The sequence below is a fragment of the Trachurus japonicus genome, chromosome 16, assembly GCF_045865225.1.
Source record: "Trachurus japonicus isolate A0001 chromosome 16, Traja_1.0".
NCBI classification, from domain to species: domain Eukaryota; kingdom Metazoa; phylum Chordata; class Actinopteri; order Carangiformes; family Carangidae; genus Trachurus; species Trachurus japonicus.
Genome location: NC_140922.1, coordinates 3,998,589 through 4,142,767, shown reverse-complemented (window position 1 = coordinate 4,142,767; position 144,179 = coordinate 3,998,589). Strand labels below are relative to the sequence as shown.

Here is a 144,179-nt window from a genome sequence, read left to right as displayed (position 1 = left end):
ACCATCATGCGGTCTACATTGACTACTGTGATTCTAACACGATATGATAAACTTTATTGTCCCATTCAGGGAAATTTGTCTCGGACTCCGTAGCTGTGCCATAAAAGCCTTGATGGCCACAATGACAAAAAACAATACACCTCAGCCATACCAACCCAGCAAACACAAGACATAACAGCATTGCACATAACGTTTTTGTCTGAATCTCTCTCACACTGAGAGCCAAATTTACCTGCGGGTACAAATAAAGGAATCTGATCTAATCTAATCTAATATAGCACATATTGCACATATCCCATAACATAACACATATTGTACATATCCCACAACATAGCACTACATACACTTCATAAATTCACCATAGTAAGAGCATAAGAATTATTCCACAAAATCAAGCAGTATTGTTAAGAAATTTGATGGAAGTTGGGATAGAGGGGTCATTTACTTGATCATACTTCACTTACTGTAGTCGTAAGCTGAGCACATCCCCAGGAGAGGCAGCAGCAGCAGCAGGGCTGAACTGGGTTTCATTGTTCTGGTTCAGTCTGATGAGAGAGAAGAATGACATTAAAAGGATGTAATGAAATAGATACCCAACCCTCAACAAACTGAGATAGGCTACTATTAAGACAAGTGTATAAAACATGCTGCAAATAACAAACATACATGAACCCTTCAGCCAAGCACACACAAAAATTAAATAAACACAACTGTATTTTTTTAAAGCACAACAACCTCTTAGCTTACCTTGACTTGCAAAGTAAATTCAGTTGCAGGCGAGAAGTCACTGATGATTCTGTCTGTGCTGATGAGGGGGATATTTATACGCACATTTATTAGGGGCCAGGCAGCATCAGCTGCCAGGAAGTCCTAGGAAGTCCTACTTCCCATGCATAATCAGTGAAAAAAACTTCACAGAAATGTTTGACCCCATGCCAGATTTACTCAACTCCAAGGACATGCCCCCCCCCCCTCCTAGGCTACATGCTACAGTTTTGAAACTTCACCAAAATGTCGCCCCAATACTGCTGAAACGTTTGTTCATTTAGACTCAATACAAATTAAAGCCGCAAGCGGCGATGGCGGGCCCTCGCTCGCCCATGCCACCGCGGGGCCTGAGGCACGCCGGGGCCGTGGCGCGGAGCAGAAAGGGAGAAATAACCAGGAAGGAGGCCAAAAATGCAATGTTTCGTTCATCCACCAGGGGGCAGTCACCGCATGTGGTCTGGTGCGTTCAGGGGCCGCCCCTCATCACTCATGTGAAGTTTGGAGTGAATCGGACAAAGCATGAGGGAGTTATGAGCAGTTAAAGGTTCGTCCACTAGGGGGCAGTAATGGGATGCGTGCAGGTGTGTTCAGGGTGAGTCCCTCATCACACATGTGAAGTTTCTTGGAAATCGGACAAAGCATGAGGGAGTTATGAGCAGTTAAAGGTTCGTCCACTAGGGGGCAGTAATGGGATGCATGCAGGTGTGTTCAGGGTCAGTCCCTCATCACACATGTGAAGTTTCGTGGAAATCGGACAAATCATTAGGGAGTTATGAGCAGTTAAAAGTTTGTCCACTAGGGGGCAGTAATGGGATGCGTGCAGGTGTGTTCAGGGTCAGTCCCTCATCACACATGTGAAGTTTCGTGGAAATCGGACAAAGCATGAGGGAGTTATGAGCAGTTAAAAGTTTGTCCACTAGGGGGCAGTAATGGTATGCATGCAGGTGCGTTCAGGGTCAGTCCCTCATCACGTATGTGAAGTTTCGTGGAAATCGGACAATGTTGATGCAAAAAATGGCACTTCCTGTTTCCACTAGGGGGCCACATGAGCGACACTCCTATCAGATGGAAGAGGTCTCCACCCTGGACCTGTCTATCAATTTTCATGATGATACGAGTTCATTAAAGCCATCAAAAAGCCAAACGTATTTTCATGGCGAGGAATTGATGGTAGCCACGCCCCCACAGGGACGCCATTACTCGTAGCTTCACAGTCTTCATAATGTAGCTTCACCAACTGGTTCTGCATGTTTTAGAAGTGGAATGAAGTTGATGGGGTCAACTATGTATTTTTAATGAATTTTAGTTCACTTCCTGTTACCACCGGGGGGCGCTATGAGTTACGTGGGATATTAATATATTGGGACGTTCAGGGCGGAGCCATCATCATGTCCAGCAAGTTTGAAGTTGATTGGATGAAGTATGTGGGCGTGAGAGCCAATCGTATTACATGGCGAGCACGCCAAAGTTAATTGAGCGCTGGCAGCCACGCCCTTTGACCTACGGACTCACGGCGCACAAGATAAGCTCAGCTAGGTCTGGAGATGTGGTGTACCTAATTTCAACTTGATCGGGCGAACGCTGTGGGAGGAGTTCGTTTTAGGCGGGAAAAATCAAAACCAAAATGGCCGACTTCCTGTTGGGTTGAGGTCATGAGGTCAAGAGGCTTTTTTGCATATCTGGGTATAATACATATGTGTACCAAATTTTATTGACATCGGACAAAGTGACCCGACTTTCCTATGGGGATTTTGAAAGTTTGTAGGGGGCGCTATTTCGGCATTTCGTGTCGACCATGTGCGACCACCCAAAAATATCGAATTTCGGATCCGGCCGGACGTCCGTGCAAAAGTAGAAGCATTTTCGCGTTGGGGAAAGGGGCGAAATTGGGGCATGAAGTCGGAGAAGAATAATAATAATAATTAAAGCCGCAAGCGGCGATGATCGGCCCTCGCTCGACCCATGCGACCGCGGGGGCCTGAGGCGTGCGGGGGCTGTGGCGCGAAGCGAGAATGGCGAAAAAGCGCTGCGGGAGCGGAAAAACGCAACGTGCGGTTCGTCCACTAGATGGCGCTACGAAGCCAGAAGCGGGTAGCGGCGTTCAGGAGCTGACCGGGATCAAGCCCCTGACGTTTGATGTGAATCGGACAATGTAAATGTAAAACAGGTCACTTCCTGTTACCACCAGGGGGCGCATTTGTATGAACCCAGATGTGGGTAGGTGTGTTTAGGGGCAGTGGCTCATCAAATATGAAAAATTTGAAGTCGATCGGACAAGTTAAGTGTAAACCAGGTCACTTCCTGTTACCACCGGGGGGCGCATTGAGTAAAGTGGGCGTGCCATTCAGTGGAACGTTCAGGGTGGAGCCATCATCATCTTCAGCAAGTTTGAAGCTGATAGGATGAAGTATGTGGGCGTTAGAGCTGTTAGAAGGTGAAATGGCGAGGAAACATGAAGTCGCCAAAAATTGGCAAGGCCGCAGAAGCCACGCCCTTTGACGTAGAGACCTATGGAGCACAAGGTTGGATCAGCATGGCATCTCGATAACCTGTAGGCAATTTGAAGTAGATCGGGCGAAATTAGTGGGAGGAGTTAAAGATTTTAATGTAAAAAATGGTCACTTCCTGTTACCACCGGGGGGCGCTTTGAGTAAAGTGAGATATTGATATATCGGGCGAATCAGTGACTCACCCCCATAATTTCCTTCAAGTTTGAAGTTGATAGGATAAAGCATGTGGGCGTGACAGCCAACCGAATGTTGGTGGCGATCGAGCCTATGTTTGGCGCCCATTGGAAGCCACGCCCTTTGACGTATTGACCTACGGAGCACATGCTGTACTCAGCTAGGTCTGAAGATGTTGTCTATCAAATTTGGAGCGTGTCGGGCGAACCGTTTCGGACGAGTTAATTTGGCGCCAAAAACGACCAATTCAAAATGGCCGACTTCCTGTTGACATTTCACCATGACATTAAGAGGCTTTTTTGTATATCTGGGTATGGTACATATGTGTACCGAATTTTGTTGGTCTACGCCAAAGTAAGTGAAATTGTCTATGGGACTTTTTAAAATTTGTAGGGGGCGCTATTTCGCCATTTCGCGTCGGACATGCGCGAGCAGCACAAAATATCGAATTTCGGAAGAAGCCGGACGTCCGGCAAAAAGTTCACGCATTTTCGAGTTGGGGAAAGGGGCGAAATTGGGGTTTGAAGGCGGAGAAGAATAATAATAATAATTAAAGCCGCAAGCGGCGATGGCGGGCCCTCGCTCGCCCATGCCACCGCGGGGCCTGAGGCACGCCGGGGCCGTGGCGCGGAGCAGAAATGGAGAAAAAACCCGGAAGGAGGCAAAAAACGCAATGTTTCGTTCATCCACCAGGGGGCAGTCACCGCATGTGGTCTGGTGCGTTCAGGGGCCGCCCCTCATCACTCGTGTGAAGTTTGGAGTGAATCGGACAAAGCATGAGTGAGTTATGAGCAGTTGAAGGTTCGTCCACTAGGGGGCAGTAATGCAATGCGTGCAGGTGTGTTCAGGGTCAGTCCCTCATCACACATGTGAAGTTTCTTGGAAATCGGACAAAGCATGAGGGAGTTATGAGCAGTTAAAGGTCCGTCCACTAGGGGGCAGTAATGGGATGCGTGCAGGTGTGTTCAGGGTCAGTCCCTCATCACACATGTGAAGTTTCGTGGAAATCGGACAATGTTGATGTAAAATATGCCACTTCCTGTTTCCACTAGGGGGCTACATGAGTGAGATCGTCTATGAGCACATAGAAACGTTGAGGTCGTGACCCTGGACCTGTGTACCAATTTTCATGTTGATACGAGTTCAATAAAGCCATCCAAAGGGTAAACGTATTGTCATGGCGAGGAATGATAGCCACGCCCCCACAGGGACGCCATTACTCGTAGCTTCACAGTCTTCATAATGTAGCTTCACCAACTGGTTCTGCATGTTTTAGAAGTGGAATGAAGTTGATGGGGCAAAGTATGTACATTTTCAAAATTTTAGTACACTTCCTGTTACCACCGGGGGGCGCTATGAGTTACGTGGGAAGTTAATATATCGGGACGTTCAGGGCGGAGCCATCGTCATGTCCAGCAAGTTTGAAGTTGATTGGATGAAGTATGGGGGACGTGAGAGCCACACGTATGGACATGGCGAGAACGCCAAAGTGAATTGAGCGCTGGCAGCCACGCCCTTTGACCTACGGACTCACGGAGCACAAGATAAGCTCAGCTAGGTCTGGAGATGTGGTATACCTAATTTGAACTTGATCGGGCGAACGCTGTGGGAGGAGTTAATTTTAGGCGGGAAAAATCTACACCAAAATGGCCGACTTCCTGTTGGGTTTAGGGCGTGGCTCCAATTCAATTTTTTGTATGTTTGGGTATGATACACGTGTGTGTCGAGTTTTGTATGTGTTCGACAAAGTAAGCGAAATTTGTCTATGAAGAATTTCGGAAAAACTTCAAGGGGGCGCTATTGAGGCATTTAGCCACGCCCATAGGAAACGACTCTATCTGCTGAAAGAGCTCGCCATTCTTGACCCGTGTATGAAATTTCGTGAGGACACGACTTCGTTAAAGCCACGAAAAAGGCAAACGTAATTGTACGATAAAAAATCGTCAGTCGCCGCGGCGGCACACGGACGCCGTTCGTCGTATCTTCACAGCGTTCATAATGTAGCTTCAGCAACTGGTTCTGCATGTATTAGAAGTGGAATGAAGTTGATCGGGTGAAGTATAGATTTTTAATGAATTTTTGCGTACTTCCTGTTACCACCGGGGGGCGCTATGAGCCAGGCAGGAAGTCGATACATCAAAACGTTCAGGGCGGAGCCAACGTCATGTCCTTTGAATTTCAAGTGGCTACGACGAAGTATGTGCGCGTAATAGGCAAACGTAATTTTACGACAAAAAATCGTCAGTCGCCGCGGCGGCACACGGACGCCGTTCGTCGTATCTTCAAAGCGTTCATAATGTAGCTTCAGCAACTGGTTCAGCATGTACTAGAAGTGGAACAAAGTCGATTTAGTGAACTACGTATTTTTAACGAATTTTTGTACGTTTCCTGTTACCACCGGGGGGCGCTATGAGCGACGTAGGCAAATAATATGTCGGATCGTTCAGGGTCTCGCCATAGATTTTTGCACCAAGTTTGAAGCGTCTACGATCAAGTATGTGGGCATGAGAGCCGTTCGTATTTACATGGCGAGCACCGAAACAGTCGCCAAACTTCGGGGCACGCCAGAGGCCAAGCGCTTTGAGCTACAGACCTGCGGAGCACAAGATAAGCTCAGCTAGGTCTGGCGATGTTCTGGACCCAATTTGGAGGCGATCGGGCGTAACCCCTCGGACGAGTTCGTTTTGCGTAAACGAACTTTGAACCAAAATGGCCGACTTCCTGTTGGGTTTCGGGCTTCGCTATAAGAGGATTTTTTGTTCATCTCGCATTGATAAATATGTGTGCCGATTTTGGTCTGCTTTCGTTAACGTCATTGTTTTCCCTATGGGTTTTTGGCAAAATTGTAGGGGGCGCTATTTAGCCATTTCGCGTCGACCATGTGCGACCACTCAAAAATATCGTTTTTCGGATCCGGCCGGACACCCATGCAAAAGTAGACGCATTTTCGCCTTTGGGAAAGGGGCGAAATTGGGGTTTTAAGGGTGTGGGAATAATAATAATAATAATAATAAACAGCGCGATTTCAATAGGGCTTTCGCTGGGCGACTTGCAGTCGCCGCTCGGGCCCTAATAATAATAATAATTAAAGCCGCAAGCGGCGATGATCGGCCCTCGCTCGACCCATGCGACCGCGGGGGCCTGAGGCGTGCGGGGGCCGTGGCGCGAAGCGAGAATGGCGAAAAAGCGCTGCGGGAGCGGAAAAACGCAACGTGCGGTTCGTCCACTAGGTGGCGCTACGAAGCCAGAAGCGGGTAGCGGCGTTCAGGAGCTGACCGGGATCAAGCACCTGAAGTTTGATGTGAATCGGACAATGTAAATGTAAAACAGGTCACTTCCTGTTACCACCAGGGGGCGCATTTGTATGAATCCAGATGTGGGTGGGTGTGTTCAGGGGCGGAGTGTCATCACACGTGTAACATTTGAAGTCGATTTGACAATGTAAGTGTAAAGCAGGTCACTTCCTGTTACCACCGGGGGGCGCATTTGTATGAAGCCAGATGTGGGTAGGTGTGATCAGGGGCTGACCGGGATGAAATCTGTAAAATTGGAGGTCGATTGGACATTGTAAGTGTAAAGCAGGTCACTTCCTGTTACCACCGGGGGGCGCATTTGTATCAATCCAGATGCGGGTAGGTGTGATCAGGGGCTGACCAGGATCACATGTGTTAAATTTGAAGAAAATCGGACAATGTAAGTGTAAACCAGGTCACTCTGACCACCGGGGGCGTATTTGTATTAGGTTTGTTCAGTGGCTGACTGGCATCACCCATGGTAAATTAGAATTGAATCTGCTCATGTAAGTGAATGCAACAATAAAGCAGGTCACTTTCTGTTACCACCGGGGGGTGTACATGGGAAGTTTATACATCAAAACGTTCAGGGCGGAGCCATCGTCATTCACAGCAACATTGAAGTTGATAGGATTAAGTATGTGGGCGGAGCATCCGCTCGAAGGTGAAATGGCGAGCAAACAAAAAGGCGCCAAACTTGACAAGGCCGCAGAATCCACGCCCTTTGACCTAGAGACTTGCGGAGCACAACTTTTAATCAGCATGGTATCTCGCTGGTCTGTAGCCAATTTGAAGTTGATCGGACAAAATCTGTGGGCGGAGTTAACTTGTTTATGTAAAAAAAGTCACTTCCTGTTACCACCGGGGGGCGCATTGAGCAAAGTGGGATATTGATATATCGGGCGAATCAGGGACTCACTGCCGTAATTGCAATTCAAGTTTGAAGTTGATAGGATAAAGTATGTGGGCGTGACAGCCAACCGAATTTGGATGGCGTTCGAGCCCAACTTTGGCGCCCACCAGAAGCCACGCCCTTTGACGAATCGAGCTACGGAGCACAATCTTTACTCAGCTAGGTCAGAAGATGTTGTCTATCAAATTTGGAGCGTGTCGGGCGAATCGTTTTGGACGAGTTAATTTGGCGCCAAAAACGACCAATTCAAAATGGCCGACTTCCTGTTGACATTTCACCATGACATTAAGAGGCTTTTTTGTATATCTGGGTATGGTACATATGTGTACCGAATTTCGTCCGTCTAGGCCAAAGTGACCCAATTTCCCTATGGGCTTTTTTGAACTTTGTAGGGGGCGCTATTTCGCCATTTCGTGTCGGACATGCGCGAGCAGCACAAAATATCGAATTTCGGAAGAAGCCGGACGTCCGGCAAAAAGTTCACGCATTTTTGAGTTGGGGAAAGGGGCGAAATTGGGGTTTGAAGGCGGAGAAGAATAATAATAATAATAAACAGCGCGATTTCAATAGGCCCTCCGCGGGCGAGTGCTACTCGCCGCTCGGGCCTAATAAACAGCGCGATTTCAAAAGGGCTTTCGCTGGGCGACTTGCAGTCGCCGCTCGGGCCCTAATTATGGAGTCCATCACTCTGTTTTTTTTCAAAATCTGTAAAACTTATAAAACTTCCCCCACAATCTCCTCCCACAATTTTTGCTCGATTGACAAGAAACTTGCTAGAGAGCATCTCCAGACTGTCCTCCACAAACGATCCACACAGATTTTTGATTTATCAAAAATTGAGCCTACAGTGCATGAACACGTTTGACCGTAAACAGTACTGTAAACATATACCATCCAATTCTTGATAAATACATTTTCAATCTCCCTGAAAAAAATTGACAATATTTTGGAGTCATGGTTGATGAAGTTTGGCAAATATCAGAATTTTATCTAGAAATCTAAATTTTCTAGAACATTTTGAATTCTGCTCTCATGGGAACAACTGCAGTCAATGTAAGTGTGACATTTTTAAACATCAGATTTTCTGAATGCTTAATGTTGTTTGTGTCCGCCATTTTCTTTCAGCATTCACACTATTGTTGTTTGTGTCCGCCATTTTCTCTATTATTATTAGTGTGAATCAATGAATAATCTTACATTCACAAAAGTCTCAACCTCTTTCTCAAGTATTGCTATAGTCCAGCCGTAAGGTGGCTGCTTCCCAAGATCACTGGTTTGAATCCCACCATGCTAACTTTGTTCATATATCAGCCTCTTTGAACTTAAACTACTACCACTTGGTTGTGTTATGATTGGATGTTATTACATGTTTGACCGCGAGGCGGCAGTACTGGTTTGTAGTCAGCTTACCGTACCATATAACTGAGTAGAGCAAGACTGCATGGAGCCACATGTATGTTGTTGAGAACGTGAGACATTAAACTAAGTTACTTGCTATCAACACGGCCTCATCCTTGGAACACGAACATGACATGGTACCAGGAGTAAACTCGAATGGGCGACATGGATTTAAAACCACCGGAAAGTTTGAAACTGACGGGGAATGTCGACGAGAACTGGCGCACCTTCAAACAGCGGTTTCACCTGTATATTGCTGCTATGGGACTCGAGGCAAAGCCGGAAGCAAGAAAGGTAGCGCTGCTGCTAACGATAGCAGGGCCACAGGCCATGGAAGTATGTAACACGTTCGTGTTTGACAGTCCTGAAGATAATGAAAAGTTGGATGTAGTGCTTAGCAAGTTTGATACTCACTGTTCTCCGAAGAAGAACGAGACGTACGAGAGGTACGTGTTTCGGTCTCGTACACAGCGGCAACATGAGCCCTTCGATAGCTTCCTGACGGACTTGCGGCTAAAGGCGCAGTCCTGCAACTTCGCTATGCTGAAGGACTCCATGATACGGGACCAGATTGTCTACGGCGTGGAGGATAAAAAGGTCAGAGAGAGGCTACTACGGGAGATGGAGCTGACGCTGGCAGGAGCCGTTAAGATCTGCCAGGCCAGTGAGCTGTCCCAAAGGCACGTGAGGACGTTCAGCGAGATGTCTGCAGTCGCCTCGGCGCAGAGCGGCAGCGGTTGGAGCAGTGTCGTATCAGCGGAGACGGCGCACACAGACCCGGCCTGCACAGCAGGAGGACGTGATGATAAACTGCAAGCGCTGTGGCTCACAGCACAAGCCTAGACAGTGTCCAGCGTTTGGTAAGCAATGCTCCAGTTGCCAAGGCAAGAATCATTTTGCTAAACAATGCTTCTCCAAACGGAAAGAGGGGAAGAAGGAAAAAACTGTAAACTTAATAGACGAGCCTGATCTAAGTGACACGTTCTTTGTTGGAATGGTGAATTGTGAAAGTGAACAAATAAATAAACCAGACAACGTAAATGATGTCACTACAGAAGATAAGTGGATAGCTCCTCTAATGATAAATGGGACTGTAGTCACCATGAGATTGGACACTGGTGCGAAAGCAAATCTCATAAGCATGTGTGATGTGAAGGCAATGAAAAATAAGCCACAAATAAAAAGAAAAGAATCTGGACTGAAAGACTACAATGGGCGGCCAATCAAATGTTTGGGCACATGCAGGTTGAATGTCACAGTTAAAGGAAAAGTGCACCACCTATCCTTCTTTGTTGTGAATGAGGAACGGGAATCACTTCTTGGTGACAGAGCCTGTGAAGAACTGGGGCTTGTGGAAAGAGTGTATGTCCTTGCTGATGCCCTATCCAGAGCAACTACAGGCGACAGTGTGAGTGCAACAGACGAAGACATACAGTGTCACGTGAACATGGTGTCGGCTACACTGCCTGTGTCTGACACAAAGTCAAGACAAATAGCAGAGGCTACAGCAAAGGATGCTGAGCTACAGCATGTCATGAAGAACATGGATGAGGGATGGCCAGCTGGTTCATGTCCACAATTTTACCATGTCAGAGGTGAGCTTAGTACTGTGGATGGTCTGCTGTTGAAAAAGGGCAGGATTGTTATTCCACGGGATTTGAGAATGGACATGTTGCACAGGATACATGAAGGCCATCTCGGCATCGAAAAGTGCAAAAGGAGGGCGAGAGACACGGTTTTCTGGCCCGGACTGAACAAAGACATTGAAACACTTATAAGTAAATGTGAAACATGCCAGAAACACAGGAACAAGCAGAGCAACGAGCCTATGGTGGTAGCTGAGGTGCCAACAGCACCATGGCACAAAGTAGGAATGGACTTGTTTCATCTCAGAGGTAAAGACTATTTAGTGGTAATGGATTACTACTCAAACTTCCCTGAGATGGCGCTGCTAACAAGCTCAACATCAACTTGTGTCATAACACATGCTAAATCTATCTTCGCCAGGCATGGCATCCCACACACCGTGGTGAGCGACAATGGCCCCTGCTTCAGCAGCAAAGAATGGCAGAAGTTTGCAGAGCAATATGATTTCAAGCATGTGACGTCAAGCCCACACTATGCACAGTCAAACGGGCAAGCTGAAAAAGGAGTTCACATTCTCAAGCAACTCCTAAAGAAAGCAGCTGACAGTGACTCGGATCCGTATCTGGCTTTATTGAGCTACAGAGCATCACCTCTTCAGTGTGGCCTATCACCAGCTGAACTGCTGATGAAGAGGAAGCTACGAACAACATTGCCGAGTCATCACAACGACAAATTAAAGCAAAAGAATCACTCAAAGATTGAACATAAGCTACGACAACAGAAAATGATGCAAAAGTCATTCTATGACAGAACAACCAAGCATCTCCCTCCACTGTCTACCAACAACACAGTCAGGATTGAGGATGCTGATGGATGGAGTACAAAAGCAACTGTCCTGCAAGAAGTTGCTCCACGATCGTACACGGTGAAAACTGATGATGGACAAGTCCTCAGACGCAATCGTCGCAGTCTATTAAAGACTCCTCAAGGGACTGTTGGTGAGCTCAGTGTAACCTGTGGTGAATCTCAGGTAACTCCCACACCTGCTATGGACTGTAACACTGACTCTCACACACCTACTCCAAGCGAACCTGAGTTAAGAAGGTCCACAAGAGAAATCAGAAAGCCTGATAGACTGAACTTATAAACAAAGAAAATTCAATATGCATGTTAAAGATGTTGAACAAAATGTATATTGATTGATGTTGTGAATGTGTTCTAAATGGTCTAGTGTTGGCTTAGAGATGAGTTATGCAATCTGATATAAACTGTTTATACTGCTTATGTGTTGCAGGGTTATGCTGAATGTGAAATGGTTGAAATAACTGACACAGCTAATGTGATGATTCATGTTAATGCATTTTACCTTAGAAAAAGGGGGATGTTATGATTGGATGTTATTACATGTTTGACCGCTAGGCGGCAGTACTGGTTAGTAGTCAGCTTACCGTACCATATAACAGGGTAGAGCCAGACTGCATGAAGCCACATATATGTGGTTGAGAACGTGAGACATTAAACTAAGTTACTTGCTATCAACACGGCCTCATCCTTGGAACACGAACATGACAGGTTGATAACAGGTAGAGTAACATCAAATTGATCACAGTAGCTCAGTGTGTATGGTGTAAGCTTGGCAACACAAGGGTTGTGGGATCACATCTCGCTTCAATAACCTTGTTGGTGCATTTTCCAACCGATCTGTCTCTTTGTCTTTCTCTCTCGGTTTATGTTACTGCAACATGTTTCTTGTAAAATGTTCACAATACTTCCAGCTAGCATTCAAACAGCTTTGATTTATGACAGTATAGAACTGATGTGATTCTTGGCTCTCGGTGGCCTAGTGGCAGCGTAAAGGTTTACTGATCATGAGATCATGTGTTAGATTCCTGCCTCGGACATGACACATCATTGCTTGATTTTCAAATATTCAGCTGTCATTGGACAGTATGTGATGGTGGCGTTACAGCATGTATCTAAATTTCTAAACTTTGAAAATAAATTGCAACTTTCACTTTCAAATTGCCCAATTTTGTCTATAAAAAAAAATTGCCCGGCCCCGACCATTGCTGCACAGCAGCTATAATTGTTCTTGTCCTTCCTTCTTTTGTTCCTTCCTTCTATTGTTTCTTTGAACAATAGGTCACTGATTGGTAGATAAAACGTATGCACTTCCTAAACAAATTTCCAAATGAACACAGAGATAGCAGTAAAGTATGGAGTATTAATATTGCTGATACGTTTTCAAGTAGGACTTGGTGGCCCAGTGTGATAAGATAAACTGTGAGAGTGCACGTACGGGTAAAAACACAAGAGATTCCTGTAGTTTTCAAGATGAACACGTTTCCCCATTTTGTTTAAGTTGTTTTTTAACAAATTAAAAGCAGACAAAATGTGCCAGATGATGATGACTGATGACAAATGAACAAAAACAAGAGGCAGTGAAAATATGTTGGCATATGAGATGTGGACAAATTAATAGCTAGCCTACTCAATTACTGCAGTTAAGGACAGAAGATCAAAGTGTTTATTAACCAAACAAAATAGGTTAAAGTGTACAACTACAAACTAAAGAAAAGTAATCCGGAAAATAACGTCTACAGCGGTCAACAAAAAGTAGGCCTACGTCAACCCACCCCCACCCTCCATACAAATGAACGGGAGTACAAGTTTTATTTCGTGATCCGTTTGAATTCTGCCATGAGAAAAAAATATGTCCTCTACCTGTTTAAAACATCACGTTTCATGAAGAGAAATCAGCAGTTTGTTGTAAACCTATTGTAAAATAAAATTCCGAAGAATCTGTAACCAGAAAGACTACAGGTCGCGTAGGTGATGTCACACACGAAATGCCGCCCTTTCCCGTGTCAGTTGGTGGCGTATTTTTTTAGTCCGTAGAGCGTCGTCACACAAAATACATTCTTCTGTTGCTGTTTTATGATAAACTGCTGATTTCTCGGCATGAAACGCAATGTTTTAAACAGGTAGAGGACTTTTTTTTTTTTCATGGCACAATTCAAACAGATCACAAAATAAAACTTGGACTCCCGTACATTTGTATGGAGACTTTTTTTCAAATTGAGGACCCATGGCGCCTTTACTTCCTGCTTCCGCTTCGGCACTCTATACTATTTTGTATTTCCACATTTATGCTTAAAATAAAAATATCAATTTAAATAGCTTGTATGCATGATTATCATGCAATTAACAGACATAGTTGATATAACAAAGTGTGTTTATAAATGACTAAGCACATCCCCAGGAGAGGCAGCAGCAGCAGTAGGGCTGAACTGGGTTTCATTGTTCTGGTTCAGTCTGATGAGAGAGAAGAATGACACTAAAAGGATGTAATGAAATAGATACCCAACCCTCAACAAACTGAGATACTATAAGAGAAGTGTATAAAACATGCTGCAAATAACAAACATACATAAACCCTTCAGCCAAGCACACACAAAAATTAAATAAACACCCAAACTGTATTTTTTAAAGCACAACAACCTCTTAGCTTACCTTGACTTGCAAAGTAAATTCAGTTGCAGGCGAGAAGTCACTGATGATTCTGTCTGTGCTGATTAGGGGGATATTTATACACACATTTATTGTGCTTGTCCTTCCTTCTTTTCTTCCTTCCTTCTATTGTTTCTCTGAACAATAGAGCAGGTGACTGATTGGTATAATTAATTTCCAAATAAACACGTATGCACTTCCTGAACAAATTTCTCTTGTTAGATTTTCAAGAATATAATGTAAAAACACCAACAACAAAGCGCTGGGTGGCGACACATGCCAACCATAGAAATTCAAAACATAAACATGATTTGCGGTCTGCAAAATATTTTTGGTAACACTACATAATACAGCCCGCGGCTAACTCCAGGACAACTACATTGTAGTTGCAGGACAATTACAGTGTATTTGCACACTAAGGAGGGAATAACAAATAATACTTTATAATACAGCCCGCTACCTTGTAGTTACTGGTTAACTCAAGGACAACTACATTGTAGTTGCAGGACAATTACAGTGTATTTGTACACTAAGGAGGGAATAACAAAGAATACTTTATAATACAGCCCGCTACTCTGTAGTTACTGGGTAACTCCAGGACAACTACAGTGTATTTGCACACTAAGGACAGGATAACAGTGCTCACTTACAGGGAAATTAAGATCTACTTGCATTAGAGTTTATGAATGATCGTGGATGTGGATGTGTCATGTGTTTTCTGTTTAATAAAGAATAAATAATAATAAAAAAAATTCTATCTCTGAATGATTCATTATTGTGGATGTATTAGCTACTGTATAGTTTGTGTTTTGCCCTTGGATGACAGAACTAGACTTTAATAGATGTGCATTTTAGAGCGGTAAGTTTGCTACCAGCCAGCCTGTTATTGACCAATTTCCATGCTCTATACCCATTTCTCAGTATTCCAAACCATACAATTAATTAATGAATAATAAATCTCTGGAATAGAGGTGACATTTTCCTGCTGACAATTTTAAAAAAAATGGATTGTAACAATTGTGCTCATATTGTACAGTAGACTATTTAATTTCTAATATATAGGTTAAAATCATTGGTGGGAAATGACCAGGAGTTACACTGTAAGTCCGGGCAAAGTAGCACGTAATTGTATGGGAGTTACGCTCTAAGACACAGCCTAGTTATACTGTAAAATGCAGGGACATTAGTGGCGGAGTGAGTGAGAGTTACTCTGTAATTTGGTGTAAAGTAGGACAGGAGTTACGCGCTACGATGCAGCCTAGTCACACTGTACATGCACGGGGGAAACGGGGGGAAGTGAGCCGCAGTTACTCAGTACTTGTGTGAAATAAGGGGCAACCTACGCGGAAAGAGAGCGGTAGGTACGCTCTAAGTCGCGGGCCGTATTATGCAGTGTTACCATATATTTTTTAATGCGAATATCTTGGCTGTAGGATTGTTGTTGGTGAGTTCAGTATATTATATGAACATTATTTCTGAGTCTCTGTTAGGATCAGGACGATTTTACAGCCAGTTGCTTTAGATTTCTTACATACTGTACCTTTAATGTATCAGATTTTTGTTTAGATAACTGTATTTCTGACATTTTGACAATTGCTGCCTGGGTGATGACTCCCTGAGTCTATTTGAGAAGTCACTCACCAGGACTCATTTCCAGACGATTAGCTCAGTGAGTTAGGAGCTGGTTGTTGGTGCCAGAGGTTCAAGCCCCATGATGATGACATATCCACTATCCAGATGTTGTCAACTAGTGACACAAGACAATAGTCCTGATGGTGGCCTTACAGCATGTATCTAAATTCCAAAGCTTTGAAAATAAATTCATAACAGATCATCCATTTGTGCTACGGCTTTGCAACTTTCACTTTCAAATTGCCCGGCCCCGACCATTGCTGCGCAGCAGCTATAATTCATTCTGCCATTCCCACACACATATTCTCCTTACACACACATATATATACCAATTTACTCTCACATGTATATTCACTCACACATTCATCTATTTTTCTCTCATATTTATACATTTTCACTTACACATTCATAAATTTTTATCTCGTAAATATATTTTCACTCTAATAAGTATGAATGTATGTAAGTGAAGTATACTGTAAGAAAATAATGTATGCAGAGAAGAATATATGTATGTGAGAGGAGAATGTATTGTGTGAATGAATATATGGTTGAAATGGAAGGCAGGTAATTTATGCCTACATACTCCAATACAGTAGGTAGCGCTATAAAGGATTAGTTGAAAATATATGTGTGTAAAGAGAATATGTGTGTGTGAGCGGGCCATAATGAATTATGTCTTGTATGGCCCCTTAGCCTATAAGGTATGAATATGAAGTAACAACTTATCAAACTGAACATTACCTACGTTTACAAAGTTATTTTGTCCAGACATCAATTACAATCAATCAATCAATTACAACCAAAACAAGGGAGATTGTAAATGATTTCAACAAGTATTTTGTGAATGTTGGTTATAATTTAGCCAAGGAAATTGTGAACCCAGTAGTAAAAAATGATGTAGACGAAAGCACTATTAACATAAACCCAAATACCATCTTTCTTAAAAAGATAACTGAGAGGGAACTAATTGATGTGGTAAAAACATTTAAGAATAAAAAATCTACTGACTGTATTGATGTTGATATGGCATTAGTAAAAGATATTATAGATAGTATAGCTAGACCTCTGACCCATATCTGCAACCAGTCATTCCAAACCGGTATATTTCCCAACCAAATGAAAATAGCAAAAGTCATTCCAATATACAAAAATGGAAATAAACATCAATTTGAAAATTACAGACCAATTTCTCTACTTCCACAGTTCTCAAAAATCTTAGAAAAATTATTCACCCATAGACTCGATCATTTCATAGAAGCACAAAACTTACTAAGTGAACATCAATATGGGTTCAGATCCAATCGATCCACCTCAATGGCTGTAATGGAACTTACAGAAAAAATATCATCAGCAATAGATAAAAAGGAATACACAGTAGGTGTGTTCATGGACTTACGAAAAGCATTTGACACCATCGATCATAATTTTTTAATGAGGAAGCTGGAAAGATATGGGATCAGGGGCATAGCATATACATGGCTAAAAAATTATTTAGACAATAGAAAACAATATGTGCAATTAAATAATGAAAAATCTGACTTGTTGAGGATCACATGTGGAGTCCCACAAGGTTCTGTGCTGGGTCCAAAATTATTTATTATGTACATTAATGATATTTGTAATGTGTCCAAGTTATTACATTTTGTTTTGTTCGCTGATGACACCAATTTACTTTGCTCTGGTAAAGATCTGAGGCACCTTCTGGACACAGTGGAGAGAGAACTAGGAACGATAAAAAGATGGTTTGACATTAAAGCTTCAGTTGGTAACAATTATTCAGTCATATTTGCTGGAACTGTCACTATATTCTGATGGTCAGACATTAAATGAGTAATTTAGGACAAAATCCAACTCCTCTGGCTCCACCTACAGCCTGTAATCGTATTTGCCAAAATCCACCGCGCCCGACGATTCTCCACCAGTCAGGTAGAGGGAGCAGGAGGAGCAGCCAATCGCCGCTCCTACACGTCGTGCTATGGATACGGTACATCTTCTGTGGGTGCGTTTATGGCTACTTTGTGTGTGTCTGTGTGTGTGTGGGGCGCTTGGCAGAGGCAAAGACGGTTTATAAACTCTTTGGCAGAGGTTCATAAAGGGACCTGACGGAGTATTGTCTTGAAATTTCCGACCAAGTCGCGGAGTTTACTTTCACTTTCGTCAACTTACCAACTGGAGCTTTAATAAGCTCTCACTAAACTTAAATAAAACTAAATATATAGTATTTGGATACCGAAAAAATTTAGATCAAATACAAATTATGATAAATAATATTGAAATAGAAAGAGTTAATATAAATACATTTTTAGGAGTTATTTTGGATGACAAACTAAGTTGGAAACCACATATAAATCATATAAAGAACAAAATATCAAAATCTATTGCAATATTAAATAAAACAAAATGCATCCTCAACAAATGCTCATTACATTTATTGTATCGAACATTTGTTGAGCCATACATTACTTATTGCATAGAGGTCTGGGGGCATGCGTATAAAACAATTACAAAACCAATTTTCATATTACAAAAGAGAGCAATAAGGATAATCAACAGGGCCGATTATCGAGACTCAACAAACACATTTTTCATAAACCTACAGATCTTGAAATTTAATGATCTTGTGGACTATAAAACTGCTCAAATTATGTATAAAGTAAATAATAATCTGCTTCCAGATGGTGTCCAGAGGATGTTTCAGACCCGAACCAGTAGATATGAACTAAGAGGGACTCATGTGTATACAAAAGCAAAAGTACGAACAAATGTGAAACAGAGATGTATATCAATTACAGGAGTCAATCAATGGAATAATCTAGAATTAGAAATCAAACTGTGCAACACACTTAATAGATTCAAAAAGTTATTTAAAAATAATATTATTAATAAATATAAAACTGATTTATAAATACCAGTGTGCTTATAAACTGCTGTATGTAGAATATGCGTTTTTTTTGTTTGTTTTTTGTTTGTTGTTGTTGCTCTGTAAAAAAAAAAAAAAAAAAAAAAAAAATGTTTTAAATTGAGTGAACGAAAAATGTTAATTTAAGAAGGGTAGGCAAAATAAGCTGATGCTTCAGCCTACACCTTTTCGGTCAAAGTAAATTGATTTGCTTGTTGTGTTTTTTGTTCTGATTTATTTTGTTTTGTATTTATACCTTTATATTTGTCTACTGTATTTGTTTTTATGAGACCGAAATAAACATACTAAACTAAACTAAACTAAACATCGCTGCATAAAAAGGATACACGAACAATTTCTTGAGTATGGCTACAAGTAGAGTTCAATTCTCTCTGAATAACACACACACACACACACACACACACTGACAACAGGTGTAGGCTAATTGTGTGACTAACCAAACCAAATGACAAAATTAGACTTGAAACTTGATTGTTTAGCAATGATTGACAGTATCTTTCTCACGTTTCACAAAACTAACACAACATAGACAACCTTAAGTAAAGTTACAAAATGTTATACTAGGCTAGTTATATTTGACAAAAACATCAGCTAGAATTTTGTAGGCTAAATGCTATGATATTGTGCTTTGATCATGTTTTTTCATATCGTTAAACGCTACAGAATTAAAGTAATCCAGATTATTTTTAGGGTGTTCATTTTAAAGATGTATATCCTTAGGGGTGCTTGGTGGTTGAGTGGTCAGAGAGCACGTCCCATGTTAGCATATTCCTGAAGTGCTGATTGCTGGTTTGACTCCCAACCTCAGCACCTGTCATTCCCTGAGTTTCTCCTTATTTCCTGTCTCTCTGCACTGTCCTATCAAAGCAATTACATCCCCAAAATATCTAACATAAATAAAATAAAATAAAATAAAAAGATTTACAGTAGGCTACTATATCTTTAGTTTGAACCAATGGGCCTGGGAAGTGTTGACAACACTAGGGAGGACAGTTATGGACATTGCATTATTGATATTGCTGATATTTGTCTGTTCTGTTTTAATCCTCTTCTTAGTGCTTTACTCATTGCAGATTTTCTTGCAATGTTTGATTCTCATGTCTGTCAGACATGTTAGTAGCTGTTAGCCTGTAGCCTATAGGCTACTAACAGAGAGGCTCAGTTTCAATCCTCTGTTGGCTGTGGTCTAAGAATGGTAGCCTGCACATAGCCTAGATAAATATTTGAGCAAAGCCTGATGGAGCTGAAACATGTCCCCTCTTGATAATTTCAGTGTAGCTTGTCTCATGAAGTGACTCGCCCACTGACTGGTGATCCCTTTTAGATGACACAGATGTTGTTGTCAACCTCAGCAAAGGGAATGGTGTTCCTGCTCCACCTCCTGGCCTCAGACAGACAGAGGTCCAACTCTCTCCCTCAGGAAGCGTCGGCCAAAAGTTTGAAATCTGTTCACAGCCGAACAGGCACGACAGAGAAACATGAGCAACAAACAAAGCTGCAAATGTGTCACCAAGGGATGGAGCCATCTTGAGCCGGACACAAAAATGACAGAAAATGTAGCTAATTCTTTATTGTTGCAAGATCACTATGTGGAAAAAATACATGCAGCAAACTCATCTGATCAACACCAACTACATATTTTTACTCAACTGTACGCCTACAGTTGAGTAAAAAGTTAAATAGTTTTAGTTAGTTGAATTTATTATTTATTTATTCATTCATTCATTAGTAGCCCTACTACTTTTATTTAGGCTATGTCTGCCAAAGCAAACAAACTACAAGAAATCCATAAAAACAATTAAATATATGACTGGAGACTAGAGTAAATCAATATGATATTAGTTGTCAAGATGGTCTACGCGCAGTTAAACTATTTTGTTAGATTTTCAAGAATATAATGTAAAAGCACCAAACGGTTACCATTACAATGGCGCTTTCCACGAACAAGGGCCTCCATTTCCCATAAGCCATCTGATACTGAGACTCGCGAGACCTGAAAAGTCTCAGTCCGTTTGCGGCTGCGCAATATCATTCTGAAAGTTGCACGGTGAGCGACGCCGCGGAGGAGAAAGACAACGCAGTGAACAAAACACAATGGCGACGGCGGCGACAACGGCAGGCGGAACGGGCTCAGGCGGACCGGCCACCGGCCCGGTCGGTGGCGGGACCGCGGTGGGACGAAAAAAGGACGGCGGTCCGTCAACTAAATTCTGGGAAAGTTCCGACACGATATCCCAACTGGAAGCGGTGCGGCTGTGGATCGGAAAGCACTACAAGAAGGTGAGCTAGCTGCCCCGCTCCTCCATTGATCTCTACGAAGGCCTGAGTCTCGCTGGCACAATGGGGCGCTGCTACGCTCGCCCGCTGCGGCTAAACCAGAACAACTCCGGCGAAGAGTAAAGCCTACTATACAAACTTTTACGGTGGTTGTGAGTTGCAGCTTCAACGCGCTCGATGTAAACGTCCCAAACACGCCGCTAAGTAGGCAGCCTAGCCAAGCGGTTGATCACGGAGCTAGCTCGGAGCTAGCCGGCTAACCGTCCGCTCGGTAACGTTTATCATCAACACACTCGGAGAGAAATGCTTGCAGAGGAACTGTAGACGGGTATTGCAACTTTTAAACGCACACTTGCCTCATTCCTTAGTTCACAGCGGTGAGTAGCACCGCTAATGGCGCGAGTAGCCAGCCTAAATGTTGGTCACGGGACTCCATGTAGTTTAACATCTCACCGTGTTAGCCAGATAAGAACTAGCATGTCTTTTTATTCCCGCTCAAATGACCTTCTAGTCAGAAAATAATAATCGGCACACTGTGCGTGTTTTTAATCAGAGCAGATGCATTTCCTGCTGCAGAAGAAGCAGTGTTGAGTTTTGTCAACACAGCAGTACCTACACCGGGCTGTGTTGTGCAGGCTGCAGTCGCCCACTCGGTTAGCCAAACAAAGAGTGGTCCACCTGTCTCTTCATGTTTTCATTCAAACCCCCGGCTTGAGTGGGATCGACTGAAGAAAACCTAGATTAATCAGTTTCAATGTAATTTAACCGATCAAGGATCGTAGACGCATTTGTGGAGCCATGGCTACATGTTTGAAACATAAGCATATGTGGAATAAACATGCTTGCATTGCTAACCCACATGCTCGGCATTAGTTTGTTTATGTCCAATCACTGTACCTAGTGCAGTTAAACTGGGCGTGTTTAAGGCGAGAGGCGCGACTCCATGATGTGGTTGACACTGCCTTTGTTGTAAATAGACTCCAACGTTGTGTCTTCTTGTGAAACAGTGTTCGTCTTTGCTACAGAGGGAGTGAACATTAAATCAAGGCCAGAAAAAGTGAATGTTTGCTTGAGATTTGGTAAATGAAAGACCCATAATCGCTAGGCTAAGACTCTTCTCAGGCATACACAACATCCAGGGTACCTCACAGCCTCTGGTGTGCTACAAGAAAAACACACATTTAGGTGTCCGCTTCAAATTTTCCTCACCTTTTCTATGCAATTATGATGGCGTATGTTAGTAAGACAGTCATTTATGTGACTTAAATTTTCCAGATTTTATCTGTCATTGTTTTGAAAAGTTTTTTAGTACCTGTTGGATCATTTGAAAATGCAAACAATAGTGAATTGATGAATAACAAAGTGGGAATAATGTTTGTACTTAAATTGTTTATTTATTTACTTCTTGAACAGGGTTGTATGCTGTTTTCAACTTCTTAAATATGAGGATTTGATGACATGGTGGATGTTATAATGGGGACTTTGACTGTTTTCTGGAATTTTACATATAAGACATTAAAACCAATTAACACATTAACCTAATGAAAATAATTGATAGCTGCAACCCTATTAATAGTCCAAGTTGAAGGTGTCCTTTCCCCCATTTATTGCTGAAACTTTGTTGTTTGTGACATGCAGCTTGAGGTGTGTGTGTGCACGCATGCATGCGCACATGTGCATGTTTTTCCTGGGGTTGTCAGAGGGCTTTGGTGGTGTGTTGGCCGGGGACGGGGTGGCTGGTGGTCGTCCTTAGGTGGAACTTTTTGTGTTAGGTGGAACTCAATTTATGTTTCTAGAATGATGAACAAATGTTTTTGTTGATAGAAAAATCAAAATCTCAGATTTATAACTCGCCTCAGATTCAGTCATTCTCACTCCTCAATCAGCAAAACTGGAAGTGCCTGCAGCAGACAGCTGCCCAGATGTGTGCTTGAGAATTACAGAATATTGAAAACTGATTGGACAAATTGACCAAATTGACACATAAAGGAAGTGAGGGTAGACCTTTTTTTTCTCATATTTCCCATTCATTTGGCTTGGACACTGGGTGCACCCAAGTCTTATAATAGTAGGGGAAATTATTTATCATTCTCTCTCAATAAATGCCTTTATCTCTTTCTGCTCCCAGTATGTCCAGAATGACTCCCCCTCCAGTAAGTCCCTGGCGGGTCTCGTTATCCAGCTGCTGCAGTTCCAGGAAGACGCATTTGGACGCAGGGTCAACAATCCTGCTCTTACCAAGCTACCTGTAAGCACAACACGCACAACACAAACATATCATATGTGCTTTGTAACACAGGCAATCACCGTTAATGCAGATATGTCATATTCTGTTTCTTCTTCTTCTGTTTCAGGCCAAATGTTTCCTGGATTTCAAGTCCGGGGGTGCTCTCTGTCACATCTTGGGGTCTGTCTACAAGTTCAAGAGTGAGCAGGGCTGGTGAGTTCAGTCATGTTGATCAGACTCGGAAATTCACAGGGTCCCTTATAATAACATTTTTATTTCTTGAGAAATTGATGTGTTAAAATCCTGTTTGATGTAAGTGTGGTATGAGATGGGTAAAGGTAGCAGATGTATTAATATATTAAACCCATAAAAATGAAAATCTGAAGAAGTTAATTAGTAAACAACTGTCACATTGGCTTCACATGCAAACTGAGGTTGCTCATGGGATCCTGTTTGAACTAATGTGATTATTTAACACAATTACTCATTAATCTGGAGACATGTTGCAGTTACTGAACTTTGAAAATATTGGGGGAAAAGAAAATAGAATTGTATGTAGACTTTCCAGTTATTCTCACATCTTTCCTTCCAGTCTTTCAGTGATACAGTATGTTTCGCCTGAGCTCCTTAAATCATAAATATCTGGGGATTTGTATTTTTGTATGCTGATTTGTGAGGTTTGACAAACGACCAGTGAAAGGTCTTGGTAACTTAAATTCCCCCTGAATTGAAAACTGAAACTAACTGTTTTCTGTCCTCTGTCCCCAGGCGTCGATTTGACCTGCAGAATCCTTCACGGATGGACAGGAACGTGGAAATGTTCTTGAATGTAGAGAAGAACTTGGTCCAGGTATGACCTATATTGTCCACACACACAGTATTTCCAACTTGTATGCTTGATGCTGTTTCTGATATTTTAGCTTAATCTTTCTGTCCTTCCAGAATAACTGCTTGACTCGACCCACCGTCTTCCTGTCATCGGACATCGAGCAGAAACAGGCCAGTAAGCTCAAAGACATCATCAAAAGGCACCAGGTAAGCTCCAACACAACACACTATCAAACGGGGAGTTTTTTTTAATTTTTTTTAATTTTTTTTTTATTTCGGGCATGTCAATTTAAATAATCATCATCACACTTCATCTTAGTTCAAATAATACAATACACATGGCCGAAAGGGAAAGCGAGAGAAGCAAAAGCTTATCTAGTCCCGCCCCCATTACCCACAGAATAAAATCTTTTTCATAATAAGTTTTGTCAGTCAAGTGATTTCTAATGACAAACTCTGTTGTATCTCTCTCTTCAGTTGTTTGTTATTATTTTTTCCCCTCTGTCCCCCCCAGGGCTCCATCACCGATGACAAGTCAAAGGCCACCCACCACATTTACCCTTCACCCACCCAACAAGAGGAAGGTAGGGTTGAATTGTCTGTAACTTGCACATCAAGTCTGTTACCACTTGCATCATATTTTAGGAAAATTATATTTATGACAAATTATTAATTTTTCTACGAAATACTCTGTACGTTGTAAAGCCTGTGGGTTAGTGTGCGTGTATGTTTACACATGTCAGCAATGGTTTGTCTGTGTTGCAGAGGAGTGGCTTCGTCCTGTTATGAGGAAAGACAAACAGGTGCTGGTGCACTGGGGTCTCTCCCCAGACAGGTGAGCCTTTTACCTGTTTATACTTTGTATATATTACTTGCACTCCAATTGTTCTTATCCACATTTTAAATCACAGATTTTTCTCTTTCTTTTAAAACCATATTTTAAGATCGTAGAACCAGTACTGATGGTTTTGCTGAAATATGATCCCTTTTTATACCTAAAAACAAAAAATCTGTGTGGCCTTCAGTCGCGGCCTTATCCATTAGTATTTTGGGGCTCCTCCACATACCCTTGCGCTTCATACAGTGTCATGTTTCATTGATGTAATCACTAAGTCATGGCTGTTGTTGTCCTGTCAGCTATGATACCTGGGTATCGGTCAACGAGGTGGACGGAGACGTGGAGGATCCTCCGAGCACTGACAGACCCTGGAAGGTGAGCACGAGCAGAGCTGAACTGAAATAAGTTTAACGGCCTGCAGTTTTAAAAAGAGTGTTTGGTATTGAAAGAAATGAACGAGCAAACAGTGTGGAGTCAGACTGTCGTTTTTCATATTTATTCAAATCCCTTTAGTGGAGCAGGTTACACAGGACATCCTGGTTGTGGCTAGGAAGTCTTGTTGCAGAGGACTTCATTATAATTCATGAAGTGATAAATATTTTGATTCTGCAGAACATCGAAAAGCATTTTTATGGAGCATGGGTATTGCTTATGCTCCCACATAACAAATAAAAAATGATCACAAGAAGATTAGAAGAAAAGAAAAGTCAAATGACTCCTATTATTTTGCTGCTACTGTCACAAAATAGCTGCGCTCCTCCTGAGGTTTTTATCGTGCAACAGTGAGTCAGTTCCACTGGGAAATGATGAAGGAGAATCAGGGCAGCAGTGTAAAGGGATGATTAGATTCCTGTAGGATAAACTGCAGTTAATAAACGAGTAGCGCACTGCAACTCAGACGCCGTGAACAACCTCTGTGTCATTCCCTCTCTCCGTCAGGTCCATGCCAAGTGGGTTTTAGACACAGACGCCTTCAACGAGTGGATGAACGAGGAAGACTACGAGGTAGACGAGAACAAGAAGCCCGTCAGCTTCCGACAGAGGATCTTCCCCAAGGAGGAAGAGGTTGGTATTGTGCTTGTGTGAGTGTGTTTGACACCATTTCTAGAGGGTTTCTGTTTTGTCTTTCTTGAGAACTTCCACCAGACAATCCTGGTGCTATGGTACAATTTGAAACCAAACTCAAAGATATATTTTGAGTTATGTCAAGTTTAACTTGTCATAACTCAAAAACATAAGACCAGTAAAATGCAGTGTTTCTCTACTGAACTGGAGAGCTGCTGATGGGAGTTCTCTGAGTGACAAAATTAGAACGAGAGCATGAGTATGAGTGTATTTGCTGCAGGTTTGTGTGGCTTTGCCCTCTGGACTGTACTTGTTGTCGTCGTCGTCCTCCTTCGTCTTGGTCTTGCCTCTGTCTGTTTGTTGTCCATCCTTTCCAAGCCTTTCCTCTCTCTTTGTCTCCTGATATATTTCAGGGTTTCTGTCCATGCTTGGAAAGTACATTTTGAGTATTTATCAGAATGTAAAAATCAGACAAGTAGCCTGAAATACATTTGACACAAATGACTTATCATGGCAATATGATTTGCATACATATATGACACTTGAAGAGTATACATTAATATTTATTTTTGCCATGCAGATATTTAATTGCTTCTAATTAATGTCAGATAATCAAAATGAACAGCAACTGAATCAAAGGTGATGTTTTACTCACTTTTGGTGAACAGTGGCCTTTAAAGTGAAACTATTTACTAGTTAAACTCAGACAAAAGTTCATCTGCTAAAGACAACTGCTAGCAGATGAATATTTCGTCACAATGAACAAACCCTGAAGTGAAGGGTTGTTTGAAAGAGGACAGTACACAGGAACCCTGATCACCTCCTCCACCACCACGGCATCCCTCCCCCTCCCTCCCCGCCGTTGTTCTCCCAGCGCTTCCCCCTCCTTGTGTGTGCAACCGTTCCATCCTCTCATTCTGCGGCTCTTTCTCTCATCCTCCATCCCTCGCTCCATGCGCTGCACGGGGTTTGTCTGATCAGTCTTCCCGTACACCCGATCGCAAGGAGCGCAAGGCCAACTCCGCGGGGAAGAAGAGGAGGCGCTCGCCCTCGCCGCCCAGCACTCCCGTCGAGTCCCGCAAGAAGGGAGGAAAGAAGGGGTAAAGAGACCAAACTTCAATATTGAGATTTACATACAAATCTTTACATGTTCATGTTTTTGTTTTGTTTTTTGTCGACATTTTTAGGAAAGCTCAGCAGTTTCTTGAAACGCTAGTACTCTTGTTTTAAAGGGATAGTTCAACATTTTGGCAAATTGGCCCATTGCCATAATCCCTATAGTTTTAGGAAAACAACTCTGTCCAAAAGAGCATTTTGGAGTTGTCGGAACTCTGCTCCGCCGATCTAAAAATAGCTTGCACCGACAATTAAAGGGATCAAACGTTATGCTATGACTATAGGGATTATGGCAATGGGCCAATTTGCCAGTGTTGAACTATCCCTTTAAGGAAGCATCGCTGGACGTTTCAGTAGCTAATTTTTAGGCTTTTGGTGTGTTAGTGTTTCCAGCAGCAGGATCATTTGGGCTGTGGCATGATGTGATTTATAGCTTCACTCTTTGTTTTTTAGGAACCCCGGGCCTCACTGGAAGCGACGGGGCCACAGAGGTGAAGAGGAGGACACGGAGGAGGACATGACCAAGGACATGGATGACTCATCAGCTGGTGCCAGCATGGAGGAGGGAAGCATGTCCAAGAACGGTATGTGTGGCCACCTGTGCTTTGGTTGAATACAAAGCCATACTGAATCACATTAATTTAGGCAAACCTAATCACAGCATTACATGAGTGCATTTTGCAGAACTTCAAAACGTTTATTGTGCAGACAGTTCATGCTGTTCTTTGTCCTGCACTGGTAATTAGCTGGAGTTGGATGTGCACCTTATCTACCGTCTAGATAAGTATAGTGAGCTACTCTGTCATCTTTGGAGCTGGATTGTGTTCCCCATAAAAATAAGATTTCTTTGTTCTATTGTGTTTCTGCTTTGGCAGAAAATCTTCTTTAATGTGCTTATCTGAACAAAAATCAAAAACCAGTTTCACTGTTTATGGTGGAAATTGAGGCATTCCCCTGAACCAAGTCAAATTATCATATTGCCCACAGTACTTCACACTGATTGGCGGGACTAGATAAGCTTTTGCTTCTCCCGCTTTCCCTTTCGGTCATGTGTATTGTATTAATTGGATTGAGATGATGTGTGATGATGATGACTAATTGACATGCCCGAAATGAACCAAATAAATAAATAAATTATGATCACTTGGCAAAACTTTAAAAAACGCAACATATTTTTACTTGAGAAGACATATTTAGAAGACAGAGACAATCTGCACAGCTTATGGAAAATAAGGTATGATTCTGGTCCTAGTAACTACCAAGTTAAAGAGGAACTAAGCAGGCTTTTTTTCCCGCCGGCTTCATTGTAAACAAATGCACATGGGCGAGAGCAGCATAACCAAACAGCAGAAAAGCGAGCAGACTTGCACAGTTCCCCAAGTAATGTGATGCCCATAAATAACTTTCTTTCACTGTCATAGGTTTTTATCCAAATGTTACCAACCAGAAGAAATGACATATGAGAAGGAAAAAAAAATTAATATACAATCCCAGGACTTACATGTAGACAGTCGAGTACAGCTTGTTTGTCGACAGGTCGAACATAAATGTTATTGTGAGTAGTCCATAATGTGTGGGATGCCATGAAGCAGCAGCCAGCTCCATATCAGTACAAAATTAAGAGAGTAATTTGTTTATATTTCATCAGTCTGAAGACTGAAACCACATTTCATCATGGTCTACATTTACAAACATGCGAGGATACCGTTTTGTTTCATGAATCTCATCTCGTCATCATCATCACTTTTTTAGCAAGTGTAGATATCGGTCAGCTTAGTTGTTTGTTTGTGTTCATTCAAGATATTTATAATTGGTGCTCCTCTGTCAGATCATTGTAATAATTGAGTTTTAAGTCTGAATCCTCTGGTGGCTTTTATCCAATTCCCTTTGTGGTGTTGTGCCCTTGAGCAGCAAGAAAAATCCTTGGACACACACAGACACACACCATGCTCCAGTAACAAAAGTGGGAAAACAGCTCGAGGATGTGATTTGAAATGAATTGAGCCTGATCTGTATTCTCCCTCCTCCCTGTGAAATCAAACGCAAAATCCTTACTAAAGATGCCGTCTGTAGACCAAGTCCCATCTGCGATGGCCCACTTTTAGAAAAATCTCCTCCATTTTCATCCCAACAGACGCACACACTCAATCTATTTTAGTGTCCTCTTTTGCAAAGAGGTGCTGGTTAATGCCTTCATGCCCACAGCTGAATTGAACCCTCTTTGAATTTTTTTTCCTCATTCCTTGTACCCTGAAGTGTCTCTTTCTCTTTGCCTCTCTATACAGCCAGTTCAAAGAAAGACAGTGAAAATACCCCAGTGAAAGGAGGGAATGTGGCCGACTTGGGTATGTATCTGTGACCTGTGAGTTATCCATGTCGCTGTGTATGAATTGTGTGACCTTCAAATATCAGTCATACTGCAGTGTGATATATCTCCACTGAAATCAGTTTTTATTTCTTCCAGATGACATGGAGGACGACTCTGTGCTGTCTGGAGGAAAGGTAAGATCACTGACTCAGTCCAAGTGCCGTATGAGAAGAAAGAGGAAAGGGGTTTACATTGCACTAATAGATGCTAATAAGTTATTACAGTCCAATGTGATGTGGTCAATCACTGTAAATTCCAAAACATAATGCAACCAATTTGTAGCAAAACATGTCCCCACTTCAGGCTGTCTGTCATCAGATAGAGTAATGTATAATAGTAATCAAAACTTCATTTAAATGACACTTTTCAAAACAAAGTTACAAAGCAACAGTACAAATAATAAAATCCAACCTAAATTATAATACTAACTATACAAGAAACACTATCAATAATTAGAATAGACAAGTCACTTGAACCTTTACAGTGCACTGAACAATGAATAATCAGTGAACATTGGAGATGACCAAGCATGAACAAAAAGTAAAATTTATGTTTTTATTGGATTAATTTACTAGTAATCTTTCTGAAAACTCCCAATGGCTTGTTTGCAGAAATATAAACACATATATATACCCCCCCAAACCTAAGCCAGCTCCTCCTGAATTGTACTTTTTATCATGGAAATGGATCAAGAGAGAGGTTTTTGAAGGTTTGCAGGGATTCTGTGAAATGTGTGTGTGATAACAGTTTTGTTAATATGCTTGTTCCCCCTTTTAAAAAAAGGAAGAGAAAGTAAAATCAGAGATTTTGTCATTCGACAGTATCATCAATGTAGTGTTAGAGGTTGTCAAGAATAACATACTGATCCAAGTCCGTTTGACTTGAGTCTTGATGCTGAGAAGCTTTCAAGAACTTGCACCGGATACATTTCCATTTCAGAGGACCATGAAACTTGACCTTACACGTTCATAATTAACTCACACAACACCTAAATCACGCTGACCTGTCGGACTCTGTCTCTATTAGGACGATGAAGAGCAGGGCAAAGCTGAAATCAACCGGCTGATTGACGCTGGTGAAGACAATGTGACTGAGCAGACTCACCACATCATCATCCCCAGCTATGCTGCTTGGTTTGACTACAACTGGTAAGGCAGTTGAGATAAAAGGGAGGCCTTGTTAATCCTTCATTGAATAAGAAAGTCATTGTGGTATTTGTCCTTTGATTTAAAACCACTGATGGTCATTTGCTTTCCTCCCTCCAGCATCCATGAGATTGAGAGAAGAGCCTTACCTGAGTTCTTCAATGGGAAGAACAAGTCCAAAACTCCAGAGATGTGAGTTTACATAGACATAGAGGCTAAACCACCAGACAAGTTTTTGTAAAACATGTTGCTTCTGACCTCCAGTGATGCCTTTCGTGTCTCGCTGATCCCTTTGTGGCTCTTAACAGATATTTGGCCTACCGCAACTTCATGATCGACACGTACCGCCTCAACCCCCAGGAGTATCTCACCTCCACCTCCTGTCGCAGGAACCTGACAGGAGATGTCTGTGCCATCATGAGGTGAGCTGAGACCCATGAGCATGTGGCATGGTGTAATGGAATAGATCAAAACGGTATAAAGTAAAACAGATAAGCTGACTCTGCTCTCTGCTTCTAGGGTTCATGCTTTCTTGGAGCAGTGGGGTTTAGTGAACTACCAGGTGGATTCAGAGAGTCGCCCGTTGCCCATGGGCCCCCCACCTACGCCCCACTTCACTGTGCTGGCCGACACGCCCTCTGGCCTCATGCCCTTGAACCACCGACCTCCACCGGTAGGGACGACTTAAACACCTTCAACCTTTTTAAGTGAGAAAAATGTCAGTGTGCGTTGTTTCAACGAGCATTATCCAAGATGACCAGTGTGGTGTGTAAAACACTTTTTGTACAACTATAAGACAAGATTTCACAGTTGCACAATGGAAACATATACAGTATATGCTGTCTGAACACAGCCTAAGAGGGAAATGAAGAACAGGAATGGAAATAATGGATGTACATGAACAAAAGTGTAATGCTAGACCCACAGACAAAAATATGGTCGTTTGAAACACAATAAAAAAATAACACGGAGGCCTGTTAATTGCACTAAAAAGAACTATGTAAACATTGTTGCTTCATGTGTTGTTTTTTCTTCTCTCCAGATTCCTCCTCCACAGCCAATGCCCAACTTTGCAGACAAAGGCAAAGACAAAGCCATCGACCTTCAGAACTTTGGCCTTCGCACCGACCTGTACAAGAAAAACCAAAAGGTCAGCTGATCTCATGACCTGCGTGTCCTTATCCTCTTCATTATTCTACTAACATGACACTAATTGCATATTTCTCTGTGATAATTTGTTTTTGGCTCCCCACAGGGTAAAGCAGTCACCTCCACCAGGGAATGGACTGAGCAGGAGACTCTACTGCTGCTAGAGGTGAGTCTACTGCTGCTGGCCACTGAAAACCACACTCATCCTCATCATCACTTGCTGATTTTTATAATCTCTCCTTTTTTTCTGCCCTCCTACTTTTGAACTACCCCCATTCCACATTATTGTAATCTTCCTCCTCTCCCTCCATCCAGTCACTTTCTGACTGAATGAATGAATGTTTATTAAAACTCAAGAAAGACAGCTGATGTGTGAAACTTTTCTTTTTAATTCTTCATTGAACAAAGAGAACACATTTTTGCCACCACACTATCTTACAACCCCTCAGTCTGTGCCTCGGTCGTCCCACTCCACAGTTGCTTTTGTAAAAAGCTTGTATACTCACTCCCCTCGTCTTCTTCCAGGCCCTGGAGATGTTCAAAGATGACTGGAACAAAGTGTCGGAGCACGTCGGCTCGCGCACCCAGGACGAGTGCATCCTGCACTTCCTGCGGCTGCCCATCGAGGATCCGTATTTGGAGAGCACCGAGACCACTCTGGGCCCCCTGGCCTACCAGCCCATACCCTTCAGCCAGTCTGGAAACCCCGTCATGAGCACAGTGGCCTTCCTGGCCTCTGTGGTCGACCCCAGAGTGGCATCTGCTGCTGCCAAGGCAGCTTTAGGTAAGAACTGAGGGGAGGAGACTCAAACTCCATCACATCTTTGAAATGTGTCCATAAGTTCTGCAATCAAGTTTTACTATCACTGTATGATCATTTCTACAGAAATGTATCAAACGTTTTTGCTGGGTAATCAGAAATATGTCAGTACCTACACTTAATACATGTTTTTGATCTTTGAAAATGTTTTTTTGTAGTCCTTCAGTTAAGTGTAACTTCATTCCTGTAACTGCAGTTGTGTGTAGTAGTTTGTCCCCTAGATCAACAGATAAACACACAATAGATAGGCGATAAATTTAAAACAATATTGCCATCAACTAAAAAACATTTTCAGACTATAAGCTCAAACCGACAAGAATGGTTAAGAGAAAAAATGCTCCAGTTTATCTGTTGTGTATGTGTATGTAAATATGTGACATATTTTAGATAATAGAATAAACATGAGGCCCTCTCCTTTTCACTCTGTCTCTTAAATGTAATGTAAATGTATACACCTCTCTGTCTACAGAGGAGTTTTCCCGTGTTCGTGAGGAGGTCCCGGCTGAGCTGGTGGAGGCTCACGTGAAGAAGGTGCAGGAGGCAGCCAGAAGCACCGGAAAGGTTGACCCCGCCTTCGGCCTGGAGAGCAGCGGCATCGCTGGCACCGCCCCAGAGGAGCCAGAAAAGACAGGTGAGCAATGCAGCGAGGTGGAGAATCTGGAGCATCTACAACAGAATGAGGTTACACTGACATGATCCTGTTTATATAAGCTCCTGTGATCAGCCTGGGAATCATAATCAATAGCCAGTGAATGGAAGTGTTAAACTGGAAAGAAGAGAGGTGGTTGTAGGTTTATAACTTGATCTTTCTCACAGGAGGTTCGATGTTTTCCTCTGGTGTGATATCTGCATCCACTGGAGGGCAGCACATGGCAGCAATAGCGTCAGTAAGCTTTTGGGCTGGGAGAGGCAAACCCAATGGCATATTATTGTTGACTGTGTGAGTAATGGAAAGAACCAAGAGGAGTTGTATCATCACCTCTGAAACAAGCGTTTTTGGTTTTTCCTTTGATTGTCACCTGAATGTGTGGCAGTGACGCTCAGTGTGTCACATTTGAAAACAACAAACATATCATTTTTGACCAGCAGGGGGGTGAGCAGCAGTACAGAAAATATCAGTGTTGTGCGAGCGAGCGGGCATACTGCCGTGGTAACCAGTGGATTAAATCATCGGTGGCAGATGGGGCAGGAGAGCGAGAGGAGGGGGGAGCAGAAAACTGGGTCATCCCACTCCACCATGTGCTCATCTCTTTTCTCTCTTTCTATTTCACTCTGTGCTTTCTTGAAACATCTCTCTGCGTCTCTTTGATCCCTTCCCAACATACACTCACTCAGTCAGTCACTCACACACACACACACACACACACACACAATAGCAATCATTTATCACACCTGAATTGATGCCCTCTAGAGCCACGGCTGCAATCAATATGCTTTAATGCTCCCATTGCCTCGACCGACCAACACACACGTCACGCGGTCAATAGCTGAACCTCTAGCGCACGCTCAAGTGCACTCATGACACGGTTTAACACTCAACCATACACATGTATTCAGCCAATCACGTGTGTGTGTGTGTGTGTGTGTGTGTGGTCATTTCGTGAGTGTGGGTGCACTCTTCACACCCATCCCTGAGGGCCTGTTCACTTAAAATGCTTTTGACCTTAATTTCCTCTTCAGAAGCCCTTCCCCCAAAAACTAGTTAGTTTGTTTTTGACTGAGAGAATCAACAAATGCGTTTTATTAAAAAATCAGGGTGATAGGTCAGTGTCACCTCCTCCTGTTCCAGATGTGTTACAAGTGGTGAACATGATGGATTTGTTGTGTAATCTATGTATGATGATTAGACATTCATGTAGGCTGTCTTACTTGTACTTGTTTCTTGCCCATGTTCATGTGTTTTTGGAAGCATAAAGAACGAATGTCTGTCCGTGCGACTTCATTTTATCACTGTGACATAATGCTAACTTGTCATCACACTATTCACTTGCAGAAACCACAGAGCCAGAGAAGATGGATACCGACACAGACTCCCAGCAGGCCGATAAGGTGAGACCATCTTTTCTGTGTCTTCATGTGTCCTGCAGGATCTGACAGCTCCTTTTTATACCTGAGTTTTGTTTCACTTGTTTTAATTTAGGATTAAGGGTGAATGAAAAAGGCAAGGCAGGATGAAATTTACATCAACATAGTCTACCACAAAACTCCAACCATTTTCATGACAGTAAATCTATCAGCATGGGTCACAAATATTAAATAAAATTTTAAAAAACCAAGTTCCTCAAACAAGTCTTTTTTAGCAAACCTTCGTCAAACAGCAGTAACACTGCCCTGTTGTTGGGCACCAGGTGTAGATTAATACACACGCTGTATTCTAGCAGTATTTCGAGCAGCAGGACTGTCAAAACAAACTCCAGTGTGTGTGTTCATGCTAATGAAGCGACAGGTCCCCTAGCACGAGTGTGGTTCTCAGATGTCAAATTAGTTTTCATATAGAGCAGGTCTAGACTGTTCTCTTTATAACATTTACAGAGACACTAACACACCATGAGCTACACTGTGCACAATACGTGTTTTCACAGTGGAGCGCCATGGCACAGAATAATCACAGTTTTTGGCTTTGGATACACAGAAGGTCCAACTTTTTTAGGACTTGTTGACATAGAAAAATAGTGAATATTTGTATAAGTATGGAAATATTTTCTTGGAACTGAAGCATTAAAGGTCACATGAACACTTAAATGGAGATGGAAGACAGTTTACCTCAAAATGTCAGCATTTATTGTAATGAGTAAGTGTTATGAATAGGATCTCACTTAAATAATAACAGAAATTACTTCCAAATCCCGTGTCTATACCAACCATCTCTGCGTGGGCCGACCGTATCTCTTCAACACTGGTTCTCTCTCCCACCTAGTGTTTAATTTTTCCACTCTTCTACATTTGGTCTTTGTCTCTTGGCTTGGAAAGGCCCAGGGGGAGAATTTAATGGCACTTTCAAACGTTCACATTGTCCCCGCTCTGCTGGGCCGGCTCCCTGGTTGATGGCCTCCTCATTAGCATCCATTAACCAGTGTTAGACACTTTGTCCAAATCACAGTGATTGTTCCCAAAAGTTAAGTAGGGTCTTGACAGGATCTATTATTCCACTTGCCCTGAGCCATCACAGCCTTTTATCTTCCTTTTCAGTTGTTGGTAGGTCATGTGTAAAAATAAGTCATTTTCTTATTCAGTTCATTTCTTATTTATGTTTTACAAAGTCTACAACATGTTTTGTTTTATTTTTATTTCCTCGCTTTGAGCATCTTGCAACACTCAGTTTCCACTTGTTTCAAGTCAGATCTACAAGTCAGACCTGTGTTGTCTGACACAGGCATTGGTCACTAATTGTTGTTTTGTCTTAATCCTTCAGGCCGAGCTAAAGGACGAGGCAGAGAAGCCCAGCGAGTCTGCAGAAAAGAGCGACAAGACGGAGACCACGGAAAAGGTGAAAAAGGAGGGATCAGAGACATCGGAGCGTGAGGAGGAGACGGAGGAAGCAGGGGAGGCCAAGTCATCTCCAGCAGGTAACCCCCACAAAGTCTGCTTGGTTTATTATCTATTATCTCTTTGCCAGGAAGTCAAGACGGTGTCATCAACTTGCTAATATCCAATCAACAGTCCACTTTACCGCCAAATCGGTCAAAGGTAATCAGAAAAACACTCCAGAGTTGCTAAATGTCTGACCCTGTCACCACCAGACAAAGACAAGGAGGAGGCTATGGAGACATCGTCCTCGGAGCAGGAGAAGGACAAGGAGGAGAAGGCAGCTACGGAGGAGGGAGAGGACAAGAGGAAGAAGCTGGAGCATGACATTGGAGAGGGAAACATCGCCACGGCGGCTGCAGCTGCTCTAGCATCTGCTGCCACTAAAGCCAAGGTGAGACTGGAAAATCAAACTTGCTGACTTGGCATTATGTGTGTGTCCGTCACAAAGTTCACTTTTCTGTATCATAACAGTACCATCTACTAAAACTACCTCCTATCTATTGTAGCACTTGGCAGCAGTGGAGGAGAGAAAGATCAAGTCCCTGGTGGCTCTGCTGGTGGAGACCCAGATGAAGAAGCTGGAGATCAAGCTGAGGCACTTCGAGGAGCTGGAGACCATCATGGACCGAGAGAAAGAGGCTGTAAGTCAAAACCACAACATGCTCCCTGTGTGTCCAACTTGAGATTGAAGGCATTTTCACACCAGGAAAGTCTGTTAGTTCAATTGCGTCGGTCCAGACCATTGCACTTTTTTGGCAAAGCCAGATATACGGTGAGCAGGTCTGGAAACGACTTGAGCGCCGATGTTTTTGCAATGGCCCTGCACAACCAGGAGTGATGGCACAGTATTAATTATTGCATGCACTCATATTCCTCCTGCGCTCAGTGAGGGCTCTCAGCTGTGGTTATTAATAATGGAGGTGGTCTGTTGACTTAAGCTCATCCTGCATCTTGAAATCACACTCTCTGAAGTGTGACTTTAATGTGAAAGACTGAACATAACACATTAACAACCTACACACTTTCACTTCTCAGTCGGTTTTAATTTGATGTAATTATCATAAAGTCCTCACTCAGATTTACTGAAACACTCTTTAATCCTATAGTGTATATATCCTCAGTGTCTGTTGATGATGATTTTTAACACAAAGGTGGCAGGTGTAAATCACAATGACAAAAATGTTTTAAAAACGTTTTTGTCAAATGATCTTAAACTCAACAACAAAATGATGTAGATGACAAGGAAAGTGGTGATTTAAAATAGAGGTTTTTGGAATGAGCAGAACCGTGGCACACAGTCGTCCTTCTGTGGTGGCTATGTTGAAGTAAGTGGTCAGTAAATATTTGGAGTTCATGGGCCAGTGTTGGCATGTAAACAAGTTGTTTCCCCTCTCCATCCAAATCCTCCACACAGACCGAATAGGAGACACAGAGTTGCATCTTTGTGAGGGGACCGAATTGCAAATAAAAGATTTTCCAGAGCGAAGTGCTTGTAGGCAAGTGAAACTGTTACCTGCCTCCACAGGGCAAATGAAAAGCCCTCAGCTGTGCGTGCGTGTCCTGCACCCGGACAATCCCCGGAGACGCGACTGAGAGTGTAAAATTGTGTTTTCGCCGCGGAGGCATCGGGAGCGTAGCCCAGTTTCACAGCTGTAAATAGTGCATGAAAAGGACTCCGGTTTACATAAGCTTTCTGAAGACTGGAGAGACACCAAACCACCGCTGCTGCTGCCATAGGCTGTAAAACACTGAGCGGCTAAAGAAAATTCACAGCTCCACACAGAACAACAAAGAGACACAAGACAGTTTTACGCAGGCCGTGCATGCTCTTTCTCCCACAGCCACTGCACTACAAACCTACTGCGCTGTCCTCTTGAAGAAGATTGTCACAGAGCAGAGAAAGATGTGAAGTTTTGAGAGTTCCACCTCGCAGCCCTCTGCTGCTCTAATACAAGACACTGGAGATGGTTGGCAGTGGCTCTGTGGATTATACAGGCAGCCAAATTTCAATAAAAACTAAACATAATAACCTCCACAATGGTAGGATTTATTGCAGGTCTGTTGTATTGGACTACATTAACTTGGTGTTCCTAATAAACTGCCAACAGATTGTAAATTATTCAGTCTCATAAGATCTTAGGCAGCAGCTGAGGGCAGCAGCAGCAGCAGCATTTTGTCTTTGCAAATACATTGAACCACATTTGACAGAATATTATTATATATTATTTCTAAGACTTTGACAGTTTAAAGGTGAAAAAATAAGTAGTCCGACTCCTATCATCACAGAAGATAAGTTGGCCAATGGAAATGTGATAAAGCCTGTTTGATGATCTTATCCAAATTCTCTGATTTCAGCTTCTTAAATGTGAATATTTCTGGTTTCTTTTTTCCTTTATGACAATAAACTGAATATCTCTCTTTGAGTTTGTGGACAAAACAAGACATTTGAGGACGTCATCTTGTGCTTTGAAAAACACCGACATTTTTTAACATTTTATTGGCCAAACAACTAATCGATAATGAAAATAATCGTTAGGTGCAGCCGATGAATGTAGGCCACTCTCAGCTTCAGTGTGGCCAAAATGCCTGCGCTCACCCACCAGTCCATGATGCCACTCGTTGTTGATCCTTGTTCCATTGTCTTCCTGCAGCTGGAGCTTCAGCGGCAGCAGCTGCTGACCGAGCGTCAGGCCTTCCACATGGAGCAGCTCAAATACGCCGAGATGAAGGCCAGGCAGCAGATGGAGCAGCAAGCTGCCGCCGCCGCCGCTGCAGCAGCAGCCGCCAGGGCCCAAGGAGAGGGACAGGCCCCTGGATCGGGACCCCACTCCGGGCCACCTCAGCCAGGCATGCATCCAGGAGGACCCCCGCCCCACCACGGAGGACCGCAGCCACACCACCACGGAGGGCCACCACCCGGTGCCGCCATGCACCCCGGCTTCCCGCCAATGGGTCACCACCCCATGGGCCCACACCACCCAGGACAGACAGGTGAGGGAGGCACAAAGAAGAGACATGAACATTATTTAAAAAATACTTTTGCATAATTTGTCCTCTGTTAAAGGGATAGTTCAACATTTTGGCAAAGGTCCATTGCCATAATCCCTATAGTCATAGCATTAGGTTTGTTACCTTTAATTGCTGGTGCAAGCTGTTTTTAGAACGGCGGAGCAGAGCCGCAAGCTGCTTAGAGATACGCTACGGAGGCTCATGGGATTTCTTGGTTTCCCTCATCAAACTCATCAAAATACACAATCCAACAACTCCACAACGCTCTATGATAGGGTTGTGCCGATTGGCGATCCAATCGTCTATCGGCGATTGGAAGGACGATCGGCGATGTTTTGTTTTCTTGCCGATTTTACACACACACATACTCGCTACTTTTTTATTGATCTAATGCACAATCTGTTTGTTTTGTTTTAATGAAGCCGCTTGGCTTGCTGCTTCCAACTATACTCTGTCAAATGACAGTGTTTCACCAATCAAATGCAGCCACTGGCGACGTCCAATCAGACGGAGCCAGGTAGTCATATGACCGCACACAACATCTCTGTGGTAAACAGGGTGGCCACTCCGCCTCAAATTTGAGGAAACACGTTTAGCTGGTGTTGTGGCTGTGAATAGGCTGCTATGCTAGGCTGCCGACGCCAGCCCTGTATGTTACAGCCCGACGACGTGTTCACTGATATGCCACAAATAAATTACGTCCGCCATGAATAGATTTTTCGGCTTTCGGCAACGCAATATCGTTCCGTTCATTGATCATAGCGCTCTTTCTCCGTTATTAGCCCTCACACACACACACACACAGAGAGAAGCGCGCATGCATGACAGCAGGGCACGGTAAAAGCGATACTCATACGCCGCCGCCGCCCCAACCCCCCCCCCCCCCCGGTCGAACGAACACGTGGAACGAGAAAGGTCTATCGGCGATCTCCAGGGAGGGCGATTGGGACGATCTGAGAATGTCAAAATCGCCCAACACTACTCTATGATATAGGAACGTTACGAGACAGAGTTGTTTTCGAGGGAAATTCATGCAAAACCGGTGATGCGTGTTCCCGTCTGGGGCAGTTTTTCGGCAAGCAGTCTCTGCAATTGCCTCGAAAACAACTCTGTCTCTAGCGTGGTGAATGTGCAGCTCACAACTTGTCCACAGTTGTTGGATTGTGTATTTGATGAGTTTGATGAGGGAAACCAAGAAATTCCATTAGTAGATCTGAGCAGCTCACGGCTCTGCTCCACCGTTCTAAAAATAGCTCGCACCGACAATTAATGGTAATGAACCTACTGCTATGACTATAGGGATTATGGTAATGGGCCAATTTGCCAAAATGTTGAACTATCCCTTTAACAGATGGCTAATTTTGCAAAAGTAAATCAAGTAAAACTAGCATTTATCTGAAAGAAATGTGCACATTTAAAAATTGGTTGACAGTTTATCATTACATTTTTTTTTATACTAACCATTGACTTATCTGTGATTTTAGTTGTGATGATCAGATCATGTTGCAATTGTTTTATCAAATTCTGTCTTAATTTTTCCAAATTGAGACTTGAGCACAACCATTTTTGTGGGTTCAGTTAGTTTCTAGTTTGAAACGAGACTGAAAGTTTTTGTCTAAACTGAGCTCCTGACTGAACACCTCCATCACTCCTCCTTCCCATTGTCTCCACCAGATAAAGGTCTGATTGGTTCCCTCTCTACTCTCTCCACTGCAGGACCAATGGGACCGGGCCAGCCCATTCCTGGGCGTATGATACCCGGCCCGCCCTCTGCCGGCCCCCCTCCTGGCGGCATGCCTCCCATGATGCCCCCACGCCATCCTGGAGCTCCCAACGGCATGTGTGAGTAGAAATCGCCTCGTGCCACTCTGTCTCATCGTGTTTGAGTTATGTGTGAGTTTATATGTATAAACCTTCGGTGATCAGTTTTTTTTGTGCCGAGTTCATCATTTAATTCACCCAAACCTTAAAAAACAGTGGGTCTGTTTCTAGAATCCAGTGTTTACATCACAAACAACCTAAGAGGAAAAATAAAGGTTTCTGGGAATCCAAATACTGCGTTGACCCGGCAGCTGCCAGCTGGTATTTACTTTGAATGTCAGCAACAGTAAATGTTTGGCTCATTGCTGATTATCAGCATCACATCACACACCATGCATGCAGATGACATTGATTTCTCCTGTGTTGTCGTGTCTACAGCCAAACTATAACAAACATATGGTAGTAGCACAAACACATTGTTTCCAATAAGGCAAAGATTTAAACCCTCTTTTCCCATAGATCTATTTTTTAACAGGTGCTGTGTCTCTACCTGTGCTTTGAGAACAGTATTGAGAGATAAAACTTATTTTGAGACAACGTTTTCCAGTTTTATATTCTTGGATTGCCATTAGCAGAAGTTTTTCAGCACTTACAGTCGATAGTTTGACAGCTCGGCAGACAGATCAGAGAACATTGAGTGGGTGTTAGTTGCTCTGTATTTTTCTGTAGAAATGAGAACCCGATTCAGTCCTGATCATCTGAGCATCACGGATATTAAATCAGGGTTTTCTCTCTCTGTCTCACATATATTCAAGTTCAAAGGAATCAAATCAAATTGTTGCCTGTGGTTCAAATCTGTTCCTATAACAACAATCTGAAGTTGAAGCTTCACTTTCATACTACACAGTGTTGCATTTTTAATATTTGCACAGGTAATATGAGATGTTGAAATGCAAACATTACATAAGTCTGAAAAGGTAGACATTATTTGGTGGAGCAGGAATACTTTGGTTTCTTGTTAAACATTTCATGAGCCTTTGCATTTACCCGGCAGCACCGAGCCCCCCCCCATCCCCAGACCCTCTGTCAAGTCTCATTTACCATCAAACCTGTTTCTATCTGCTCTGAAACCAGCATCTCTCTCTCCTCCTCCAGACCCTGGTCCAGCACCTGCACAGCCTGAGGCCGTGCCTGCAGCTCCTGTGGGCCCTCCAGCGCCCCCGAGTGGACGAGTGGCTGACAACTAAGACCTACACACACACAAACATAAGCAAAAGCACACACGCATACACACACACACAAAACTAACTCTGTCTTTGAAACTCAGCCCCCCCCCCCTCTTTGATGGCCTTTGCTACTGGCTCGATCTTTTGTCCTCAACACTCAAAGCGACCATAAACTTCATCACAGGACACACACAAACACACACTCACACACTCAGGGTTAAGTGGCAAGGGTAACCCAATTTTTTTTCTCTCACACACATCCAGACTTCCTCTCAGGGCACAGCGGCGACGGTCGTGTAGTAATAAACACTGTTTTCTGCTCTGTCGGGCCAGACGGAGGCTGGAGAGAATGAGACTGTACAGAAAACAAAACGGAGACAGAACAGATAAAACAAACCTCAGTCTGTCTCCACCTCTTCCTCTTTTCAATGCTGTTTTAAACGACACTGTAACCCCCTCCCGTCTTTCAAATGCACACACGCACCTCTCCTTGTCTGGTACCTCCTTCTCCAAGCCAAACACTGGGGGGAGCTAGTGTGACCAGACGGCCGGCAAGACGTGCAGGGGTCTGTGTGTGTGTGTGTGTGTGTGTGTGTGTGTGCGCTCTAAGCAACCTGAGCTGTAACACATAACACACAGCTGATTCAAACATAACAACATAAAGAAGAAGAAGGAGGGGGGGGCAGCCTGTCCTCGCTATTGTCATGTCGAGTATCTACCTCTCGCTCCTCTCGAAACGATACACTGTAATTCTTTGCGTGCGTGTGTGTCTGCGAATGTGTGTGTGTTCACGATAGCGATGTGTTTGATGGTGACGCCTCCTCTGACCACGTTTTGTATCGCATGTAAATTATTAATGTTTAAATTAAGTTAGAGAAATGTCCAAAACATTTACAGATAGGAGTTTGATTCACGTCTCTACTGCTGAACCCAAACCAAGATGGCGTCATCCAATAATGCTTCCTACTCAGCTGGCTGCCATCTTTGATTTAAAGGATGAGGAAATTGTAATTTGCTGCACAGGCGGGGGCAGATTTGTAACTTTGGGCAGAAAGTGGCTTTTAAAGTGGATTTAAAAATATAAATACACCATACTTACCCTCTATATTAACTGAGGTAAACATTCACTCAGCAAGAAATGGGGCATGTGTCGGGACTATTTTCAGCTGAGGATCCTTTTCCAGCAGCAGCGGAGCTCTGTTATCACAGAGCAGTAAGATAGGAGGTCAATACGTGCAGCGCGCGGCTGGTTTTGTCTCTTTTCCTTGGACTTATTGATAAGAAGCATTAATGTTGAAGTCTCTGATCCGACGACGCCAGAGTTCACTCACATACTGGGTCAGAGGAGGGTCAGACTGATAAACACACCATCATTCACACCTCCTGTCATCAGTCGCAGCACTGTATCTCACACACACACACACCGAAACGTAAGCTAAGCTGAGGCTCACACTGGAGGCTGCGTGCACACACCGACTTGGCCAGACCCTGCCACAAAGCACTGGACAACCACACACACAACACACACATAAACATGCACATACATGTAATCTCCTGCTGACCTTCACACAGCCTTTACAGAGAGGGAGACGCTGTGATGCGGCTCGACTGAAACATCAGAACACAAACGACGCTCTTGATCAGCGCGGTGGGCTCGTAGATGTTTTTAGGTGCTGATACTGTAGCGAATAACCCCCCCCCCCACTTCCCTACTGCCACCTCTGCTCAAAATTCTCCTAACGCCTTGTGCTGCCTACCTCGCTAACCCCCAACTCCCACTCACACGCGTCTTCACGCACTGACGTCTTTGCTTCTTTTTTAGCCACGGTAAAAACTTATCTTAGCAATAGCCTCATTCCTGTGTATCAACCTGTCTGTGGTCCGTACACTGAAAAACTCTGGGCTGCCAACGAGAAGCAATTATGATTTCACACTATAGTCCTTTGTCCTGTGCTGTTGCATTAGATTAAAAAAGGTACGCAAACAAGGGGAGCAACCACTGAACGTTTCTTAGTGATCGAGTAGAAAGTTAATCTGGAACTCTTTTATTTGGTGGTTTTAAGTCATTGTTCCGAAAACAATGCCAAACAGTCTGTAACAGTTTCTAACATCTCAAATAGGAATGTTTGCTGGCTTCCTTTGTCTCATCTTTCACTATTTCCTGACATTAAGTGGTTAGATTGTGTGATTGATCAAGGAATCAAAAGATTAATGTATAGTGACAATAGATCAATAATCATTGGAAGTTAGCAGTGTGAATAACCAGTTTAGCCAATTTAATGTCAGAAAATATTGGAGAATCTATTTCCGGGAATCCAACACTTGGGATTTGTTCAATGATATCTCAGAAAAGCATAAAATGCTGAGATTTAAAGATGGATATTTGGGGTATTTTCCTGATAATCGTCTAGATTTCACGTTGACTTGTCAGTTAATGAAAGTGGAACTGTACTCAGCCCCTGGAAAAAGCAGCAGAAGCTGATTAATCTATTAATCTGAACCATTTAGTAGCTGTCCTTTACTCGCACAGCATTCCTGAGCAGCAGAGTCAAAGACTTGTAAAATGATCGACACTGGAAACAGTTGCTGTTCTGGAATTTTCCAGTTGTTTACAAATCAAATGGTCAAATTTCCAACATTGTAATCACAATCGTCCTTCAAACTTCTAATAGCTTCAAGGACGATCCGATCTGTTGTGATAGAGTCAAAAGCTCCTGGACTGCTGCAGGGGACTGGGCGATGTAGTAAAAAGAACCACAGCAGCCACTAAAGGACCTGGAGACAGGTTGAATGTTTTCAGCCTTAACACACATATATGTATAATAAAAACATCCTATTTGATATGAATAGTTCAGTTCCTATGAACGTCTGACTTGAATTAGCTGCATTCATTTACCATTGATGAAAGTCTTCAAGTTCCACGCGCATGTTGTGTTCAAATGAAAACTTCACCACTTTCTCCTGATAATAAAACAGCATCGTCTTGCACCTTGTCCACCGTCGACACACTTTGAATAATTAGTCCAAATGAGGTTGTTTTTAATGTGAAGTCTTAACCCAAACCACTCCTGCCTCCCCACCCTTCGCTAGCACTGTTAGTATCTCTGCTACCTCTTCCTCGTTCATCTGCTAGCTACCTCTTCTAGAAATCTTCCTCTTGCTATCTGCTACCTCTTCGCACACCCCTTCGCTACCTCTCGTTCCTTTCTTTTTCATTTTCTTCTGTTTCCTTTTCTTTTCTTTTTCCCGCCCACATGACTGCTGCATCACCGACTGTTCACCCTCATCTCCCAGTCTGTCAGAAGAAGAAAACAAAACACACCAACACACCTACGTCGTTGACTCTCGCTCTCATTCACCGCGCCCTCCTGTCCCACATGCAACATCTTTACCTGGCTTGTTATGTAATATCACTTAAATATGACGGGAACCCCCTTACATATATATCTTTAATCGATACTTTTTTGTGTTAATGGTAATGTATTTTTAAGGAGAAGTTTTGTGTAGATGGAAGTTATCTCTGTTATTTCGAAGTTTGTAGCATTTGTTTTTCCCTTTTTTTTTATTTTATATGGGGTCTGTTGGTACTTGGACCTAGACACTGTCAAATAAACTGTGTTTTGTATGAGCCTGATGTCTTGGTTCTTGGAGAGATACATTTTCAGATAACAGAAACTTTTCATAATCAATCAATCAATCAATCTTTATTTATAGAGCACCTTTCATACATGGGAATGCAACACAAAGTGCTTTACACACATAGAAAATAGAAACAGAAAAACAATTACAAGTAAAAACCCCTCCCTCCCACACCCCATACTGCACACACACATGCACACACACACACACACTCTCTCTCTCTCTCACTACTGACACTAGGGAGACATGGCATGACACTGAGGATTGAGGAAGCGCTATCTTTGGGGCCGTCCACACTGGGAGGAGTCGCAGGCCGTGCCACAGGGGGCACCAGCGCCCAGGCCCCCCGACCCCGACAGACTAATCCACTCTGAAGTCCCACTGTACTGGCTTCTGCAGTCTCCTAAAGTTTTTTGTTTTGTTTTTTAAACAGTCAAAAATATTCTAACTTCAAGTCAGACATATTGCAGGGGTGCAAACTTGTCACCTTTCGGCGAAATTCGCCGTTTTGGATCCCAAATTGGTCATTTGTGTGATTCGTGTAAATCCGCAATAAAAAAAATTTTGAGGGGGGGGGGGGGGGGGGGGGCCCGGCGAGCCGAGGCGAGGCGAGCCGAGCCAATGCACCTGTCTCTTTAAGGCGCATGCACCTTATCTGGATGACAACGAGTGGTGGCAGCGCTCCTCTTGTGTCAGCAATACACACCTGAAGCTTTCACTTTTTTCACTTTATGTTGCTGGTAAATAATGTGGTTGTAAAAGTAAAGTAGTAGGCTAACGTTAAATTATTTTGTATGCACTAATTAAAGGGGCAGAGCTTTAAGAGACATTTTAGCTTTTATATTTTATAAGATATATTTTTTGTAAGAACCACAATTAATAAATATAGGTTATATATTTCAGTGAATATCTAATTGTTCTTAGCATTTGTTAGATAACTTTCTTTGCCCAATAAATTAAAACATGTTGGAACTATCGATGTCTCCTCCCTTGAGGCCAGAATCTCACCTACTTTTAACCTCAGACTGTCACAATGATGGATCAGATGTCAGACTGCCTCATTCTTTCAGTTTTAACCTGAATATACTAAGACATGATTGATTTTCCCAACGATCAAAGTATTTCAAACCGAACCGAAAACCATGACCACAAAACCGTGAACTGAACCGTTTGCTTGAACATCTTTTATATTGCCGCTTAATATGTTTTATGTAACCTATGGCATTTTTAAGCTTCATGTGTGTTATTGGACAGAAAGAGCAGCGCTGCCTTGGAGCATAGCCTACGTACAGAAAACACATTTACATCAATAAATAAATGTTTTACAATGAACCAATCAGTCTGTATTAAATTGTATTTAGTTTGATGGCAAGGTTTGCAAGGTTCATCTGATGGACATCTACGGACAGATTCTCTAAGTTTTGCACAGCTTTTGCTCATGCTAAACCTGCATAGGCTGAAGACCCCCTTCACATGTTTCAAAACCAAACAGAGACAGATTGTGCAGGTTTAACAGGAGCAAAAGCTGTGCTAACCTGAGTAAATCTGGACCCTAGTCTCATGCTAAAATTGACTGTAAATTCACCTTTAAAGTTGGTTTTTAAAAAAATTTCCCCGGACCCCCTAGGGGGGCGGTATCTTGTCACCTTTTTTACCCCTGATGAGTTTGCACCCCTGATATTGATATCAAAATTTACATGTAAGGCTACTAATGAGAACAGATATGCATTTAACAGTCTTTGTAACACTATTCTGGTGAAAACTAAATTTAACAAGCAACCACACTGTAGCATTAAAGGGTACAGTTGGTTCATGATGAAATCCTAAATAAAAACAGAATTAAGTTTTTAAACTCTCATTTATGAGAATCAATAACCTCAACATCAATACTAGTTTGTCATTTACATTATAGGTAATGAAATACATTTGCTGACTTTCTCCTCACCTCTTAAAATACAATACGTTTAATGGAAATAACTTAAAACAAAAACAATAAATGGCATATAATGATTTTTTAAAAATCAGCCATGAAAACATAATAAAATAATCCTCAGAATTCCACCACACAATACTGTAAAATGAGTCACACAAATTATGTCACACATTGGCAAGTGCACATTGTATTTAGTTTTATGTGCCATGTGAATCAGTAAACATTTTTGTGTTTTGGTTGTTCTTGGGACCAGATCAGTGAGGTTGAAAGTCATATTAATGTTTGGTTTGGGTTTGGTTTCTGCACATTTATCAGCACAGATAAGAATTAAGTAAAGATCATTAAACTGAAACCAATGGTACACAGAACTTTATCACCAGGCACCAAATCTTATCAAGTTTTAATTAGTTTAAAAGAAAAAGAATTTTAAAGTTATTCCCAAGAAAGAGGAACAACACATTTTACCAGTAAGCTGCTGCAAAGTTTAAATGGACTGAGTTGTATGAGGTACGAATGGCCAGTAAGTATAATACCTGCTGTAGAGAGCTCTCTGCTCTCCCCCAGTTACAGCCATACCAGCTCATAGTGCAGGACAGACATGTAGGCGAGAAACATCTTTGAACAGACGCAAACCAACAGCATATTTTCGCTGCTAACAAGAATTTCCGTCTCAGAACAATACGCAACGGCGCGACGCAATGTAATCCCAATGTGAGCGACAAGAGACCTTTCTACTGCAGACATGATACTTAATGGTCATTTGTACCTCATACAACCCCACTTCAAAAAAGATAAACTATCCCTTTAAGCGGTGTGTTGAGGAATACTGAGTGAGTTTCCAACAAGTTGATGCACTGTAAAAATATATGTTTTAAAAGTATATAATCTACACTTAAACTGGTGAATGTTTTTGAGACGGGACTTCTTGTAGGCAGTGAAAACACGCTGTTAGTTTGCGTTGTTTATCTCCTGTGTCTCTGCACCATGTGCTGGTAAAGCTAACTGAGGGAGAGCAGAGAGCTGTCTACTGCAGATATATTTTACCTCATACAACCCCACTTAAAAAAAACTGTTCTATCCCTTTAACCAGTGAGAAGTTCACGGATCTGGAGCTAATGGATGTTGTACTGTACTTCCTGTACTGTACTGTACCGGCCTGTCCGTCTATTGTTTTTCTGCATCAGAAACTGGATTATCTGTGTGTTGTCTTTGTGTTGGGATTAGGGACACTGCTACAAAGCATCAGTATGTGGTGTTTTCACACTGTAAAAGACACATTTCAGTGACATCACAGGTTTATGGAGCTGCTGCCGTCCACTCAGAGATTCTTTGTCCCTCCTGGATACTTTATACTGTGAAAATATAAGTGGTTTCCACATTTATATGGGAACTGAAATACATTTACAAATATGGGAATTGAAATTAATTTACATTTGTAACATTAATAATATGTAATTATCAGGAGATATTAATATTTTTGAATCAAATGCGTTAAGTATTTTAGTATTTATTCATTATAGATATTATACTTGTGTAACAACGGCTCATAAAAACACGATTCGTAAATATAAAAATATGTTTGGTTTTTCAGTATTTATCACATGATTGCGTTAAACAATTAATTCAACTGTTAAATATGACTGAAAAATAAAGAGATTAGTGGAGGTGTGGTATGGCCGCAGAATTTTTGGACTGTCATGTTGGGTCATTAGATTACTTTCTGCATTTCTACATCCAGTTAAACCGTGGGTATTTGCCCAGCCTGGGGGCACGTGACATGTTTTTTTTGGGGTGGGTGGGGGGGGGTGTTCTTGGTTTGGGTTGTTTTGCTGCCTTAGCTGCTGAGCCCTCCTGATTGTAGCATCTGTGTGTGTGTATACACATGAAGGGGAAATGATAAGAATAACACGTGTCCTGTCGCCATTTAAAACCTAATCCCAGCCGGCCGCGGCTGTAATCTGGCGAGAGGGGGATTTCTCCGTCCAGCAGATTGACCATGAGCATGTTATCGAGAGGGATGAGGGGCCAAAGGGTGATTACTCCCCCAGTGGGACGGGAGGAGAGGGGGGATGGGTATTATTTGGTGCCAGACGAGCAGGGCCAAGAGGATCCACTCTCCAGCAGTGTGGGAACAATGATGGTGCAGACGCAGTTTAGAGGCTCAGTCCATGTGACACATGAAGCTACTAGGAGCTGGATTCAGATTCAGATTCAGATTCAGGGAGCTCAGAGCTTCAGACGTCCATCAGATGGTCCATACAAATTATATAAGATAAGAATCTTTTATTTATCCCACTTGTGGAAAATCCGCTTGTAACGCAATAAACAACAAGCAAGAGTAAAAAATAATATCCAAAAAGAGACGCACTACACATGTACAAAATATTATATAGAAAACTATACTGTTTTGTATTATAAATCATTTCAGAAGAAAATATACAATGTTTCTTCAGTTGTTGAAATATTACACAGTATAGTGGTATGTATAGGCATGGATAATAATAATAAATGTACAGTTTTTCTATACAAGAGTGGCACTTGAAATCAATAAATAATTGCTACTATATATTACATGTTTGTAATAAGTTGTCAGGCAGAACAGTAAAAAACCACAATATTTATATAGGGAAGTTATATATAGGTTGCACAAAATGTAAATCCTTAAGCAAAATAGGTCTTCAACCTCTCTGCAGTTCTGAATCAAATTAAAATAAAAGAATTAAGTTATTATAATAGTGAAGGCAATGGTACAGTGATTTGTGTAAAATGTAAAATAATAAGTGATTTAAGAGAATCCTGTAATTTAAGGGTCATGAGATAAAAACAAAATACTGAATGCTGAATGAGACGCATTTATGTGATTTCTAAGCAAAGAAAAATGAAGTTCATGTGGATGCGATCTAGCACGCAGCAGCTATCTAAAAAGTAGGCTCCACCAACAGTCAACAAAAAGTGACATACTGTCAAAAAACATTCATGTTGTGCACATTAGATGAATATATTTATATTAATTTGACAGAAGGTGTTTATAAATCAGACTTGTTTGTTTTTAGGTACATGATGGATGTGTTAAAAGTTCTAATAATACATCCACAACACATGGCATCAGGCAGTCAAATGCAAAAGTCGACAATTACGGAGTATAAAATGAACAGATGCGTTAGTCTGGCCCCTGATGCATATTTTGGTTCATAATTAGATACACACACACGTCTGCTGTTCACTGTAAACGGTGTGTTAACCCAAAAGACGGAGATAATGTTGATAATGTGTTTCCATTAAAAGCGTCCTGCCGGGGAGTGACTGTGTAGCTGATGTAGGGAGTGTGTGTCTGATTATCTTGCAGACAACGAGGAATTCAAACAGGCAGCGGTCCAGTCTTGAGTCTGACTCTGAAGCCTCGGAGCTGCTGCTTTCCTGGACATGTTTCCAGAGGAGGAAAGACAGAGCAGCTGTCTGCCAAACACTCTCCGAAAACGGACCAATTTGCATTTTGCTGATGCTCCAACTGAACATATCTGACAGGGAGTGAGGAGGAAAGGCCCGAGTGTTTTACACAAGGGCATTCTTTTTATTTACTTGACACATGGGCTCAAACAGTGACCTTTCAGCTACAGACAGCGTCTTGTCACCGTCAACCACAACTCTGCTGAAGTTTGCTCAGTAAAGCAAACGATGGGCTGGAGTCAGGATGTAAAATGTGTCATCTACCATCAATCTGCATCACATCTGAGAGGTGGAAAGAGCTCAGATCATAATGGTCGCTCCGCACCTGGGCATGTTTTAAAGGAGACATATTCTGCTCCTTTTCTACAAATTAAAATAGTTCCCAGGTGTCTTAAAGACATGTCTGTGACATGCTTTGGTCAGAATCCCCCAAGGATCAAACATCACAGGTCTTTTCATCCTCTCTAAACAGCCCTGTTCAGAACGGCTGCTTTCAGTGCCTGTCCCTTTAAATGCAAATGAACCACTGCTTGCCCCGCCCCTTCTACTGGTACCAGGTAGGTAGGTATAATGCAAATTCAAAAACTAGTTACATCACTGGAAGTCAACCAAGGGAACAGCTCGTAAAACCACATGGATTTTAACCTAGGAAGCCTGAAAATTACTGATTTTTTGTCAATTCACACATTTTGGAACTGGAAGGCAAGACAAACACCCAGCCTTCAAAAAGTGATATTTTCATAATATGTCCCCTTTAAACTGTGGACATATTATCTCATAAGTTAATGTGTTCTTATTGTCCTGTCTTACTGGGTATTAAATATTAATATTAAATAAATCCTAAAAGATCTGCACCAAAAATCTCAAGTAAAAATAGTTAGATTCCTTAAGTTTTAATTTTACAAAAGCTTCCATCCATCCACAGCTCATGTGCATACACTTAAGGAGATGTGAGTCAGGTAATAATGATGATTATTGTTCACTTCCTGCATTTACCAATGGCACTTGTGTGTGCCAAGGCTACGTGGAGGCGTCTGAGTCAGCGATGACGTTTGGAAATGAGTCCTGTTGTTTCTCTGCTGGTGGAACACTGAGGCTGTTGCACAATAGAAGATGTATTCACTTATCTAATTGAAAACCTCACTTCATAACCTGTTCAATATTACCCCTTTTCCACCCAATAGGACATGGTGCTAGTTCGGTGCAGCTGCTAGAGCCAGCGCTTAAAGGGATACTTCACCCAAAATCGATAATTCACCAACTTTCTACTTACCATCATGCCAAGGAAGAGTTTGGAGAACTTTCGGAGTTATCACAACCCTTTTGGAGTTCCAGGGGGGGTCCGGCTGGCTGCATTTTCAGATTGGTGAATTATCGATTTTGGGTTAAGTATCCATTTTACTGTTTCCAGCCTGGTGCCTCCAAAGAGCCAGTTTGCTTTTCCACAAGCAAGGAGCCAAGTCAGAGCCACGTCATCACATGACTGCGTGGCGCTCGCTCCGAGTACAACGACAAAGATGGAGGACCTCATCGTAGTGCTGCTCTTGTCTTTACAAGCCTACATTGCAACCCAGAGGCGGAAAACAAACATCCATTTCTCTCTTTTTAGTCGATGCAACTGACTCGCTCGTTCTCGTTTTTAAAAATGGTGGTTCTTTGTTTTCACTGTTTGTTTGGTCAGGTAACCCCGCCCCCAGCCCCTTGTGTCATTGGTGTTTATCTGGAACTAACCAACTCGCTCAGTATTCCTCCGCACGGGCAGGCTCTGTGACGCTGTGTCGGAATACGGAGTGAGTTGGTTAGTTCCAGATAAACAGCTTTTTTCTGACTAGTTGATGGACTGAATAACATGTATATAATGTAGGACCAGGACCACAATGGAAACAAGCCTTTTGGCTTTATTGTGTTTTAATCCTTTTGAACACTTGTTTAACGTTGTTCAATAAAGTTTTCAATCAATCAATCAATAATGTAGGACAGGTGTATTATTTGTAAAGTCGGAGTCGGACAGTAACTTTTTTGATTACTCGTTACTGAAAAAAGTAACATCCAATCACTGGTCATCAGTTGTTAACTCTGGACCAGCTCGGAGTTAGTTCTAACTTGGAACCAATTTGGAACCACTTTTGAGAACCAAGAACCAGTGCTAAAGGTGCGTTCCAGTTCCAGTTGGACTGGGAAGTCGGACTTTCACCTGGAACGCACCCTGAAGTCGGAAATCCGACTCGGAAAGTGGGACGAACCTCACCAACCCCGACTTGACCACAACGTCATAAAAACGTCATTCAGAATAGCTGCGCTGTAGATCAACAGTAGTGAAAGCCCTCGTAATGTATTATTTATTAGCTCGACTGTTTTGTTTTTTGTGAAATGAAATTCAAAGTCGTACACAAAGTACTACTGTCCAACGTCATGGTACGGTACCATACTACGGTATGGTTTAAATACCGTTCTATGTGCAGTAGGGCTGTCAATCTTCCCCCCAAATCAGGTTCGAATTTCTAACCCATCTTATGTTAAATATTCGAATAATATTCGAATTTTTAATGTGTTTTTTTTTTTTTACCTCATTATAGAGGGAGGGGGGGGGGAGGGATGACGGTGGTGACAACGACAGAGCAGAACAATCCTGCATAGGAGCTCCATGGTTACTGAACCAGAAGTCTCTTGAAGTGTTAAACAAAGACAACTATGGACTGTGGAAGTTTGAATAGCAAAAATACACAAGTTATCTAACCTCTATATGTTGCGGTACAAAAAAAAAATTAAAAAAAAGAGAATCGTTGAACCCGGCTTCACAGGCGGGGGCGGCGTCCCCCCCCCCCCTCGCGGGGGCTGCAGGGAGGGCCCAGAGTAGTGGTGCAACAGATCACAGCTGATCCGTGATCGGCACACAAGTGGTCCGCAGATCTATTGATTAAAAAAAAAAGGTGCGTGTAGTGTGGGGACACATACGCCACCGTGGCGGCCGAATGAACGGGCAATTTAAAAAAACTCTGCTGGTATATTTGAAGCTGCAGCTTTACCTTGTGCACAACAACAACAACTGCATTTTGTTTTATCAACATGTGTACTACTCCGGACGTCGCGACGCACTACGTTAATTTGCCTCGTTAACGTTCCAACGTCAGTTTCCATCTTCGAATGTTCTCATTCTGACTAACATTCGAATTGTATTGGAGTAGCGAAGTTGGTTCTGACAGCCCTAATGTGCAGTTTTCAACTGCTACTGCTAACAACAGCTAACAACAACAACAGGAGGCGTCCATGTTTTCCAACTTGTTTACTGGAGTACCGTCAACTCAGGTGTGACGTAATTCCTAGCACCGACGTCCGACCTCCAAAGTAACTGGAACGCAGCATTCGCCAGGCCCTGGCTCCCAACCACAACTGGAACTTTCTAATGAGGATGTTTGCAGAGTTACAGTCGGACCTCCCGAGGTCAGAACATACTTTCCTTTTCCCGCTCCTTCACGGGCGCATGACGTCTGTCCGACTACCCATTTCTCCGACCACCCATTTCTCCGACTCCGACCATACATTTCTTTATTTTTGCGTCATCAGTCCGACCTCCCACTTCTCCGACTTAAGTAGCCCTAACCCTTAACCTTACCCTAAACCTAACCTCAACACTGTAGAATGGGTAGTCGGAGAAATGAGCCGTCGGACTTGTGGGCAGTCGGACTGACGTATGCTCCCCCTCCTTCACAGCCACGTTTTGCATCTTTGTGACTTGTTGTCGCTGCTCTTCCCCTCAGTTGCATCCATCCTGTTACTCCTCAGCTCTGCAGCCCTCCTGCTGGTGCAGGGTGTAAATAAATGAACAAAGCTGCAGTGGGTTTTAATTTAATTTTCATCCAGCTGGAACCACTTAAACAAACGTCTCAGCACCGAGCTTCACCTCCTCCTTCACTACGGCCACACAGGGGAGTCTTGATATGTTCACACGTGAGCCTGTGCACACTAAGCACGTCTGTATTATGCGTGTGCGTATGCGCTGCTCCCCCAGAATGTTTCATAATTAACATGGCCGTTCCCTCCGGCCTCTCACATCTGCACTGAATCTGCCACTACTGATGAGCTTTACACTTTACGGCTCAACCGTTCCCTGTGACTCTGTTAGTCTCTCTGGATTTTGTCAGTCAGTCCCTCAGCTCTCTGTGTTTTTTTCGTTTTTTTTATTTTTTTACCTCGTCTGACACTCCAGCAGTTCACGGGACAGAAATGCCGGTTGTCAGTAAAGACTTTTCATACAGAGACATCAGATCCACTGAAGACAGAGCTAAAGCACATGCATGAGTCAATGACTAAAAGAGACCTGGGGAAGAAGAGACAGAAAACTGAAACAAAACATCATCAGATCCATTCAGACCGTCTGTGCAGAGCAGTGAGCTGGATTCAGGGAGATGATTGACTGACTGCTGTTCCCTCCAGTCAGAGAACAGAAACTAAACAGAGTTGAGTCAATGGGAATAAGGAGGAGTACATTATCTTCTCACTGTGTTGTGGCCCCACAAGACTCTTCAACAGCACATTATGGAAGTCTCCTCACATCAGTAAACCTCAGCATACTGAGCTTGTTTTATCTCCACAGTGGGAGCTTCAACAAACTTCTCCAATTGAACCTCTGACAATACTCAGATCTGCTCCAAACAAACTCACAACTGCAAAATCCTGATGCACAAATTACCGCAACCGCACAGATTATAATGAGCACCACTCACTCTAAAGGTCAACGACATGTCCACAAAGTTACCAAAAGCACAAAAGGCAACACAGCACAACAGGCTCTTTAAGCGTGTTCCAAGAAACATCCAGCTTTAATACGAGCCGTCTGTGGCTAATCCACCGAGTCTAGATCCAAACAAAACACTATAATGAGAACTTGAAACGTTTTCAGTTTGGACGAGCCCCCAGATGATGTTACAACCCTCACAGGACTTTTTAACAGCACAGCAGATCAACAAAGAAGACACTCGCAGTGATCAGGTGTCTTCATTCTAACTTCACAGGAACAAAGCCACGATACAGGAGCCTTAAAAACAAAAGAAAGAGAATTAGAGCACAGCTGTAGATTTAAATATGACCCCCTCTTTACAGCTCATGTCACCGATCATTTTGCTCATCATAACTCCAATGATAGACAAATGGTGGACCAGATGAGATGGAAGTCAATAAAATACAATTACGTAACAGAGCTTTGTCAGAAATCTGAAAAACTTTATTGTCCATTGCAATAGCAGGGGAATTTCATCTCATCTCTGACATGGCTCTAAAAAAAATTAAGAACACATGGTTAAAAACCATCAAAAACTAAGTTACGGTAGGTTTCAGTAAGTTTGTCCTTGCTGGAAGGGATCCTATAATGACGGCCTGAGGGGAGGAGTTGAAATGAATGGTGGAGTGGATGTGCAGGGCCATGTACGATAGTGGTGGCTTTAGCTCTGACTGTGAGTGTGGAGATCTGAAAGTGAAGGCTGTGTGGTGCCTGATGACCCGTCACAGTTTGGATTCTTCTTTAACAGAGAGAAAGTTGTACTAGGATGAGATATTGGAGGTGAGGACTGGCTCAGAATGGTTTTGCTTACATTAAAACTCCTCAGTTTTCTCAGCAGAAACAGCTGTTTTCTGCCTTTGTGCAAATATAGAAAGAATGGCCAGAAAATCCACCTCAAAGCGTAGGCACCTGAAGGGAACCAACTTATTCCTTTAAACATCAAGAGAGCTGCTCCATGCAGCATCAGAGTTGACTGGAGATGATGCTGGTCAGATGCTCTGGAAGACGGATGATGACTCACCGTCTTATCACAGGTAATATCCACTTGGATTCCCTCTGGTATAGCCTACATTGTATTGGTTTACAGACTCACAACCCACAGTCAGCAACAACATGGGAGACTACCTGGGCTCTACCAGTCAGACAGGAATGAGTCTGGTCCTGACCACCCAACATTTTTAGATTGGAGGCTGGGTAGAAGTTGTTTTGAACAAGTGGTGATATAGCCTATTTGCTGGTGTTTTAAAAAGTGTCAGAGGCTAATGGGTGTTAGGTTTCATTCAATGGTAAGTTAATATAATGTAGTTTTAATTGCATAGCTATTTAATTTGTTATTCTATTACATAAATGTTGATACACCCAATGGCCTTATCTTTCCCCTGGGTCATTAGGCTACTATTGCATTTCTTGCATTAACCCTGCACTCCTGCAAGCTTGCTAAATCCTTGGTGTTGTATTCAATCAATTGTGAACCACTGAATGAATCCAATGTGTGTTTGTGTCTTAAATCCTGCAGCAGATGAAGCGCCGCAGGTGCATGCCCTTTTGTCAGAGGAGCCTGTTGCTATAGCGATGGCTCCACAGTTACGGTCGATGAGCCTGTTGGACCCAGCATCGCGTCTGGTGGGCATGTGCACGAGGCCACCGGCTCGGTGATGACTGTCATGACCTAAACACCTGCAGCATCATGTAGATCATTAGAGTTTTGTTGCTTGGTAACAGCTTGTGCCCAAGTTTCTTTCCTGTCTCAGCTGACATTTACAGAACCTGCCGTCGGACAAATAAATTGGATCTATTTCAAATTCATGTTTCAGCAGTGTGTTAGTCAATAATGTACTCAGTCTAATTTTTAAAAAAAGATTTTATCACAATAAATTATTGGAATGGAAATCCAATCTACTCTCTCACTGCATCCTATTTCCAAAATCCAATCGCAGGGAAATGAAACTGCTCCCCAACTGGCTGAGGTCAGTCAAGGTAGAGCTACAGTATACTACTGTTACAGATCATTTTAACCTCCCTAACAGTCAGGAGGCGCTCTCTGTTGTAGCTAGCTGTGTTTGTTTTGTATTCAGTGAACAAAAATGACATTATTGCTGTAAAGAAGTTATTCCCTGTTAACTGTTACATTATGGCTCTTGGAAGTGAAATTCTTTAAAAGGAAACTCATTTGTAAAAAATCATTTCAATAATTGTCAGACGTTTGCTTTGTGTTTAGCATTTAGCATTGCACAAACAGCCTGGTTGTTTTTGCCCACACAAGGCAGCTGCATCTGTTGATTATTTAAACGATTAATCGATTAGTTGTTAGGTCAATAAAATGTTTAAAGAAATGTCAAGACGACGTCCTCAAATGTCTTGTTTAATCCACAAACCAAAGAGATACTCAGTTTATGTCACAAAGAAACCAGAAATATTCACATTTAAGAAGCTCAAATCAGAAAATTTTGACTTTTTTTTCTTCAAAAACTACCTGAAGCAATAATTCAATCATCAGAAAAGTTGACGATTCATTTAATAATCAATTACTGTGCGATTACTCAATTAGCCTAATTGTTGCGGCTCTAACATGTTTTATTCACCATGAAGCTGCAGTGGTGATATTCTCCATGAATGTAGCTATGGCAACAACAACTGCGAGACTAGCAGTGTAGGACACGGCAACTGTAGCCTAATGATGTAGAACGGGCAGACTGTCAGCTGTTAACAATTTACTGACTAAGAATGTCTTAAAGCCACTGACCCTCTGAACATCCCCTTGGTTAAGTTACCTGCCCTGTACAGTGTGTATGACTACCTCCACTGCCCTAATGTGTAACTATGGAGGCTGTGGAGCTACTGTACTGTACTGGTCTTGATGTCATGATAACATGAGGAGAATGTGAGAGAAAAGACCTGGAACATTCACCTATTATTACAATAAAAACAATTAGTAGGCTATCCTCATCAGCATGCAAATAAGGAGAGCAAGTATTTTAATGTGCCGCTTCATGAACATTTGCAGATAATGTGTCAGTAACACGGCTCCAGAGTGTCAGATTCACATTTACAACTTTTATATATTTATTTATTGTTTGTTGTTCTCTCCTGCCTGTGATTAGATTCTGCATGAGATACAGTGAACACAGCTAAGCTGCCGTAGGTGAAACCACACGAAGCAGAACTAAGTAGACGACCAGTAGAATGTTTAATAGGCTGCTGGGCTGCTGCTGTGCATGTGTTGGGGGCTCCACCTGCACACACAGCTGACTGTGGCCTGGCTGCTTCCATATACGTCAATATCGCAAACCACATTTTCAACTTTTCAGGTTGTGTGTGGTCATGCGTGTTTTCATAGATGACATTTCACTGCTGTGTGTGCATGCTCATTAGGGCATGAAGCTGCCTGTGTGTGTGTGTTGTTTGTGTGCACGTATAACAGACAGGTCGCAGTCTCAACGTGTCCAATGCTCTGTGTGTGTGTGTGTGTGTGTGTGTGTGTGTGTGTGTGTGTGTGTGTGTGTGTGTGTGTGTGTGTGTGTGTGTGTGTGTGTGTGTGTGAACAAACATTCTAACGTTAATGTGCCAATAAGTGTAAGTGTGTGCAACTGTGTGCGAGTGTGCATCATAAAAAATGGAGAAGGCTAAAGTAGGCCAGCGGTTCATAACACCACAGAGGCTTGTGGGGTGAAGGAGTCACACAAACAAGCCTCTCCTCCCTCTCACTCTGCCTTCCTCTTTGTCTTCATCCTCTCCTCTTCTGCCTCCTTCTCTCCTCTCCTCTTCTGTCTCCTTCTCTCCTCTCCTTAGGCCTCCTTTCCTCTGTCCTTGTCTCTTTTTCACTATCTTGTCCTGGACTGCATGACTCTGCAGCTTTACTCATGATGGCTGTTGGTGGTTTGATACCAGAGCTGTTTAAAGTGCCCCTGAGCAACAGCATTCAACTTGATGCTGAACCTTAAAGGGATATTTCAACATTGCCATGATCCCTATCGTTTTAGGAGTAGGTTCATTACCTTTACCGTAATTGTCATTACATTGTCACATTCACCACGCTATGAAATAATAACGTATAATTATTTATTTATTTGTTTATTTCGGCATGTCAGTGAGATCAGTCATCATCACACATCATCTTAGTTTAAGTAATACAAGCAACATGGCCGAAAGGGAAAGTGGGAGAAGCAAAAGCTTATCTAGTCCCGCCCCCATTACCCACACAATACATTATCTTCATCACAATTTTTTCTTATGACATTCGCTTTTTGCCGAGCAGCCGTGTCGGGAATGTAGTTCCAGTTACGTATTTCCCTCTAAAACAACTCTGTCTGGTAACGTTGTGTTATTACCTCATAGTGTGGTGAATGTGCAGGTCACAACTTGTCCACCAGAGCGTTGTGGAGTTGTTGGATTGTGTATTTGATGAGTTTGATGAAGGAAAGCCTGGAAATACCATGCGCCGTTCAGAGCTCACGTCTCTGCCCCGCCAATCTAAAAATAGCTTGCACTGACAATTAAAGGTAATGAACCTATACTCCTAAAACGGGTTTATGGCAGTAGGCGAATTTGCAATTCCTCAAATGTTAACTTGAGGCTGTCTCCCAAAGTGAGTCAATCCCTACGGATGCACAACTTTGGTCTATAAAGTATTTTCCCTTTCTGTACAGGTACGCACACACACACACACACACACACACACACCCTATTTGGAGTCTGGCCGTGCCAAGATGGTGATGGTAGAGCAGCTTGCTCTTCACAAACTTACATGTGATGTAATGGAGGCTATTCCGATTCCATTTTAAATGGATAAAAATGCTGTTTTGTTTACAACTATCAAATGTTTAAATGTTCTGCCTCAGTACATGACTGACTCTAATTTCCCTGAGTCCAGTAACTGACAGAACACGTGTTGTTTTTATTGTAACACTGATAATAATATTGTCATCACTCTCCACATATCACACCCAGGATCAGTGACATTTCTCAATTTTAATGACTTCCCTGTGTAAATGTCAGAGTTGTGTTTGGTCTGCAGACACTGACAAATGTGAATTACGCACATTGACAGTTGCAGCTGATTTTCCACTGAGCACAAAACACATGGCTCTGACTGAAATGTGCAGCAGCTTCCAAAAAGGTTTCCATAAATGTGAGGACTTCTGGACCTCACCGTATATATACTATCATTTAGGACCTTCCAGTAAAGTTTGGTTGCTTAATGATGGTGCCGTTAGTGAAATGTGTAAAATAAAGAGAAAAGGCATTGTGCACACTGTGTACACTGTATGTAGAGTACTTATGGATTTCATAAAAACAACAGGTTGCATTGAACATTGAGTCTAAGTCTATGGTGCCACATCATAATGTGAAATAATACACTTGAGTTCCAGTTGAATTGCACTAATGAATGAATATTTGCTAATAAGAGGCAGATGTATTTAAGAAAGAGCAAGCAAAAATAAGATAGAGATAGTTTCACAATATCATTCATTTATTTTTTAGATACATTGATGATTGATGCACTTAGTCCTGCAGACAAATAATTTTGTTATGGAAGTGAAACTTTATTTATGTTTCAGAAATTCTTGGTGCTCAGTTAAAGTCACCCATTCAAAAGTTTACTTGGCATCAAAATGAACCTAAAATAGAAAAGAATTAGCACATTTTGGAATAATGTGTATTCAGTTACTTATCTGAAGTCTGATAGTAAAAGTGGAGCTAACCTAAATATTTCACACTGTTAGGTTGTGAAGTCATGTGAACTCAATAATGTTTCATCGTGAACTATAACAATAGGCTACACAGTAATTTAATTGATGTTTGTATTCTGTATCTTCAAATGTATTTCAATAACAACTTTGAATTGTGGTTCAGAAAAATATTTCAGTGGCTGAAAATGTAAATATCCAGATAGAAGAAACTCAGCAGTGTACTTCAGAGCTGAGTCAGCTTGAGTCCACCATGTAAAGTCTTGGTTGTAAAGATGTGTGCAACTTCTTCAGATGATGAGTCTCAGGCCTTCCTCTGTGTCCTCTCCTCCTCCTCCTCCTCCTCCTCCTCTCTCTGACTACTCGGTGCAGTCTTTTGTGGGTGAGGGTCTGTTGGGAAAAGTGGCCGAGTGCGTTAGCCGTTAACAGTGGCTGTGATGATGATCGAGGACAGCAACTTAGCACCTGAGGTGCAGCAAGAGGAAGATTAGGAGTGATGTGTATGAGGGTTTTTAATTTGCACAAAACCTCAAAAGTGCTTAATGCTTCAAATCATCGTCTCATACGTTGCCCGTCCTTAAAGAGCTGAAGGCTTTTGATTCAGACAGATTCAACTTTGTCAGGTTCAACTGTCGCTTTTTCAACAGCAGTGTTTTCCTTGAGTTTAAGACGCTGGGCAAAAATCTGCATGATGTCTTGGAGAGGCCATCCCACTGTCTCTCTGCATCAGGTAGCCACCTCCCACACCTGCTACACCACAGCTAATATGAAGAGCATGCTGGAGCTGTACCAATATATGTTCACATGCACTTTACAATAAGATTCACTGCTCAAAATCTTTGGTGACTTTTAAATCAATTGGACTTGATTTTCATACTGTGTAAGTTGTTGTAGACCTGCCTATTGATCGAGTTAGCATTAGTTGAATATCATTCCTCCAACTGACTTTTCCATGTCCCCAGCTAATAACATGTATGGATACAGGTTTATGAGTAACTGCAGATGTAGGTTGGTGGCCCTGTGAGAATGGTATTAGGCTCCCACCAATTAATCAGCCAGCTGCTTTAATCGTCTGATTTACCCTAAATCTTTCTCAGTCATATCAGCACTATGTGTTGCAGCAGGTGAACTGCAAACTGCCTGGTTCACTTTAGAAATGATGTCCTTGCATTGGTTGATCCATAAGAGAAAAGTAATATTGTGTTATGTTTATTCAGTCTTTTGTAGGATTGAAGGTTGCATGTGAAAAGAAAGTGTAATTATTCTGTTCATTTTATCTACTTTACATTTTACATTTTCTGAGAGTTTACTGCAGTGCTGCACTGAGGCCATTTTGAAAAATAAGTGGGCTGACAAACAGCCTTATTGTATTGGAATGTATTCAGCTGCATTAAAATGTAATGTGTTTCTATTTCTGTTCTACTGACTGTAAGTAAGTCATTTGCCCTGATATAACACTGTAGCTTAGATCTTAGGGTTTTGGCCTGGAGCCACCAGGAAGGATTCAGATATATCAACTGATGTGATGTGCACCACCACCTGACCTTCTAATATGATTTATTCATGACTTCAGATGGCCACTGCACTGCAGCTCCTGAGGAATCTAGGAAATGTACTCACAGATTTAAAGCTTGACAACATCATGTTGGTGGACCACGCCAAGCAGCCATTCAAGATGAAGGTGACAGACTTTGGCTGGGCCCATTTTATCTGGCAGACAGTGAAGGACTCTTGTCTACAGGCCCGCTGTTACAGGTAAGTAACCGGCAACATTGCAGAATGGTTCTGGTTTTAAGATTGTGCATCCACAGCAGCCATCCAAAATATTTTTTTAGAAATAAATGAAAGCTAATAATCGTAGGGCTTTCTTGCACATAGACGATAGACACGTGATCGCTGGGCTGCACTGTTGCAGAGCTGTATGTGGGCCGTGTACTATACCTCCAGTAGTTGTAAGTAAGATGTGGTGTTATAATTTAAATGTATTAAAAGTTTCTGTGATAAAGCTTGGACATTAGCACCCAAAGTAAAACAACCTTATACCATTACATAAGATATTCTATTATTAGTCCCAGGATGGGTACATTTTCTACATCAATGGTCAAACATACACTCAAGTTGTTGCTCAGAGCGCTTACCAGGCAAGACTTTTGTACTAAGCAGCCTGGGATTAAAAAGTAAGAAAAGTCAAATGAAAAATGAATCATCAAAATATATCTAATATATCTAACTCATTAACATATTGCATCTCAAGCAGCACTGTAAAAACAACCAACAACTTCCGGCTTGCTATTTGTTGAGATTGAAGCTAGTCGGTAGCTAGTTTAAGGCTTCAGTAGTTGTTCTCTTCAACTTGCAGTGTTTTTGCTGAGATAACCTGCCTTCATTCTCCTCTATCCTACTCAAAGAAAGTAGTCTAATCCTGCAAGAAAGTGATTAGAGCAATTCTGAAAATGTAAAACAACACTTCAGACTTTGATACTGTGGTACCACATTTATACAGCTTTCATACGTAGCCCACCAAGATGCTGTGTGTTGCACATCTCTCTACAGTATATGTCTGTCCTTTTTTGTTTCTATCTTGTGTTTGTGCCAGAGGAGGTAAATCAAATATTATTTCTCCTCAGATGCCATTTGAATGTGAACAAACCAGCAGCACTAAGAGCTACTTCAACTCCCTGGATGACCTCGATTTTTTTTAGCGCCAACAAATTTAAGTGTGTCAGTGAGATTTTACTGACCATTGTGATTTTCTTCTGATTCAGATCAGACCACCTTGTTATCTCCCAGATGAAGAGGCCACTAGATGCCATTTTTAAGTGTTGCCTTCTTTGCCCTGTGTTTGCACACCTGTTTCTTATCTAGGTGAATCATGTGTTCATCCGTTGTCATGGTGTCACAGCGTTTAAACCCTGTTTCTTGGTTTGGTTCTTGTTGAGTCTTTGTTGAAAACCCTGTGAGTATGTCTCTGATTAGCTGTTTGACTTGACTAACCCTGGTTTTTGGACTGTTTATTTTACCTAAGGATTCTATGTTGGTTGTATAATACACTTTCTAATCTATTTTTGGTTGTACCTTGTTGACGGACAATCATGCCATTTCCTTAGTGCTCTTTGTTGTGCTAAGTAATTAGATTTTTTTTTTGCGTTTTTTGCATGTGCTTTTGTTCCACCGTGCCTTATCTGGATTTTTGAAACCACCTTGTGGCAGCTGTGGCTCAGGAGGTAGAGCGGGTTCTCCACTAACCGGAAGGTCGGTGGTTCGATTCCAGGCTCCTCCTGGCAACATGTCAAAGTGTCCTTGGGCAAGACACTGAACCCACACTTGCCCCCCGATGTGTCCCTTGGGTGTACAAATGTGTTTAGAATGCTGTGCCTAGCGCTGTGTGTGTGAAACGGTGAATGTAACCAACAGTGTAAAGCGCTTTGAGTGGTCCAAGAGACTAGATAAGTGCAAGTCCATTTACCTTTTATTTGCTCCGCACTTGCGTCAACCTCGGTTCCTCGGTTCCTGGTAGTTCAAGGATTTATCAATCGTCCATGGTCTAAAGCTCATACACAATGTGGCAGAAATCAAGGACCAGAAGAACTTTGTGGATTGGCTGAAGGAAATGTTTCATCTGGACCTTGATGAACAAATAACAGCCAGCCATCTCCATGAGTGACCTTGTTGAGAGCTACCCCCCATCAGCTTCTTGTAAGTCTACGTTAAGATGCTGTGTGTGGAGTCTCTCTGATGACATAAATAAATGGAGTTACTGGACCTAATCATTTTCTTCAGGTGTGAAATCATGCTGCAAAGTGATGGAGATCTGTCGGGATCAGGTTCAGTCAGTCCAACAGCCATGGCTGGACCTCCATGCCTCCACCAGCACCTCCACCTCCTCCTCCTCCTCCTCCCAGCTTCTTCCCTCACAAGGTAAGGACACTGCCCATCACCTATTAGAGGATTCTGTTCTGCACAGGCATCGTTAAATCAGCAATGAAAATGTCTGTCTGAAAAGGAAGCTAGGCTGCCTCAAGTCAGGAGTTCAGGTAGGTCAGGGTCTTATTCATGAGTGAGCGTAGGATGCAGTGAGGGATCAACAGACAAAGTAGAGCGGTATCAGCAGTAACATAACAACATATCATGCTAATGTTTTTTCAGACAATTTGTATCATGCTTGTATATTGTTTATGGAAAACAATGAGTATATCAGCAGTGTTTTGTGTGTGAGTGTGACTGTACACTGTATGTAGAGGGAGAGTGGAGTAATATTTTTTGTTAAGACAGAAGTAGGAGGGGCTGATTATGAAGTCGGGGGACAAACGGTTTATTTCTGCTCTGGTTAGCAACCACAGCTGACTCCACCCTCACAGCCCAGGAATAGAAAGTAAAAACGAGAGCGGATGAAATGAAAAATCGGGAGAACAGATGAATGAATGAAAGAAGGATGAAAACAAGGTAAAAGGTAAAAGTGAGTGGTTGGTGGAGCTAATCATGCTCCTGTCGTTATACACCCCATATCAAAACCTGAATGGATGAAAATGGAGTGAGTGAATTTTAATTGCGTTGCTCAAGTCAAAAGGATGAGGGTGAGGTCATGCGTTGTTTTGAACATCAGGAAACTGGTATTGCCACTGATTTCCTGCATTAATTCAATTACAATTCACAAGGTCCCAATTAGATTCAGTATCAGTGAGGAGATATTTCATCAGTTTTTCTCTGATATGTCAGGAGAACAGAACTACTGCTAGAACCTCTGACCTGGTGCATGTGAACGATGTTAATGTTTGCACGAGGAATCGGTCCCAAAACAGTGACAGTAGTGTACGTTTTGTTCAACATGACTGTTGAAATATTTTCCTCTCAGCAAAGCATGACTCAGTTATCCAACTCTGTCGGGGCTTTGGGAGCAATCAGTTTCAACAGCACTGTGTGGGTGTTTATGTAATACAGTAGATTGCATTGAATGTAAATGTTAAAATTACCCTCTAATTTCCTTTCTCTAATGTTTGGGATTTGTATTATAAAGAACAGTTATGTGTTTGTTTTTAGGTTGATTTCATTTTTAGTTTAATCATTAGTTAATTTCAGTGCGGAGATGTGTTTTGACTGTTTTGGCCTTCAGGGTTTCTGTAGGGGGGAGTGTTGCTCATGGTATGTTGATTACAACTTGATTTAAAGCCAGAAACATCATGTACGCTTTATCTCTATATCCATATTTATGGAATAAGGAACAGAGAATTGGACTGTAACTTGTGAGATGTACAACGGGTTCGGCAATTTGTTATATTTCCACTGAATTTCACAATCATTTGGAGCATCTTACATACAGCTTTGCTCTTGGCTGTTGGCTTTTTTGAATTTAAATGAGTGTCATGTTTCTTACAATGTACCTGCTTAAAGGAGGGAGTTACTCCACAGGCAGTAGTGAGAGGAGGAACCATTACAACATGCAAGTGTTAAAATAGAAAATCCAAGTGTGTCCTTTTGCATTAAACCAGGACACAGCATCTCATTTCCATATGTGCAGCGATGGCGTCCGTATGAATCAAGTTCTCATTAGCACATCATTTTTAGAGGGTGAACTAATGAGACTTGATACAATTTAATCTGCACGTATAGAGATATAGGTCATAGAATAACCTCAGGTCTGTTGTTACACTCTTGTGTTGTGTTGGTTCGAGGAAGCTCCAGTTGTCAGGACTGTGAACAATGGAACAGGAGTGAATTCACACTAGTGAGCAATTTGATTTATGGGTCATTCTGCTGACAATATGCAAGGTTTTCTTTAGCAGCATTGAATGTTTTTTTTGCTGCTGTCACACCACTGCTTCTGGTTTTGATGAAGACATATGGCACAAAGCTGCTGCTAATTACTTCACAATATATTCCACAAAGAAAAGCTCAACCTTTGTTATTCTTTATACACTAGCAATGAAAAACAATAAAATAACGTCAGCAGAGCAGCAGTGAATCAGATCTTATTGTAACTGACTGACTGGTTCAACTCCAGCCAAGATGAATGTGCTTCCCTGTTTGTTCAACTTTATTAGAACCTTTTTATTTTTATTGCCTGCAAAATGAAAGCAGAGCAACTAGAGGGGATGAGGTTATGAAGGATGAATAATATCATCATTTATTATATTATATTTATTATATTACATGTCATGATTTGATTCCCTCTGTGCTGCAGTGCCATGCAGGCAGGGGGGGCGGGGGTCATGTTTTGGGGGTGTACGAGAGGGATTAAATGGCGCTAATCCGTGTTTTGATGAGCACTGTCCCCAATTTGATATCACTAAAGCTTTTGGCGTGGACCGACACAACAACAGCACGTGACCCTGAGATGTACATGATATCTGTGAGAGGCATTAACCCCAAAAATAGAGGGTTAGTCAAACTGCCCAACACTAGGCTGACATTCAGGTTGTGTGTGTGTGTTGTGTGTGTTCAGTGGAGGTGAAGACCTCGAGCCTCAGTATCAGTTCACATCCTGTTTCCTATCTCCAGCTGTGTCGCTGCGTTCCCTGTGTCTGATCCCAGCAAAGCAGATTCTTGAATATTGGAGCCACATTTACATTTTGACTTAGCATGCAGAAACAAGTTGATTGACACATAATGAATCAACCATAGGTTAAATGATAAATTCACTGTCTTTAGGTTTTATTCTGCAGAATGCCTTTATTGATCAGTGACAAAGCAGAGAAACATTTGCAGTCTTTTGAGCCGATGTTCTATCCATCTTAATCCTTTGGCTTCCTGGTCACTCCCAGATGAAATGTTCAAAGCTCCATATTTTACACCTTTCCATTGTTTTATTTGAAGTGTTGAGCCATAAGAAGATATATCTGTGGTTCTAAGGACCAAAACCATCTCAGTGTAGTTTTACATCTCTCTCAGCTTCTCTCTGGAGCTGTAGTGATCCCAGGTCAGTATCAGCCAATGAGAAGAGAGGAGCCTCTGAGCCTTAGATGACTGTTTTCTCCATGATAGAATAATAATATAGCAGAATTCAGGTAAAATACTCATAGAAACTAAATCCTTTTAGTGTTTGATAGTGTTGTGACACCAGAAAGTGACAGGAAGTCGTGACAGCTGGTTTTAAGTCTCAGTTTCTGAATACAGGCTGTGTACATTTCTCTGTGGACTGAGGCTTTGATACTTTCATTACTGTAATATAGAACCTAGAGCTGCTTTATAATCACACTACACATGGACATCTACCTTTATACTGTATGGAGCTTTAATACAAACATCTACCTTTATACTGTATGGAGCTTTAACACAAACATCTACCTTTATACTGTATGGAGCTTTAATACAAACATCTTTATACTGTACCAGAAATTCCATTTAGTCAAAAATGAAAAGTACATTGAAAACACTGAATATGTTTTGAACTGGCACAAACAATTTGAAGCCTCTTTTTTTTCTTACATTTTTACATTTGAAATATGATTAATCTTCATGTTGTTCGACAAACTATTAATCCAAAAGCAGTCTACATGTAAATTGTGGCCTCTAAAGTTTTAAGAACGTTCCGCGTTGACTTTTTCAAGCTAGAAATGTGGCAGAGTTGGTTTGTTGTTTGAGCCACACTTTTAGCCCCACAAAATATTGTTCAAACATTTGTTGTTCACATTGATTCAGTCTGACTTACTCTGATGTGACTTTTCTTTTGGCACCAACAGGTCAAACTTCACTTATTTGGCCAAATAGCTCGTCATCTATAAGGATTGTCAGAAAATTGAGTGCAGAGGTTCAGGGTTTCACTGTGATCTTGAAAGAATGTGACTTGATCCTCTGTCTTTTCCTCCAGCTCCACATGAGGTTCACAGTCCCGGTTTAAAGTGAAACATCTCAGTAACCATCGGATGGATATTTGTTTCCGACGGCTGCGGACTCTGGTCTTATTGAGCGTTAATAAGTATTGATTGTGAGAGTGGGACAACAGTGGGACGAAACGAGGGAGAGATTCCACTTTATTAGATTTGGATGGGATGAGTCTTTCCAGTCAAACTTAGAAGGCACGCAAACAAAATCTCCCTGAGATGAAAGTTCATAACAGACGGAAACGACTTTGGTTATTACTCCTCCGCTCCGTCCATCGTCACTGTCAGATCATGTTGGTATCATGGAGCGGAGCAGATGAGAGCAGAAATGAGGAGGAGGGTCGGTTGTGAGAATGTTATCTCATTGTGCTCATGATGAATAAACCAGAAGTCATAGAGATCTGGGCACGAGGCGGACGGAGGGACGACAGGTGAAGTCAAGGTTTTCTGGCAGGACGTTTTTGGGGTCTGAGTGACACACATTTTTCATACAGTGTTCCCAAAACATTTCCTCTGCCAGAGAGAGAGCGAGACCATATTTTATATTATTTAAATGGAAGACACCAAACTGTCCTGGTGACCTACTTTTCACAACAATCCACCCAGCACATTTTCTCTGCTGCGAAACATTTGGATTCCTCTTTATATATATATATATATATATATATATATATATATATATATATATATATATATATATATATATATATATAGCGCTCTGGAAAAAAATAAGAGACCACTTTCACAAAATGTTTCTTAAAAGCATCTCTACATGTATGACAGTCATTCTTTTCTTTTCTTTTTCAAACACAACTCATTCTCCTTAATGAGACACTGATGAGGTCATCACCTGAAGATTATAAAAACCACTGCTGGGATTAAACATTGACATTATCCCACAAAAACTAATTTATAAACTCTTCCTGGGTTAAAATATTCTAGCTGTGTTGTTTAGGAATAAATATGAACATTGTTGTTTTCTTTGCATTATTATTATTCAAGGTCTGAAAAGACTTGATATTTCTGTTATTTAGACTAGTTTAGTCATTTTCAGCCAATAAAAGCTCTAAATGACAATATTTTTATTTCAGTTTTGGGAGAAATGTTGTCGGTAGTTGATAGAATAAAACATTTTTTTTTTTTTTTTAAATTTTACTTACTGTAAACACATACCTATAAATAGTAAAACCAGAGAAACTGATCATTTTGGGACTGGTCTCTTCATTTTTTTACAGAGCTTGTATGTGTGTGTGTGTGTGTGTGTGTGTGTGTGTGTGTGTGTGTGTGTGTGTGTGTGGCACTGCTGCTGCTTCCATGTGCACATGTACACATCAACAACAACCGACTGCTAGCTCACACAGACACACACACACACACACAAAACCTCTCCTGTTGCCCTGCCCCTCTCTCTTCCTTTATGCTTTTTTTGTGTGAGTGTGTGTGGAAGAATGCCCCACGACCCCCACCGCCATCATTACCCCCGGGGCCCTTGGGTATTCATCACCATGTGTATCACCCCCCCATCAGTCCCCCATACACACCCTCCTTTCATCCAGACACCCTCCCATACTCTCCTCTCCCCCCTTTTGTTTGCTTCTCTGTGTCACACCATTAAACAAAGCTGGTTGTTTTGACAGCATCAACACCACACTTCTTATTTTATTTTATTTTATTTTTTCTGCATAGTCTTACGTAAACTGCCTCATTCTCTGTGACACTCACGCAAGGAAGTTAAGTTCCAGAGAAACAGAGTGATCTCCCTTGGGAAAGAAGGGGAAAAAAAGGTAGAGAAGTGGCCAAAGTGTGTGCACTCCCATTGAGATCCAACACTTTCAGATGAATAGCACATGACGGAAAGCTTTGAGAGAGGAGGAGGGAGGGAAGTGAGGGAGAGGAGGAGGAGGAGGAGTGGCAGAGTTTAGGGAAAGAAAAAAAAGTGGAAGATGCAGAAGGAAATGAAGGGGGAAGAAGTTAAAGTCTCAGAGGAAGAGAGAGAAAATCAGATGGGGGAAAGAGGAAGAAGAGTTTAGACGTAGGAGTGTAAAGGAGGACAAGTGGAAAAAGAGAAAAGGATGGAAACCTCTTACAAAGATGCCAGAGAAAAGACAAAAGAAGTAATATGTAATATGAATAAGAAAGTGGGGAGGAAAAAGAGGAGAAATGCCTTTTAAAGAGAGGACAAAAAGTCTGAGGAGGAGAAAGAGGTGGAATAATCAAAACAGGAAAAAAGATGGAGACGAGGAGGAGGCAGGAAGTGTCTTCAGAATGATCAGGAATGTTTTTGCAGAAAGTAAAGTGAGGATAGAGAGAACAGGCAGACAAGTGCAGAGGAGTTTTGGGAGAGGAAAATATGAGGAGGAAGAGGAAGAGGAGGGGAAAGATGATGGAAGATGACAGGAAGAGGAAGGATGCAGATGAGGTAATAGACAAAAACTAAGAAAGAATTTAAGATTTTGTAGATTAAAATTAAGAGATTGTATAGAGAAGGTTAACATGGAGGAGGAGAAGGAGAACTGCCTATGGAAAGGAGGGAGGGAGACAGATGAAGAAGATGAAAGAAAGAAGGAACTTTTAGAAAGGAAGGAGAGAATAGGAGAAAGGGGAAACGGAAAACATCTGTGGAGTAGGGAACAAAGTTTTCAAAAGTCTTGGGAAAGGTTTGAGGCAGGTGAAAAGATCTGAGATGATTTGAGAAAAGGGGGGGAGGAGGATGAAGATGGATGACTCTTTGTAAGACGAGAGGAGGTAGAAGGAGAGAAAAGGTGGAAAAATATGATGGAAGAGATGATAGAGGGGCAATGGGATTTAGGAAGTATCTGAGGGATGGGAAGGATGGAGATAAGAGGAGGCAGATGGAGGGAGAGGAGCGACTGATAGGGAGAGGAAAAGTAGGTTAATAAAGTCTTGGAAGATGAAGTGAGGAAGAAGAGGAGGAGAAATGTCTGAAGAAGGACAAAAAAAATCTGAGGAGGAGGAGGAGGAGGAGGAGGAGGCGGTGAAGGACAAACAAGCAGGAAAAGTTTTCGGAAGGATGGAGAGAGGAGGAGGGGGAGGAGAAGGGATGTCTTGGGAACATGAGGGAGGGGAGGGGAGGAGGGATGAAGAGGATGGGGGGCGGAGGAGGAGGAGGAAAGGGAAGGGGGGGCATCAACAATCCTTTTTTCCCCTCCCCAGATGATGAGGAGGAGAAGGCTGCCGAGCGCGCTCCACTCCGCCGTGCGTCCCAGTGCCCAAAGCACCGAGCCGAGCTGAGCCGAACCGAGCTGAGCCGAACCGAGCCGAGCTGAGCTGAGCCGAACCGAGCCGAGCCACGGCGTGCTCCCCCCGCCTCCACCACCACTACTACTACCACCACTACCACCACCTCCTCCTCCACCCACCCTCGCTTCACCATCTCCGCCCGCTGTTGTAAAGCGATGGAGCCGTAGGCAGCCTCAGAGCCGAGCCGAGCCGAGCCAAGCCGAGACAGCCTCAGAGCCGAGCCGAGCCGAGCCAAGCCGAGCCGAGACAGCCTCAGAGCCGAGCCGAGCCGAGCCAAGCCGAGCCGAGACAGCCTCAGAGCCGAGCCGAGCCGAGCCGAGACAGCGGAGACCAGGCGGCTATGGAGGAGGCTGGAGTCTAGACTGCACGCGAACCAACAGAGCCACCGGTCCGGATTACTTTTGGCCACATTTAGTGAAGTGTAGCGCCTCTATCAAACAGGGACTTTGTGTTTTTTTTTCTTTTTCTTTCTTTCCCTCTGAGGCCACCAGCTCGCTGAGGATGCAGGCGAAGGAGACGAGCCTCTGGCCGGGATGCTGGAGACTAACGCTGCTGTCGTGCGTCCTGGCTCTGCACTTGATCCCGCCGGCTGTCCACGGTAAGAAGCTGCCCTCAGCTGTGCACTTGAACCATGCAGCCGCTCTTTATTTGATATTGTTAGTAATATTTAGCTGCAGCAGCAGCAGCAGCAGCAGCAGCAGCAGCATGTCCTCTCTGTGGTACCTAAACACACTCCCACAGGGCAGCCAGAAAGGAGGTCAGTGAGGCTCGGATTGTAGGTTAGGAAGCTCTCAACGCTCAACTGGTATTAAAAGTCCATTGCACGAGACAATTTGGTGCCATTACCTTAAACACCTGGATATTTTCTGATCAAAGCAAAACACATTTTGCAGAATCTGTCACCCAAAAAAAATGTAGATAATCCACATTTACATGTGGACTAGCAGAGAAGCTCCTCGGTGTCACTCTGCAGGGTGATCACAGGAATGTCCACATTTCATATCTATTTCACATGGATGCCTATATGTCAGGATTAAACCACGGAGGGCTCATTATTGATCACCGTGTGTCTGCAGGAACACTAAAATGTCACAGGAGACCAAAAAAAAGGCAAAACCCAAAATTAGGTCACGATAAAGACACAATTAGACAATCAAAGCTCCTATGAATATTATAGAGACACCAGAGGGGAGGTAACAATGGGGTCAGTGTGAACCCTTTGGACACCACACACACATTTGCAAGACATGATATTATGATGATATGAATTAAAATATTGGATTCCTCATAGGAAGAAGTGATATTATAGACGGAGGATGAAATATGCAATAAGGTCACAATGAGCTCAGAGATATGGCAGACACTGAGAGTGATTATTCAGGGTTAAAAAAAAAAAGAAAAGTAGGATATTATAGTAACATCTTTAGAAGGCAACACAGCAAAAAAAAAAAAAAAAAAAAAAAGAGGTCAGTAAATCAGAGTCGGGGGTGCAGACTGACTGAGACACTGAAGGAACATTACAGGAGGAGTGAGGAGGTTTGTGGCGGTGACAGCGTCCAGTCCGGATCCCCGGAGGCGCACTGGCACTACAGCGACACAAAGGCGAGGATTAGGGCTGTGTGTGTGTGGGGGGGGGGGGGGGGTGATGAATAATTCATGAAGGGATCTGAACGGACATTCTGATACACAGAAAGAGAAAGAGAAAAAAACACACACCGGAGTAAACATAAAAAAAAGACACGGACTCTCTCTCTCTCTCTCTCCCAGTGTCTCTTTGTCTGAGAGTCACTGCGCATGGCGGCTCCGTTACTGTCACATTCATGATGCAGCTGCACGAGATGAAGTCGCTCTGGCGTTATAATCTAATATAATCTGGCTGATTCTGTTCATCGCACTGCCTCCAATTCACCGGCTGAGATGTGACTGCAAACTGGAGTCCAAAAACCATCATGTTCTCTTTTTTATTGTGTGTGTGTGTGTGTGTGTGTGTGTGTGTGTGTGTGTGTGTGTGTGTGTGTGTGTGTGTGTGTGTGTGTGTGTGTGTGTGTGTGTGTGTATGAAAATGAGATAATTGGCCTCGGCTCTCGTGCAGGAACAGTTCCGACTTTGGGAAATGTGCCAGTTTGCTTTCTTGAGAGTTAGATGAGAAGATCAATAGCACTCTGGTGGCTAATATGAAGCGACTGGCAGCAGGTGGTCGTGTTAGCTGCAGGAGCAAACAGCCTGGCTCTGTCAAAAGATTAGAAAAGACACTAATAACACTTCAACTGAGACTGGGAAGACTGGCAGGAGTTTGCGCTGGCTGCCTTTTAAAGAATTTCACAGACGCTCTCAACAATGACAGTTGTGGTTGACCAGGGTTCAGGATTCAATGCCCTGCACCCCTCACTCCTCCACAAAACACACCTCTGCTGCTCTGCATAAATGATCCTGTTGGCACCTGAGCTGCAGCAGCGGCCATGAAAAGAGAGAGACTCCACCTCTATCCAGTCGTTTTTTCTATTTCAGTTTTTTTTTTCTCCTTCCAGTTTCAGCTACAAATGGTGAATGAAGTGTTTTCTATAGAGCTGAAGTCTTAAGGACCACTCCAAACGCTTTACACCACATTCCTACAGTGCTTTTACCTACATACAGTATACTGTATAGTGCATTCCTCCCATCACACACCAGTGATACATCAGAGGCTCAGAGGTTCAGTATCTTTTCAGTGGACACTTAGTGGAGGAGCCAGAGATCAAACTCTGATCAGTGGACAACCTGCTCCCAGACTGAATGAAATCAAATGAAATAAGACAGAATGATGCAGGTGGGCGGCATGGCAACATCTGCAGCATGACATGGTTGAAGCTGATCACATGAGCAGATTTAATCCAAATCAGAGTCTGGATTTTTTTAAAAGCAGGGAATTTGTTTGGTGATTGGCGCACAACAGTAAACATAGAGGGAGGTAAATAGAATAGAGCAGGTAAGATGGCTGCCGCTCTGTGAGGTTGCACTTGTGATGCACAGTTGTCCCGATGGAGCCTGAACGCCTCAACCAGACTTCACAACAATTCATCCAACAGTGGCCTATCCAACTATTTCCCAACGTCAGAAACGTAAGCCGGTTTTGCTCTTCCGGTGGAACTGTATGTTTACGTTTCCATGGTTTCAGTAGTCACAGTAAATGCATGGATCTTTTTTTTTTTCACTGAAAATCTGTAAAACGCATGGATCATCATGCCAGCTTTTAACAATGTATATCACACAGATCCATTGTTAAAAGCCAGCATTAATAGATCCATCTACCGAAACCGGCTTCCGTTTCTGATGTTGGCAAACTTATGGATAGATAGCCCGACCGGAAGCAGATTTTTTGGCATGAAACACAATGTTTTAAATCGGTAGAGGTCATATATTTTTCTCATGACACAATTCAATTGGATCACAAAATAACATTTTGACTCCTGTTCACTTACATGGAGATTTTTTCTTTTTGAGGTCCCACGGCGACGTTACTTCCTGCTTCCGCTCAGGCTCTCTCTAGAGAAATGACAAGTCAGTGATGTCTAAGCAGCACTTAGAGCTAACAACGGAGGTGATAGAACGTCACACGACCACCTGAGACTCAGATTTGACTAATAGCTGCTGTAACCCCCCCCCACCGAGGGACAACTCCGCTTCCTGTCGGCTCAAACTCAGGTGGCTGTTTAACAGAAAGAGGCAGATCTGGTTCAGACCCTTAAAACAACCTTGGGCTAAACCTCCTCCTTCCACACACACACACACACACACACACACACACACACACACACACACACACACACACACGCTCCAGCGGTGAAGTGTAGCGGCAGCAGCTTGCCCCACATCTGTGAACGATGCTCAAACGTCCAAGGCCAACGGCCCGGAGCTGACAGCCCCGCACCACGCCACCACTCACTTCCTGTCTCTTTCTCTAGCGGCCATTTGCAATCCTGCTCCTCTTCCTCTTCCTCTTCCTCCTCCTCCTCTTCCTCTTCCTCCTCCTCCTCCTCCTCCTCCTCTTCCTCTTCCTCCTCCTCTCCTCCTCCTCCTCCTCCTCCTCCTCCTCCTCTTCTTCCTCCTCTTCCTCTTCCTCTTCCTCCTCCTCCTCCTCCTCCTCCTCCTCCTCCTCCTCTTCCTCCTCCTCCTCCTCCTGCTCCTCTTCCTCTTCCTCCTCCTCCTCCTCTTCCTCTCCTCTTCCTCCTCCTCCTCCTCCTCCTCCTCCTCCTCTTCCTCTTCCTCCTCTCCTCTTCTTCCTCCTCTTCCTCTTCCTCTTCCTCCTCCTCTTCCTCCTCCTCCTCCTCCTCCTCCTCCTCTCCTCCTCCTCCTCCTCTTCCTCCTCCTCCTCCTCTCCTCCTCCTTCCTCTCTCCTCCTCCTCCTCCTCCTCCTCCTCCTCTTCCTTCCTCCTCTTCCTCTTCCTCCTCCTCTTCCTCCTCCTCCTCCTCCTCCTCCTCCTCTTCCTCTTCCTCTTCCTCTCCTCTTCCTCTTCCTCCTCCTCTTCCTCCTCTCCTCCTCCTCCCTCCTCCTCCTCTCCTCCTCCTCTCCTCCTCCTCTTCCTCTCCTCTTCCTCTTCCTCCTCCTCCTCCTCCTCCTCCTCCTCCTCCTCCTCCTCCTCCTCCTCCTCCTCCTTCTTTCTGTGTGTTTAATACAGATGATATGCTGCTGTCTCTCCCCCCCCTCCCCTCCCCCCCTCCTCACGGTTTAACTGCTAGAGGTGGTTGATGGACTAGCGGCTCCTGGCTCTTGCAGGGATGTGCAGCCGCTCCCTTGGCCCTCCTGCCCCCTCCTGCCCCCTCCTGCCCCGCTGACACATATCTGCTGCCTGACAGATTATCTTTGATGTGCACTGGGTCAATCTTGGAGCCAAATCCTCCCCCCATGACTCCACTGCCCCATCCAGCCTGGTTTTTACCACAGTGTGATAAAAACCTCCTCCTCCTCCGTGTCCTTCATCCTCCCCCAGTAAAATCACCTGGCTATACCTTTATGATCATTGGTGTGGTGAACAATGGCTTTGACACTCTTGTATCGTCCTCCCTCTCTGTCTCCATGGAAACCACACACATGGGTTGACATGACACCGGCTGGCAGAACAGCGTGTTCATATCGCCGCCATAATGTGTTCGCGCTTTGAATTTCATTAAGGCTGAAAGCGTCGGTTGGATTTTTGGCGAACACCGAAGCTTCTCGCCAAGTCTGGTGGCTCGACGCCTACTGGCCTGTGTGTGTGTGTGTGTGTGTGTGTGTGTGTGTCCAAATCCCACTGCTGATGGGTGTAGTCCATCATAACCCGCTTTAATTTGTAGATGATATCATCATTTTCTAGTGGCGTGTTCATTATTTCAGTGGAATGAGTCCCTCTGCGCTGTATGTGGCGTGTTTGATTCCCAGCAGCAGATGTACAGTCGGCTCTGCAAACATCAGTGGTTTTTATTTTGGAAGCCGCAGCTTTTTCAGAAGAAGTCATCCTGGCTGTTTCTGTCACTGCAGATCATTTACAGTCGATCTTGATGATATTTTGGGAGCAGTCACTTTTAGACGCTGCTTCAGTTTGCGAGATATTTGAACATCTTGTTCAGCAGAAGTGGAGTAAAGGGTTTGGTTCCAGAGACAGGAAAACACCTGTTCACACCTGGTGAAGGAGAAGTGATTTGTTGTTTTAGAGGCAGCGGTGTTTGGTGTTTGATGGAAGTGATGGAGATGAGCTGTAGCAGCAATAAGACCACTGAGGTCATGAATAAGCAAAGTTCATTGGCAGTAACATGCAGCCATGTGGACAAAATGACAATGACATGACAAAAGGAAAGACTGATGTGTTCTGTCTCATTTCCTGGTTTCTACTTCTTTTTCATTCAGTCTGTTTCTCTTTCTGCACTTTTGACTATTTTTCGCCGTCTCTTGAAACAAGAAGGAAGCAGTTGGTTCTTGTTCCCAGCGTTTGACAGACTCAGCAAGTAATGGATGGTGAAGACAGTCTCTGGTTGCAGCCACAGTCTGTGTGATTTGAGCCGTCTCTCTCTCTCTCTCTCTCTCTGTGTGTTTGGCCCGGGGGGAGCGAGCGGGGACACAAACTTTCCTCTCAGCTCTAAATTGGGATCAGCGTTGGGCTATTAGGACTCTCATCCAGATAAATCTGTTTGTTGGGAAACTAAATGATCCTAATCTGGTTTGTTCTATCCTCCCACCTGGATCTGCCTGTGGGCCAACATTAGCATACGTAGGTGGCCACGGGCTTGACCCCACCAGCTGCTGGCTTCTCTCTGTGTTACTGTGAGAGAGAAAGTGTGTGTGTGCAGGAGGAACTCAACTCAACTCAACTGTGCATGTGTCTGTGTTTAGATTTGAACCTCCTCCGAGGCGTAAGTAAGAACATCTTGGGAAATGGGCATAAAACAGTTTCGATGTTGCATTTGGAAATTATGTAAGAATAAAGTTTGTTTCTCAGCGTCAGAATGAGCTGATAACAGTTTAACACAAAAGTCTTTGCTACACAAGTACACACGACTCAAACTTTGGTTTCGGTTGTCACAGTTTCACACAGACTGTACAGACAGTGTTGTCACCATGCTAACAGCACTCATGGCTTGGTAAGGCTAAGGAAAGACGGTGATTTGGGGACAGAATAAATAGGCTACTTCCTCAACACTATATGGTCATTGTTGTCATGGTTACATTGATAACGAAAACAACATGAATTGCTAGTTTGATGCTCGATCTCCGGTGTCATTCCTGTGTTTTGTCGACCCGTCTGTCCATCACAATCTCCTCCTGACACCAACTTTGTCTCTTTAAACTGCGTCACCGCCCTTTTCCCTTTGCTCCTGCCATAATCACTATGACCACTAGATGTCGCCTAGCAACAAAACGTAACTACGGTTGACAAGAACCTGCTGCAGGAGGGCTTCATTTTGATCACTGACCTGCAGGAAATAGAAAAACTTCACTCAGTGGTTTTTTAATTAGCATGATATTAAAACTTTACAGCAGTGACAGAAGCCCCAGAATTCAAAGCGACTCTGTGGACTTCCTGTCATGATTTGGACTTTCTATTTTAAGTTTTGGTATATTTCCTGTTTTACTTCATCATCTGCTCCACCTTCATGTGTCTCAGTTGTGTCTGATCTCCTGTGTGTCTCAGTCAGTGTCTCTGTCAGTTTGCTTTTTCAACTTTGGCTTCCTCTGGTTTGGATTCTGTCACCTGCCAATAAGACTCTCTGAAATGATTAACTGACTGATTTCATTTGATAATCACAACATTTCATCGTTAACAAAATCAATATTTGGGGTTTAAATCACATCTTCTTAGTTTGAACAATGTTAAGCTGCATCTTGTGAAATGTCCACTAGTATCAGGAATGTAACAATAATGAAGTGTGAAGGCCCATAGTGAGAAGGGAAGGGAATGTGTTGTGTCGAGGTCTTAACCAGGTGTTCTAGTTACCTAAACATCACCATAACTACTGTTTATTTGCAGCAGCCTTTCCTAAACCACAACCAGACTTGAGTTATCACAGGAAGAAGCTGAGTAAACACAGGTTTGGGTCTATTCCTTCATGTCCTGTGTCCATCAGAGATGTCTAACAGGAAACTGTCTTTTTTTATTCGTTCTGTTTGTTTTGGAGAGGAGCACACCTCTGTGGATAATTTGGCTCCTGGTAAAAACCTCCTGAATGTCCTGAACTTGCGAGAAACAAGATTAGCTTTGGCTCAGATGATTTTCTTTCTTCTCCTTTTTTTGTTTTGGTGCTTCATATAATGTCACTGCTGCTGTTAAACACTTCATTTGTTGCTTTTGGTGAAGAAGAGACCGAGACGTGGTGTGATTCCAGTTGTGCTATACGCCTCCTTAAGATCTTAACTTAAAGAACTGATTGATAAACCCTTCATGTGGATGCACAATGCAGACATACTGAATCAGAACCCACCGGTCATGTTGTTTTCAGCGTTCCTAACCCTGATGGGATTAAAACCCTCTGGGGGAACTGTTTATACTTGTAAGATTTGCATGAAAATCATCAGCCACTGTGTCAGTGAAGAAGTGAGTGTCCCTCCATGTCTCCGTCCTCGCCTGCGTCCAGCTGTTTTTGGGCTCACAGGTGTGGCAGTTGCTTCGGATGCCATTGTCACCGTCGTCCTTGGCGGTGGACGTGCGGAGGTTTGTGGTGCAGGCGGAGAAGGTCACGAAACAACCTGACAAAGTTTGTGACGGCCTGGAGCTGCTGCCGCCGTCCTTCCTGCTCAAAGACAAAACTATTAGGATACAGTATGTGTTGCTTTTTTTCTTTCTTTTTTTTTAGCAGTGCTGAGTTGGCGTTGTTCTCAAACTCTGGTTGCCCTTGAACAGTAATTTACATGTTTGTGTGTGTGTGTGTGTGTGTGTGTGTGTGTGTTCATGTAGGAGGAAACGGTGGGAATAAAAGATGGAAGTGTGCATGGTTTTGTGTGCGTAGGCCTGCACCTGTCTCTGCTGTGATGTGAGCTACAGTGCGTTCGCTCTGTGTGTGTGTGTTCGCCAGCGTGCTACATAGATGCTAGACTGTGTGTGTGTCACTGTGTGTCCTTCCTGAAGCGAGTCATTGAGTTCATGCTTGTGCAAAAGCCCCCCCCCCCCTATCCTCCGTCTGACGGTGCGTGCTCCTCTGCTGCAGACTGTCATATTAGCATTCAGTCCACCCATCACATCCCTCTGAGAGCGCACACACACACACACACAGACACACACACACCTGTCATGGCAACATACCAGGTTCAGCAGGAAGACAGATAATTAGACAAGTGGGTTTAATTGATTTGTGCGATGCCGTGTTCTCAGGTGTTGAGCTTCAGTTTATGATCCGACTGGATGAAGAGAACAGAGCAGAATAGAAACAATAGAATTAGAGTTTTCATGATTCCTCCGAAACATCAAATAATCATATTGGGTGCAAACACAATATTTTGAAGGTTTTGACTTGAATGCCACCTCAGGTTTCATTAATGTGATCGACACTGGTTTCTGATATTTTATAGACTTACTGGTTAATTGAAAGTGAATCAGTCATCAGTTGTAGCACTAAAGAGAAAGACAAAATGAAGCGAGCTGGTTCAGGCAGCCAGCTGGCTGCGCTGCGTCACTCACATGACATATATGGTCTATTTAAGATGGGTGACTTACCCATCATCCTCTCTGCCTGTCTGTGACACGCAGCATCACACAGCGCTACACCACCACCCCACCACCACCTGTAGGTTCTGGGTGAATATATTCGCTCATCACTCCCATATACTTTAAAGGGATAGTTCAACATTTTGGCAAATTGGCCCATTGCTATAATCGCTATAGTCATAGCAGTAGGTTTGTTTCCTTTAATTGTCGGTGCAACCTGTTTTTAGAACGGCGGAGCAGAGCCGTGAGCTGCTCAGAGCTACACTACGGAGGCTAAGAGGATTTCTTGGTTTCCCTCATCAAACTCATCAAATACACAATCCAACAACTCCACAACGCTCTGGTGGACAAGTTGTGACCTGCACATTCACCACGCTATGAGATAATAACACAACGTTACCACACAGAGTTGTTCTCGAGGCAAATGCAGAGACTGCTTGCTGACGGGAACGCACATCAGCAGTTTTGCATGAATTTCCCTCTAAAACAACTCTGTGGTGAGGTTTACTTGTTTACTCCCTCATTATCAAAGGTTAGTATTGAACAAGGAGGTAGTAGTACAGTAGTTGTTGATCCTCAGTGGCACCAAACCAATGAAAGATGAAGTTTGATCTCTCACTCTCTCCATGTTTCCTGACTTGCAACCAAATACATTCTTATATATTCTCAAATATAACATATCTTTCCACAGTTATTGTGCTGGCAGAAAAGATCATGAATAATGCAGATGACAACGAAAACAACTTCCAGTTCCAACGTCCATCCACCACCATCTCCTCATTCACTGCCCTGCTGCAGTATGCACATGTTTCTTTCTACATCAGAACAGGGGGAAAAAATCATGGGATGCTGAATCCTCCAGTAAGAACATGATTTCTAATCTTGCAGATTGAGCTCCACCAGATGCTGCTGGATGCTGACGTGTAGTTCAGAGGAAAACACGGGAAACGGCAAATTAGTTTCTGATCATACACCACAGTTCAGAGTCTGGCTGGTTGCACTGAGGATACTATTTTTATATTTCATCCTCATGTATTATTAATGTTCTCCTGTCTGATTTTTATCTGCTGATGTACAAAATAAATATGGGCTACTGACGATTTCAAAATAAAAGCTCAAAATAATTAATTTAATTTAGTTTTCATGAAGTCAGGGAGGAAGAAAGAGTGGTAGGGAACTGTGTGTGTGTCTGGAAGAGTGGAAAACACACACAGACACACACATGCTTACACAATTGAATTTTAATTGACTGTTTAAAATCAGGTCAGAAGGAGCAAGAAAAACTGTAAATGAAGATGCTTGGATGCACATATACAATATGCATGTGCTTACTTGTACACACACACACACACACACACACACACACACACACACCACACCTGTCAGTTTTAATTGGACTAGCCACTTTAACGTAAGGATAGAGAGAAGCAACACACACACATAAACAGTACAATATCACATTTTTCTCGGTCTCACATATCTGCACTTCTACAAAGATTACCACAATATTATTGTGTGTGTGTGTGTGTGTGTGTGTGTGTGTGTGTGTGCGCTCAATTGTGTGTTTACCGTGCGCGAATGCAGATCACAGCTTGTTGGGTTTGCAGCGCCGCAGAGACTCTTGCGAGGCTGAGTTTGTCTCCATGGCAACACCTCCTTCCTCCATCCCACCACCTGTGGAGTCATAAATGAGAGGATTTATGTGGTGGAAGGAGGAGAGAAAAGGAGAGAAAAGGAGAGACGGAGAAATGTGTTTAGAAAGAAGGGGAAAAAGACGGAGGAATGAAAAATGACATTTCTGATATGAGACGTGAGAGACGGAGAGGAGACGAGAAGACAGAGTGAAGAATAACGAAAAAAGATGAGTGAGGGAAAAATCGATGGTGAGGTTTTCAATTAGAGGCGACTGCAGGCCTGAGCGTTTCCCCTTTATATCGATATTAATGAGCAGCATCGAGTTGAGTAAAGATAAAAAAGCCTCATGTCTTATTCATTGGAGTGAGTGTGGGAATGGGGTGTGTGTGTGTGTGTGTGTGTGTGTGTGTGTGTGTCTCCTGAGGTTCAGGTATTTGATGCTAAAATCAATGAGAATGAGTGTGAATGAGGCCTTTCTCTCTTCATCTGACTCCTGTGGCCATTTTTATTTTGCTGTGTTTATTAGCCTACTCTCTCACTATCAAACACACACACACACACACACCTCTTAATGTGTTTTGTTGGTTTTGTTATGAGTCAATTGGCAAAAAAATGGTGACTTTAAATCATTTTTACAGTTGAGTCACAATTCACCTGCTAAGTTTGAAATGGCAAACCAAAAAAATAATAATGTAAACAAATGAAAATTCTAAATGACTCTCCAAAGTCATAAAAACATTCATACACTCACATTAGGTGATTTTTCAGACAAGTAAACAAAGCAATATTTCATCTACCTCTACGTATGCCTTGGCAATGTGTTGCAAGGGGAGGCTGAAATATTCCCTTATGAGACACCACTACTATCCCATAATATATCATCAACTGCATCATGAGGCACTGATATCAGATGAGTGATAAAAACGTTAAACAGTTCTCTGCTGCTGCTTGACTTTAGGCTGTGTGTGCTGCAGCTGTTGTTTCTTCTGTTCCTGTTGGTTCAGTCACTCAGGACCAGGTGAAGGTCTAGATCTGGACGTTGTCTGTTACGGGTCTAGATCTGGACGTTGTCTGTTACGGGTCTAGATCTGGACGTTGTCTGTTACGGGTCTAGATCTGGACGTTGTCTGTTACGGGTCTAGATCTGGACGTTGTCTGTTACGGGTCTAGATCTGGACGTTGTCTGTTACGGGTCTAGATCTGGACGTTGTCTGTTACGGGTCTAGATCTGGACGTTGTCTGTTACGGGTCTAGATCTGGACGTTGTCTGTTACGGGTCTAGATCTGGACGTTGTCTGTTACGGGTCTAGATCTGGACGTTGTCTGTTAAAGGTCTAGATCTGGACGTTGTCTGTTACATGGTGTCTAGGTATCTGGACGTTGTCTGTTACGGGTCTAGATCTGGACGTTGTCTGTTACGGGTCTAGATCTGGACGTTGTCTGTTAAAGGTCTAGATCTGGACGTTGTCTGTTACAGGTCTAGATCTGGACGTTGTCTGTTACAGGTCTAGATCTGGACGTTGTCTGTTACAGGTCTAGATCTGGACGTTGTCTGTTTTTTCCATTTGCTTCATAACAGAATTTGTTTTGTTTGTTTTGGGTTTTTTTTTCTTTTGCAAAATGCTGCTAAATAAAAGTTCCTTCTCTGTAACTGGGTAAAGGACAGTTTGTGTGCACATGAGGAAGACTCAGTGTGGCTCATCAATGTGAGCTGTGAGTCATTTGTTTAATGTCATAATGGGATATCACATGTTGTGTAATTAGTCTCATTAAAACATATTTATAGCGGTTTCACCACAGACAAGATTGAACATATTGTTCTTACGGGAGCCTGGAAGCTTTTGTTTGTTTGCCAGCCAGTGTCCAACCTTTCCCCTTCTCCCTCCTGTCTGGGTCACCAAACTGGCTGGCGGGCCCTGACTGTCAGAACCAATCAGGTTTCTCTTTACAGTCTGTCACGGCCAATCAGGGTCCTCCAGGTCTGTGGGTGGTTTAGTGGCTTCCCCTCTCCAAACCGATCTGGGTTAAACAAAAGGCTGAAGCCTGAGGGTCGGCGGCTCGCCAGCGCAGGCTAACAGCACTTGGCCCCGAGGCACCGTCACCCCCAAACAAACAGTCTGAGACGGACACACACACACACACACACACACACACACACACATCCTTGTAATGCTATCTTTGTGAGGACACTCATTGACATAATGTATTCCCTAGCCCCTTACCCTAACCTTAACCATCCATAACAAATACCTAACCTTAACCATTACTCTAAACCTAATATAAACCTAATCATAACCTACAGTCTTAACGCTCAAACAGCCCTTGGAAACAGTGAGGACTGTCCTCACTTCCTAAAAATGTCCTCACACTGTTGGTTAAAAACTCTTTCCGGTCCTCACAACGTAGTAAGTACAAGAACACACACCACACACACACACACACACACTCAAGAGAAAACAAACTCCTCTCATTATGACCATCCACACCCTTCACCAGAGGAGCTGGAAGCCACCCCAATTACCAGTGGGTTATGCTGGCAGAGAGACAACACACACACACACACACACACACACACACAATCAATGTCACCAACAAATCCACTGACGTGCTGTGTGAAGAGTCTCCTTATGTAATACTGTTTCATTATCTCATCTAATCTGAGCAGTAACCAAACAAAGGCGTCTTTCTCCGGTCACTTTGGTCTCAGTTGTTCAGTCCTGGACCCAGACCCAGTCCCAGTCTGCGGCCCTGAACCAACTCGTCCTGACTCGACCCGGCCCTGACCCTGCCAGCTGATGTCTGCTCCGTGGCTTTAATTGGGTAAAAGACACTGGCCGTTCTCGCTTTAGCTTAGCTTGCACTTCCAATGTAGCCACTAATTGCTGATTCATGCCACACAGAATATTTCTCCCTTAATCAAACTGATTCAGGCTTTTACTGAGCTAACAGTTATCTCCTCTATGAGGCTCATGGACTCCAGTGGGCTGAGATAAGTGTCCGATAAAACCTAACATGCCCTAAAAAGTCCAGTTCCATTGGGTGGATCCTTACTTTGTAAATGTAGAATGATGGGGATTCAACATCTAACAAATATAATGTAGCCAATAGCCATGGTTGCAAAGGGATGGTAACATAGCAACTGTGCAGCGGTCATCTGTATCTGAAATTCAAAAAGTATCTCTTCCTCAAGATCTGTGTTTGGATTTAAGCTAGAAGTGTGTGTGGTTTCTATCACTAATTGTGTAATAGAAATCAAAAATGACCAGACTTGTTGTTGAAGCTCACATTTTCATTTTTCTGATGATTGTAGTCCATATTGACTTAAAAAATACAGTGAATATAATCTTATATCCTGTGTCAAGTCTTGTATAAAGCACTTTATCAGAAAATGACTTTCAAAGGGGGCAAAAGTAATTTTCTGATATAAAATATACTTGGAAGTAAAATAAGAAATCGAGCAGTTACAATTATTGTGGCATCCTTATAGTAAAGTATAATATTCAGGGTTCCCACATCTTCTTTAGAATAGAATAGAATAGAATGCCTTTATTTGTCATTATACTCCGTATAACGGAATTAGAGCAGCTCCTTTAGTGCAAACAAGCAAGTACAATATAAAAACGCTTTCAATAATATAAAATAAATAGGTGAATTAGCATTAGCATCAAATTCAAAGAATTAGTTACAATTATTGTGGCTTCCTTATAGTAAAGTATAATATTCAGGGTTCCCACATCTTGTTTAGAATCAAAACAGATCCCCTAAATTCAAGGACCAATCTAAGTACATTTACAAAGTTTATAATAATAGGCAGAAGAATCTGTCACCCCAGTGTAAAAAAAACATTTCTTACCAATACGTCCACAGGTGTGTACAGTAGGCCACCATTATCTTCTTTGCCACCGGTGGGGAGTTCATCGAGTTCACCACCGTAGTCAGACTCCATGCTGTCTGATGCTCCATAGCAGCCACTGGATGAGATAAACCAGCAAATATCATGATGGAGATCATGTGAGGTGGTTGAAAGCCCCAGCGCTGCAACTAAATGGACAATATGAGGAGACAACAGTGAGCATTCTTGAATACGGGCACACTGAAAATAAATGTGTCAGAAATAGGCTTGACTTTATTTAATCAGTGCTGATGTGTGGCTCAAAACGTTAACAACAAAAAACAACCTCAAATTTAATCTGCCTTGTTTTGTTGACCAGACAATGGGTCAGTTTATCTCTTCAAACCTGAATTCAAGCAGAAACCATACACTTTAGAAAATGTCTTCCACCAGACGCAGTGTTATCTGCTTCTGTACAGTTGGAGCTTTTATCCACACACCCACAGGTGCACTGGTTGCAGTGTTCTGCGCAAACCTGCAGCAAGTCTTTTATGAATTATCTGATGATTCAGTTTCATAACACGCGGGACCTTGAATCGATTCAAAACCTCACTGTGCAGCGGAGAAACACAAGAGCTGCAGCGAGACAGAAAACACTCGTCTTTTGTTCGTCGCTTTCAGCTGATCTGGATTCAAAGACGAGATGGATTTTCCAGTGACGAGTGAAATCTTAAACATCATGACCCAGAGCATCGTGCATCAGCTCATTTATTGCCCTGGTGTGTTGGCTCACGTAGGAGTCGTTTCTGTGCATTCACACTGTAGTTCTCATCATGTTTTTGTGACACTCTCAACACTTTCCTCTCTGCCTCCGAGCTGTCGTGCATCGGTGTGTCTCCAGTTTACTTTCTGGAGCTGCCACAGAGTCGCCTCGCCGCCCCTGGACCAGCCGTCCGTCAAAAGGTTCTCCCTCATTAATCCAATTAGGCAAACGAGGCGGTGAAAGGAAGACATCTCCACTTAATTGGAGCCCAGTCCAGAGCTGCAGAGTGAGGACAGGCGCACTGACACCATTGAGGCCTCCTACGGCAAACTGCCCCAGCTCAGATAGTTTGTGCTCGTGTGTGTGTGTGTGTGTGTGTGGAAAGTGTCTGTTGGGTTTATCACTGTTTGAAAGGAGATGCAGAAGAGAAGTGTGACACAGGATGTGAGAGACTCACGCAATGTCACTTGTAGATGTCGTTTTTTTTATTTGCAGCTGATTAGGGACGATGGAAGTATTGGTGCTGTTTGGATGTAAAAGTGAAAGGTCAGGAAAACAACAAAGTGTTTGAAGTAGAGATGAATGTTCATACCAAATATCATGTTTATCCATTAAATACATGGAAAAAACACTGATAGTTACTCAGTGATTTTTTATTGCACACAAACACTCCTTCAGGTGTTGTTGGAACAATAGAACACACACATCTATAAACATGAACCACGAGTCACAGGTGTGGTCCAATTGGGTGAGGGGGCAAACCTGAAGGTGAGGGGCATGTCCTTCAACTTAAAGTTGCCTCACTTTGCGTTAAGATGGTGGAAATTTTTTTGACAACAATTCATAAATACAGTACAATGACATCATATTATTTGATAGCCCAAATAAATCCATAGTAAATCCATAATCACATAAATATAGTCAGTGGAAACACCATTCGTAGTCGAAAATTCATCATTATGAGGAAATAGAGACAATAGAGACAAGGTATGTAGTATAAAAAGTGGACACAAAAGCATAACAAACCATTATCCAACATCACATAATTACATAATTATGTTATGTTTTGATGAGTACCAAGCTGCTGGCATGGTTACAGATGCTCCAGCTGCAGATCAGGTTTGAGAGCAAAGCCATGAATCCACGTCACTGCAGATGTGCAGTCACTCTGACCTCATGGACGACTTGGAAACAGGGAAAATAAACGGAGGACTCTCTGAATCTCTCTCCTGTAAATTGTTTTGCGATGTTAGAATTTCCCGTTGTGTAATGTGAGAGTTTGAGTGGCAGGTGACTCACCCTCAGCTGTTCCACCTCGCGGCCCGGCGACGCCCTCTTTCATCCACAGTCTGGCTCTCTGCTCCGAGAGCCGACGCCAGCGTGAGGCGGGGGTGAAGTCCGGGCTGCGTCACCGCCCTGTCAATCACCTGGGGCTGGTGTCACAGTGAATCATGTCCAGTGTTTCACAGGCTTCGTGGTAACGAGCTGACCAACGCTCCAGAGATGTTTCTCCAACAGTGTTGAAGAGCTTCATCACTCCTGTCACCAGTCTCACACCCAGCCCCCCCTGACCGCTCATGTCTTCATGTTCTCCTGCTTTTAGTTGGAGTTGCAGCAGAACTGCTGCTTTGTTGTCAGTGGGTGATTGAAGAGGAGAGAAATCAATAATATAGTAGATAAGATAACTGATCAGTGTCACCTCCATCAGCTGTGACACAGGAGATACATGTACATTTGTGTGTGTGTGTGTGTGTGTGTGTGTGTTTGTAGATGCTTCTACTTCTACTGCTACTACTATAATACTACTTTCACTACTACTACTAATAATAATGATGAAAATAATAATAAATATGATAATGATAGTAAGGATGATGATTCTAATGATAATAATATGTAGTACTAGTAATGATAATACTGAATAATGATATTAATGACAATGATTTTGTCCTCGATGTGGCATGCTCCATGGTTTATGGTTCATGGTTCAATGTTCATGGTTCATGGTCAACGTTCCATGGTTTATGGTCCATGGTTCATAGTCCATGCTTCATGTTCCATGGTCCATGGTCCATGGTCCTTGGTTCATAGTCCATGGTCCAGGGTTCATGGTTCATGGTCAATGCATGATCCAAGGTTCATAGTCCATGGTCCATTGTCCATGGTTCATAGTTCATGGTCCATGGTTCATAGTTCATTGTTCATTGTCCATGGTTCATAGTCCATGGTCCATGGTTCATGGTTCATGGTCAATGCATGGTCCATGGTCCATTGTCCATGGTTCATAGTTCATGGTCCATGGTTCATAGTTCATGGTTCATGGTTCATAGTCCATGGTCCATGGTTCATAGTCCATGGTCCAGGGTTCATAGTCTATGGTTCATAGTTCATGGTCCATTGTCCATGGTTCATAGTTCATGGTTCATGGTTCATAGTCCATGGTCCATGGTTCATAGTCCATGGTCCAGGGTTCATAGTCTATGGTTCATAGTTCATGGTCCATTGTCCATGGTTCATAGTTCATGGTCCATGGTCCATTGTCCATGGTCCATTGTCCATGGTTCATTGTCCATGGTCCAGGGTTCATAGTCCATTGTCCATGGTTCATAGTCCATGGTTCATTGTCCATGGTCCATGGTTCATAGTCCATAGTCCATGGTTTATAGTTCATAGTTCATGGTTCATAGTCCATGGTCCATGGTTCATAGTCCATGGTCCAGGGTTCATAGTCTATGGCTCATGGTTCATAGTTCATGGTTCATGGTTCATAGTCCATGGTCCATGGTCCATGGTTCATAGTCCATGGTCCAGGGTTCATAGTCTATGGTTCATAGTCCATTGTCCATGGTTCATTGTTCATAGTCCATGGTTCATAGTTCATGGTCCATGGTCCATTGTCCATAGTTCATTGTCCATGGTCCATTGTCCATGGTTCATTGTCCATGGTCCAGGGTTCATAGTCCATGGTCCATGGTCCATGGACCATGGACCATGGTCCACACAGCCTGGTGGTTGTGCAGCTGTGCAGTAACAGGATCTGACTGAATCAGTGTGAGATCTGAGGGCCCTGAGAGGAGGTAGCAGATCTGAGATCTGTGTGATGTTTCTGACTGAGGCAGAGTGAGAGTTAAGGTCCAAGTTTCTCAAAGCCCCTTTTCTCTCTCCATCCTCTGCTCTGTCACATCATTCTCATCCTTCCTCTGTGTTTCTCTCTGTCTTTCTTCCTCCTGTCAGCATGTGCCACTTCTCCCCGTCCCTCATTACCACCCCCACACCCCACCCCCACCCCCCCGTCACTCTGTCTCTGGTTGTGTGGCAGCCATTACTGTGTGTTCACCACACTGTGCAGTAGTTCAGAGGAGGAGGAGGAGGTGAAGGCTGACTGGTTTCCTCAGGAGATCCACCTAAACGCAGCTCACAGCTGGACAAAGAGTCACTTAATGAGTGTACAGCTGTCAGGTGTGTGTGTGTGTGTGTGTGTGAGTGATTGTTTAATGTGTGACAGAGTAAGACTGTTTATGATCTTGAATCCTAATTTCCTTGAGTACGTCAAGCATTTAATGTGTGAAATGCTTTTGTGTTGTGATAGCAAAGCCTTATTTGTGTGTGTGTGTGTGTGTGTGTGTGTGTGTGTGTGTGTGTGTGTGAGGAAGAGGTTTTGGCATATTATCCCAGGGTGTTGCGTTGATGTGTTAAACAGCAGTGGATTGTGCGACTGCTGGAAGGATTAGCCCCAGAACGACCCCGGCTTCAAAAGACGCCGAGAACCAGAAAACAAACCTCTGAATGAAGCGAGTCCCTGCACCTGTCAGACTCCTCGTGGCCACGGCGACGGCTTCACACCTGACGATGACAGGGAGGATGATCCGTACACATGGCTTTTTATTTTGGTTTTTATTGTGTGTCTGTTGACTGGTGTTTATCCAGGAAAGGTTCTCTGGTGGCGTCCCGCTCAGAAACACTGATGAAATGTCTTGCTCAAGACTCTGCGAGGGTTTAACATGCAGACTCTCACAATGCAGCGGCAGAATATGTTGTTACAGTGTGTCATCGCTCTGAGCAGCACAACTCATTTCCTTAAAATGGAAAAGAGAAGCCGAGCCAATCCCTCCTCCCTGTGCAGACTGTGTGTGTTTCAGTGTATTTCAGCCACTTCAGCACCGTGCACAGAGCCGGAGCTGGAGTTTCTGGGCTCAAACTGATGCAGCTATTATCAGGTTTTCATGTCACTCCATCAGAATCAAACATCCAGGGCCTGGACCACCTGCCTCATGTCCCCACTTTTACTCCATTGGTCTTAGTCAGTCTTGTTCTTTCTATAGCTGAATATAAATCTTTTGACCTCAAGGAAACTTCAGTAAACCTCTTCAATCTGGGCCATTATATAATAATGATAATACAATTTTATTGATAACCAATTAAAGCAGAAGTCAGGTGAATGTTTGTGTTAATCTAAGTCTTAAATAGTTGTATCTTCCGACAGCAATCACTTCTATAGAGTGTTTGGTCTGAAACACGGGTCTGTCAGTCACTCTGCTCTGCTCTGAGCCCAGGAGAAAACTTTCCTTGTATCCTACAACCTTTATCCAATGAGGAGAGAGAACGACATAAAGGGGCAGTCCTCTCTGTGTGTGCAGCCAAGGGATGCGCCTGAATGTGGTGACGCAGGGACGAGGACCAATAGATCCATGACGACGGCGGGGGCTGCTAACTCCATCGGATCACTGACTTCTGCTTTAATGTCCTAACATCAGTAATAGCCTACCTTAACTACATTTAACTAAGCGATAATTTATCATTTATAAAGTAAAGTAAATTCTTCTTGATTGGAATGTAAAACACATCTCAGTAAGTTGTCACCTCCATGATGTGTATGAGTGATTGTATTTTCATATTTAATTAATGAGGTATTGATAAATCAATATTATAAATGGTTATTAATAGTGTAATTTATTAATGTATGTGGTCACTCACTTCATAAAACATATAAACACAGCATAAATGTAGATGTTATTCATTTTACAGATTATAAATGATCTTTTCCTAATAACTGCTTTGTAATTGCTATAAAACATCTCTCAATATGTGTGCAGTTGTTTATTATCGTAAATCTTCAATATGAAAATATTCTTGTGGTTCTGGACACGTACTGTGTCATTCACTAGGACTACTTGGCTGAAAGGTCTGGACCTAATGAGATTAACAACCACCTAGTTATTTAAGTAGGACTGAGCAGATCAGGTGTATTTAGGACTGTTCAAAGATCTCTCTCTCTTTGCTGCAGTTTTACATGATGAATTATTGGATAGCAGCTCGATACAGACGGATTAGACATTACATCATACGAGTCCTAAAAACTTGCTAGAGGTCATAATAAATAATAATAATAAATGGCTGATTGTGTAAATGGATCCTCGCTGAGCGTCCAGGAGACATTTAGAGATTAAAACCCCAGAGGGTCTCGATCTGGGCTTAAGTTGCAGATCCTCACTGATATCCTCACAGATGCCATTTGGTGGAGGCTGTTAACCAAAGCTCCTTACACCAGGACAGGAGTGCACATCGGTCAGCGCATGTGGGCGTGGTCCGAGCTGAACCCCAACGACTGCAACACGAATCTCTAAAACAAGACGGATAAATATGACATAAACTTTTAAATGAGAGTAGATGGAATATTATGGAAGAGATTTGCCTCCTTTTAACTTTTCATTATAGAAGATGAGTGGATAAGATTTTATTATGTCATAGCAAAGAGGGGCCTTTTAGTCCAGTGCTTATTAAAAACCAATCTGTGAGTAAGTAGTTATTTTTACACGCTCTGACATATTAGACACAGTTTGTAGAAGTATGAGTTTTTTCAATTATTTACAACAGTTCAAACTCCACATTTTCCTCTTCTCCTGTGTTTTAGATGAAGTGCTGATCCATACAGGGTTTTAAAAACCAAAAACCATGTCAGTTTGGTGTCAGCCAATCAGAAAAGAGCTTCTCCACTAACTGGTTGACTTCTTTTCTGCTTGGCTGAATACAGAGGTAGCAGATTTCAGGCAAACCACCAATCCTGTGTGTTAGATTGTGGATCTGGGTGGGCGGGGCTTAGTGACTGCTCTGTTGTGATGTCACAAAGTCACAGAATTTCCTCCAGCTAGTTTCTGAATACAGGCTGTGAGCATTTCTCTGTGGACTGAGGCTTTGATACTTTCACAATATTAAAATAGGACTTGAGCTTTAATATAAACATCCTTTAAACTGTATGAGACCTTTAAAACCAACACTGTTCCTGCGCTTTGACATGAAGTATTGTCAAACACAGTGTTGTCATACACCAAGGAGCAAAGTCCATCTGTCCAACAGGGAGCTGCTCTCATCATCACTGTATTCATAGAGATGCTTTAGAATAAACAGTGTTGACTGTCTCTAAGACATCAGGATCAGGACCAGTCAGGATGAGTAGCTACTGGCTACATAACAACTGGCACTAGCAGCTGCTGTTGAAGGCAACACCACTACAGGTATCATACAGGTCTGGAACCAGGGTCGACACCTGAGACGTGTTGAAGTCGGATCTGTCAGGCTGGGGTGCTGATAGATATTTGTCTCTCTCTCTCATGAAGAACAGTCTTATCAGATTTCTTGTATTTGCTGATACAATCTCTTGTCTGCATCTCTTCGAGACCCCCCCATGTTGCCCCTGCAGGGCCCCCCCCCCCCCAAAGTCTCCAAATCCTATCCTCTCTCCCACCACATAATCCCTAATCCCAGCTCCTCGCCATTCAACTACATTAGTGAATTATTCCTTTAATCCAAAAGGGTGGGTGGGTGGGTGGGTGGGTCGTGGCCATAAAGCAGCTTTTGTATTCATGTATCTTCCTGCTGGACTCGAGCCGACCTCAGATGAAGTAATCGAACAGACGATCTGCACAATCACGCCTCCTTTATTTAGCCTCACCTCTGGTCCCATGTTCGATCCCGGTGTGTGTGTGTGTGTGTGTGTGTGTGTGTGTGTGTGTGTGTGTGTGTGGCCTGAAAATGAAGCAGTTGGTGATTGTTTGCGTATGTTTGTATTTATAGTCCGGATACAAACAACAGCAGATGTTGTTGCGTTCTTGCTCACTAATATTTGCTAATTTTCCAGTTGGTGGGAAATTACATTTTTAACCTCAGTGATCTGATTCAATTTTCTCAGGGATGAATATGGATCAACTATCACAACGTAAATGTTGATTTTATTTTATTTTGTAGCATTGAGAATAGTTTAGACGAGTTCTGTGTGAACGGAGAGCGAGCAGCGTTTCCCAGCTCTACATCCCTGACCACTTTATTTTCAACCTCCTCCCATGTTGAATTTTTCATAGTAATGGCTGCTGCATCTACTGACGTCACTTGTGGTTTGTATGGGGGTCCGTTTATGCGTCGACTGCTGCCAGCACTGAACACATCCAGTCATTCATGCAGAAGACGTGAATGAATTATCTTTATCTTGTTGTTTGGTATTAATTTGTCTTTTTGTGCACTTGCTTTTAACGACAATGACAGTCGTCTCTGTCGGTTCAAGCTGTCCTCTCCTGAAAAAGAGATTTCATCTCAACTAGACTTTTTCCCTGCAAGAGAAATAAATCCTATTAAAGTATACAGGTCAAAAATCAGAAAAAGTAAAAAAATATATATATATTTATACATATAATGCACAGAAACCATATTTCTGTCATAGTTTTGAAATATTTTGTGCATTTTCAAAGTTGTTTCTGACCTTTAAATTCTGAATTAGTGTCCAGGCAGATGATTTCAGCTGCTGCCGTCCCCTCTGGGAGCGCTGTGCTCCAGTACCAGGCCTATCCCAGCCAGAGCTTTGTCAGGCTGATCAATACTAACTATGTGAAACCATTTTCACCTCATTAAATGTGCTGCTGTTTCCAGACTCCACTCTTCTTCTGCCTCGGTTCCAGCAGCAGTAGAAACTTTGATCTCATGATCAGAAACCTGTTTGATGCTTCCATGTTCTTGGTTCCAAAATGTTGTTCTAACAAACATTTTTTTGCTCGTGTGTTTTCAGGAAATGTTGTCGGGACCAATGTGACGGCGCAGGACGGCGCCACCAACGTCACCTCCCCTCTTACCGAGGAGGACGGACCCGCTAAGGTCAATGAGCTTGTTGTCGTGGTAACCGGGACCAGCGGCCTCGTCAGCACCGTGGCTCCGAGGGCCGGCCGCGTGCCCCGCGCCGGCGAGGAGGACGAGCAGAGCAGCGGTATGTTCGGAGAATCGGTGATCCCCGCCGTGGAGGAAGTGGGCGTGGCCGCCCCGCCGCAGCTCAGCCCCGATTCGGCCGAGACGGAGCTGCTGCTGCCTAGCAACCCTCGCAAACAGGACGGCGAGGAGGAGGAGGAGGAGGAGGAGGAGGAGGAGCGTCTGCCCCACACCGACCCGCCTTGGATCCACGCCAAGGACACGGCCGTGTTCGACCTGGATCACCTGTTCACCACCACGGCCCCGCCCCCGGCCAACCCCTCCAACCCGGACGTCCTCCACGTGGACTTCTTCGACCCGTCCTCTCGCGGCCGCAACCTGGACCTGGCCCCGGCCTCTCCTTCATCACTGGCCCACGAGCTGCAGGGGGGCGACCCCACCTCCTGGGCCATGCCGGACAACTACGACTACCTCACGCCCTACGAGGACGGCGCGTCCCCCACGCCCGACGAGTACACCTACAGCACCACCACCGACGCCTACGACAGCGACGAAGACCTCCGTCTGTCCGCCGGGTCTCGCTCCAAGCCCCGGGTCCCCCCGGGTTCTAGCCCCTACATCCCGGGGGCGTCCTTCCCTGGCGCGCCGGTCCCAAACGTCCCCGTGGCGGCCCCCCCCGCAGCCTCGCCGGTGGACGGGTCGGACGGGCTGGGAGGATGCCGCGTGGGCTACCAGGTGGTGAACGGGAGCTGCCGCTCGCCCTGCGACGCGCTGCCCAACTACTGCTTCAACGGGGGACAGTGCTACCTGCTGGAGGGCATGGGGGTGTTCTGCAGGTGAGACGCCACAGGAACACACATCACACACAATGAGGGACCAACATGTCCACACAAAATAAGACACAACCACGACAGCTACCAACACACCGGCCACTACGGCCCAGCTGCAGCAACAAAACTTACATCCACTCAACTGAAAGTCAAACACGAGGACGTTGCTCATATTCATATTCTGCTGTCAATACAAACTGGAAACAAAACTATGGCAAGTCATTGAATAATAAGTTTACAGTCAACAAGGCACACTGCAGGATTGGTGAAAAAATGATTACAATGACTTTATTTTACATGGCAATTAATTCAAAACCATGGCCAATGCGTTGTGACCAATGGGATGGATCAGACTACACGCAGACATAACTCACTGGCGGCCATATTGGGTTTTGAAATTATGTCAGTATGTAGATATTACTTAAGTACTTTAGTGTTACTTTCAAAAGTACATGATTAAAATGATTCATGATTTTAAGTATGCAGTATCGTAACTGCATTTCTGATGTTCATAACAAACCAAACAGTTTGAAAATCGGACAAAAACTGAGCAAGTTCTGGTTAAACAATAACCAGAACTTGCTCAGTTTTTGACTGACATGCGCCAGAGCATTAAAGGGATAGTAGCATTTTTTTAAAGTGTGGTTGTATGATCTCCAAATAGCCCCTAAGTACTTTAATTGCAGTAGAAGACTCTCTGCACTCCTCCCGTTAGCAACGCCAGCCCATAATAGCCCTGCCCAGAGATTTACAACATACAGTGTTGTGAATGGACCCAAAGAAACGGCCTATTTTCACGGCCTAAAAGAGGTTTTATGTGAAAAAAAAATACACAGTTCCATTGTTCGCTATAATATAATTTTTTCCAGCCCTTCAAAGTGCAGGAAAACACAGTTTTTATTTGGACCTAACCAACTCACGTATCCCTCCGCCCAGGGTTAGCGCCCGCCGATCAGCAGTTGGTTAGGTCCAAATAAAAACTGTGTTTTTCCTGCACTTTTAAGGGCTGGAAAAAATTATATTATAGTGAACAATGGAACTGTGTATTTTTTTTTCACATAAAACCTCTTTTAGGCCGTGAAAATAGGCCGTTTCTTTGGGTCCATTCACAACACTGTATGTTGTAAATCTCTGGGCAGGGCTATTATGGGCTGGCGTTGCTAACAGGAGGAGTGCAGAGAGTCTTCTACTGCAATTAAAGTACTTAGGGGCTATTTGGAGATCATACAACCCCACTTTAAAAAAATGCTACTATCCCTTTAATGCTCTATGGGAGAAATTGACTGAGCCAAGATGGCGGCCGTGTAGCAACTGCAAGAAAAAAAGAGGAGTTGACACACCTGCTTTGTTCATCATTCATCCACATGCCAATTTACTTTTAAAAGAGTCTTACTTATTATTTGTAATGAAGATCTTCACTCTTTATAAGTTGTGCCTAACACAATAAACCTTACAGCATAGGGCGTTCTTTTACAAAAAGGGACAAAGGCTACTTCATCATAGAGGCCTGGATGTTTTGTTGCTTGCAGTTGTAGGCTACAATCCAAAAGGTTTCATGTTGCAGGAGTCTCCTTACACAGACCCAATGCGTTGGCCATGGTTTTTAATTCATTGCCATGTAAAATAAAGACATTTTAATATTTTCTTCACCCATCCTGCAGTGTGCCTTGGATGTTTTTTTTCACACTTTTGTGTAAAACTGTAAACAACAAGCAGCACTTCCACCTTTTTGAATTTAAAGTTCATTGAATAATAATGTTTGAAACGTTGCCGTTTGTAGATGGTTAAAGAACAAAAAAGCAATAGAAGTGGAAAACAATCCAAGTGTGCAGCTGCTGCAGGCTTCACCAGGGTCACTGGTTTACATCTTTAGACAACAATACATCTCTCTCTTCTGTCAGCTCGCATCAGGAGCCAGACTGCAAGAAGCTGCTAATGCAGTTTGTCTCTCTCTGGTTTGGACCATGTGGAAAAGTTCAGCACAAAATAGAAACCAGGACGTTATTGTTAATTTAAACAAGAAATTTTTTTATGAGGGAATGTCCCCTCGTCTGCCACGCTGTGTTCTGAGGTTTCCTCCTTTTCCTTTTGTGAGAGCTGGAGCTGAGCAACAAAGATGAAAACACAGAAAGACACACTCACAGACACACTGATTGATCTTATTTTTATATATTTCACATCTGTAAACCCAACTCCCTACCATTACTATACGACCTGCCCTCCAGGCTTTAGCCACAAACTGCAGTAATGACTTTTCCTCAGAACTCGATCCAGCGGGGTTGTGGTGAATCTGGGTGGAGGTCAGAAGTCAAACGGATTAAGAGATATGAGATATAAAATATGGTGTAAGCCACAGAGTAGTTCCAGCTCAATATGAGTCCTCTGCAGCCCATGTGAAAGTCAACGATCGCAGCGCATCTGTGGATTAAAACGTCCCGATCTGTGATGACAACAGCTACAGTTGGGGGAAAAAACCCATCACATCAGTAACGAGTCGGGTTCAGGATTAAAAGCCGCTGCAGAGCAGGGAAAGATGTGTGATAGAGAGCTATATTAATCATTGAATCAAGAATAGACCAAATGGAACCATTCCCCCTCCATGCATCTTCTCAGTCCAGACTCTACAGAGGCTTGGTGACGACTCACAGGACTGATTGATAAACTAACATGATCCAATGGCCGTTAAACTGTATTCATTTTTCCTTTCATACCAGGATCCATTAAACGAGTCAAGATACAGCACAGTGGCTTTCAGGGCGTGTCTACTGCTTGGTTGACATCTTGAGCATGGGCGTTGGACTCAGTATTTAGAACAATAATATTTGACCCACTCAGGTTTACTGTCTCTAATTCAGCTCATCTGTCTGTTCACACGGTGGTACTCAGAGTGCTGTCAGTTCAATCCATCCCACTGAGGAACGTCCTGATTAATGAAACTCTGCTCTCACTCCTCTCAGATCTGGAGTATTCAGTTTAAATGAAGCTTCATTGAAAGTCACCAAAATGCAGGAAATGGCATCTAAAGGTTTTTTTTTTTGTAACAATTTTCCAGAGGAGGACCCACCCACATTGTTTTGCTTCCTACACCCATGACCTTGAGACTTGTCAATCAAGAGCGCTTCCTCCTTATGGCCCTGACCACTGACATTAACATTGCTCTGAACTTGTTCTGGGATGTATTGTTCAATTTTCAAATTGGTAGACTTTTTTATATGGCTGCAGCGCCTCACTTTAATTGTTGGTGCAAGCTATTTTTAGAATGGCGGGGCAGAGCCGCGAGCTGCTCAGAGCTACGCTACGGAGGCTCATTATGGGATTTCTTGGTTTCCCTCATTAAACTCATCAAGTGGACAAGTTGTGACCTGCACATCAACCACACTATGAGTAAATATCGTAATGTTACAAGACTGAGTTGTTTTCGAGGTAAATTCATGCAAAACCACTGATGCGTGTTCCCGTCTGGGGCAGTCTCAGCAGTCTCTGTATTTACCTCGAAAACAACTCATCAGTTATAAACATCAAGGTTCAGGTGTCAGTTGTTGAGAGAGAAAAAAATCTGCCAAATATTCAGCCACCATTTTGTTCTGACAGTCAGCACTGATACAGGAAGAGATCCATCACACACAGAAAACAATTTACAAACCCCCAGTTTCCTTGGTGGAGGGAAATGGCTGCACAGAAAAGAGTTTAGCACACACACACACACTGGGAAACATCTGGACTGCTGCAAACATCTGAGACTGATGAGATGTAACCATGTCTCTTTTTTTGTTGGCGTATGTGTGTTTGTGCCGTCAGTCACATGAACACAGCTCTCTCATCGCTGAACGACAGAGATTATACACATCTCCCCATAATCATCAAATGAGTGAGCCGACCAATCAGTGGGGAGAGACGTCCAATTAGCGCACAGCTGCACAGATTAACATGCAAATGTATGCACGGTGGCGACCGGCCTCCTGATGGGAGCTGATGGAGAAAATATTACACTGAGCGACACTGTAAACATTGTTGACACACACACACACACACACACACACACACACACACACACACACACACACACACACACACACACACACACACACACTCAAGAGTCAGAGACAACTCAGTCCAAACTGATTTCATTCGTCCCCATCCCAGTTCATCACCTACGACCCCGTGACCTCAGCTGATTGTTACAGTCAACAGACCACATGATGACATCATACCTCTGCTGTGACCGTGACCCTAATCCCGTCTGACCTTTCACTCCCTCTGTGTCAAACCAGCTGTAGTTCCATGATCTGAATCATAATTGGAAGATGTTTTAAGATTTAACATGAAGTGACCTTCAGTTCTTTAGTTTACTCAAACAATATTGCATGTAGAAGAACATCTGGAACACATCAGTTACCACAACTGGATGAGGAGGCATTAGTATGTCTAAGAATAGAGAAACCTTTAAAAACATTGTTTAAACCATTTTAAAAGATGGAGTCTGTTTTTATGTCCCGAAACCCTGAAATTAATTTTAGCAACACTGATTCCCTCGTCCTGAAGTCTATTGTATTCTTTGATTTCTGAAAGTTTGCTAACACGTGTCTAAATTGAAACTACAGAGGTTGTTGAGGACGTTGAACATCGTAACCTACAGCCTCGCTGTGTTTGTACTCACTCTTACAAACTCTCACTACTCGGTAAGAGCAAAAGCTTTTGTAGAAGACGTCAGAACTAAATCAAACTATAAGAAGTTCAGTGGTGCTGATGTTACAGTCATGTGACGGTGGTGTAGTTCATAAGTAACCAAACATTAGCTTCGAAATTCTGGAGATAGTTTAACATTTTTATAATTATTTTGTTGAACAAAATATGTCAGTGCAGTGTTCTATCTAAGAGCTATAAATTGAATAAAGATCCACGCATAAAGACGTTGCATGCTGTTTTGCGATCAGATTGGTGTATCAAATAGATTTCTTGCATTTGTTTCCATCCATTTTTGCGCTGAATTGCAAAACCAAATGCACAGAAGTGCAACGAGCCGCTGGAGTCGTTGCCTGGAGACCAAGTGGTATGAATGCCAGCCAAGTTAAGTTAGCTGTTTAGCAAACATGGAGTGCATCTACCAGCAAATGGTAAATATTTCAGAAGTTATAAAAGTGCTTGTGTGCCAACCAACTGCAAAATACCAAGCGACATCAAAAGAAGTAGCGTTAAAAGTGGTGACGAGATCGTCAGTATCGTCAGTGTCGATTTTCATGACAGTTTACTGTTACATTCTACGTAAGGCATTTTTAATTCAATATCATTTAATTTCCATGAAAACGTGTGGATGGAAACATAGCTAGTGCTGTGAAGTGCTGTTAAGCCACTGCTCCAATTCCATGAGCTTTTTACAGAGGATGGCCAGGTTGGTTGGTTGCCAGGGTGACACTAACATCTGGTTAGCCTACAGATATACATTTTGTCATCTTTGCAGTGCTCTGTCATCAGAAGGGGAAGGTCCTGCAGTTTAATCTCACATGAGTAAATTGTATTAACAAATCGCATCATGTTATCAATGTGATGCTGCTGTGTCGACTCAGTGGAGATGATGATGTGTTCCAGTTGTACTTGGATGTCGGGATTTCCGAGTTCCGAGTCAGAAGTTTCAACTGGAACGACCCTGAGGTCGGATTTCCTACTTGGAAAAGATGGCTGCCCCGTGTGTAAACAGCAGTAGAAGCTCCTGTAAAGAGCACTTCTGACTAGTTTTGTCGCAGTAAATCAGTCGCATACATAATATTGTTTGACATGTAGAAATGCAGCTATAGTGTAGGCTACTTTACATTTTTAATGTGAACTACAATGCAGGCTGTGCTAGCAACGGCTAACAATAGCCTGGTAGATGACAACTCTGTGACGTCATTCCCAGCTCCGACTTCCAACCTCCGAGGTAAACGGAACGCACCATCATTTTCCAGTAACACTCTAAACCAGCTACCTCACTAACACTGACTTGTTTCATGAGCAAAAATGACTGAACATCCATTCTTCAGGCAGATCCACTGATCCATAATTTAAGTTTCAGGATTAATATATATATATTTTTTTAAAAGTTTTTCATTAAAAATAATTCCAGTCAAGTCTCAGTTATAGTGTAGAATTTAAACATGCTACATGTATCAATACCTTAAAAACATCAAATTCCTTCCTTATTTGCACTTTCCATTTGTGCACCCATACTTTATGAAAGTAGGAAACCAGAATTGAACCATATTAAAAGAAAAGGTATGAATTGAGAGGGGAGTTAGTTGTAACAGTGGTAACACAGCAGGAAGCAGAAATGATCATTACAGTTGTGTCACATCATCAGATGAGCTGTGTTATTGACTGAAAGGGAAACAGGGTGACTAAGTGGATGACAGGATGCAGATATTTAGGGCAGATCAGGTCCTCAGTCAGCAGATAGACAGACAGGCTACTGTAGCAGCAGTGATCAGCAGATAGACAGGCTAGCAGCAGTGATGAACCTCCGGAGAGGGAGTCAGCCGGCGGAGGCTGGAGAGACTCCGGCAGGCGTTTTACTGCCGGGCAACGGCGCAATATGGGTCAATGGAACGCTGGCACAGATGAGAACCAATATGTTCCCCTGTCAGTGTGTGTGCGTGTGTGTTTAGGCATGATTATGTGTGTAATTGCACATGTGGTTGTGCCCGTGTGCACATGTGAAACAGAGTTTGTGTGTGTGTGTCTTTCTGTGCCGTGTGTTGGTGCGTGCAGCTTCATGCTTCATACATCAGGCCAATTCAATTACAGCAGGATGAATGTTTGGACCTCTGGCCCTCAGCAGTAAAACACACGACCCTTTCAAGTGCTGTTTACTGACCTGGGAACAGCCTGACGTATCTCATTCTCACACACAGAAATACTGTACACACCTGCAGGGCTGTGGGGAGCTCACCTTTCTCTCTGTCACTGATAACAGGCCACACATAACAGCTTCTTAATTCTTTTAACAAATGTCCCATAAGACTTTACTTACCTCACTGGGGAAATTTCAAAGTATTAGCAGCTCAAACGTAGGCAGAAAAAAAAGAGATGAGAAACTGAAAGACATAAGTACAATGAGTACAATAATAAGTAAGTAAATAAGTATGAAAAATATACACAAATTGAATAAGAATAGAACTTGAAATATGAAAAAGTACTAAGTAAGAAATATAGCATTATATAGACAGTAACATGAACAGTGTCACTTTGTGCTAGGCTGTTACAATGCTTAAACTAATAAGTCAGTCAAAGAGAAGCACAAAGACCATTACTAGATAAGTGACATCTTTAATATAATAATGGCATAATTCATTTATTAATTGAATCTTTTATTTAATTATTTATGAATAATTTTGTCAGTTTCAGGCCTTTTTATTTTTTGAGTTGCATTCTATTAGCCTATATGTCGTCCCCCACACTGGTGTCAACATCTTGATCCACACATCCGAGTCTGACGGACGATGAGGCATCGATTGTCTCAGGTCAGGTGATACAGAGCTCGAGACAGCGTAGATGGATTTAAGAATATACCTATAATATCCCTACATTATTGTCAGGCCTGAACAGCAGTGTGTTTCCCCAGCAGCATCAAACAGCACAGTGCTGTATGTTTACCTCATTGTGACCTGAGCCTTGTGTCTCATCCAAAAATGAAAATGAAATAAATATGTGTAATAGAAACTCTGTGCTGCAAACTGTGGGAATAGATTTTTAAAAGATGTGGGCGTTTTAATGAAGATTACTGTTGAGTTGCGGGATGAAAATTGTAGGATCCGATGTTTCTGGAGCTTGAAAAGCGGGACGTCTCAGCTTCTGCTGCTTCAATTTTTAAAACATCCTTTAAAAAAAAAAAAAAAAAAAAGATTGTCTTCTTCAACTTTATAGAGCTGCAGTAATAAATCGCTGCTGGTCCACTGCTTCAGGATAAGTTCAAGTTTCAGTTTCTCTGTTTTATGAGAGGCAAAACAGTGAAAGCTGAGGAGAAACGGCTGAAAAATGTAGAATATGAGAGAAACATTTGTGTGTAAACTGGAAAATACGGGAGCGTCTGAGCCGTGACACACGGTGTCTGCTGCCTGTTTAACTGCAGCACTTCACCTGTAGTTATAAACAGGCTGAGATAAACTCCAGTGACTGACTTTGTTTTGTTATCAGCACGAAAACACATTTATAATTTCATTCATTTTGCCAGATTGGAGCTGTACACCTCTGTGTGCTATCTGTGTCTGTGTGGAGCTATCTGCAGCATCTCTGGCTGCTCGCCCCTCTGAGTGATGAGATCTGACATCGTAAACCGCTCCCTCCTTTGGAGCTGCAGGACCCACGACCATATTCGGAGAAACAGATGAGAGAAAGGAGGGAGGAGGGAGGAGGGAGGAGGGAGGAGGGTGTGTGTCGGGGAAACACAGACAAACACAAGAGGAAGGGTGTTTATATTCTGACTGTTTATGAAAGAAAAATGTAGATGTTGAAAGAAATAGAAATGTGGGTGGTGGGGGGGGGTGATAGAGAGAAAAGAGGTAAAGAGAAAGTAAGAGCAGGAAATGAAAGAAAAGAAGGAAAGAGTGGGAGAAAGAGTGAGGAGGTGGAAGAAAAAAGGAGTGAGAGAATGAGTCAGAAGTTTATAACTCCTGCCAGTATGGAAACGACTCGGGCGAGCCAGGTCGAATTTACGGGTGTGTGTGCATCTGTTTGTGTGTGTGTGTGTGTGTGTGTGTGTGTGTGTGTGTGTGTGTGTCCTGCAGCTTGATGTAATTAAGGGAAGCTTTGAGCACCAACAACAGTTTGTGTCCATTTTAGATTTCATGATCACATCATGGAAACACACTCACTTAAATGTCCACACACACACACACACACACACACACACACACATACACACACAAATAAACCCCTGTGCGCACTCACTCACTCACACACACACTCACGCTCGCACACTTTCACACAGGATTATGGGATGTATTAGGGATCACCTCCAAGTCAAAGAGCGTGGGGTCGTGGAATCAGGCCAGGGGTCAAACACACAGGAGATTTATGGCTGCTTAGAAGGCCAGGACAAAAGACACACACACACACACACATACATGCAAACACACACACACACACACACACACATGCAAACACACACACACACACACACACACCCCTTTGTTTTTGCCAAAGGTAGTCTGGCCTGATGTGTTCATTTGTTGACTACACACACACGCATGGAGACAAATTTGTTTTTTGGCAATAGTTGTCACGCTGCAGGATAACACACTTTTGACTGTATGGTTCACTGCACACACACACACACACACACACAGGGACACACAGTCATATTCACACACATGCTAACAATAAAGCGTCATCAGGGTTGTATTGACTGTGATGTGGGCGGGGCTAACAGCTCAGTCTGTCAGTCTCTGTCAAACTCAAATTCCATCACATTTCTTGTGCTTTTATTCTGAAACAGTCGTGAAGAGGAAATCATCAGAGGCAGATTCCTCAGTGTGCAGAAGGACCAGAGCTATGATGTGACTCCCTGAGCTGGATAGGTTCCTTTAATTGTCGGTGCAAGCTGTTTTTAGATCGGTGGGGCAGAGGTGCGAGCTGCTCAGCTAACGCTATAGAGGCTCACTGTATTTCCGGGCTTTCCCTCAAAACTCATCAAATACACAATCCAACAACTCCAAACGCTCTCCTGGACAAGTTGTGACCTGCACATTCACCACACTATGAGATAATAACACAACGTTACCACACAGAGTTGTTTTAGAGGCAAATATATGCATGGGTAAATGCAAAGCCACAGATGCGCGTTTGCGTCGGGGGCAGTCCTTTTTCGACAAGGAGTCTCTTTTCGGCACAACACCGGCTATGCATTTCCCTCGAAAACAACTCTTTCTCGTAACGCTCCGTTATTATCTCATAGCGTGGTGAATGTGCAGCTCACAACTTGTCCACCAGAGCGTTTTGGAGTTGTTGGATTGTGTATTTGCTGAGTTTTGATGGAAAGCCTGGAAATACCATTAGCCTCCGTAGCGTAGCTCTGAGCAGATAGATAGATAGATAGATAGATAGATAGATAGATAGATAGATAGATAGATAGATAGATAGATAGATAGATAGATAGATAGATAGATAGATAGATAGATAGATAGATAGATAGTACTTTATTAATCCCTTGGGAGGTTACTCTCAGGGAAATGGAGGTTCCAGCAAGCAGCACAGCACCAATCATACATTAAAAAGGCACAGATAGACATAGAATATAAAGTGCAGCTCGTATCTCTGCCCCGCCGTTCTAAAAACAGCTCGCACCGACAATTAAAGGTAACAAACCTACTGCTATGACTATAGGGATTATGGCAATGGGTGAATTTGCCAGAATGTTGAAATATCCCTTTAACATGTGACCTGGACCCCGTACCAACCTGCTTCTTCAGTAACATCCTCTACTGTCTGTCCTCTGATCTGGGTTCTGGTCAAACCATCAAAACTTTACCAGGGGTTTTTAAAACTACTTTTGTGAGCAAACGTATTAATAATGAATAAGAACAATCTGGCTTCAAGTGGCTTATTGATTTCCAACCTTCTGCTCTTTTGCAAAGCCCAGGGAAAGCTCATCCATGTGCAAGTAACTACGTTAGCGAAACCACACACTTCATTTAGAGGTTGAGTGTTTTCTGATGCGGGTAGTTAATCATGTCAGAATCAGAAAGAAGAGAAAACCTCTCAGTTGTTATGATTCATGACAGTGCAGCTTTAATCTGTGTGCAAAGTTAAAGAGGAACTAAGCAGGATTTCTCCCGTGGCTATGCTACATTTTTACCTTCATTAAAAAGCTCCGGAGTAATTGTGATCGTTAACTACATGACTTGTGACTTGTGACTTGTTACAGTGAGAACAGAGGCTCTCTGTCTTCACCTGGCGTCTCACGGCTGAAAACCGACCTGGTAACATCAGTGTAGTACCTGGCTGCCGCCCCGGTGTCCCAGCTCTCGTCTCTGCACACCGCGACACAAACGCACTCCGTAACCTGTAATCTTTTGTTAATGACGGTTAAGACTACACAAACACACACGTGGTAACATCGTATATGTTATGTAACGGTATGCACCGCTCCATGTATTGACTTTTGGCCAGCTTCGTTGTAAACAGATGTACATGGGCGAGAGGAGCGCAACAAAACAGCGGAAAATGACCGGACTTGCATAGTTCCCCTTTAAGACGCAGTTTAAAGCTATAGTGCGTAACTTCTATCGCCCCTAGAGGATTTCTGAGTTATTACAACGATCCGGCCGGCACCTCAACATGGCGTATGGCCCAGTGTAACCCCCCCTCCCCTCCCCACCGCTACTGTTTGTCACTCTCTTGGCCAACAGACCGTCTTCTGAACGGGAAGGCTTGTTCTTTTTAGTAGGATCCACTTCTCAACCTCTTGGTGGCTTCTTCGGGGTCTCCGCCATGTTGCTTCTAGCAGCGCTCTCCTCCCCCTCCCTTCTCCTTGTCAGGTAAAACCGATGCTGCGTTCCAGGCAGGCTTTTGAAACCGTAAGTTACAACTTCAAGTCACGACTTACGACTTGGTAGCGTTCCAGGCAACCCGTAACTCGTGTTTTTCCGACCTGTTTTACCTGTGAAAGTCACTATAACGGCCACTTGTAACTTCTGACCCGTGAACTCGTACCAGATCGAACTGGTACCACTTCACAGGTCGGAAAAACACCAGTTACGGGAACACCATTATTTCCTGTGCGCCAGCACGGGAATGTCGCCAACGTCACCAAATACAAAAAGAACAAATACTGAAAAATACCGCGAGGTGTTAGAGGAGCCGAGCAGCTTAATCATCTCCTCTTGTAGTGGCGTAGGGTGACCCGGATATAAACAGACACCTAGAAGTTACGCACTATAGCTTTAATGTAAGTTCTATGTTTTATCACTTTGCCACCAGGCAGCAGTGCAGCAGCGTCAAAGGTCACCAACACTTAGCTCTTTGTGATTCCACTGCATAGGTTTCCTTTTAAAATGAACTGATAGTTAATTAAATTTGTCATAATGAAAGTTGCTGCTGCTGCTGCTGCTGCTGCTGCTGCTGCTGCTGCTGCTGCTGCTGCTGCTGCTGCTGCTGCTGCTGCTGCTGCTGCTGCTGCTGCTGCTGCTGCTGGGACCGAGCTGAAACAGTCAGTCTGAAAGTAACTGACACAACCTCCAGTATCAGCTGTGTGTGTCATGATTCCAGTGTGTTAAGATGAATCCGTGTCAGCTTCCTGAGCTCCCATCAGGCTGCGACGCCGAGGTGCTTTCATCCCGGTGACAGCTGATGGTCGTGGTAACCGCAGACACGGGGCACATCTGCATACCCGTAATTGGTTTGCAGTTTCTGATGGTGATGTGAGTGCTCCCCCGGGGGCTGGCGGGGAGGGTTCATCTAAATAGGTTTTGGTTACAGTCGCATCCGCAGATCCACTCAGAGTGAATCAGTCACAGCGTTAACCAGCCTCTTTAGATAGGAAAGATGATATGATGGTTAGAGACAGACGGCTCAGCAGGAAATGAAATATAAATGGGATAAGCAAACAGAAACCTACAGAATTAGAGCACAGTTGAGTTTTTTATTGGACTGTAGGATCATTTACCAGCTCATATTTAAATCCTGGATCGTTGTGTTCTTGCATTATCTGGCCTGAGCCCTGGAAAGAGAGAAACTTCTTCACCTGATGAAATGTGGTTTGAATTGGTCAGATTCTCCTAAAGCCAAACAGAGACAACACAGATTATGTCGTCCTGTTTTCAAATCCCCCCCCCCCGCCTTTCAGTTTTCAAATCGTGGGATTTAACGATAGCTGCTGATTGAATGGAACAATCCACTGTGGCTGCTAATAAGGTTCTAATGGTTCCATCTGCATAATGGAGGCCGGTGTAGTGATATTTTATTTAAGCTGGTTTGTTTGGGATCTGCTGCGGAGGACTGGAGGCCTTGGGGAAATCTAGGAGGACAGCTGATGAAAGACAAAAAGCAACTGACCTAAAATAACACAATTAAATGTGTTTCTGATGAAAGTGGCCTGGGTTTGACTTCATCGTTCCATCGCTTGCTCATGTGTCTTGTTTATTATTTTTCTTCACACTCAGACTTCAGGAACACGTTGCAGCGCAGAGCTTCCGTCTTCTTAATGGTTTTATTTTTCATAGTTTCTCTTCCAACGTCTGTCACATGCTGTCAATCAGCTGCACAGCAGAGACGCCAGATGTTACAGCTGACAGGGGAAGACCAACAGCAGCAGCGCCACACAAAGAAATCTATGACTATTTATAGCAGAACGGCTGTAGGAATGAAACTATAGCAGGGTGAACTGTGGGTTAAGGGCTTTGCCTCTTTGCCCTGGTTTCCCAGTTACTATGGTGCTGAAGGGAGGTGGAGTTGCAAGCAGAAAAAGCAACTGAAATAATGTAAACAGTGTGAATCATCAGTATCTGCAGTGATTTTACTGTAGCAGTAAACAGAATTAAAGTCTATTGTTTACTGCAGTAAAAAGTCACCCACACATCCAGGAGCAGCACACCAACAATGGAGGTCACAAAGCATCACTGGCAAATGAAACACAATATACAAAACGTTAGGTGAAGAGTTGTAGAGCTGAATTTCAGCTACACTTTTAAATTTCAAGTTGCTGACTTGTCATAAAAACACTTTTGAGAAATATTTTTGACCCTTTTAAAGATGGTCGTATTAAGGTGCCAAATCCCAGTCGTGGTAATAAACCATTATAATGCTCAGCAGAGTTTAAAGACCGGTGATTCCAAATGTCTGGGATTTTAAAGCTCCCATATTGTATAAAGGTAGATTATCATAAAGCAAATTAAAGTTTTAATACTCTGAAAGTATCACAACCTCAGTCTACAGAGAAATGCACACAGCCTGTATTCAGAAACTGAGCCTTAAAACCAGCTGTCTGGACATCGACTTTGTGATGTCACAACTAAGCAGTCACCAAGCCCCGCCCACCTGGACCCACCATCCAACACTTGGATTTGATTTCTCTGAGTGTTTTACCTGAAATCTGCTACATTCTTATTGGATCACTCAGAAAACTGATTGGCTGAGTGAGTTTTTGGGTCTTAAATCCACAAATGTATCTTACCAACACTTGAGGAGAAGTGTAAAATAAAGGACCTTTAAGTGAAGTGATATGTGTCCGAGTGTTCAGCCAAACCAAAAGAGTTTTCCCTTCTCATGCTGTTTAATTTGAATAGTTTTTCAAGGTTTTAAACTATCTGGTATATATATATTTATTTAATTAAAAAAAGAAGTATTGAGAAAACAAAATAGAAAAACATAATTCTCAACTAATAATGTAATAAGTCTCAGTAGAGGACAAGACGATGAGGTCACAGCTATTTTCTATTAACTCCACCTCGCTCTAACCCAGTCAGGCATATTTTTCTTGTTAACACAAAATAAAAAGACTGTAAACTTTTACCCTCTGTCTCCCTTTGTTAAATTTCCCATAAATCCATCTAATCAGATGAGATGAAACTCTGTGTCCACAGCCTCCTCCTCCTCCTCCTCCTCCTCCTCCTCTTCTCTGTCAGTGTCTTAAAACCAAATCCAGTTTTTACCTCCTGCCCTCGGCCTGACCCGTGCTCGCTCTCTTCCTCCAAAAAGCCCTCATGTGGCGCATTGTGGAAAAAAATACGTTTGCTTTTATTCTGCAAAGTAAAAGAGTTTTGAGAGAGGCTGAGCTTGTGCCCTCTCCTGTCCTCTGCTGGACCACCTCTCCCTCTCCCCGGACACTGCAGGCTTCAGCCTCTCTCTCTCTCTCTCTGCAGCTGTTGCATAAGAAAATATGTTTTCCTTCGAGGAAGGAAAGTTTAAAAATAGCCTTATTTTAATGCAAATGTATATGATCTATGCTAAAATATTCAGCGAGCACCCTGCTGTGCCCTCTCCCATCACTCAGAGTCCAGCTTCTCCTCTCAGCTTGTTCTCCATCCACTCGGTTGAAGAAACAGACTAGGAGCTCCTCTGAGCCTGCAGAAATCATTTACTCCTTCTAACTTCCACTTAACATCAAGCAAAGCAGAGTGTGAGTGAATTGAATGTGAAACATGTGGATTTCTCTCCCACAGTGTTCTGACGCAGACGCAGATTAAATATTTGTAAGTTTCTGTTGCTAATGATTCCTACATTTCTGGAACTGCACTTTATCTGAAGCCTCTCCAAACTAATCAGCTTTATTCATTTACTTAATAATGTAGAACTAAACGTATCCACTACAGAAATAGGATGAAAACATAGAAAACTGTCAGTATAACAGGAAAGATCATTTCATTTCATCACAATCTGTTGTATTTGTGCTTTTCACAAATCTGCATGTTCCATCTGCAGTGTGGTTGAACCTCAGGGGAAGGTTTGTTGTTGTGGTCAATAAAAGCTCACTAATCCTCCACCATCATGTTCACCTGCTGTAGCTGTGCAGGGTGAATTATGTTGTGCCATTGAACGTTGGTTTGTGCGCGTAAATCATGAGGTGCACAATGATCCAACATGAGTCCCTGAGGAAACAGGTCTGGAAGAAGTGAGTTCACAGTCCGTCTGACTGATTGACAACACGTTTGTTGATTCTCAGCTATAGTTACAGTGTTGTCATAACTCTGAGGATTAAAGCCCCAGTATGTAAAATCAAACATGTCTTTCATAAATCTGTATTTCACACCCGCATACAAAGTAAAGCTTTCTGGTTCCTTAGAATGAGTTGTTACAAGTCGTAACAAATATACAAGGGGGGGCGCACCGAACCGAGGAGGCCATGTTGCATCGTGACCGTAGGTAACCACGGAAACTCAGCGGAGCTGTGGGCTCGGCCTGTTAAAACTGTCACCACTGTGTAGTGTGAGGAAGGACGGAGGCACTGGTGTTGCATTCAGGTGCAGTCAGGCAGACGGCCGTCGGCAAACCAACCGGATGTCATTTTACTAAAACAATACCACATCACCATGACAACATGTTGTCACGCCTGTATTGTTTTGCCTCGTGCTGACGGACCACTTGTTTACATAGACGCTTGTTTATCCTGTTACATGCAGCGTCTGTTGTCTGTCTGACGTCTGCCCCATTTCACCTGAATGCAACATCAAGAATACGTTCAGATATGCAACCGCACCGCTAGATGGGGGGAATTCCTACACATTAAACCTTTAAAGATCAAATCTATCAAATCAGACTCCAGTCACCATCTGGTTTTAGACATTAAACAGTGGCATTGATTTGCACCCCTCCCCGCCCCTCCCTACAGCTCGTCTCCTGCCTCCTCAGCCTCCATTACTCCTCACCAAACCCTCGGGGGTCTTAGAGGGCTGCAGCCACATCTGCACCATTGTCACATTTCTGAGTTAAATGAAAGACTCTCCTCTCTCTCTGTCTGCCCCCTCTCACCCCAGCGGGTCGGTCTAATCAGGTGAATATTGAGGGGATTTGTTAGTTCATTGTGGTGTGGCTGGCTCGGGCCACCCTGATGCTAATTCCTCTGTATTCCTGCTGGGCTGTGACTGCACTTTAAACGCTGCCGTGGTGAGCCACAGCCACGGAGATAATGACGGGTCAGGGAGGGAAACAACTCTGTTTTCTTTGTCCCTGATGCGGAGGATTCTTTTCCAATCTGATTTCTGCTCAGTGCAGCAGGACATGAGAATTCGATCCTGGCACTGTCGGTGAAATTCTGCCACAAACTATATCCTCTTGTGTCAGTTTGTTGAATTAGATTGGAGAGATCTCATTGGATAAAGTCAATCTGCATTTTTCGTACTTTTGACAAATACAATTAAATGAACTATGATTATCTTGTGACTTCCCTTTCCTGCTCATGCTTGTTTATAAAATGATATCTTTAACAACTGGCAGATGGAAGACATTTTATTGAAACTGGGCACTAGTTTTAGAAAAAGAGGAAAAGTGGGGACTATTTTTCGCTGTGGAGGAATAGGCATTATATGTTCTACAGCCCAGAGATATCCTCACAGAATTTATTATAAGAAGTTTATTTGAGATTTCGGTGCAAAGTGCAAAAGACTTTGCACACTGATGTTAACATTTTTAGGATCTCGGTGCAGCCTCACAGAGCTGCTTCTATTTTACAGTCGACTGTGAGTCTTGTTAAACAGCGGTGCAGCTCTGTGGTTGAGAGGAGTAAGCTGCATCAGGCTGCCGTGACACAGGTCGTCCATGTGCAGCTCAGCTGGAGGCTTTTGTTTTCTCATTTCTCTACAATTACAACCCAGCCAGAACATCCACCTCAGCCTGCCCTGTCCTCCTCCTCCTCCTCCTCCTCCTCCTCCTCCTCCTCCTCCTCCTCCTCCTAATGTCAGTTGCACAACCCTGAAAGCAGAAACATGATTCAGCTGGAGGCGACCGGCAAAGTGCAGGAGAGAGGGAGGAGGGAGGGAGGGAAGGAGGGAGGAAGGAGGATGGGGAGGTAAAGAGGGAGTGAAGGAGGAGACACAGCAGCAGGAAGGAAAAGAAATGGCGGCTAAAACAACACATCCCTATGGACGGCTGCTGAAGCGTGTGTGTGTAAATGTGTGTGTGTGTGTGTGTGTGTGATGGAATGACATGTCGCTGCTGCATCTGCCACGTTTTGGCTGCTCAGCTGGGTTGCCATGACGACCAGCACATCCTCACCCCCGCTCGCCATCCTTCCTTTTATGCATCTCCCTGCCTGGCTCTGTGTTGGGCGTCCCCTCCCCCCTCCCCCCCTCCCCCTCCCCCCCACTCCGTCCGACCCTGACTTACATAAACCTCTTTTTGTAGGAGCAGCAGCTAACGCTGGGAGGTTGAGTGTGTGGAAGTCAGGTTGAGAGTCAGTGTGATCTAAGGCCTCATGGCTTCTGTCTCTCTGTCTCTCTGTCTCTCTGTCTCTCTGTCTCTCTGTCTCTCTGTCTCTCTGTCTCTCTGTCTCTCTGTCTCTCTGTCTCTCTGTCTCTCTGGCTCTCTGTCTCTCTGTCTCTCTGGCTCTCTGTCTCTCTGTCTCTCTGTCTCTCTGTCTCTCTGTCTCTCTGTCTCTCTGTCTCTCTGTCTCTCTGTCTCTCTGTCTCTCTGTCTCTCTGTCTCTCTGTCTCTCTGTCTCTCTGTCTCTGTCTCTCTGTCTCTCTGTCTCTCTGTCTCTCTGTCTCTCTGTCTCTCTGTCTCTCTGTCTCTCTGTCTCTCTGTCTCTCTGTCTCTCTGTCTCTCTCTCTCTGTCTCTCTGTCTCTCTGTCTCTCTGTCTCTCTGTCTCTCTGTCTCTCTGTCTCTCTGTCTCTCTGTCTCTCTGTCTCTCTGTCTCTCTGTCTCTCTGTCTCTCTGTCTCTCTGTCTCTCTGTCTCTCTGTCTCTCTGTCTCTCTGTCTCTCTCTGTCTCTCTGTCTCTCTGTCTCTCTGTCTCTCTGTCTCTCTGTCTCTCTGGCTCTCTGGCTCTCTGGCTCTCTGTCTCTCTGGCTCTCTGTCTCTCTGTCTCTCTGTCTCTCTGGCTCTCTGTCTCTCTGTCTCTCTGGCTCTCTGTCTCTCTGGCTCTCTGTCTCTCTGGCTCTCTGTCTCTCTGTCTCTCTGTCTCTCTGTATCTGGCTCGGTGCCAGCGGTTCCTTCAGCTGCTGGATAAAAGCATCAAGGAACCAGGAAGGAACCAGGAAGCGGGCCGGTGAATGGAGGTGCTGCTTAGCATGGAGACAACGTAGCGGGAGCGGCCGTGCATCCAGACACCTCCATTCACCCAGTAGCCCTTCATCTGTGTGTGTGTGTGTGTGTGTGTGTGTGTGTGTGTGTGTGTGTGTGTGTGTGTGTGTGTGTGTGTGTGTGTGTGTGTGTGTGTGTGTACCTGCTTACTTGTCAAACTCTCTAAAGGTGGACGCAGCCTCCACACATTAGACGCAGTTATGGCTAACTGATAAATGTGCAAAGAGGTGGCACATGTGGGGTGGGACCTTGATGGATGTTAGTTTATGGCAACCATATATGTTAACCCCTTAATCACAGGCCACACCCTCAGTTCTGCATAACAGTGAAGTTAGACATACTGTGGGAAAATAAGTATTTAATCCCCTGCTGATTTTTGTCCTCATTGCACTTGATCAAATGGAAAATAATTTGTCACATTTATTAATTCTGGATTTTTTTTCCTGTTTTTGTATATTGTGTCTCTGTTCAAATCAATTTACCATAAAAAACTATTGACCGCCCATTTCTTTATGGGGGAGCAGTGGGGGAGTCCATCACCCTGTTTACACCTGGCATTGACATGTGTCTCGTATCCAGATTGTATCTGGATACAATTTGACCGGATAGCATTTACACCTGGCATTAATATGTGTCTCTAATGTCCACATTGAGATCCGATTGAGATCCGATCACATATTTGTGCAGGTTAAAGATAAAGAGAAGAAGATAAATTGTAGAAGTACCGTATTTCCGCCCTTGTAGTTGTATGCGGATACAGAATGTGTTACTGTTTACACTTGTGTTCAGTGTGGTAACAATGCGTCCCTGATCACCTCCGGAGGTGGTTTGGGCGATCGGATCACAATCCGTCCTCAATGTGTCTGGGTGCGTTTACACCTGTAGTTTCATGTGGTCAAGCTCTATCTGACTGGACTGTGATCACTGAAAACAGAGGTAAATGCCAGGTGTAAACGGGGTGTGTGGGACTGACTCACCTCACTCTAGTGGTCAGGATAGGAACTGCAGCTTCTACCTCCTTATAAATACAGAAATGTTTAGTTGTTTTTGAGCTGTAACTGAACAGTATGTAAAGACAAAACTCACTTTGCTTGAGCTTTAGGTGTTGATAGTTATATATAATAGGTGTATCCCTCTGAGCTCACTGCTCTGTAAAGACACATACAGCTTTACCTTTTATTGATGCTCAAGTTATGTTAAACAGTGAGTCTCATTTCATCTACAGTATCAGTCCTGACTGATATCTTCCCTGAAACACATTCACATCTTTCCTCTCACGTGACAGCGAGGCGTCGTCGCTCAGCGGCGTTATGGCCTCGTGAAATGGTGAAATAGATTCTGCCGTTTTACACGGCCAAACAGTCTGTAGACAAAGCCATCTGCCTGTCGTTTATGTCCCCGGGCGGACGCCATACTCGGCCAAACAGCTACACAGGGAGTCTGGGACTCAGATGGCGGCTGTGTGTGTGTGTGTGTGTGTGTGTGTGTCCACATATGTGCCCATAATGTACATCCACACATGGATGCACATATGCAGTTCGTTAGATCTTATACAGTCGTAAAAGACATTGGCTCATGTACACATGTGCATGCTTTTGTGTATGTGTGTTTGACAGTCAGCGTGTGTGTTTGTAAATGACAGTGTGTGTGTGTTTACTGCCTGAAAATCGCCCCAGGCTCCTCTTTTTTTTTTTCCACCTTCTATTTTCAGACTCAAAGTGATGACATTATCCTTTTGGAATAAAGCGCCTGCAGTCCATTACTTTACAATAACACTAAAGATTTATGTAACGTGCAACATGTTGTGAAACATTGAAGCTTTTTATGTTTTCAGAGCTGCATGTGCAGAGCTTCAGATTCCACAGTTGAAGATAATCAGGCACAGAGAGGAATCCTGAAGGTCCATAAACACACCAAATTAGAATAAGGAGGCGTTCAAAGCACGTCGGACTGTTAAACGACGCTCACACACAGTTAAGTCTCATTAGGAGGTGATTTAACCTCATTAACCAATTCCTCTTTTGTCTCTCCCTCTGTTTCCTGTCCTTTCTACCGCTCACACCTCTCCACCTCTCCACCTCTCCACCTCTCCGCCTCTCCACCTCCATCCTCCATCCTCCCCCTCTCTCTTCTCCTCTGGTCTCAGATGTAACGTCCAGGATTACATCTGGCACAAGGGCGCTCGCTGCGAGTCGGTGGTGACCGAGTTCCAGGTGATGTGTCTGGCCGTGGGCGCCTCGGCTCTCGTGGTCCTGCTGCTCTTCATGATCGTCGTCTGCTTCGCCAAGAAGCTCCACGTGCTCAAGACGGAGAACAAGAAGCTGCGCAAACGCAGGTGAGAGTCAGAGGAGAGTCCCAGGCAAGTTACAGTAAAAACTGGAAGGTGTGTGGACGTAAGGTTCATTTCAAACTCATAAAAAACAACAAAAACATGAACACTTTTATAGAATTCTTACCTTAACCCCTAAGATTTGTTCTCAGTGATGCTGACATGGAAAAAGGCACAAATCAGACTTTTCTCCCACAAAGTAACAAGTCTCTGCAGAAACTGAAGTCAAACCACATCCGTCACAGTTTCCTCTGTCAGGCTCAGGCTCCACGCTCGCCTCTCAATCCGTCCACTCATTTGTCTAAATTTAAGTCTTAGATCAATCAAACTAAACTAAAAACTAAAGTCTTTAGCGCTTTGCTCAAAGGCATCGCGGCACAGCAGGATTATTACCAGATCCCGGGCTCTCGGCTGCAGCACATTACCCCCATCAATTTTAAAGACTGAAGCGGAGAGCTGGGTTTCTGTGGCCCGACGCTGCCTCCAGGCCAAACTGTGTTTAGTGTGAAGTTTAGAGAACGACAGAGACAGACTGATCGATAAAGATGGAGAGAGAGAGAGAGAGAGAGTGAAGCGGAGCGGGGAAGGAAGAGAAGTTGGGTAGAAATAAAAATCTGAAGCAGACAGAACCAACAGCTCTCAGCCTTCGTTGAAATTCAGTCGATACGTCAGCGGTGTGGAGACATAGTCTGACAGACAGAAAACCGTGCTGAGGTTGAGAGGTATAAATAGACAAAGAACATGACACATACACGTGTTCAAAATTCAACTGATCTGAATCAACTGACTGAATCCTGCTTCTCCTCCAAAAGACTCATTTAAAGTTGTAAGAGCGTTTTGTCGATGTGACGCTGAGCAGCGCAGCTTTTTTCTCCAGGGGCGGGGGAACAGTAATCCTGCCTAGACATAATGATACCATAGAGAGGCAAGGCAATTTTATTTGTATAGTCCATTTTTACAAAGAGTTTGTCTCAAAGGGCTTAACACAGCATTATAACTTCATCCTCTGGCCTTAGACCCTCACATCCACTGAGGAAAAACCAGAACCAGATACAGAAAGCTCAGGGTGAGCAACAGAGGAGGGATCGCTCACCCAGGACGGGCAGACGTGACACAGATGTTGTTACAGACAAGAAAACAGTTTACAACATGGAATACGGGATAATTATATGGATTGTCCAGTCCAGGAAGAGCTGATGGAGGAGCTTCTGGTGGGCAGGATAACAGGATCAGGTACAGGGAGAGGAGGGAGGGCAGACCAGGCCTGGGCTCAACCCTCTCCCATCATGCACTGCATGTTTGTGGAGATCCTAGTCTAGATCACCTGCAGATGACCTGATTCTGGGTCAGGAGGTCTTGTACATAGCGTTGTGTTGACCAACCAGAGCTTTTGTTTTAAAAGAAGAATTAAAGAGGAACTAAACAGGATTTCCCTGTGGCTATGCTGCATTTTTACCTCAATTGAAAAGCTCTGGAGTAACTGTGACTTGTGACTTGTTACAGTGAGAAAGGAGGCTCTATGCCTTCCACCTGGTGTCTCATGGCTGAAAAACAACCTTGTAAGATCAGTGTAGGACTTGGTGACCCAGCTCTCTTCTGCAGCACCGCGACACAAACACACTCAGTAACCCACAATCTCTAGTTTATGACAGTTAAGACTACACAGGTATACACGTAGTGACATCATGTTATATAACGTTATCCATGGATTGATTTTTCACTGGCCTCATTAAAAACAAATGCACATGGCCGAGAGGAGGGTTAGAAAAACAGAAAAAGCGACCAGACTTGCATAGTTCCCCTTTGAAATAAGATTTAAAATTGACCAAAAAGTTGAACTTATTTTAAGCAGTTTGTATTTTAATTTGCCTTTGAAACTCATTTAAATAGTCTCCAGTATGTGCTGCTGTGTAAGAGCTGTTCAGAGGTGAGGAACCGGGTGGAAACCAAACAGGTGATGTCCAAGGCTGAGCTGAAACCGCTGACAGGAAGCAGCCTGAATGCCTTTTGTAAGATGTCAGGAGCTGTCAGCAGAGTGAGAGTCGTGTTATAAAAAGGAAAGAAAAGAAAAAAACACTTGAGATTCAGCGGAAACATGAAAAGAAGAGGAAAGAGGTGAGGAGTAAACAACAGCATGTGTCCTTCAGCCGAGGCAGCAGAGGTAAAGACGGAGGCAGCCGAGGCTCCAGAGGCTCCAGAGGCTCCAGAGGCTCCACAGCCCTCAACACAGCAGCAGCTACAACTGACCAAAGTGACTCAGACCGACTGAAATGAACGAGGCGCGCTGCCTTGCTCAAGGACAGATGAGAGGGATCGAACCTGTTTCTGATCAGCTGCAGCTCAGACAGTCTCCACCATAGGAAGACACATTTTAGATGATCCCTAGAAAACCTCAGAAATACTTTTATTTTGACATCTTTAGATTTACAGAGCAAAAATTCACTATGACTTATAACACTGGCTTTTTGTGTCACAATAAAAGCATTGATTCACATATTTAAATGACAGAGCTGAGCCTGATTTTAAACCAAAGAAAAACCTGTTGAACGTTCCAGTCTTTTCAAGGTTTTTCCAGAATCTTCAAAGAAACTGTTCTCCGACCATCGGCATGAAAAATATTCTGTCTGCTGCACGCTAGGAAACATTTTTGAGATTTTTTGCGTCTCTAAACAGAGACCGTTTCCAGAAACGCCACAGCTCCATGTTCAGTTTGCACAATGTGAACCTGAGTCATAAATAAAGAGCCTTTAAAGTTTCCCCTGGGATTCAAGCCAGTCCACTGTTGTAGCACTGTCACTCCAGTGTGTTGGCAACAGCAGCGTCAGAGAAACAGACAAGGAAGGAATGGAGGTAAAAAATAAAAAAACAGATGGAGGAGGAGGATAAAGAGGAAGAGGAAGAGGAAATTGTGGAGGATGAGGAGGGTCTGTGAGACCGAGGAGGATGGAGATGGGGTGATGGGGGATGGGCGACACAAACGTGAGACAAGGACAGTCTGGTGGAGGAGGGGGAGGCTGGGTCTGTGTGTCTGCAGTGAGCGGGTGAGGAAGACAATGGAGGAATGCAGGAGGAGAAGAGGAAGAGGGGGTGGTGGTGGTGGTGGGAGGGGGCACAGAGAGCTGATGTGGACCGGCCAGCGGACGACCAGATGACAAGACAGATGGAGGGAGAAAGGCCCGGTGTTCACTTAGGAAAATAAAAGAGGGTAAATGAGGGGGAGGGGTGGGGGTTTTACAGCACTGAGGATATTTATCACAGCATCAAGCTGCACTGGTTTACTTTATCATCTCTGGGGCTGTGGAGGTTTCTGCAATGCTCCTTTAAAGCCTCAGTGGTTTTAGACTGAATGGTGCACTGGTAAAAAAAAATACAAGAAATTCAAGTTTTCTGTGTGAGCATCAGAATAGAGGACAGAAAGACTTTTTTTAGTGTTTTATGACATGAAATGTTAGCAGTTAAATTTCTCTGCAGTTCTTATCATCTCCATGGAGCATTTTAGCATCTTTTAGCACATTGTTTTGGTGTCAAATCCACAGGTTTCACCAATGTGCACCACACAGAGCTGTTGGTGCTCTACCTCAGGGCTGGGTTCACTCTTCCCTCCCTGACTGCATTTGTAGCCAGTGTGTGTTTCTGTTTGATTTGACAGCACTGGGATCTGTTCTGTGACAGACAATGCTGCGTGGAGAAAGAAAATGAGTGTGTTCACCCAGGGTCGATGAACACCCGTGTCTGCTGACCTGGGTGGGGATGCTGCCAAAAGCCAGATGTTGGCAGGTGGTAGCCGTGTGTGCAGTGGAAAAGGAGTTTAAGACATTCAGTATATGAGCTTAATGAAGGTTCAAGCATTCCAAAATAGAGAAAATGGAATTCCTACAATTGAGATATTTAACACCTTAACTCGCTCCAAAAATGAAAAATCAAACCTGTTTCAGTCAAACCAATCAGACTAAAGGCTGATGATATTCTAATATTGTCAAATGTGACTTAGATGTTAAGTTGAAACCCACGGAGCCATTAAAGAACCCTGAAGAACCTCCTGACTGCTGGTGGGAGGGGGACTGAATAGAAACCGGAGGAGAGAAGAGAGTGACAGACGGATTGAAGGGCTGGATTGAATATAAAAAAGGGTGGGGGGGTGGGTTCGGTGTTGCTTTGCCAGTGCCGGTGTTTTAGCAGCAATCTCCCTAGCAACAGAGTCGTTGTGGAGCAGCAGCAGCAGCAGCAGCAGCCTGTCCATCCAGCACCGCCGATGCTAATTTGAACCAAAGGACTGAATCTGCAACGCTGCAGGCTGTTTCCACCTCGGCATAGGTGTAGAGGGGGGGGGGACCATGCGAGTCATGGTGGAGGAGATGGTGGATGATGAAGATGATGGTGAGGAGGAGAAGCGGTGGAGTCAGTAGCAGTCGTAACGCTAGCGAGCAGAAGAAAAAAAAAAGGAGGAAAAGGGAAAAGGGTGATGTCATTGGTTCTCTGGATGCAGCTGAAAGTAGGGCAGTCTGAACAGGAGGGGGGGGGGGGGACAGGGGGAGGCGGGGTTGACCTACATACAGCTGTGCGACCTGAGGGGTGTGTGTGTGTGTGTGTGTGTGTGTGTGTGGTGGCACGGCGCAGCATGAAAGAGACAACACCGCCTCATCAAGTGGTCGGCAAAAAGATAAAGTAAGAGGAGGAGGAGGAGGAGGAGGAGGAGGGGAGGGGGGGCAGTTAAGAGGAGTAAAAAGGAGGGCAGGATGAAATGTGTGTGTGGGGGGGGTGAAGGAGAAACTGTTGCAGGAGAGAGGGAAAGAGAAAGTGAAAGAGGGAGAGAGAGAGAGAGAGAGGTCGGCTTCAGAGAGAAAAGCTCAGCATGACACATTCAGAGGAGTGTGTGTGTGTGTGTGTGTGTGTGTGTGTGTGTGTGTGTGTGTGTGTGTGTGTGTGTGTGTGTGTGTGTGTGTGTGTGTGTGTGTGTGTGTGTGTGTGTGTGTGTGTGCACTGCTGACAAGGCTCATGAATACATGAGACTCCCACACTCCCCCATCTGCTGTGGGTAATTGCAGTCGCAGTGTTTCTCTGCCGCAGTCGAGATCAGACCCAACATCCTGGTCAGAGATGGAGAAAAGAGAGAGAGGCTGAGGGAGGGAGGGAGGAGAAGATGGAGGAGAAGATGGAGGAGAAGATGGATGCATGGCTTCACTATCTTTATCATGGCCGATGTGGTTTTTATAATTCAGTGGTCATTAACCCAGTGAATCCCAGTCAGATGAAGCCAGGCTGCTGCTCTGTGGACCTGAGCCTCAGCCTGTTGTGTTGATGAGTCTGACATGTCTACGGTGATGCATTCACTTACTGTTGCATTGATCAGTCATCCAATCAAACTGAACCTTTCATACAGACAGATCTAATTCTCATTCGACAGCGCAAAATGAAGACTGTGTGTAAATCTGACAGTAAAACAACAGATTGAAATTCTGGAAAATACTTGAGGAGAAATCGAAGTGGATGTAAGAGACATTACAGCACAGATAAAATGTGATGGAATGAACGAATCATTGAATTTAATTGGACAAAATGATTCATGATTTAATTGAGTGATTTGTGACCCCTCCCTCTCCTCCCCCCTCCCCCCCTCCCCATTCAAGTGTTGTCTTTTCTGACCTCTGTACAACATTGTCCTTGCCTCACAAAACCATTGTCGTCAATGTTTGGTGAGATTTGTGAACACAACGTGACCTGATTAAGTTTAGGGAAACGGTGTCATTGGGCAATCTGTGTTGCTATGGTTACAATGATAGGACACGATAGAGAAGAACATCGCCAGCATCAGTCGCTTCCGCAAGCATCAAAAAAACAAAGTCAGGAGCAAACAGACATGTACACCACCAACCATGATCCATCCCTGACCCCAAACCAGGTTTGGTTTGGTCATCATTGTAACCCTGACAACGACGGCCCCCTATCCTGAGCAGTAGAAGTAGTTACATGATTAGTAATATTTTGTGCCTATATTATATAGTTAAGCACAAATAAGAAACACCTTTTTTTGAAAGCTCACAAATATCACAAAGATCTGTTGAGACCAAACAACAAATCAGCGTTTTACTGGAAAGTTAAGTGCAGGCAGGTCTGTTTTGTAGCAGGAGGTCTGTAGCCGGTTTCTGCTGCTGGAGTTTGACGGTGGTGGAACACATTTGTGTGTCGTCTGGTCTGTGATTGTCCCGTCACAGTGTTTGTGAAATATAAATGTGGAAGTTTGTATGTGGATCAGAGGCGAGCAGGAAGTAGATCACAGCCTGGTTAACTATAGATACGACGGGGGACTGAGCCACGGAGACGCGGCGGCGCGTTTGATGGCGAAGCGTTCAGAGCTCAGGTTTAGATGGGCAGGGGGCAAGTGACAGGCAGTTCACACACAGGGAGAAACTCTGTCGTCGTCTCACTGCTTCCTCAGAGAAACGCCTCGGCCCTTTGAGGAGGCCAGACCAAGCAGACCAAGCAGAAAGAGGACAACATTCAAAGAGCTGAGTCTAACTCAGTCAGAAGGGAACTCCCCGAGTTTGCCGCCTCCCTGACGAGATGAAAAGACACTGTGTGTGTTTATCCGCGTGGCTTTTTTTAAAGTAGTACACTAAGTTTTCAGGAGGCTGTCCCATTGATCAGATCAGACGGAGACTGACAGCAGCACAGAAACTGAACTAATCTCAGCATCCCATAAACAGAACCTCGTTTCTCCTCCTGAAGATTAAACCTTTTACAGAATGAGAACTTCAACATTTTCCAGTCCAAACCTATTTTAACAACCTTGACAACCATCTCCCAATAAGTGTTGCTCATATATATGAGATATAATGAACTATTTGTATTAATTATATTCAAATAAATGTAGTTTTATAATATTTCTCATAAATATGACTTGATGCATTAACCATAATGGAAAACTGCCTCATAGATTGCATGCAGTGTCCGTAGGATATAGCCTGTATTGACCATATCCACAGCGTCGCCATCTTTCCTCATGTCATCACTCTGCAAGCCGTAAACGTCTGAGTCTGATCAACTGCTTTCCTTTCATCACTTCCCTGTTGATACAGATTTAATGAAGGCATGGGTTGTTAACGTCTGAAGGGACATCGGCCGTATTTCAAAGTAAAGCGACATTTGGGTTAAACTGATTTGAATTAAGTTAGCCAGCATTAGCTGCAACTGCTAACGTTAACGGTAACGGTAACGTTATGTGACGTTGTTTAATCTTCCCACTTTGAGTGACGGCGTAAGCAAAGACGGCGACGCTGTGAATATGGCTAATAGACAAATCAGTGACAATGTATTAGAGGCTTTCAAGGTAGAAGTTCATTAAACAACACGTTAAGACAGGCCATACAAAGACAACAATTCAATATGTTACTATAGCAGACTGATAGTGAACTGTTTTACCTTCTTATGCTAAGCTAGGTTAACTAGCTGATGGCTGCAGAAATGTGAAACTGTTCCTTTAAGGTACTAACGCAATGCCAAGTGGGTTTGATCTTTATATTAACTTTCTCATTAGTATTCTGTCATCTGGTAAAAGCTTCCACTGACACATGGATTCAAATGGAAACACAAAAGCCAACAGGCAGGTTGTCCTCTGTGGCCCCAGACAGATGTTAGATCATCTATACACAACTCTCAGGTGACTGTAGCTGAGGACGGTGACTGCAGCAGACTGACAGGGACAGAGACCACCTGACAGGGACAGAGACACATGACCAGAGTGGAGTCTGTGGTGAAACAGTTACAGCTGGTAGGAAGCAGGTACCTGAACTTGATGCTTGTTACTGTTCCCTGTTTGTTGCATCACAGATTAAATGTTTGTGTGTCTGTTTTATTTTCTGTTTGTCAGTTCACAAACAGAAGACGTAGACCTGTCGTCAAACTAATGCTGCTTTCTTGCTTTTTTTCTCCCCCCTCCTTTTTTCTCCTCTGTCAATCCCTTCTTCCTCGACTCTCTTCAATAATATAATCTTTTTTCCTGAATTTGTCCCTTGTCCTTTTTCTCCTCTCCACTCTCTGTGTTCTCCTCTTGTTCCACCATCTCCCCATTTGTCTTTATCTTCATCTTTTTTACTCCACTAATTCTTTCCTGAAAATGTCATTTTCCCCCCTGTCTTTTTCATTGTTCTTCTTCCTCCTCCTGGATCTTCTTCAAATCCTCCAACTCCCTCCTGCTCTTCCAACCTTTACCCCCTCCTTTACTCTCTTTACCTTCCTCCAATCTTTCCTCATCCTCTCTCCTAAATGCCCAATACTTTCCGTTAACTTCCCCTTTTCACCTCTTATTCTCTTCCTCGGCTCTAAATCCCTTTATCCTTTCATGGGACATTTTCCTCTCTACATCCCTTTCCCTTCTCCTCTCAAAATCTCCCCAAATCCTCTCCTCCTCTTCCTTTATTCTTTCCACTTCTCCAAATCTTTTCTCCCTTCACATTCTCACATCACATGTATTTCTCTCCACCTTTCACTCCTCCCCCCTCTTTCCTCCCCTCCATTCCCTGACGCCCAGCAGTAAGTACCGGCCTTCATCGGAGCAGCACAATGATAATTTCTCGCTGTCCACCATCGCTGAGGGCTCCCACCCAAATGTAAGGAAACTGTGCGACACCCCTCCTAACGTCCCTCATGCCCGTGCATTGGCTTACTATGATAACATTATCTGTCAGGTAACGTGGTTCTCGCCTCTCTCTCTCACCCCTTTTTCTGCATCCCCCCCCTCCTGCCCTTCCCCTCTGCCCGGGCTCCCTGACTCTCCCTCTAATGCATGGGCATGAGTATTCTCCGATACTCCGAGGTGTGAAGCGCTGTAAGGAGGGGGAGGGGGATGGGCGAGGTTGGAGCGCGAGGATGGACAGTGGGAGTTTTCTCTAGTGGCAGGATGGAGGGAACACACACTCACATACTGTAGATACACAGCACTGTTGTTGTAGTTGAACCCTTGTGGGTTTGGTCCGTCTTAACGTTACCGAGGCTCAGGCTCATGTTTTATTTTTACTCACAACAGGCTTCATGAGGGGGTTTTAGCCACTTTAAAGGGAAACTGTATGTTTGACGTCACAGCTAACCTATAGCAACAAGTGAATGTACCTTTTTCTACAGCTTAATACTGAGGCGTGTGAGGTGTCTGTGGTGACACAGAGCACTGTAACTTAAAGGGATATTTCAACATTTTGGCAAATTCACCTATTGCCATAATCCTTATAATCTTAGGAGCAGGTTCATTACCTTTAATTATCAGTGCAAGCTGTTTTTAGATCGGCGGGGCAGAGACGCGAGCTGCTCTGGCACATGGTACGTGTCCCTCATCAAACTAAATACACAATCCAACAACTCCAAAACTCTCTCGTGGACTAGTTGTGACCTGCACATTCGCCACTCAAAATAATAACGTGTAATTATGTAACATTACGACACATGAAGCAAATCTCATGATGTTCCATTATTATTTCATAGCGTGGTGAATGTGCAGGTCACAACTTCTCCACTAGAGTGTTTTGGAGTTGTTGGATTGTCTATTTTGATGAGCTTGATGAGGGAAAGGTGAAAATACCGCACACCGTGCAGAGCTCACGTCTCTGCCCCGCCGATCTAAAAACAGCTTGCACCAACAATTAAAGGTAATGACCCTACTCCTAAAACTGGATGGATTATGGCAATAGGTGAATTTGCCAAAATGTTGAAATATCCCTTTAAGAAAACACCTGCAAAGACACAAACATGCTACAAATTCAGAAAACAATTTCATCAATGTGACGCTGCAAGCACTGCAAAAACTCACAACACAACAGGAGTGTGTCTGGGGACACAAGAAAGTGACGGACCTCTCTGGTGCTTCTTGACTTTAGAAGTTGTGAAGACGGCTACCTCTTAGTGCTGTTTGAGCAGAAGGTCAGCTTTCTTTATTTAAAAAAAAAAAATTAAAACGTCAATACGATTCACATAGCTACTTACTGTTAGTTTAGTCTTAGTCTGTAGCCGGGGCCAGAAACACTTTTGTTATGTTGTGAGTTATTGCATGGCACCAGTGGATTTGTAGCAGTTTGCAGCACTTTGTGAAGTTGATGAAGTTATTTTCTGAATTTCTTTGCAGTGTGTTGAGCTTTCCTTTATATTAACAGGACAGGAAGTAAGAGGATCTGTGTTTCTTGTTGCTGGTCTTACCATGAAGCAGTTCAAGAGATGATCTCAGGTGCTCACAGCTCATCGACATATTGAGCCTGTGAGCAGGTCTAGAAGCAGACACTACTTGTTTCATTGGGTTAGCAGCCAAATGGGCAGAAAACCACTTAAACAACTGGTCAAGAGTCTGGTAATTGATTTTCATACAGTGGAGAAGTGAATGGAAATGAGTGGCTGCCTGGAACAGTTGGAAGAATGTACGAACAAAACCAAAATACAAAGACACAAAAAATGTTTGCACAGGTGAACAAAAAAAGCCGACAATTACACATACAACATAAAATCCTGTACATACACACTTGTATTTAAACATGTGTGGAGTGGGAAATGGGCCCAACGTGAATGAAAGAGTTTTACATGTTACTGAAAAGCTCCACAGGCGATATCTATATAAAACTAATGTTCAAAATGAAAACGTTGATCCACTTCTGACCCCTCATGCTCAGGTACCAGGACCGGCCATGTACCGGTGGGGTGGGGGTTAATGTCTGGTAGAAACAAGTACACCTGGGCAGTGACTGGGCTCCTGCTGCCTGTTACCACAGCAACACAAGGGCTGTCGAGCCTCATAGTTTAATCGTGTTTATTGATTTAGTTTCCTGGTTTATTGCTTATTGATCCCACTATGAAGGTGACAGCACACACAAACACACACACACACAAGAAATGACAAAAAATAAAATGATATCAGGTTGTGTATGGAGCTGCTGTAGAAGCCGTTTTTTTCTTTTTAACCATTTCATGGTGGAGTAATTTGGAGGAACTGAGTCTGGACCTGTTATTTAAAGGGTCTAACGTCGTCACACTAGATGAACTCACCTTATTGCTGACGAAGAGCAGCTGCAGCATAAATCAGTTCAGGATAGGAGCGCTTACACAGCCAGCCACGGGTCAGAGGTTCAATTCACTGTCCTCACAGCACTAGTAGGCTAACCCACCCTGGCTTTAACCTGACCAGTCTAAGAGAGAACTCCCACAGTCCTTTGCTGCAGCCCCCTCCCCACCCTGTCTCTTTCTGACCTGCTCTCTCTCTGATCACCTCTTGCATCGGTATGTCATGGCATGTCTGCTCTGTCTGGTAACACGCACCATCCGGTGGCCGTGTGCACCACTGCAGCTCTGCTTTGCTGTCTGTTTACAAAACCTGTTAACAACATGTTCTTCTTTACCTGTTTATCCTGAAAAATGGTGGGTGGGTGCTGTGGGGGTTGGGAGGGGAGTGGGAGGGGAGTGGGAGGGGCTACCAACCTACAACTGGTCAAAAATGGAGGGGTTTCAGGAGACGATGGACCAGGTAAGCTAACGGTGTGGGGGACCTGCGAGAAACTCGGGGGCTATCAGGATAAACATCTGAGATGCAACACCTTGCCGCTGCCTGCAGGTGGCAGCAGAGAGCCCACAGGTGCCTCACTAACTGAAGCATGGGTAGCTGGTAGCGGCAACGCTGTAGTTGTAGCAGCATGGGTAGTTCTAGTGCTACAACTGAGGTAGAGTTTGTTTGTTTTCATTTTCTATTGCCAATGTCAGTCTCTTTGAGATGTGGTACCACCCTCTAACAACTCCATCAGTAGTTATCTTCTCTTATGAAGCTACAGCAACCACTTGTTTCTCTGTACTTCTAATATTAGGCCTATACCATGCTGTTTTAGATGTGACCTTTTTATAGAAGAAAACTACAACATCATCTACAAACCTAATACCATTTTCACCACCCTGAAAGAACAACAAAAACTATACGTCATCACCTCCTAACAACATCTCTAAAATGTCAACTTCCTAACTCAAAATCACCAACATGTCACGACCTCTGAAATACCCACTCATCCACTGGGTTGAACAGTACTTGTGAAGGTTTGAAACGCTTCGATAAAGCACAGACCTGACCACTGCAGAGCTTCCTGTGTTGTTTAGTAGCTATATCATGTGTGAGAATGCATGGAGCATGACACAGGTTGCCAGTAGATGGCAGTGTGATAGAAATGTACAGGGAAAGGCGGAGAAGAAGAAAACTGCAACCTTGCAAACAAAGATTTCTTCACCAGACTGCATGGTTTCTACAAACAAAAATATCTAAATATAAATAATGAATTTCCATGCCCCCCTTTTTTTTCTTCTTTTTTTTTTTGCAAAAATCCAAATGTACGAGTCATTTGGGATGCTAGCTTCTAATTTACATGCAGTTCTGATATGTGAGTGAGCTGTATCATAATATAACCATTGGGCTAATGTCAGTGGGATCTGTATTAGTTTGTTAAGAAAAGAAGCTTCACCCTGTTACAGTTAGATCATGAGTGGGCTGCATGCTTTTGCCCTTCTATCTGAATCTCCTTTTAGTTGCTTTGCTTCCATGCATGTTGATATTTTAAGCCTAACAGAGCCGAATCTGGACCCCCACTATAATTAGCCTACTTGAAAAAGTTTGGAGTTTCTACAAAAGTAAGTTACAGTAGCATAACTGTCTGTATGGGTGTGTTATATAGCCGCCGGTTATGCACATTCATTTTAAAGGTCCAGATTCAATGAAGTCTTTGAAGGGATTTGGATTTGATAAACAGATTTGACTCTGGATCCAGATTCAGTGAAATTGTATTAAACTCCGACCTGTAAATGAGTTAAGTCTGAAGAAAAGTGTTTGAACGTCGACCGACTCCCTTTACGCGTCGCCTTCCTCTCCATCCATTCAGCCTGGAACAAACAAGACAGAAACGTTTCCAAATAGGCTACTGTTCAACCCAGGTTTGTTTTTTTAACACATTTTCCAACCACACATCCTACAAAACTCATCCAGACACCCCACCATCCCTCAAAACCAAAAACCCATACCAGCTCACCAGCTTTCCCCAAATACACCCAAAATACACAAACTAATAAAGCAAATAACCCCAACACCCCCCCACCCCCACCCACCCCAACCTCCAGACTAACAGCCCAGCATCTGTGAGGCTACGTTCAGGAACCTCAACACAAATATCCAAAGCTGTATTTACTGGTAAAGCAGAGTAACAGGCAGGCAGCCGGCTGGGAATATCAGCTATCGTCTGAAAGGAAGTCTCTATGCCTCTATCTCTTCCTGTCTGCCTCTTCTCTCTTCTCTCTCTCCATTTCTTAATCTCTCTGTATCGTCTCTCACTCATCTTCCCTCCCTCCCTCTCTCTCTCTCTCCACTTCGATCAGTCTCTCCTCATCCTTTCTCTGTCCGTCTCAATCTTGTCTTTCTCTGACGATGCCTTGAGTGCTTTTTTGAGGAGTTATAACCCTTTGCCCCCCATCCCCCTCCCCTCAGAAAACCATGAGCAGATACACCTGGGAGTGTAAGACCAAAGAGGAGTCCGACTGCGAGGTAAGACCAAGAATCCCAAATGTCAGATACAGTAGTCCCGCCCCCCTTCCCACCTCTCTCACCCTCCCAAACGGCTCTCTCATCGTTCCTGTGGCCCTGTCAGTCGACCAAATCCAAGTCTGTGCCCGACCCCCACCCCAAATAAACACAAACAAAAAAATACATCCTAACATCATGATCAGACAGGAAACTGTTATAAAGGACAAACCGACACACATAATGTCACCTGTAACAACTTAAAGACATGGCTGGATTACTGAGCAGGCCGACCAGACAGAGGCCCTGGAGCCCTGTAGGGGTCAGTGGGCCCCCCAGGACTTCACCTACAAACACAGAAAAAAAAAAAACACAAAACAAACTCCAGCAGATGGAGAAAGTGAATGCATCCTTGTAGTCACTGTGCATCTCTTTAACTCCGGGGGTCTGGGCCTTTTACATATCTGTGCCCAGGGCCCTGTTGACTCATAATCCATCCATGCAAAAAAGACACACAAAACAAATGCATCAAAGAATATTTATAGAGTTATTTTATGCCAACTCTTCACCACCACCATCATCATCCTCATTCCTCTGATGTTTACACTCAGTATACAATTAAAACTGATGTCAACCCTTGAAAGAAGTCACATGAAGTAGCATTAAACTGAAGGTTCATTCTCTGTGAAACAAAACAATTTATTATTTTCTGAAAATTTAAAAACCAAGCAACCTGTTCTCTGGTTTTATTAGCTAAAGACTCAGGCTCATAAAAAAAAAAAATACTTAAAGGGCGAGTTGGAGCATAGTAGCTGTAGTGATGAGAACTTCTCTGCATGTAACATGATGTGTTGCAATGAACTTCTCCGGTGGTATCTTTAATATGTGTCTCATTCTGACATTTGAAGCTCTTGGTTAACTCAGTGTTTTCTCCAGCTGCTAATTGTACTGATCTCCAGTCAGATTATTATCTTGTGAAGCAGAGGATATTAAGATTAAGATTATTAAGATATACTTTATTAGTCCTTGACAGGAAACTTGTCTTGGGCACAAGTGCTGACACAGCTGCATCTAAAACCACACATAGCGAGCACATGGTACTCATACATCTGCACATTCACATGTACACATGTACGCACACATCCACACATAGTGTATGCACACATCCATACACACAGAAAACATAATTACACATGGTGTACACATATATGTTCATATGCACACAGAGCATAATACACAGAATATATTACACATGGTGTACACATACAACTATGCAACAACCAGGGAGCCGCAGAAAGTATGGTGCGCGTGGAGCACATAGACGACCACCATTATTTAGATTAAAATAATAAAAAAAGAAAAAGAAAATAAGATAAAAAATAAAAATAAGACTCAAACGTCCGTGACACCTGCTTCTACTCTACTATGGAGGAGGCAGGGCCGGTTTTTTGTTAAGAAGTGCTATGGAGGTGGGAATGAACGAAAATCTAAATCTATTACTTTTGTATTTACTGGCCCTGAAACGTCTTCCCGAAGGAAGGAGTTGATATTCTGACAGGAGGATGTTTGTAGGATCATTAAGGACAAACATCCTTGTCCTATGCTTTTGGCAGCGACAGAGCTGATCCTGGAACTGACAGTATAACAAAACAAAGAAATGTGATTATTACAAATTCTTTCACAAAGTCAAATTACACACACCCACACCTCCCCCCTCCCCCCTGTAGAAGATGTGAAAGAAATCATGAAAATAGTGTGTCATTGCCCTTTAACACCGAGTGAAGCTGCACAGCCTGGAGGTAAAAAGTCAAAAACCCCATCATAAACGGACATGAAAACTGCACTGCAGAAATTTGCTGACCTTGTGGGGACCTTGTCAGACCAGACACACATGCACACACACGCACACACACACGCACACACACACACACACACAAACACACACACACAGGCTTGTAATGGAAGAAGTAAACCCTCCCTTCAGAAAACGATGAATTTACAGTGAAATTTAACCTCTCACACACACAGAAACACATGCACACAAACATTTTACATACCGCCCAACACCCACACACACACACACACACACACACACACACACACCATCCAATCATTTCTGCACAATAACACCAAAATGTTTCCCTGCAGTAATAGAACCTTTGTGTTTCATTCACTGCAGTAGATTGAACCTGTTTGTCCTCAATCTCCGCTCCTCAGTCATTCTGCCGAGTCCGGCCACACGCTCTCTCTCTCTCTCTCTCTGCAGCAAACGGTGAAATTGAATTGAATTGTTTTGTTTCTTGTCAATACTAAATAAATTCAACCCAGAAAATGAATTGGTCAGGCTGAGCTGGCTGTAATTTCTGAGAGGATTTCATTTCCATCGACTGAGTCGCTGGCCTCAGACTGGCCGATCAGAACTGAACACTGCAGCCATCAAGTGCACCTGCAGCTTAGATTAGAAAACAGAACTGTAATTGTCTCTTTAATCATTTCAATACATTGATGTGATCTTTTAGATTATGTGGTGCGACCATCATGGTCATCCTTAAAGGAATAGTTCAACATTTTGGAATATTGGCCCATTGCCATAATCCCTATAGTCATAGCAGTAGGTTTGTTACCTTTAATTGTCGGTGCAAGCTATTTTTAGAACGGCGGAGCAGAGCTGCGAGCTGCTCGGAGCTACACTACGGAACGTTATGAGACAGAGTTGTTTTCGAGGTAAACTGCATTTTTCAGCAAGCAGTATCGCATGAATTTACCTCTGAAACAACTCTGTGTGGTAACGTTGTGTTATTATCTCATAGCGTGGTGAATGTGCAGGTCACAACTTGTCCACCAGAGCGTTTTGGAGTTGTTGGATTGTGTATTTGATGAGTTTGATGAGGGAAACCAAGAAATCCCATTAGCCTCTGTAGCGTAGCTCTGAGCAGCTCGTGGCTCTGCTCCGCCGTTCTAAAAATAGCTTGCACCGACAATTAAAGGTAACGAACCTACTGCTATGACTACGTATAGCGATTATGGCAATGGGCCAGTTTGTCAAAATGTTGAACTACTGTATCCCTTTAAAGCTGGTATCTGAGAAATCTTAATTTTTTAACTTGTAATATTTTTGTCCATATAAATCATTCAAAAATGTAATAATGTAATAATAGGTTTCGATAAACCTCTGACGTCTCTGAACACATTCTTGCATGAAACAATTCAGCATAAACAAAAATTTAATTTGTTCCTTAAAACAAAATGTAGCTTATATTACTCACAAAAATATTTTCCCAGTAAAAGCCCAGTAAAAGCCAAATAAAAGACCAAAGGACAACAGGAAGTGTCCTTGTGCGTCCATCATCATCATCGTCATCATCATCGTCATCATCATCACCAGAACCTTGATTATCTCTGTTCCCACTTCCCCCCAAAACGACACCTGCTCCTCTAAAGTCCTGGTGACTCTGTGCCCCCCCACCCCCCACCCCACCGCTGCCCCCCTCCTCCTCTCCACCAATGCAACAACAGCAATGAAATCCAACAAACAAACAAACCAAAAACACATTTTCCAGTTTCACGCTGACGGGAGGACAGAAGGCCCCTACCCCGTAACCATGGAAGTGACGTATCCACACGTCCTGCCCGAAGTTACTATCTAGGCCAACGGCCGGCGGGTAAATGCTCTCACTGCTCTTCCTTCTCTCAAAGTGCCATTCAATTCAAACACAAACATTCAATTAGGGCGTGTTTGTGAATGGCACAGGCCTCAGGGTCTGGAGTTTGATGTGTGAGTGAGTGAGTGTGTGTGTGTGTGTGTGTGTGTGTGTGTGTGTGTGTGTGTGTGTGTGTGTGTGTGTGTGTGTGTGTGTGTGTGTGTGTGTGGGTGCGTCTCTGTGGACATGGGGGCGCAGACGGATGCCCCAGGATGCCTCGGTGCAGCAGGGTCGATGATGCCATGCAATATTAATGGGGATAAGAGGCTGGAAAACAGAGTGAAAATGGACTCTGCAATCAATGTTTCCCCCTGACCCCCCCCCCCCCCCCCCTAATTAAATTCACATGACTTAAAGTGAAACCTTGAAAACACACTCCACTTTCACACTTTGTTTTTTTTTTTGGACTGTGTGGGTATGTATGAAGGTGGTACCTACAGATAATTGGTCAAGGTGAACTAACCTGTGGCCTGCTTTTATTTTCTTCTCCTTTTTCTTTAAAAAAAAAAATGGTTTTGATTTTGGGACAATGATAAAAGGAGGTGAAGCAGGAGGAGATGTGGCGTTCTGCATGAGCGACTACACGGGGTGCGTTGCATGTGGATGTGCATGTGCTTCCTGGGTCGGCTTGGAGCAGGGAGGGGCGGCGTCGCTCATGCAGTTCACCTCATTGTCTCCTCAACCAAACACAACGTGCCAGCCGAGCATGATGACTATCAAACAGTGGCCACTGAGATGGATGATACTGAACAATGCAACAAGGTTTTGTGGTATTTTGCTGCATTCGGACTCTGAAGGATCAAAGCAGTGTTTGATTTGATCTATTGAACACATTTTAGCCCCTGAACTACAAATCAAATGTATTTTATATCACAAAATTGAATCTGTATCTCTGCTGCTCCAGGTAGGCATTCATTTCTATTCATTCCTGAGTCTTGAAATTCACTTGAGTTACAACTAAGTTTCAAGAGTAATCATTTTAACCGTAAATTACAATAATAAACCTAATCTGGAATAGCAGATATACAAAAAAAACCATAAAAATTGTGAAGCATTATTTGTGGTTGAGGAGCTAAAGGTTGCAGTCACACTGGTGCAGGTCTTTAAAGCATGAAGGTGGAACATGGAGATCTGTTGCACTGCATGAAATTAAAGACAATTCCAAAGCTCTGGGGTTCATCAGAAACATATGAGCTACAGTTCATCTTTGTTTTTTACTTTATTTTTAAAAGCCAGTCACCAGCTGAGCCATTCTGCCCGACACTAGGTTACGTTCAGCGCCAAATGATTTCAGACTTTTCACTCTAGATCAGGCTCATGGCAAATACTGGGTAACACTTTACTTGAAGGTCTGATCATAAGAGTGACATGTCACAGTCATGAACATGTCATAATCATTATGTCAGTGTCATAACACCCAGGTTTGTAGGGTTAGGGTTAACCGAATGACACTTAATAACAACATTATGACATTGACATAATATTTATGACATGTTCATGACTGTGACATGTCACTCTTATGATCAGACCTTCAAGTAAAGTGTTACCAAATAGGGTATTACATTTGTTGAGGGTTAGACAACTAAATATATCAGAGCTGATTGCTAATGATGATTGGTAATGATTTCTTTCAATACTAATTTAATCGGATCCATTTTTACAAATTCCACCCATCCATCCATTGTCCGCCGCATTATCCAGAGTCAGGTCGCGGGGGCAGCAGTCGGAGCAGGGATCCCCAGACTTCCCTCTCCCCGGACACTTCCTCCAGCTCTTCCGGGGGGACCCCAAGGCGTTCCCAGGCCAGCCGAGTGACGTAGTCACTCCAGCGTGTCCTGGGTCTTCCTCGGGGCCTCCTCCCGGTGGGACATGCCCGGAACACCTCACGAGGGAGGCGTCCAGGGGGCATCCTATACAGGTGCCCGAGCCACCTCAGCTGGCTCCTCTCGATGTGGAGGAGCAGCGGCTCTACTCCGAGCTCCTCCCGGGTGACAGAGCTCCTCACCCTCTCTCTAAGGGAGCGCCCCGCCACCCTGGTGACAGAGCTCCTCACCCTCTCTCTAAGGGAGCGCCCCGCCACCCTGCGGAGGAAACTCATTTCGGCCGTTGTATCCGGGATCCCGTTCTTTCGGTCATGACCCAGAGTTCATGACCATAGGTGAGGGTGGGAACGTAGATCGACCGGTAAATCGAGAGCTTTGCCTTTCGGCTCAGCTCCTTCTTCACCACGACGGACCGATACAACGATCGCATTACTGCGGCCGCCGCACCGATCCACCTGTCGATCTCGCGCTCCATTCTCCCCTCACTCATGAACAAAACTCCAAGATACTTAAACTCCTCCACCTGAGGCAGGAACTCTCCCCCGACCTGGAGGGTGCAAACCACCTTTTTCCGGTCGAGAACCATGGCCTCGGACTTAGAGGTGCTGATTCTCATCCCAGCTGCTTCGCACTCGGCTGCAAACCGCCCCAGTGCATGCTGAAGGTCCTGGCTCGAGGAAGCCAACAAGACCACATCATCTGCAAAAAGCAGAGATGAAATCAAGTGGCTCCCGAACCGTACCCCCTCCGGCACTTGGCTGCACCTAGAAATTCTGTCCATAAAAATAATGAACAGAACCGGTGACAAAGGGCAGCCCTGCCGGAGTTCAACATGCACCGGGAACAGGTCTGACTTACTGCCGGCAATGCGAACCAAGCTCCTGCTCCGGTCATACAGGGACCGTACAGCCCTCAGCAGAGGGCCTCCGACCCCATACTCTCGGAGCACCTCCCACAGGATGCCACGTGGGACACGGTCGAAAGCCTTCTCCAAGTCCACAAAACACATGTGGACTGGTTGGGCAAACTCCCATGCGCCCTCGAGCACCCTGCGGAGGGTGTAGAGCTGGTCCAGTGTTCCACGGCCAGGACGAAAACCGCATTGTTCCTCCTGAATCCGAGGTTCGACTATCGGCCGAATTCTCCTCTCCAGCACCCTGGAATAGACTTTCCCCGGGAGGCTGAGGAGTGTGATCCCCCGGTAGTTGGAACACACCCTCCGGTCCCCCTTTTTGAAGAGAGGGACCACCACCCCGGTCTGCCAGTCCAGAGGCACTGTCCCCGACTGCCACGCGATGCTGCAGAGGCGTGTCAGCCACGACAGCCCCGCAACATCCAGAGACTTGAGGTACTCAGGGCGGATCTCATCCACCCCCGGTGCCTTGCCACTGAGGAGCTTCCGGACTACCTCAGTGACTTCAGCTTGGGTGATGAATGAATCAACCTCTGAATCCTCAGCCTCTGCTTCCTCGACGGAAGGCGTGTCAGTGGGATTGAGGAGATCCTCGAAGTATTCCTTCCACCGTCCGACGATATCCCCAGTCGAGGTCAACAGCTCCCCTCCTCCACTGTAAACAGTGTTGGCGGAGCACTGCTTCCCCCTCCTGAGGCGTCGGATGGTTTGCCAGAATTTCCTCGAGGCCGACCGGTAGTCCTCCTCCATGGCCTCCCCGAACTTTTCCCAGACCCGAGTTTTTGCTTCCGTGACCGCCCGGGCTGCCGTCCGCTTGGCCTGCCGGTACCCGTCAGCTGCCTCGGGGGTCCCCCGAGCTAGCCAGGCTCGGTAGGACTCCTTCTTCAGCTTGACGGCATCCCTTACTTCTGGTGTCCACCACCGGGTTCGGGGATTGCCACCGCGACAGGCACCGGAGACCTTACGGCCACAGCTCCGGACGGCCGCGTCAACAATGGAAGTGGAGAACATGGTCCATTCAGACTCAATGTCTCCGGCTTCCCTCGGGATCTGGTCAAAGCTCTCCCGGAGGTGGGAGTTGAAGACCTCCCTGACAGGGGATTCTGCCAGACGTTCCCAGCTGACCCTCACGATACGCTTGGGTCTTCCAGGTCTGACCAGCTTCCTCCCCTGCCAGCGGATCCAACTCACCACCAGGTGGTGATCAGTTGACAGCTCAGCCCCTCTCTTCACCCGAGTGTCCAAGACATACGGCCGGAGATCAGATGACACGACTACAAAGTCGATCACTGACCTCCGTCCTAGGGTGTCCTGGTGCCACGTGCACTGATGGACACCCTTATGCTCGAACATGGTGTTCGTTATGGACAGACTGTGGCTAGCACAGAAGTCCAATAACAAAACACCGCTCGGGTTCAGATCGGGGAGGCCGTTCCTCCCTCTCCAGGTAACACTGTTGCTGCCCACGTGAGCATTGAAGTCCCCCAACAGAACGATGGAGTCCCCAGTTGGGGCACTTTCCAGCACCCCTCCCAGGGCCTCCAGGAAGGCCGGGTACTCTGCACTGCCGTTCGGCCCGTAGGCCGAAACGACAGTGAGAGACCTATCCCCGACCCCAAGGCGCAGGGAAGCGACCCTCTCGTTAAGTGGGGAGAACTCCAACACATGGCGGCTGAGCTGGGGAGCTATGAGCAAGCCCACACCAGCTCGCCGCCTCTCACCATGGGCAACTCCAGAGTGGAAGAGAGTCCAACCTCTCTCAAGGAGTTGGGTTCCAGAGCCCAGGCTGTGCGTGGAGGTGAGCCCGACTATCTCTAGCCGATACCTCTCAGCCTCCCGCACGAGCTCAGGCTCTTTCCCCCCCAGCGAGGTGACATTCCATGTCCCTAAAGCCAGAGTCGTTGTCCGGGGATTGGGTCGCCGGGGCCCCCGCCCGCGGCTGCCACCCAAATCACACGGCACCGGCCCCTTATGAACCCTCCCGCGGGTGGTGGGCCTATGGGAGGGCGGGCCCACGTCGCTCGTTCGGGCTGTGCCCGGCCGGGTCCCGTGGGCCAAGACCCGGCCACCAGACGCTCGCCTGCGAGCCCTGACCCCAGGCCTGGCTCCAGGGTGGGGCCCCGGTAACGCCAGTCCGGGCGACATACACTTCCTCGATGTTTTCTTCTTCATAGGGGCTTGGAACCACTCTTAGTCTGACCCGTCACCTAGGACCTGTTTGCCTTGGGAGACCCTACCAGGGGCATTAAGCATAAACATAGCTTCTAGGATCATTCGGGTGCTCAAACCCCTCCACCACGGTAAGGTGGCGGTTCAAGGAGGGGTATTTTTACAAATTGTTAACAGTTTAAATAGATTACAGTACCTGTACTAAGTCAAGTCTTTAAGCATCTCTTTACACACTCAAACAACACCTGCATTATAAGATCTGAGTCCACAGGTATTGAAATCAAGCCAATCTGGTGAATCTTTTAAAGTATTGATGTTCAATATACTGCCCTATAACAGGTAAACGGTAAACATCAAACTTAAAGCGCAATGTCCATCGATGACCCAAACTCCACATCCTCCATCTGCCACATTACTGTAAAGTCACACTACTTCCAGAATAGGTGCTGATCATTGGCACTGAGCGTAACGTGTCAGGTACAGAATTGTTCCTGAGCTGGTTTTCTTGATTCCAGCAAAGATGGACGCCACCTCTGAGGAAACCCAGGTCTTGTGGTTTGGTCAGATTTTGTAAAATAATCCAAAAGTAAAGTTTTCCACCAGCTGGTTTTATCAAATTGGTGCTGAGCAACAAACAATGACACTTGTGTGTGTGTGGTTCTAACTGTACTTTCTACCCCTACCCCTCCACCTCCGCCCCCCCTCTCTGGGTAGGATGATCCTAATTCCCAGAACAAGCTGGAGGACCCGGTGAAGGCCCCGCCCAAGGAGGACGACTCCCTCAACATCCACAACTCTCTGACCCCCAAACACGAGAACCACAAGGTCCTGGGCGAGGAGAACTCCTCGGAGGTAAACTCACTGCAGAACAACATGATGTGAAAACAAAAAACAACACAACAACAGCCCCAGCAACCCCCGACAACAACACAGTGAAAACAACGACAAGGTGCGCCGGCAACGGGAGCCCCGCCCCCCTGCCCCCCAAAAAACCCCTCCCCGATCTCTGTCCAACCCGCTGTCGGCTGCGCCTATAACCGGTCAACCGACCAACCAACCAACCGACCAACCGGTCAACCAACCAACCAACCGACCAAACAACCAACCAGCCTGTCAACGTACCAGCCAACCAACCCAGTCTGCAACCGTCTCTGCCACGGCAACACTGCCACCGAGCGGCTCGGGCCGCCGCAAAAAAGAAAAAAAAAAAGAAAAAAAAACTGACATCACCACCACCGCCGTCACTGCCCAAGCTGAGAGTAACCCCGCCCCCCTGCCCCCCCTCGCCAGCCTCACCCCCTGCCGCCGCCTTGCAACCCCGACCCCCTCCCCCCTTTACATCCACTCACTCCCCTGTTTCGCAGCCCCGCCCCCTTGTTGCTGTCACTCTACTGCCCCCTATCTTTAACCTACACACACACACACACACACACACACACACACACACATATAGATACATACACATGATGAACATACACACACAGTGAAAAGATGAAAACATAAACACACTTATATGTAGACACACACACACACACACACATTCCCCTGCCTGCATTGGTGTATTTTGTAAAAAGAAAGAAATCATACAGAAGTTTAAAACGTGCGTAAAACGTCATTGTAAAAAAAAAAAAAAAAAACATTAAGATAAAGCTACTGAGAGGTTTTGATGTTTGTCTGACTAATCCAGTGAGTATGTATAAATATTGGGAAAAAATTGCTTGGATTGATTTAAAAAGAAGAAACACAATGTGTCTTGGTTTTCATTGATGTGATTTCTAATCCTTTGATGTACTTGTTTTTTTTTTTGGTTTTGTTTTTTTTTTTTTTTTGTACTTTTTTGGGACTTCGAACAAAGAACAAACAAACAAGATTCAGACAGTTGTTGAAATAAACCTTTTTAACATGACCTCTGTGGATCCTGTGTTTTCCTCAGCGTGGCAGCCCCCCCCCCCCCCTCTCCCCCCCTCTCTGCATGGCTTTGAACGCAGCCTCTTAGAGTCTTGTCATATGTGTGTCTCCCTGCCTTCACGCAAATAAACTCTCTCACACACTTTATGCAGGTTCTAGACACTTTGAACCAGTTAAAAGCTGTTTATATTGAGAATACACACATCATGTCACACTGTGGTGCACATGCAGCTTTTCAATTCATTCTTGACCTTCAAAACAAAACAAAACAAAAAAGTCGACTTAATTGGCTTGTGTATGGCTTTTAGCCACATCTCATGGCCATCGTCTGGCTCAGCTGTTGTCATGGAGATGGTTTAGCTTCTATCAGATGACAAATCACAGGACTGAACAGTGAGATGATTCAGTCTGCTGATGAAGGCCAAGAAATGTGGCTGAAAGTTTGAATAAGTGGAGCTTCAGATGACATTCATCTGTCCAAATTACTAATGTGGATTTAGAAACAAGTTGCATCACCTGACAGGGAAATACTTTAACATTTTTTGTTGCATTTGAAGTTCTTATGTGGTGCTGTCCATCTAGAAACCACACACAGTTACAGTTTTAGGGACATATTAGAGTAACCTCATATAGCCACGCCCACTTGACCCACCTCTGGCGATTGTGTTATGACTTCCACCAATCATGAGTTGCTCAATACATCAAACAGCATAGGTGAACAGCAGGGATGGGATGGTGACTAGCAGCCACCTCGGAAATCACACAGAAACTCCCATAATCCTTCAGGTTTATCTGTATTACTGTATAGTAAGGGTTGTTTTATAAGTGAAATTCATGCAAACCTCCTATACAGGCATTGTTCTAAATATTACATGCATGTTAGCTACAGAGAAGAAAGATAGATAGATAGATAGATAGATAGATAGATAGATAGATAGATAGATAGATAGATAGATAGATAGATAGATAGATAGATAGATAGTGCACTGTTTGAAAAATTGTCTTCACAGATCTGAAACAACCAACTCCAGGACCTGCTCTGCTGCTTCTGCATGTTTCCTGCCTCCAGAGATGCTTTCCTGTTTCCAGCTGGGCACACACAAACACACACAAACACACACAAACGCACAAACATGCAGATATGCTCACAAATGGAAATAAATGACACTAATGGCGTCAAATTGCTGTAGACCCAAAAAAAAAAAAAAAACCCAAAAAAACCACCTCACTGACCGAGGTGTTTTCATGAAGTTTTTACAGACACCAGTGTAACTATTTTAATGACTTTTCCCTCGTGGACATATAGACATTAGCTCCACATATTCATCCATGGCCTGCCTACACACAGCCACACACACACACACACACACACACACACACACACACACACAGACACCTCCCACACATATTTCAGCTCTGCTCTATAGAACGTTTTGTTCTATTCAGGCGACTGAACCGGCACAATAGAGTGCACACACACACACATATATGCACACTTACATTGATACATGCACAAAGCATCTGTCAGCTTCCCATGCTCACTCCCACTCCCACTCCCACACACACACATCTTTACCTCCATTCTTGTGAAGACCTGAGTTAACTTCATGCATTAACCTACCTAGTGAAGTCTCAAGTCTGTCTGAACAAAACTGAATTTTATCCACAAGTTCAAGTCAAGTCTCAAGTCATTTGAATAATAAGTTCACCTGAGGGAAATTTTAAGTCTACAAGTCTATGAAAGCAAGTTCAAGTTTTTCAAGAGTGTCTATTGCAGTCTCAAGTCATTCAAGAACAGTCTAAAATCAAATGTGCAGCGATTTAAACACAAATGTATGCCTAGTCGTGAGTAATTTGAGTCATGTTTACAAATCATTTAAGATAGGAGAGGTCTGAGGCTGGTTTGGACTAACTATGGAGATCTAAGACACTGACTGGAGAATTTATGAAAGTCTCCTGGTAATCCAGTTCTGTTTACTGTAAGTCAGGGTTAAAATCATGTAAGATGATTCAAGTCTAGTCTTAGTTAGTCTAGTTATAGTCAAGTCATAATCTAGTTTTTAGTAAGTGAAGACATTCAGTCATTGGAGAATTTGAGATACGTC

General features: G+C 43.7%; 3 protein-coding genes and 1 pseudogene across 14 annotated transcripts in view; 3 read left to right on the top strand and 1 right to left on the bottom strand.

Moving 5' to 3' along the window:
- The window catches only part of LOC146971510 (uncharacterized), a 9,041-nt gene extending 8,479 nt beyond the window's left edge, over positions 1 to 562 (bottom strand). The window contains exon 1 of the mRNA XM_085803478.1: positions 465 to 562. Within this exon, the coding sequence (XP_085659604.1) occupies positions 465 to 531 (67 nt within the window). The 5' untranslated portion in view covers positions 532 to 562. The remainder of the gene's footprint in view (positions 1 to 464) is intronic.
- Positions 563 to 20,724: 20,162 nt separating this feature from the next.
- Positions 20,725 to 43,758, top strand: smarcc1a (SWI/SNF related BAF chromatin remodeling complex subunit C1a). Of its 2 annotated transcripts, none has more exons than XM_085803474.1 (28): positions 20,725 to 20,985; positions 23,111 to 23,230; positions 23,337 to 23,422; positions 23,978 to 24,059; positions 24,152 to 24,244; positions 24,552 to 24,621; positions 24,803 to 24,872; positions 25,175 to 25,250; positions 25,815 to 25,940; positions 26,946 to 27,040; positions 27,510 to 27,640; positions 29,342 to 29,401; positions 29,521 to 29,558; positions 30,451 to 30,572; positions 30,690 to 30,761; positions 30,878 to 30,991; positions 31,089 to 31,242; positions 31,612 to 31,719; positions 31,825 to 31,884; positions 32,244 to 32,502; positions 33,008 to 33,169; positions 34,532 to 34,587; positions 35,951 to 36,104; positions 36,279 to 36,457; positions 36,573 to 36,707; positions 38,718 to 39,057; positions 40,792 to 40,917; positions 41,992 to 43,758. In XM_085803474.1, the coding sequence occupies exons 1-28, from the start codon at positions 20,800 to 20,802 to the stop codon at positions 42,081 to 42,083; spliced, it is 3,366 nt and encodes a 1,121-aa protein (XP_085659600.1). In that variant the 5' UTR covers positions 20,725 to 20,799; the 3' UTR covers positions 42,084 to 43,758. The 2 variants fall into 2 exon arrangements, with proteins under 2 accessions (XP_085659600.1, XP_085659599.1); XM_085803473.1 differs by having other exon boundaries at positions 20,726 to 20,985; positions 26,922 to 27,040.
- Positions 43,759 to 61,820: 18,062 nt separating this feature from the next.
- On the top strand, positions 61,821 to 66,666 carry LOC146971508 (homeodomain-interacting protein kinase 1-like; annotated as a pseudogene).
- A 6,230-nt stretch (positions 66,667 to 72,896) lies between these two features.
- On the top strand, positions 72,897 to 141,570 carry cspg5a (chondroitin sulfate proteoglycan 5a). 11 transcript variants are annotated; one of them, XM_085803493.1, is made up of 6 exons: positions 72,928 to 73,221; positions 96,053 to 97,022; positions 117,865 to 118,053; positions 126,578 to 126,653; positions 131,528 to 131,584; positions 140,881 to 141,146. In XM_085803493.1, exons 1-6 carry the CDS (start codon positions 73,125 to 73,127, stop codon positions 141,046 to 141,048), a joined length of 1,557 nt encoding a protein of 518 aa, XP_085659619.1. In that variant the 5' UTR covers positions 72,928 to 73,124; the 3' UTR covers positions 141,049 to 141,146. The 11 variants fall into 11 exon arrangements, with proteins under 11 accessions (XP_085659617.1, XP_085659619.1, XP_085659615.1 ...); XM_085803489.1 differs by having other exon boundaries at positions 126,578 to 126,731; XM_085803492.1 differs by having other exon boundaries at positions 126,575 to 126,653.
- Positions 141,571 to 144,179: the final 2,609 nt, after the last annotated feature.

Excerpts from the sequence above, each read along its gene's own strand:
- smarcc1a (XM_085803473.1), top strand. The coding sequence starts at position 20,800 with ATGGCGACGGCGGCGACAACGGCAGGCGGAACGGGCTCAGGCGGACCG. Across the intron at positions 24,060-24,151 it reads TAGAGAAGAACTTGGTCCAG|AATAACTGCTTGACTCGACC; the intron begins GTATGACCTATA and ends CTGTCCTTCCAG. Across the intron at positions 29,402-29,520 it reads AGGGAATGTGGCCGACTTGG|ATGACATGGAGGACGACTCT; the intron begins GTATGTATCTGT and ends TATTTCTTCCAG.
- cspg5a (XM_085803488.1), top strand. The coding sequence starts at position 73,125 with ATGCAGGCGAAGGAGACGAGCCTCTGGCCGGGATGCTGGAGACTAACG. Across the intron at positions 97,023-117,864 it reads GGCATGGGGGTGTTCTGCAG|ATGTAACGTCCAGGATTACA; the intron begins GTGAGACGCCAC and ends CTCTGGTCTCAG. Across the intron at positions 126,732-131,527 it reads ATGATAACATTATCTGTCAG|AAAACCATGAGCAGATACAC; the intron begins GTAACGTGGTTC and ends CCCTCCCCTCAG.